This window comes from Pimephales promelas, chromosome 25 (genome assembly GCF_988280905.1).
Source record: "Pimephales promelas chromosome 25, fPimPro1.hap1.1, whole genome shotgun sequence".
NCBI classification, from domain to species: Eukaryota; Metazoa; Chordata; class Actinopteri; order Cypriniformes; family Leuciscidae; genus Pimephales; species Pimephales promelas.
Genome location: NC_142793.1, coordinates 1,279,725 through 1,396,392, shown reverse-complemented (window position 1 = coordinate 1,396,392; position 116,668 = coordinate 1,279,725). Strand labels below are relative to the sequence as shown.

General features: G+C 38.9%; 3 long non-coding RNA genes, 6 pseudogenes and 10 gene segments (V, D, J or C); 6 read left to right on the top strand and 13 right to left on the bottom strand.

The window, feature by feature from the left end:
- Positions 1-2,466: 2,466 nt before the first annotated feature.
- On the bottom strand, positions 2,467-5,076 carry LOC120483646 (putative non-functional immunoglobulin kappa variable 6D-41). The segment is given in 3 exon segments: positions 2,467-2,720; positions 4,437-4,901; positions 5,010-5,076. Coding segments are annotated over 2 exon segments (375 nt in total).
- Positions 5,077-6,174: 1,098 nt separating this feature from the next.
- LOC120468073 (Ig kappa chain V-III region PC 3741/TEPC 111-like) lies at positions 6,175-7,882 on the bottom strand. The segment is given in 2 exon segments: positions 6,175-7,597; positions 7,689-7,882. Coding segments are annotated over 2 exon segments (375 nt in total).
- A 437-nt stretch (positions 7,883-8,319) lies between these two features.
- LOC120468085 (immunoglobulin lambda constant 7-like) lies at positions 8,320-9,894 on the top strand. The segment is given in 2 exon segments: positions 8,320-8,350; positions 9,578-9,894. Coding segments are annotated over 2 exon segments (348 nt in total).
- A 10,933-nt stretch (positions 9,895-20,827) lies between these two features.
- On the bottom strand, positions 20,828-23,288 carry LOC120474912 (uncharacterized). Its single transcript, XR_016150700.1, has 6 exons — positions 22,927-23,288; positions 21,844-22,283; positions 21,610-21,671; positions 21,405-21,496; positions 21,201-21,319; positions 20,828-21,102 (listed from the first exon to the last, which is right to left on the bottom strand). It is a non-coding gene; the product is annotated as an uncharacterized LOC120474912 (long non-coding RNA).
- Positions 23,289-26,118: 2,830 nt separating this feature from the next.
- Positions 26,119-26,620, bottom strand: LOC148964956 (immunoglobulin kappa variable 4-1 pseudogene; annotated as a pseudogene).
- A 740-nt stretch (positions 26,621-27,360) lies between these two features.
- LOC148964955 (immunoglobulin lambda constant 7-like) lies at positions 27,361-28,930 on the top strand. The segment is given in 2 exon segments: positions 27,361-27,391; positions 28,614-28,930. Coding segments are annotated over 2 exon segments (348 nt in total).
- Positions 28,931-39,029: 10,099 nt separating this feature from the next.
- On the bottom strand, positions 39,030-39,900 carry LOC148964954 (immunoglobulin kappa variable 1-27-like). The segment is given in 2 exon segments: positions 39,030-39,467; positions 39,556-39,900. Coding segments are annotated over 2 exon segments (372 nt in total).
- A 394-nt stretch (positions 39,901-40,294) lies between these two features.
- Positions 40,295-41,935, top strand: LOC148964953 (immunoglobulin lambda constant 7 pseudogene; annotated as a pseudogene).
- A 2,998-nt stretch (positions 41,936-44,933) lies between these two features.
- LOC148964952 (immunoglobulin kappa variable 3-15 pseudogene) lies at positions 44,934-45,428 on the bottom strand (annotated as a pseudogene).
- A 7,780-nt stretch (positions 45,429-53,208) lies between these two features.
- Positions 53,209-54,079, bottom strand: LOC148964951 (immunoglobulin kappa variable 1-27-like). The segment is given in 2 exon segments: positions 53,209-53,646; positions 53,735-54,079. Coding segments are annotated over 2 exon segments (372 nt in total).
- A 394-nt stretch (positions 54,080-54,473) lies between these two features.
- Positions 54,474-56,110, top strand: LOC148964950 (immunoglobulin lambda constant 7 pseudogene; annotated as a pseudogene).
- A 13,329-nt stretch (positions 56,111-69,439) lies between these two features.
- On the bottom strand, positions 69,440-70,896 carry LOC120468079 (Ig kappa chain V region K29-213-like). The segment is given in 2 exon segments: positions 69,440-70,480; positions 70,596-70,896. Coding segments are annotated over 2 exon segments (375 nt in total).
- A 4,862-nt stretch (positions 70,897-75,758) lies between these two features.
- On the bottom strand, positions 75,759-76,451 carry LOC120468080 (Ig kappa chain V region K29-213-like). The segment is given in 2 exon segments: positions 75,759-76,084; positions 76,170-76,451. Coding segments are annotated over 2 exon segments (375 nt in total).
- A 4,304-nt stretch (positions 76,452-80,755) lies between these two features.
- Positions 80,756-81,224, bottom strand: LOC148964949 (immunoglobulin kappa variable 4-1 pseudogene; annotated as a pseudogene).
- A 690-nt stretch (positions 81,225-81,914) lies between these two features.
- Positions 81,915-83,542, top strand: LOC148964948 (immunoglobulin lambda constant 7 pseudogene; annotated as a pseudogene).
- Positions 83,543-91,833: 8,291 nt separating this feature from the next.
- LOC148964947 (uncharacterized) lies at positions 91,834-93,659 on the bottom strand. The gene is made up of 2 exons (XR_016150678.1): positions 92,384-93,659; positions 91,834-92,087 (listed from the first exon to the last, which is right to left on the bottom strand). It is a non-coding gene; the product is annotated as an uncharacterized LOC148964947 (long non-coding RNA).
- Positions 93,660-93,759: 100 nt separating this feature from the next.
- LOC148964946 (immunoglobulin kappa variable 3-20-like) lies at positions 93,760-94,403 on the bottom strand. The segment is given in 2 exon segments: positions 93,760-94,252; positions 94,337-94,403. Coding segments are annotated over 2 exon segments (375 nt in total).
- A 574-nt stretch (positions 94,404-94,977) lies between these two features.
- LOC148964945 (immunoglobulin lambda constant 7-like) lies at positions 94,978-96,548 on the top strand. The segment is given in 2 exon segments: positions 94,978-95,008; positions 96,232-96,548. Coding segments are annotated over 2 exon segments (348 nt in total).
- Positions 96,549-104,973: 8,425 nt separating this feature from the next.
- On the bottom strand, positions 104,974-106,253 carry LOC148964944 (uncharacterized). Its single transcript, XR_016150691.1, has 2 exons — positions 105,541-106,253; positions 104,974-105,227 (listed from the first exon to the last, which is right to left on the bottom strand). It is a non-coding gene; the product is annotated as an uncharacterized LOC148964944 (long non-coding RNA).
- Positions 106,254-116,668: the final 10,415 nt, after the last annotated feature.

The following is a 116,668-nucleotide window of genomic DNA, read 5'->3' as shown; positions in this document are numbered from 1 at the left end:
GTTGGGAAAAGGGAGAAGAGACTTCGGCAAAAGGCGGATTCGAACTCGGGTCCGAGCGCATCTAAAGCTGATTTGCGCGATTAGTGCGTTACGACCTACGCCACTTTAGATGTAACGTGGTCGGCGTCTTTTTTCATAAAAGACAGGCACATTGCACAATACTGAATGCTCAGGTATATAGTATAGTTAACAAACTGTAAATCACTACTAATAAATGGTAGAGCAAACCGAATGCATGTAGAGGTTTAATAATTAGGGAAAGTTGTCAGTGTGAAAGTGTGATGAGATGGGAGATGAGTTTTTATATTTTGTGTAGAATGTATTTTAGATCTATTGCTCAAATTAATAATTGCATGTTTTTGCTCTGATTTTTTATTTATTTTTATAATTGAAGGATGACAAGGCGGAATGAAAACAAGCTGAAATTAAATAGGAGTAACTAGACTATTTTTAAAATGTATGGAGTAGAAAGAACAGATAATCGAGTAGAAATGTAAGGAGTCGGCTGAAAAAGAATTACTCCAGTAAAGTATAGATACCCAAAATGTCTACTTAAGTAAGTTAACAAATAGGGATGTCAACGATTAATCGATTATTATCGATTAATTGTCGATAAAACATTAATCGATCAAACTTATCTATCATCGATTAACCAGGTCTATGCGTGTGCCTGCTGCTCAACCGCGAAACATGTAAGCGAGCGCGCCGGAGTTATGTTTGGGACTTCATCATGACTACGTTTGCGTGTGTATTCGCAGCCTTTTGTTTAATGCAAATGTAAGTTGTAATAGTTTATTATGTGTAACGTTATGCCTTACTATATCTGATTTATCTCATACAGTGTCTGGTTGTGTTCCCTTGTTTGTCACTAGAGGTCTTCGTGTTTAAGGTGTCCTTCACTATTGACTTCATTTCCCAGCATTCTGTCTGTCACTGTCACTCATCAGTTCATTGCACTCAGCTGTTTCCCGTCATCATTGTTCCCAGCTGTTCATTGTTAGTCTTGTTAGATCTGTGTATTTATTCCCTGTCTGTGTTAGTATGTGTACGGATTCGTTGTTAGATGGCACTACTTCTTTGGTCTGTTTCCTAGTTGGTTTGTGTTTGGTTTTCATGTTTGGTTTGATTATTTGGATTTTGACTGGAAGACTATGATTTTGGATTGCCCTTTATAATAAACATCTGCAGATTGGATCTTCTGTCCCCTGTGTGTCGTGACGCATAATGGATGAATTTTGTGAAGAATTGAAGCGTGATCTTTGGCTCAAACGGCAATGCACGACTAATAATTACTATTGGGAGTGTCATATTACATAACATTATAAAGAGAACAATATTGTAATAAAACGTGGTGAATAATTTGGGTTTAGTTGCCCTGTCTCGTTGTTCCAGAAAGAGCGTGTGCACAACATTCAGTCATTCTGAATGTCACATAACGTGGTTCAAGTTCACTTGTGAATTCACGTCATTTTGTGAAGATATTATTTGTAAAATTATGTTCATTTGGTATATATCTGACTAATCTCATGTCGGTTGTGTTTCTTTGATTTAAATAACGAAAGTGCTCATCGGTTATTCATTCAGCCCGCGCTGCTCAAGCAGAAATGCACTACTAATAATAACAATGATTAATTTGTGACTGTTATCTTAGATAACATCAGAACACTATTTTATTAATTGGTTGTGAATTCATTGTGTTTGGTTGCTGTTTTCAGTGCGCGTCCACAACACATTCTGACAAGCACGCGTCTGAGGCGGCGTTGGTGACACGTTCTATGAGTCGTTATATTTGATTATTAAATTAATTTAATTTAATTATCTATAATATTGAAACATTTTACAATCCTACTAGCCGTTTATTTAGATTAAAAACCATTCTCTTTAATTTGGTGAGGAACATAGCGTTTTGAGCAGTAGCAGAGACCCTGTCCAGCTTTTGGCCGTACGCCACCCACTGCAGCAGACGCATTATTGATTGTTAATTTAAATGACGATCAATCGTGGGAATTTGTGAAAATGGACATCCCTTCAGTTTTATATTTGACATTTCCAGGTCTGGTAATCTTACTGTGACCTTTCTCACACCAAGGGGGATTATAAGAGCTGCTGCTAATGTTTACATTTTTTTATACAAGTAGTTTACCAGACAGATTATTATATATAGACTTAATATATTAATGCTAAGCCTACCCATAAGGATTTTTATTAACATTTACTTTATTTTGCTAAATTTTGCAAGAGGTGAGCCAGTGCACGAATATTTATGTATTTAAATTTTCTATGCATAATTTATTTTGTTAAACTACATAAATGCCATTCTGTACCATATCCCAACTGTTACAATAAAACATCATTTGAGCAATATAACATGCATTTTTATTCAGTATAAGCAATTGTTGCGTTCCAATATGTTACGGGCGGACGGACACCACCCTGAACATAGAGGAGAGACGCACACAGGCCAGCTCGTGTCAAAAATAGGGGTATGTTTATTTAGTAGGTCGGTCAACAAGTACCGGATAGCTTCACGAAACACAGACAGATTAGTTACAAAGGCGGAGCGCTTCTGATTCCCGGGGTGGACTGCAAAAGCTCCTACGACAGACAGCACGGCAGTGCATCGACTCAGGCTCTCGTTCTCAGGCTCTGTGTGCCCTCAGGTGTGGGTCCGGAAAGCGATTGTAGCTCGAGTATGCGGCTGCTGCTCAGGTGTAGCTCATCTATAATTAAGAGCAAGAGAAACTCAGATGTGTAGAAACACACAGCGGGCTGGGGAACGTAACAGCAATATTTCGCTTTTTATGTTAAGACACTATTGATACAGTGAGAAATGTACAATCTCAGGAAAATAGCCGCTTGTCAGTTAATCGTTAATCGATCGATAAGGTTAATGAATTAATCGATAATTTGCATCCCTAGTAACAATGTTTTTGTACTTCGTTACTTGACACCTCTGGTTAAAACTAATCAATGACAGTTCCTAATTGATTATGTTTTTACGAGTAATATTGTTTAATTAGTTTCGATGTGAACCTTTCCTCTCCTCCTTCTTCTAGACGTATCCAAGTCCGGGCGTGAGGTGCCAGTGCAGCGAATGGGCAACAGTTTCCCTAAGACCCTCCAGCAGAAGCGACTGGTTCAAATCTCATCCCTGGTTAGATTACTCGCACTCGAAAGATGCCGTTACTGTTTTGCTGGTGGCCATTTTTCCTCCCCGATGCTCCAAGGACAGTTTTCACCTCATTCGAGGGTTATCGTAACTGGAAAAAGCCTACAATGAAAGACAGTGGTTTCTGTTCTCAGGCCAGATCTGAAGGCCATGTAAAGGCAATGTTCGTATGGACAGAAAACAAGAAAACTATGGATAAAAACACTTCAATGTTTGGACTAATGGATGAGCAAAAGAAGAAGCAGGAGGCTGAAAATCAATACTATATTAAAATGTTTTCCACAACAGTGTGGTTCATGGAAGCTTTCTAGAGTTTGAAGGGGCAGAACACCAGGATGCTGCCGCCTGAAGTGACGAGATTATCTTCTTCCTTGAGTACCATGGGCTGGAGCACAAGAAAAACCTTGTAGGCCAGGGCTACGATGGCGTAGCAGTGATGTGCGGGGACATGCAGGTGTTCAAGCTGAAATTAAAGAAGAAGCCAAACATGCCACAGTAGTGCACACTGCTTGAACTTAGTTATAGTAGACGCTGTAAAAAGTATGGCAGATGCAGGAAACTTCTGCTCATTATTGGAACGACTGCATGTATTCATGTCTAAGTCTTATGGACATAACAAATGGCTGGAAGTGCAGCGGGAGATGTTTGATGGTGCACAAGGGAACTCCAGCAGCAAGTGACACACGTTGGGCCTGTAGGCACATAGCATGTTGCAATGTTATGGACAGGTTTCCTGCAATAGTACAGATGCTTGAAGAGATCGCACCTGAGAACCATACACAAAGAGCTGTCGAAGCAAGAGGGATATTGGCTCAAATTGATCTGAATTTTGCTGGATCTCTTGTTCTGTTCAGAAAAGGTCCTGAGTGACTCCTGAGGAGGAGACGATGCTTGAACCCATTTGGGAGGCTATCAAAGATCGCAGCCTTGGTTTTAGTGCTTCTGCATCCTAATGCTGATGCTGAGAGGGTATATTCGATGGTTGGTTTGAACAAAACCTCAACAACAAAACAGCTTGTCTCAATCATGACCCTGAATTTGCTGGACTTGAGCCGAACTGTTTCAAATGGGAGCCAACGCCAGATAAAGAAGTCCAAAAAAGTCAACAAACACTTTCAATAAATAGTCTCTCTTTCTCTCTCTCACACACACACACACACACACACAGACCCAACACCTACAAACACACAAAATACACAAAACGAACACACGGATCCATGAACCGTGACCATTTTAGCATAGAGAAAATCGTATATTTTACATTTACCTTTAAAGTCATAATAAAGTTTGCTAGACATTGATATTGTGTAGTGTGTGATCCTCCATCAGCAGCTGCAGTTTCTCTCAGCTGTATCAGTGCAGTCACTGTGACGTCTGACTGACAGAGGTTTTTGTACGACTCTTTATCACTGTGTGAACACATACTGACTGTTGATATAGTGATAACTCTGACAGTAATAATCTCCTGTATCTTCAGTCTGGACTCCACTGATGCTCAGAGTAAAATCTCGTCCAGTATTTGCTGTTCCACTGCCACTGAATCTAGATGGAGTTCCAGTATAACGGCTGCTTATATAATAAATGAGGAGTTTAGGAGCTTCTCCAGGTTTCTGCTGATACCAGTGTAAGTAGTTGCCGTATATTCCTACATCTATATGACACTCTATTGTTGCCGTTTGACTCAGTTGGACAGTTTTAACTTCAGGTTGAGTCAGAGTCACTCCTCTGGATTCTGAAGAAGAGAAAAGAAAGTCAGTCAGTTTGTTAATCACCTTATATTTGTATATTAAAATGATACAAACAACAATGGCATATTATATTTATATTAAAAAGTAACAACCTTGAGCAAACAGTGCAATGGTCCAGATGAAGATGCAGATGTTGTTCATAGTTGTAGTTTAGTCTTGTGTGATGATGAAGAGTGTGTGTGTTCTGCTCTCAGTCATGAAGTGTTAAACTCACAGCACTATAAACACTCTCAGAGCACTGAAGCATGTGCTGACAATGCAAAGAAGTGGGCAGGATTTACAACAGCTTGTGCTGACAACACACTCATATACACTAGAGTTACACAATCGTCCAGACTTCCCTTCTGCCCGGTCTGGCACATGTGAATTGGGTGACGGCGCCTGTCCCCATCTGCATCCCCATCTGAGTAAAAGCACCTAAAACAGAAAATAAAATCACAATGCAAAAAATTTGTCTTTAAGTTAAATAGGAGATTATATTTATTTGCATTGGTAAGTAAGTAGTGCATTATAATCAAGGATGTGCTTAACTCTACTTATTATGGCAAGGCTTTTGGAGACTTTGGTGGTTATATGTCTGATGTGGGCATTCCAACTTAGCTTGTTGTCCATCGTAACACCTAAAAACTTTATTTCCTGAACATTTTCAATGTGTACTCCATCTATCTCAACCAGTTTCTGCGACTCAGCTTGATACTTCCCAAAAAAACATCACTTTGGATTTATCGAGGTTTAAGGATAATTTGTTACTTTCCATCCATTTTTTAAATTTACTTAGTTCTTTGTTTATAACACTAATCAGTCGCTCCAAACTATCGTTACTATAAAAAAAATATTTGTATCATCAGCGAACAACAATACACATTTAACCAATTGAGAAACATTGAAAATTTCATCAATATATAAATTAAATAATTTGGGGCCCAATACTGACCCCTGTGGGACACCACAAGCAATGTCAAGACATCCAGAAGAGAACTCACCCATTTGGACAAACTGCACTCTGTCGCTCAAATAACTTTTCACCCATTTCACCAGCAACCCCCCGTATTCCATATCGTTCTAATTTCTTAAGTAATATATCATGATTAATGGTATCGAAAGCTTTTTTGAGATCTATAAAAATTCCTATTGCATGTTTTTTATTTGCTATAGCCTTTGATATTTCTTCTGTGGCGTCAATTATGACCATCGAAGTAGATCTGGTGGGCCATATTATCCATCATTAATTAGCTTATGCTTATCTGTAAAAATTTCTAGCCTTTTATCAAAAACCTTTTCAAGGATTTTTGAAAACTGGGGAAGGAGAGAAATGGGTCTGTAGTTAGTAAAGTGATTCCTATTTCCATTCAACAATGTTTATTCAATGTTGGCTTGCTGTCTGGGTGACACACCAACCTCCTGCACGAGTGCACAAAGGGGCTCAAAATGTTGTATTCATCACAAGAGTCAGTAAATGTACAGTTGGGAATATGAGCGACTGACATGACTCCTGAGCGGATCTTCAACAATAGTTTAGCAGCGGGACTCGGGACCACCAGACTAAACCGTCCGTCCAAAATGTCACGGTCATCGTGCACGAGCTGCCCAGCACAAACTTCCAAACTTTCTGCCTCCTTCACTTGGTCCTCAGTTGTGCAACAAGAGGAGAGACGACAACAATCCGGCTTTAAATTCTGTATATTCTGCAGTTTCTTTTCCAACAACGGACCGAATAGCTTTTCTCACGTCTTTCTCCGCCGCCATTACTGAACTCAAACTGACTCGCTTACATCAACGTCATCGTTCTCAGCCACTCCCTCTATTCGCTGATTGGTCCTACAAAAAATTGATTTCTGGAAACCTAAGGATACACAGCAGTGCCAGACGCAGTACTGAAGGAAAATGAAATTGAGCGGAGCCAGGCTACTGAAATGTATCATGTAATAGAGTTTTTACACCTTTTGACGATTAGTACTTTAATTATTGTGATTTGTTTTCTTCCAGAATTGTTGTTTATTATTTATTTCACCATTTATTTAACTTATGTATATGTTAACGTTGATCAATATTCATGCTATATTATTGTAAATTGTAATTCGTATGAAAGATCTGTCTAAAATTTGCATGTCGGTCCTGCATTCGAGAGGGATACACATTAATGGCAGTAATAGTCAATGAACAATGAACTGGGTTAATGTATTTTAGTATAAAGAAAATATTATATTACATTTACCTTTAAAGTCTTTATAAAGTTTGCTAAACATTGATATTGTGTAGTGTGTGATCCTCCATCAGCAGCTGCAGTTTCTCTCAGCTGTATCAGTGCAGTCACTGTGACGTCTGACTGACAGAGGTTTTTGTACGACTCTTTATCACTGTGTGAACACCCATTTACCACTGATATAGTGTGCACTCTGACAGTAATAATCTCCTGTATCTTCAGTCTGGACTCCACTGATGCTCAGAGTAAAATCACTGCCAGATCCACTGCCACTGAATCTAGATGGAAATCCTGACTGGAGTTCATTCGCTCTATATATCAGGAGTTTAGGAGCTTCTCCAGGTTTCTGTGAGTACCAGTGTAAGAAATCATTATTATACACATTACTGCTGGTTTTACAGTTTATTCTGACTTGTTCTCCTGGTTGAACTGCTGATATTGATGGACTCTGAGTTACAGTGATCTGTCCTCTACACTCTGGAAGAAAACACACAACAAAAATGAAAATTATGAATATTTGACATTTTAAGAGAACTAATAATTGTTGTAAAAACGATATTACACAAACCTTGAATAAACAGTGCAATGGTCCAGATGAAGATGCCGATGTTGTTCATAGTTGTAGTTTAGTCTTGTGTGATGATGAAGAGTGTGTGTGTTCTGCTCTCAGTCATGAAGTGTTAAACTCACAGCACTATAAACACTCTCAGAGCACTGAAGCATGTGCTGACAATGCAAAGAAGTGGGCAGGATTTACAACAGCTTGTGCTGACAACACACTCATACACACTCTTGATAGAAGATTTTACTCTCAAAATAATGTTATTCAACCATTTGTTATTTATTTATTAATTGTGAAATAATTTTGTTTTTGGGAATCATGAATGTAGATCATTTTAAACATATTTGTCAAACGCAGAAATCTCTCTTTATGAGTACAGTCATCGGCTACACCTTTAAAAGCATGATAACAACGAGAAATCAAGAACTAAATAAATAAGTTTTACTATATTTAGAGTAATCCAAAAATAGTCCATTATGGTCTTTGTAATCAATGTTGATCTGGGAAATATTTGTCTATTTTTTCCCCACATTTTCCACATGAAGTTCATCAGGTCTTATAATCAGTTCATATGAGACTTTATTAAACAATGTGGATCTGAAATGTTCATAATAATTCATTTATGTCAACATCATCCATGATCAAAGAGGTCAAAGGTCACCTCAGAGGTCACAGCTCATCCCATATATTTCTTTAAACAGTGTTATATCAGAAAGCATTTAGTCAAATCTGAATGAGTGAGTGTTGAGAAGAGCTGAGGATCTTCTAATATCAGTGTGTTGAAGTGTTGTTTCTCTCTCTCTGCTGGAGTGTGTGTTCACTCGAGTGGAATAGAGGTTTTTGTACGAGTGTTTCATTAGATTGGATCACTGTGGTGGACATTCGGTGGAGGAACTAAACTGGTGGTCAGATGTAAGTCTTTTTAATTACATATTTAAATAATAAATACAATTTAGATTTCAGAAAGTGTTTTACAGTTGAAACAAGAACAACATTTATTAATAATAAATGGTTATTTTGATGATTAGATATTGTGGTAAAACTTTACTTCAAGCTTTAATGTACGATACACCTTAAATGTGTTCATAATGTATGTTATAATGCAGTATATATTTTCTTAAATAATTGCAACCACATTTAAAATGGATTATAATACTTAAAATTCTTTGTTAAATCTGAAATTTGTTGTTTGTCATGAGTGTGAAAATGAATAGATAATATTATAATGTGTTAAAGCCTTGGTTACAATTATTGATGAGATCATACATGCATTATAATGAGTAAAACAATATATAATTAATGCATTAAACATACCTAGGCTTTAATTAAAGTGTTACTGATATTTTTGTATAATTATTTAATCTAAAACAATGATATTATTATAAGAATAGAATTATTCCTTTCAACTAAATCAATACAATTCTAAGCATATCTCTATACTGCGTCTCACTATGAGTTTATTCAGTTTATTACAGGTTTGTTTTTCCTTCATTTATTTCTACACTGAGTTCATATTTAGTTCATCTTTTATTGTAGAAATCATACATGTAAAAAGAGATTTGACATCAGAATGTAAATGTTGCTCCTTTCTGTAGTTCAGTCAATGATACTGAATCTCTTTTGCTCATGTTGTGCTTATAATTCAGTGCTTTATAATACAAACACAGACGTTGTTTTCTAGTTCTTATAAGTTATATACATTTCTTTTTATGTGAGCTTGAGTCAAACTTTTACATTGAGTTTTTTATTTGTTGAATATCTCACTTGAGTACAAACTAACTTTTGGGATTTCCAATTAAATTGAATGAAAGCAGTCTGTGTATTCCGATGTTTAGTTTGATTGATGCGGTGTGTGTGTGTGTGTGTGTGTGTGTGTGTGTGTGTGTCTCCTGCAGCTGGTCCCACAGTGAAGCCCTCAGTGTCTCTGCTGCCGCCCTCTTCTCTGCAGATCTCTGGAGACTCAGCCGCACTGCTCTGCCTGCTCAGCTCTTACTCTCCACAGGGGGCGCTGGTGAGCTGGACACTGGACGGGTCAGAGGTCACCGAGGGGGTTCTGACCAGCGCAGAGAGCCAGCAGGACGGCCGCTACAGCCGCAGTAGCGTCCTGACCCTCAGCAAAGCACGCTGGGAAGAGGGAGAGCTGTACGTCTGCAGAGTAACACATGATGGAGCTCCTCATGAGGTCTCGTTCCACAAGAGCTCTGAGTGCTGATGTTTCTCTCCTGAAGATGAGCCGTATCTGAGTGTCCTGTGTCAGGCAGGATTCACATGAGTCTAGTGCTGCAGCTGGAGTGCTTTACAACTCAATACTCAAACAGTGTGTGTGTGTGTGTGTGTGTGTGTGTGTGTGTGTTTGCTGCAACATTCAATAAAGCTTCTCAACAAGTTCACTTTGTGTCTGACAACATCATTCAACTAACAGATGAAGATGCAGGAGCTTTTCAGAAGGTTGATGTGGCAGTAAATGTCAAATAAAGCTCTTGGGGTTTGAACATGGTCTCTGGAGACAGAGCTGCTCTATTCTGAGAGATCACAATCACTCCACCCTGACAATGCAAATGGGCTTTCAGTCTCACTCTCTGATTGGTCACATCATCTGGACTGGAACACTTTCACTTCTGCTGCACATTTACATCTAAAGAAGGTTGTGATACTTAAAATATAAAAAAGAATAAAAATGATTAAGAAACCATGATCACAACTCAAGAATCAGCCGTTGTGACAGTATTTGTGTAATAATGTAAACATTTCTAATAAATATGGAGTTCAGTCATGAAACTCTAGATCAGGTTCTCCAGCTGGACACATTTTGGACGTCTCTCTAATCTGACAAACATTTCAGGTGTTGCAGTCTCTCTATATTCAAATGTCAGAAGAGAAAATATATGTAGGCTACTAAATATTTATTAGATTAATTATATGAAATAGTCTAAAATGTCTGGATTGTCTGAGAGGAAAAGTAATTATTAAGGCGTATAATTCTTTGACGTGTTGACTCCAAGATGTCTTTGATAACATTATGATAGCATTGAGGAAGAAGTCTTTTTTTGTAAAGGTGTAATTCACTATGAATACCACAATGAAATGTTAATTTTTCCTAGTGAGCGTGTAGGCGGCTACGGGTCGGCCAATCTGGTTCCGTCCGTTAAAAATAACTTTTGGAAATAACAATCGCGGTCCTGGACACTGAGTGACCTTACACATTAAGATAAAATCTGATTTTCTCCAGTCATTGTTAAAAAACAAGCTAATAAAACTTGCTAACTAGCGTTAGTGAAGCGGCCAGAGGGATCGTTCTGCCTCCACCTAAGCTCCGCCCACAAAAAACGTCACCATGTTTACCAACTGTAAAAAGGACTATACGCAGCTTTGAGTAAACATATGAAAGAGAACGTCTCTGTGTAACCCATGTTCTCTGAATAGAGAACGAAACGCTGCGTTCGCTGCCAAATATCTCGCGCTGCCAACAAGCTTCCTTTTTCGGCAGAGAACTCTGAGAAGCAGATGATGCGCGCGCTAATATAATATGACGACGTGAGCGTCAACGCGGTGCGAATGGTAATTCTATATCCATAGACAATCGTTATTCTGACGCGTAATTTTACATGTGAAATGCAGCCAAACATTTCACGTGTGTCTAATCTCCTCGCTATCAGCAGATAACTCCTGGAACGGGAGTCTCCCGCATATTGATAACGGATCCCGGATGATCGCAAATGAGTTCAAATCTCCCGGAATCTAGAGCGAGCGAGCAAGAGCGCGCGTGCAAGACAGATCAGATAGTGCTTCAATAAACCGTATAGTGCGCGCACGTCGGAGAGGGAGAGGGAGACAGCGAGAGACTGCGTGTGTGCGCCTCATGCCACAGACTCAGGAATCGAAATCAGGCACCGAACTTTTCATTCTTATTCGGTCTGGTTACTACCGTTTACGTCAGAACCGGTTCCCTATTGGCACCAAGTTTCGGTACCCAACCCTAGTATAGTGATATTCCAGTGAATGCTGTGGAGATCGTAAGTTATGACAATGACGGAAGAAACTAAACATGATATGGAAGAAGAGGATTTTGAAATTCTGCTGCTCGAATCCAATGTTCGTGGCTATCTTTACGAGTCGCAGTATCGTTTAGAGCAGCTGAGGCTGATGGAGGAGCAGGAGACGCCGAGGCGGCGGTGGAGGACCCCGCACTGACTCTGGCGCTGGGCGGATTGCTGTTGCCTGTACTCTCGCTGTGTGCTACGGCCTACAGACACAGAGTCCGTCTGCTGCAGAGAATTTCAACGATGGCAATTTCTCCTGGAGGAAATCTCTGAATCAGACGAGCACACGGACGTTTGTGTTGTGATAGTTTCGCCTGACTAAACATCCAGGTAACATACAGTAATTCACCAAACAGAAATAAGTGCAAACAAGGAGTAATTCACTTAAAGTTTGCCAATGTAACGTGAACGGGGTTTGTTGTTTAAACATTTTAACATTTTAACCGGCGAACATTTAAACATTTTAATAGAAAATGAACAAATAAAAAACGAAAGTATAAGCCAAAGCCAGCAGCCCCTCATTGACGACTACTGTAACGTTACCGTTACACACAACAGAAACAAAACTTCATAAAATCAGGCCTGTTTCTCTCTCGATCTGCCGTCGTCGCTCCCCATTTTATGCTTTCGTTTCTCCGTGAGAGACGCGGGACCGGCGCGCCTCACAGCTGTCAATCATTATCACCAAATAGTGAAAAGTTAAAGTTAAAAAAAATCCTCTGTGCCGCGAAGGTTTTCTATATTTTATCATTTCGCTTCAATTATTGGCGATGGCGCCCCTGCTTGCTGAGAGGGAGTCGTTCACAGAAGCGATGTCAAGGGGGTCTCCTGATTAGTTCACGTATCGCGTCTTTTGCGCGCACGAGGTTCTCCGTAAATAAATCTTTTAGTAGAGCTACAGCAAGCGTTTTTCTGTGGTGGAAATACATTAGCTACTAAAACTTCTCTGTCGTTGTGGAGAGCGCAGTGCATGGTTGTATTATAGCAACGACCATGGGGAAATCGGACCGAATTTTACTATTAATAATAAAGATAAGCTACTGTGCTTTATAAATGTCAGGATCTTTATTGACTCATTCTTTTTATAGAGTTGATTTAAATGCTGAAATATGAGATTTATCTTTTTATAAAAACTTTTTTGTGTTAACCTTTTTTTTTTTTAGTTTAGTAGGTAACATAAAAGACACTCCTTTAAAACAAATCTTTAATGTTATTAACTTGGTGAATTGATTTCATTGTGTATTAGGCTTTTTTGAACAAGATTCTGTGTATATGATAATTTTGGTCACTATATTCATGAAATGAAAATAATTTTCATATTGATCAACTAAAATCAACTTTAATTATGTGTTTTTACAGTAGCCTATAATATGCAAAGTACAATTTTCTATTTTCTAAATAATCTCTGATTCTGTCCTCTTCTCTGACATTTAAGAGTGACATATAGGGCTACAAAAGCTATTTTAGGTCTATAACAGTTTGGATAGTTGTTAATATGAGAGCTGTTTGAAATTATTTTAAGAGATAGCCTAAGTATTGTGTTACTAAATAAGTATCTCTCTGACCCTTTAACTTTTAAAAACTCCATTGCGTGACAAATTATAGTTTAACAAGTCATAACTAAAAGTGTGCCATGCAGAGCTCCCTTTCAAGGGAACTTCGAGCTGCGTTGTCAAACGCGATGGGAACGCTCTGCGTGATTGCGTCGTGAAGCGTCTGTACAATCAGTCCAATGAGAGAGTAGGACGTCAGGTGACGTCATCGACCAGGAAACTATAAAGCACCCTTGAGATCAGACCGCGACAGCTTCTGTAGTCTTCAGCAAGCGATCTCTGTACTCTGTCCTTGTCTATTTATTGTTGTTTGTCAAAGCCAAGAAAAGAAATATATATCACTATCTATATTTATGGCAAGCAAGATTATAGACGGTGTGTGGTTCCCTGCCCTCGTTACATCACGGGTGGGGACACACATCAGCTATTTGTTTGGGAGTGGAGCATGCCAGCGGTCAGTTCTCGAGGGAGCCGCTGACTGTGGGCATTGCCAGAAGCTGTCCACTCCCGCCGGGTGTTCTCCGAGGAGGATGGTTCGGTTCGGTTCGCGTTCCCCGCGCGGGTCTCTCTGTTGCCGAGGCACGAAGACGACTCGCATTTCGGGGTTCGCAAACGGATCTGACAGCGGGGGTTGGGACGAGCTCAGCTCTATCTCAGCTTTCACATGCCAGATCTAGTGGACTGCGATTTCCAGTTCCGAGGAATTGGTATCGTTAGTGTTTTGTTTTAAAAAGAAAGAGTACAAAACAAATAAAAATGTTAAGAGAAATGCAGTTGTTTGAGTTTTAAATGAATGATGAATAAATAAGTCAGCTCATATCTGCTGAATAAAGAGGAGCTTTTAAAAGGAGGTTTTATTTATGCTTTTGCCAGTTAAAATTTTACTGGCTAGCTGAACATTATGAGATTGAAAAATAAACAAGAGTTTTTAGATTAAATTTATCTTAAAAACTAGAAAACTCTGTATCTCAGCCTTCTCGTCGGGGTTTATATTTTATGTGTTTAATCCCCATATTATAGCAATGTTTGGGTACTGTATTTCAGTGCCTCGGGTTAAGAGACGCTTGCGAGCTTTCGCTCTCCCGAGTCGGTGTCATCGTTTTTAACCCCGACGTTACCCACCAGCCATCATAAATAATAAATACATTTTTATTAGGCAGTCCTGGTTGGTATGGAATGAGTGTGAGGAGCGACTCTCTGAGGAGGGTCGCAGCGCTGCCAGTTCAGTTGTTCCCGCTGGTGGCCACAGAATTATATATGTGTATATATGTTTTTCCGATATAAAGATAATGGAAAATAAAGATATAAATATGTCTGTTCTTCTGGACGCTCCGCTTTCAAGAAAACTATGAAATAATCCATTCAGCGGTGTTCCAGAGGTTTCTTCCTCACCAATGTTCCTGAGACTGCTGGACGAGAGCAGTCTCGGCCTATGAAGCTCCTCGCAGCACAAGGTGCAAAACAGAACAGTCTAGCCAGTTAGAGATATGCAAGATCTGAGGACTGTTTTATCTCTAAAAAAGCTTGGACAAAGGAGAAGCCCTGACGCTGAGGCGGTCAGGCGTCTAAGGGTGGTCCCCTCTGGTGTAGGGACGGTTTTGAGAAATCGTTTCTCCTCAGCGCCCTTTGGGATGCGACTCTCTGAAGAGGGTCGCAGCACTGCTAGTTTGGTTCCCTGCCGGTTCGCCGTTTCAGGGCACCAAGGTCTCAGTGTCCCCAAACAAGCTTTAAAAAACGGCAGTCAGTTCGGTTTCCCTGTCGGTTTGCCGTTTCAGGGCGCCGAGGTGCCTACTTTTTCCAACGGTCCTCCGAGGAGGGGCGTAGGAACTAAGCTAGTTAAGAGGTAGGCAAGATCTGTCATCATCTCTAATAAAGCTTAGACAAGAAGTCCTGTCGCAAAAAATGAGGCTATCAGGCTTCTGAGGGCTCCTCCGGGCCAGAGACAATTTTGAGAAATTGTTTCTCCTCGGCAACCTCTGGGGTGCGACTCTCTGAGGAGGGTCGCAGCGCTGCCAGTTCGGTTGTTTCCTGCCGGTTCGCCGTTCAGGGCACCGAGGTGTCGGCGTCCCCATACGATCCTCCTCCGAGGGTTGTAGAGCGGTCAGTTCGGTTGTTCCACCGTTGTGGCACCGAAATGATTGTTCAAACAAATCCAGAGGCCAGTCTTGAGAGACTGGTTCCCCTAGTAGAATTTCTGGCAGCGTGGAAACTACTGCCACACATTTCTCAGTGGGTCCTGCACACCATAGAAAAGGGTTTCAGCGGTTCTCGTCCGCCCAGATTTCTAGGGGTCCTCCTTGTAGTGGTGGACCCGAGCAGGCTTTGGTTATGGAGCAGGAAGTATTGACACTTCTGTAAAAGGAGCTGTAGAAGGGATTCCTCCTCCCAGCAGACAGCCATTACTTCATTGTTTCTGAAAGAGGATGAGGTGTTGCGTCCTACTCTAGACCTGTGTCAATTAAACAGCAGGTTTCAGAATCTTAAGTTCAATATGCTTACGCTAAATATGATTGTGTCACAGATTTAGTCTGAGGACTGGTTTCTTTCAATAACTTAAGGGACGTTTACTTATCTTTCCATCCTCATCACAGGAGGTTCCTGATAGTGTTCATTTCGTTAACGAAAACTAAACGAAAATATTTTCGTCAACGCACATTTTTCACCGAACGAAAACTAGACGAGACGAGACTAAAATCTCCACCAATAAACAATAACTGGGAGTAAATCAGAAATAATTTTCGTAGACTAATAAAGACGAGACGAAAATGCAGTTCGGTAAATAAAGACTGGGCTAAAATCTATGGACATTTTAGTTCACGAACAAAGACGAGACGAAAATTACATATTATTATATGATATGGTTTTGTCAAATCCTGTCTCCTCCTCCTCGTCAGCTCTTCCGCCACCAGTGGTGGAAAGAGTACTGAAAAAACATACTCAAGTAAAAGTACCATTACATTCCAAAAAATGTAGTGTGAGTAGAGTAAAAAGTACTTGTCCAAAAAACTACTTGAGTAAGAGTAAAAAAGTAGCTTATTTAAAAGTACTCAAGAGTAGTGAGTAGTGAGTACTGAGGTGCGGATTCTAACCCTTATAATAAACACTGAGCACTACAATTTATAAATTAAAAAAAATGCACATACTGGAATTCACATTTGTTCTTTGTAAGAAAGATTGAAGAATATCTATCATCCATCTTTTTAAAATGCATCAAATCAGTACACTCATCACCATTTAAATCATATTATTTGGGGGGAAAAGCATTTAAAATTAGGCAAAAAACCACTGGGCCTGAGCATGTTATTGTTGCACATAAAATATCAATATTCATAACTGTGCAAAGAATTCAAAAACCTTTAGAAACTCATATGATAGTTCAGCATCACACACCAAGAGATGGGTTAAATAAAATTAAAAAATACCCAATTTCTCTCCAAAACGGTACCAATGTTAGTGTTTTGATAAATGAGAATCACTAATATTATCATATTACCTCAACTAATGCACTAAAAAAGGCTAAGATAATGAGCTAACACTAATTACACACTTTAATTCCATGCTATTAAATATGTTACAATTTAAACGTAAATGCATTGTTCTAGAAGGGTGGCATCATCCTTTACATTTTACACGGCTACATTTACTCACATTAATGCTGATAATATAATTTGTAAGGAAAATCGTGCATTAAATAGGGAAGTTATATCCAGGAAACTTCTACAAAAGAAACAAACAAACTTTGTCTGTTTTATCAGCAGCATGCATCCAAAAAAAAAAGAAAAAAAGTTCAGCATGAAAAATGTTTTTGCGCAAGTGCACTTTCCAAATGAAGACGGGTCATATAATGGATCAATCAAAAAACGCTGTTTATTAACGAGCTGTGCTAATTTCTTATTAAGTAATGCAGTTCAAGTTAACGGCATGTGCACTGATTCTGAATCTGGCGGCATGGCGAGCGCGAGACGCGGCAGTGCACAGATCGTGACGCGCGTCTCTATGATTGTGAAGTAAATGGGAGCGGGAATTCACCGCATTATGAACTCGTCTCGCAATTCCCCCAACCTCAGACCAAATGTTAGGCCATGTAGACAGGCCAGCCTATATAAATATCATATTAAGCAGAAATGTGAAATGTACCTTAGCATATTAGAAGAAGACGCTGATATCTGGATTGAATCGATGCGTGATGAATGCACATCCACAGCAGTCACGAGTAACAGCAGGAATAGGCGGTAAGTTTTCTATGCTTAATTTGAATTGATGACAGTCACGAGACCGATTACTCGATCCAATCACGTTGATGGATAAAAATCAAATTAAAACAAGCATGTAACGAGTAACGGCCACAAACAGAAGGAAAATAGCGGAGAAAAAGTACCGATACATCATTTAAAATGTACTCAAGTAAAAGTAAAATTACACAATTTTAAACTTACTCAAAAAAGTAAAATTTCTGAAAAAAACTACTTAATTACAGTAACGTGAGTATTTGTAATTCGTTACTTTACACCCCTGTCCGCCACACACCCACTTTCAAACCTGGAGCGGGCGGGCACAGTCAGTCAGAGTAGCCTACACAACACATGGAGCAGACAGGAGCTGGATTCACGGTGAGGCGGCGGCGACAGGTTAAAAGTAAACATGCTTTGCACGGGGCTCGGGAGAAAGAAGAGACGTGATATATGGACACATTTTGTTACAATGATAAACTAACTAATGATGGCTAACTTTCATAGCATTTAGTATCCAGGCTGGCTATGTTACGTTAGCTTCTTAGCACGTAGCGACCGTAGCCACTTGTTGATAGAATTGTATGTGAAGTTAAATTTATGCTAACTTAGATATGTTATACTGGCCGGGCAACTATAGTTTCAGTTAAATTTGATTAAAGCAGACAGACGCTTTAAAAAGATTAGTTAATAAGATTTCATACGTTCTAGCAAGCTATGCCTTGTTTCACCTTAAATACTGTACCTTTATATACCATGTGAACTAGCTGGCAGGAAAGCACTTTTGTTGTATCAGTTGGAGTTTTTTTTTTTTTTTTCACAACATTGACCTCAAATCTATTTATTTTATTATTCTATGTGAACTAGCTTTAAACAGCCAGCACTTGTGTTAAGTTCATAATACACTTTATTTTATTTATTTGTTTCCTTTGTCAGGTGTATTTTATTTGTTTTAATGCAAGCATTTGTGTTTGTGTCTTTGAACCTTAACAATGTTCAAAATAAATATGCAAATATTGTCAGAACATCTTCCATGTCTGCATGTGTTCCTTAAAATTGTGTTTTTTATCAAAAAGATGAGAGAAAATGTTGAAATGTGAAATAATTTTAGGAAATGTTAAATATTATCTGCTGACAAAAAAAGTAAAAGGTTAAAATGATGTCCTGACTAAAACTAGACTAAAATGTTGACAGTATTTTTTGACTAAAACTAAACGAATAAAATTATGTTTTCTTGGACTAAAACTGAAACTAAATTTAAAAATGGCTGGTAAAATTAATACTAGTTCCTGAGGTTTGCTTCGGGGGCGAAACATACCAATATCGGGTTCTCCCATTCAGCCAAGGTTTCTCACCCCACACCTTTGTTTTCAATATGCATGGATGCAGCTCTGGCTCCTCTGGACTCCAGGGCATTTGCGTGTTATACTATCAATGATTGATTGATCCTAGCTCAATCTGAGCTTGTGGCAGTTCGGCATTGAGATGTCGTTCCGTCTCATTTAAAGATGTTGGGGGTTGTTGTTCAACGCCAAGAAGAGTGGCTCTGAGGACCACTTTTCTAGGTGTAGCCTTTTACAGCAGTAAATGGGGTATATATCATGGCAGTTGCGTCCAACATAATTACTTATGGCCTTCTGTACATGAGACCCATGCAGTGATGGCTCAGGACCAAGGGGTTTTCTCCGAGGAGAAAAACGTTTTTCGCATGATCAAGGTCACGCGGCTTTGCCTTCGTGCTTCGGTCTTGTGGAAGAACCTTGCACTGCATGAAAATAGGTGTATCTGGACCAGTATACTCCTGTATACACTGCTGAAATTCGGAAGAATCCAGGAGTATAGTGGCCGGATATGTCAAATTCCATGGGTTCGTATATATCCGCATACATCCGGAATGATACCAAATCGGATGTATGTTGTGGACGTATACTTCCGTGCTAGAGCCATTTGTTGCCATGCAAGTAATCCCATTAAAGTTTTTAGCAGGAAAAATTCACACCTTTTTGCAGGAAACATTCACACCTTTTTGCCTTCCAACCAAACTGGATTGGTTGTTCTTTTAAAGCCACTCCCAACACCCAGACCACTATTGGAGGGCAGGACACATTGAAAACCCAGTAAACGGACTTTATTGGTTACTTTTAAACATAGCCCACCCTAGGCCTTGTAGCATACTGATTTGATTGGTTATATACCAGCTATGCAGATATTGCTCAAATATATACCAAACCTCCCTCCCCCAATTTTAATATATTCATTAAAATAAATTTGATATATATATATATATATATTTATATTTAAACACACAAAGAACAATGGGAAAGTCTGAAATTTTTATTAAGGTATATAACACATTCCAAATAGCATTATAAACAAGCATTACAGTGGAATGGGGAACAAAAACTAGAAAAAAAGTATGAAGTAATAACATCTCAAAGGAAGAAAAAAAAATCATGGACATTCTAAAGAAAATTATAAACATACATTAAATAAATTGTAACTTTTTATTTTCGTTAATTTTTTTTTTTACCCAATCATTTTAAAGGACAGATGTAAAGGAATAAAGTACACAGTGTATATAAAAAGTAACATATATATATATATATATATATATATATATATATATATATATGTAGATATTCCAAGTAAACAATATAAATAAATAGAACATTACAGAGAGTGCATTATAAACATACATTAAAATGCAAACAAGTAAACAAAATGGAGATAAGCAACATGGACAACAAAAAAAGGAACAAATATATGAAATAATACGAGAAAAATAAATAAGAAATTAAAGTGTATATAAAATATTCAAGGTGTACACTGCCGTTTATAAGTTTGGGATCGGTAAGAAGTCTCTTATGCTCGCCAAGGCTGCTTTTTTTTATATATATATATATAAAATACAAAAAAAGTAAGAGTAATATTGTTAAATATTATGACAATTTAAAATAAACGTTTCTATTGGAATACATTATTCCTGTGATCAAAGATGAATTTTTAGCATCATTACTCCAGTCTTCAATGTCACATGATCCTTCAGAAATCACTCTAATGTGATGATTTGATGCTCAATAAATATTCATTATTATTACCAAAGTTGAAAACAGTTGTAGACTTTTTAGGATTATTTGATCAATAGAAAGTTATAATTCATTTATTTGAAATATGATGTTTTGTAACATTATAAATGTCTTTACTGTCACGTTTGATTAATTTAATGCATCCTTGCTGAATAAAAGTATTGAGTTAATTTGAGCTATCCCCCCCAAACCAAAAAAAAAAAAATATCTTACCAACCCCCAAACTTTTGAACGGTTATATATATATATATATATATATATATTTTTTTTTTATACGAGTTAACATTTTTCAAACTGCCATGATACGCTGGTGGTGTGACGCATAGTGTGGGTCAGCCTCTAGTCTGTTTTATAGTACCTAGCAGAGAGCAGATTGGTGGAGACCTCACCATTCACACTGGCCTTCCATCAACAATAGCATCATCTTCATCAGACATCAGTTCTATTGTTGCGGTCTTCCAAAGTTCCTTTTCTGTGTTGGTTTGTACAACCCCGGACCTGGTCTCCAGCAACTGAAAAACATGACAGTAACTTAACCACTAAAACACAGAGAGGAGGATAGTTACATTCTGAAGAGAAAAAAAAGTGCTTAACCAGTTTCTTAACTTACCAGTCGCTTTCTTTGAAGGTTCTTTGCAATGCTCGTCATAGTTTTTCTTTTCTGGGCCTTTTCAGGCTGAGCCAAAGAATACTTCCTCCGCAAAGTCTCAAAATACATCTTCCAACCTGCTAAATATATCATAAATAAATGTAATGGCAATAAAAATAAGTAAAACAGAGGACAATAAAATGATTACAACATCTTTAAGATTACCTTTTACACATTCAGGGTCAACGTCTGTAAAAGTTGACCTTAATTCTTCGAAGAGGTAAGTGGTCACAGCCAGGTTATGTGATGAATTTATTCTGGGGGGGAAAGTTGCAGGTATCATTACTGAAATTCACTTTTGGCATTCCAAATCCATAGAGTAGTAGATTAAACTAACATTTAGGCTATAGTATATAAGAAACAGTCTTACCTGGTTTGTGGAACGTATTTGTGTGGGTTGTTCTCTGAATTATGGAGGCGCCTTACAGATTCCTGTAAAGTTTGAAATTAAAAAGCAATTAAATTGATTCACAATCTTCAAGAACCACAAAACTGAATTTTCAGTTGGAATAAGCTGACCATCACAGTAACCGCAAGAGACAAAACAATAATTGTAACCGAACTATGGCTTACAGCCACGTTATAGAACAATAATTGGACTTACCGCAATGTTCACGTCATGTGCCTTTTTTATTCTTTTCGAAGCGTTGTAAGATTCTTCATGTAACGTTAGTCTGTGCTGCTCATACTTTCGCTAAAGAGCAAATGTAAGTTACCATACTATCTTGTACTACCGTGAATATTCATTCATTCTTTCAGACTCTTAGGTCAATATCACAAAGTTAAATAAATAACATGTATATGTGGGCAATGGTAATCATGCAAGATTCATTGTATTTTGTTTACGGCTTGTTACTGATCTTAAATGAATTCATAGAACGGACTTCACGAATCTAAAGTTAGGCAAACAAGCACATAACAGTTAGGTAAGTTAGCTTACCTGAATCTGACAACCTATTCAACACCCGGCGTGACTTCTTTATCGGAACATCGTAGCCGAGCCATTTCTGGGGTGTTCCTCAATCGGATTCCCGTCCTTAGGCCCTGTTAACACGAGAACGCTCGCGGGTGAAAACGTAAAAATATTTTATCGGATGTGCCTTTCGTTTACACGGCGATGGCGTTTTTGAGGCTCAAAAACGCAAAAAAAGTGAAACCACCCTCCAGAGTGGAAATCTTAAAAACGCTCCACCTCCGCGTTCCCGTGTAAACGGTAAAAACGCAAAAGTTTGCTTGACGGTGAAAGTTGTACGCAGGCGCGTGGACTTGGTGTTGTTGTAGTATGCACTCCTAGCCGCCTGAAGTGCATACTACATTGAATTTCACACACTTTTGCGTCTCCATTTGCACGCGGACTTCTCACACAAAACGCTCGTCTAAACGCAGAATAAAAAAAAGATGACGCAACGCCACTTTTGCGTTTTCTCATCAGAATCGTTTCCGTGTTTAGCCTCAGTTGGGCACTTTCAAGCCTATGCTTCCAAATGTAACGTTAGTGCCTTCCGCCATTGCCTCCGGTGCTCCTCGTCTTTAGGTAGTGGGTGTAGCTAAATCGTAAAGTGCACCACAACAACAATCTGACCGCCTCACATTATGTTCGTTACACCGTTGGTCCAATTGTTCTCTCCTCTTAATCCAACTGTTATGGCAGCACCTAACTGAACATTTAATACTTGACATATTTTACCGTTCGTTTCAACTAGCGCAGAATCTCATCCCTCTCATGAGCCGGAAGTTGAAGTCTTTCTCAGACGGGAGTAAGATGACAAAACGAACGCAATGGCGTCACCCTTGTTGTCGTGCAAAATAAGGTGAATAGAAGAAAACTGTTTCCAAACCTCGAACTGTTCTCTTTGCTTCGGGAAAGAATGCTGTAATTTTAAAGTATTTTTCTCGCGCTTGAAGCAATACACTAACGTTATTGGTTGCACCTCCATTACGTCACCACATTTGTTGTGTTTATGGTTGTGAGTGGTGAATTTCAAACCTCAAAACGCCCCCTTTTCTTGCAGCTTGTTTGTTTGCGGAAGGACTTATTCACTCAAACCACAAACCTCGGTATGACGCGTTGCAAGTGAATCTATTTAATTTTGTGAATAAATATGATACAGCTGGACCTTTCAACATGGAAGGATAACCAGCTGCTGACAATAACACGGGAAAGCCCGGTGGTTTTGCGACCACTCGTTTCACATCATGCATGCCCAAAGAAGCATGGATTAACTCCAAGCCAAAACCGTGATGTCATTGTCCATCTCAGTTCAGATCTCATATAATGGTGTCAATGCAGGCAGTTCAATAACATTGTTGAATATTAAATAAAAATGTCCCCAACTAAGCAAAGCCAATAGATACAGTCGGTTGGTCTGGGAACGCCCCCGGGAACGCCCCGTCACGTAATGTGAATTTAGCCCGTGGGGGAAAACATTGCCTTGGCGCTCATTGAAATACATTGGACAATCATGCCGAAGAGTTGCTGTGTCGTTTTCTGTACCACCAATAAACTAACAAATTATAAATTGAAGTTCTACAGCCTTTCTTACATACATACAGAACCGGATAGGAGGACAAAATGGCAAAATTAATCATATCTTATTAGATTACTGTGTGAGTAGAGGTCCCTGTGTGATATAGTAGTAGATGTTTAACTCGTATTAGGCAGTGGGCCAGATTTGTCTGACGTTACATACCTTATGAAAAAGAACTATAGTAATCCTATGGCTATTAGTATTCTATAGTAGTGTATAATACTTCTGTGATGTTCTTTAATACCTCTATACTTCTAGGCTATGTCCCAAAATACTATAGTATTCATATAGGATTAACGTTACTATAATATTTTGTCCTCAAATACTACAAGATTCCTTTAGTTGTTTTTCATAAGGGATGTTATTAGCGTTATCAGCTGAAGGTTATCAGACTGCAGTCTGTGAGAATTCGGATAACTGTCAGCAAAGTCCCTCTGCAACTTCACAGCTACTACTGATCACCGTTTTACAAAAGGATTAATAGTTTGGAGTGAAGCATACGTACAATTGGTAAGTGACATGGTTTTATGGACTTATAGTAACTTATACGCAAGTTGATTGAGTAATAGGCTTGTGTTGCAGCTTCCGCGATGTCTTACCTGGAGATTCAACCAGATAACAATAGTCTGGAAACGACACCTCCGGCCATTTGGTTGGGTCATTGACCCAGTTTTTAATTAAATAAGGGCAATCATAACCTATTACAGTTAATTTTGCAATGTACCGTTGCCGGTCGGCAGGCATAAATGACTCGCAATATGACATTTTTGTCATTCAAATACATAGGATGGTCGCGCTGCTTTCCCCCACGCCGACCACGCCCCCCAACTATGACACGTTGCCGACTGTATCTATGGCGACAAATGTTGTTGTATGCAATTTGTAAAACTTCACAATAAAAATTTAGATATTCTGAAATGTTTCCCTGTATTTTTTATTTCATTAAATATTCAGATGTTTTTGTGAACGTATATTCATGGTGTTTATTTTGTCCTGTTTTTATAAAAGAATATTTGATTAGGATACTTTTTTTCATACAGTGGTTTTAAGGCCCCACAGGCGACATAAGCCAACCCTAGAGTTGGCTTTAGTCATTGCTAGTTCTTTGACGTCGGTTTTCTGTTTCAGGGCCTTAAGAATTTATTTATTTTTCTGTACAAAAAAACTTGTTTGCTGTAGACCAGAGATAATTTTCAATCCTGAAGTCCCCTGCCACTCCTCCCTCTGAGAACAGCCAGCACCCTTAGTGTCAGTCATTAACATATGAAAGGTCTTCTTCACACCTCTCACACCCAGCAGTGTTTCAGCTGTATATGTCCGTAAAATTTCACGGATTCCTGTATATGCCCGCGTAGGTGAGGTTTCCGGGTTTGTCTGGAAATATACTGTTCCGTGTTACTCTGATCCGCTTTTTCCCACATACATCCAGCAAACATCAAATTGCACAGGAGTTTACCATGCCCGGATATTGCCGGATTTGAGTCTTTTCATGCAGTGTTGGTCCCTCGCCCAAGCCCAGTTTTGTGGGGCTTTTTGTCGACGCATAATGTTATCGACGGATGCTTCCCTCACAAGTCGGGGGGTATATCTAGGCCAGTTACTCACTGTTAAGCATTTTTTTAGACTGGTAGCTCTCATGGCAGCTGTGTCCAACGTAGTTAGTTTTGTAGCGTCGGGATGCGAGGTAGTATGTGTGTGCGCTTGTATCTGTGTGTGTGTGTGTGTGTGTGTAAGTTACGCTCAGCGCAGCTTCTAGGTCTCCAATGTTATTTTTTTTAAATATGTGAAATGTTTGTCGCTGTTATTGGAGTTGTCATAAAGAATAGAGCGTCTTGTAGTACTGCAGTGCTTTATCAATATGTTTATGCGTTATGCTAACAAAAAATAACTGGCTGGGTCTGTCATCTGACCAATCACCGCCGATTAGCGTCAAGCAAAGGAGTGATTTGGAAAAATGAGTCGTTGTACGAATCATTTGGGAGTCGGTGAGCAAATCAGTTAAAAATAAATGCATATTATAAGACAAATAAAGTGTTTTTTGTCATTGCATTCATGTAAAACTGTTGTTGGGGACTCCCAGAACAATACTAGGAACATTTTAAATGCCATAATAGGTGCCCTTTAATAGCAAAAAAAAAACACTAATAATCATAAACGGATCCTTGAACCGTGATAATTTTAGCATAAAGAAAATCTGATGTTTTACATTTACCTTTAAAGTCTTTATAAAGTTTGCTAGACATTGATATTGTGTAGTGTGTGATCCTCCATCAGCAGCTGCAGTTTCTCTCAGCTGTATCAGTGCAGTCACTGTGACGTCTGACTGACAGAGGTTTTTGTACGACTCTTTATCACTGTGTGAACACATACTGACTGTTGATTACATGAAAACTCTGACAGTAATAATCTCCTGTATCTTCAGTCTGGACTCCACTGATGCTCAGAGTAAAATCACTGCCAGATCCACTGCCACTGAATCTAGATGGAGTTCCAGACTGACGGCTGTTTGTCCAATATATGAGGAGTTTAGGAGCTTCTCCAGGTTTCTGTGAGTACCAGGATAGACAGGGTGGAGTACAGCCTGTTAAAGGAGAGCTGGCGCTGCATCTCAACACAACATTCCCTCCTGATGAAACTGTATGAACTACAGGAGTTTGAGTTACTGTGATCTGTCCACTGGAGCCTGAAGAGAAATGCATAAAGACAATATAAAATATTACACATTTTAACATATTAGAAATAGATGTTCAACAAAAATATGAATCAACTTTATGTAGTTATACGCATGTCAGTGTCTTATATTATACCTGATGTCCAGAGCAATATCCAGATGAAGATGCAGATGTTGTTCATAGTTGTAGTTTAGTCTTGTGTGATGATGAAGAGTGTGTGTGTTCTGCTCTCAGTCATGAAGTGTTAAACTCACAGCACTATAAACACTCTCAGAGCACTGAAGCATGTGCTGACAATGCAAAGAAGTGGGCAGGATTTACAACAGCTTGTGCTGACAACACACTCATATACACTAGAGTTACACAATCATGACTTTATTTAGTGTGTTTATTGTGACTCCTGAGACACTGAGGATGTGCAGATGAACGTCCATCTCTGTGTCCATATTCAGTCATGTGACCATCATCACTGCTACACTTCCACTAGATGAAGCGCCATCACTAAAGTAAGATCATGAATCATGAGTGTGTTCAGAAAGTATCAGGACTGATTGTGAATCTCTAATCAGAGTTCATGGTGTCACTCCATCTATCATGAAGCCTCATGTGTGTCTGAAATCATCAGATGGAGAAGAAACAGGCTGTTAAAGATGGACACATATTAGAGCTTGTTCACGTTTCATGAGATTCAGAACCAGTCCAGATACTTTTATAACACACCTTGAATATGAAAACATGCAAAACACAACTTTGAGATCTTCATTGTCACACTTTCTATTGACTTTGGCTCTAATATTCAATAAAGTCATTATTTGAACAGATTCTCACTGAAGATTGAAGTGTGAAGCTGCAGGTTTTTCTGTCAATCATGATGATTGATCTGCATATGAAGAACAGAAGTATCATTATGAGAAACTCCACATGATCAAAGAGGTCAAAGGTCACCTCAGAGGTCACAGCTCATCACATATATTTCTTTAAACAGTGTTATATCAGAAAGCATTTAGTCAAATCTGAATGAGTGAGTGTTGAGAAGAGCTGAGGATCTTCTAATATCAGTGTGTTGAAGTGTTGTTTCTCTCTCTCTGCTGGAGTGTGTGTTCACTCGAGTGGAATAGAGGTTTTTGTACGAGTGTTTCATTAGATTGGATCACTGTGGTGGACATTCGGTGGAGGAACTAAACTGGTGATCAGATGTAAGTCTTTTCAATTACATATTTAAAACATAAATACAATTTAGATTTCAGAAAGTGTTTTACAGTTGAAACAAGAACAACATTTATTAATAATAATGATTATTAGATATTGTGGCAAACTTTACTTGAAGCCTATGTATAACGGTATTCATAATGTATGTTATAATGCAGTTTATATTTTCGTAAATAATTGCAACCAAAGTTAAAATGTATTATAATATTTACAAACTCATTCTTTCATCTGAAATTGGTGGATTGTCATGAGTTTTAATGTAATATAATAAAGTTGGAACAATGAATAGATAATATTAGGCATACGTGTTATAACTGCAGTTACAATTATTGATAACATAGATCATACATGCATTTTAATGTGTATAGCAATCTATAATTAATGCATTAAAATACTTGTATAATGTAATATGTATGAAGGCTTTAAATAAAGGGTTACTGATATTGTTTTATAATTATTTAATCTAAAATTAAATAATTTAATTTATTTTATAATTTATTTAATCCATAATGTGTCTCACTATGAGTTTATTCAGTTTATTACAGGTTTGTTTCTCCTTCATTTATTTCTACACTGAGTTCATATTTAGTTCATCTTTTATTGTAGAAATCATACATGTAAAAAGAGATTTGACATCAGAATGTAAATGTTGCTCCTTTCTGTAGTTCAGTCAATGATACTGAATCTCTTTTGCTCATGTTGTGCTTATAATTCAGTGCTTTATAATACAAACACAGACGTTGTTTTCTAGTTCTTATAAGTTATATACATTTCTTTTTATATGAGCTTGAGTCAAACTTTTACATTTAGTTTTTTATTTGTTGAATATCTCACTTGAAGACAAACTAACTTTATTTTGGGATATCCAATTAAATTGAATAAAAGCAGTCTGTGTATTCCAATGTTTAGTTTGATTGATGCGGTGTGTGTGTGTGTGTGTGTGTGTGTGTGTGTGTCTCCTGCAGCTGGTCCCACAGTGAAGCCCTCAGTGTCTCTGCTGCCGCCCTCTTCTCTGCAGATCTCTGGAGACTCAGCCGCACTGCTCTGTCTGCTCAGCTCTTACTCTCCACAGGGGGCGCTGGTGAGCTGGACACTGGACGGGTCAGAGGTCACCGAGGGGGTTCTGACCAGCGCAGAGAGCCAGCAGGACGGCCGCTACAGCCGCAGTAGCGTCCTGACCCTCAGCAAAGCACGCTGGGAAGAGGGAGAGCTGTACGTCTGCAGAGTAACACATGATGGAGCTCCTCATGAGGTCTCGTTCCACAAGAGCTCTGAGTGCTGATGTTTCTCTCCTGAAGATGAGCCGTATCTGAGTGTCCTGTGTCAGGCAGGATTCACATGAGTCTAGTGCTGCAGCTGGAGTGCTTTACAACTCAATACTCAAACAGTGTGTGTGTGTGTGTGTGTGTGTGTGTGTGTGTTTGCTGCAACATTCAATAAAGCTTCTCAACAAGTTCACTTTGTGTCTGACAACATCATTCAACTAACAGATGAAGATGCAGGAGCTTTTCAGAAGGTTGATGTGGCAGTAAATGTCAAATAAAGCTCTTGGGGTTTGAACATGGTCTCTGGAGACAGAGCTGCTCTATTCTGAGAGATCACAATCACTCCACCCTGACAATGCAAATGGGCTTTCAGTCTCACTCTCTGATTGGTCACATCATCTGGACTGGAACACTTTCACTTCTGCAAAAGAAGCATATTTGCATTTAATGAAGAAGAAGAAAAAAACAGAAAGAAAATAAAATCATTAATAAAACATGATCAGTTTGATTGACAGGATCATATATTACACCTAAAACATGATGATCATATTAAAACACTGACTCATTCTCTTCATAAACACAAGATTGTTGTAGATTGTAATGATATAGTGTTATTAGTGTTTGTGCTGTGGTCAGTGTGTGTGTGATTGTGTTGTATGTATCAGTGCAGTCACTGTGACGTCTGACTGACAGAGGTTTTTGTACGACTCTTTATCACTGTGTGAACACCCATTTACTGTTTGGATAGTGTAAACTCTGACAGTAATAATCTCCTGTATCTTCAGTCTGGACTCCACTGATGCTCAGAGTAAAATCACTGCCACGGTTAGATATGCCACTGAATCTAGATGGAGTGTTTGAAACTCTTTGGTTTACAGAATGAATCAGGAGTTTAGGAGCTTCTCCAGGTTTCTGTGAGTACCAGGACAAACATGTATTTGAACCAGAACAGCCATGGCTCACTACTGTGTTTGTTTTGCAGTTTATCGAGACTGATTCATCAATTGTAACTGTTTTTACAGAAGGAGTCTGAGTCACAGTCACCTGTCCACTGAAACCTGTGAGAAAAAGCAGCATTGTTAATAATATTATAATCATTTATTGTGTAAATTTCTTATTTATTTATTTTTTACCTTGAATAAACAGTGCAATGGTCCAGATGAAGATGCCGATGTTGTTCATAGTTGTAGTTTAGTCTTGTGTGATGATGAAGAGTGTGTGTGTTCTGCTCTCAGTCATGAAGTGTTAAACTCACAGCACTATAAACACTCTCAGAGCACTGAAGCATGTGCTGACAATGCAAAGTGACTCTCTCTATTTAAATCATAATCTTGAAGACTGTAGATCAGTCACAAACACATTTTACAAAAACGTCCTCGTTGGAAAATGCCAAGCTATTATACCAACGCATTCTCACCCCAAGGCGTCACCTTTGACCATGCTTCAATATTTGACGTTTTAGGCGCCCTTTAGCGTCACTTACATGACGTGATCCTACGGCGTCATCTAACTGACGCTAAAGGAAAGCGTCAGTTAGAGGACGCGGTTAGGTTTAGGTATGGGGTGGGGGTAGGGTACACGCGATCCTAGGGCATCATCTAACTGACGCTAAAGGGCGCCTAAAGCGTCAGATATTGAAGCATGTCCAAATGCTTCCCAAGGCGTCAGTTAAGTGACGCCTTGGGGGTGAGAATGGGCTGATTATACACACATTTGAGTCTATTGGCAGAATCATACAGTAGCTATATTATTTATCCAGTCATTATTAATATTTAAATCGCACTTATTTAACAACTGTCGTGGAACTATTCAGATGGGGTTCAGATGTTTTGGGAAGAAGGAGGCGGGAAGCGGCGAATAATCAACATTTTTAGATAAAAGCATAAGCCAGCAGCCCCTCACGGACGAATGCTAGGAATAAAATAAAATTTGGTCAATTTTAGACTCAGTAGAAATAATTTAACCACTGTGGCTTCAAAGTTATATGTTAATGCCATGATCTTTTCACAAAAGAATTATTGCCTTACCATTTGGACGCAGGGACTACATTACAGTCAATAGAAAGACTCTATAAGCAGGCTTTGAAAAAATTGGATAAAAGGTCTAATTTATATCACCTTTGTACAATTTTAACTAAATATGGGAAAATATGATTAAATTTGGGGATATTTTTCTTGCGAATAAAATTTTGCATGGTTTGGCCCCACCTCCACTTAAAGCCACAATATGTAATTTTTCTGCTTTAAAAATATAAAAAATAACTGTATCTATGTTATATATTTCTATTTCTATTCTATTCCTATTAGTTTGTTCGTTTATTTATTTATATAGCACCTTACAGACTGCTACCGCAGTTCCAAAGTGCTGTACATTGTCATAAAAAAAAGTCACACAAACATGAAGACAAAATAAAATAAAAGAAACACAAAAACATCCACGTACTAAAATGCCAAAGAATACAGATACGACTTTAAGCGGTCCTTAAAAACATTTAGATCTGCGGAGGATCTAATATCCAACGGCAGATTATTCCACAGTCTAAGACCGGCGACAGAGAAAGCACGATCACCTTTCGTTTTGAGACGTGCACGGGGAACAGTTAAAAGGAACTTGTTTGCTTATCTTAATCTTACACCTACCCCATAGGGCTTATTAAGCTCAGCCAGGTATTCTGGTGCCATTCCATGAAGCGATTTAAAAACATATATCAAAATTTTATACTGTACTCTAAAATGTATTGGTAGCCAGCCTAAAAAAGATAAGAAGGGAGTAACATGGTCTGTTTTCCTACCATTCATCAACAACCTGGCGGCAGCATTTTGTACAAGCTGCAAGCGTGCAATGTGTGTTTGACAGGTCCCCACATAGAGTGCACTACAGTAGTCAAGACGTGAAAATATATAGGCATGAACAACTTTTTCCAGGTTGCTGGCTGAAAGTATTGGTTTCAGCTTGGCTATTGCTCTCAAGTAAAAAAAGCAATTTCGAACCACTGTTCTTATCTGTCGATCGAAAGTAATGGATGAGTCGAAAATAACTCCCAAGTTCTTGTACTTGTTCCTTTGGGTACCCCTTCCATGGGCCTAAGTGGTCAACTAAAGTTTGGCTACTAGCAGTGCGGCCAAGAATAATAATTTCAGTCTTGGTTTCATTTAATTGAACAAGATTTGTAGCCATCCACTGCTTTACTTGCTTTAGATGTGTACTTACATTAACTTCCTTGCGGAACCCGGCGAAACCGCCAAACACAAAGGGGAACACTGGACTAACACAAATAAAGCAAAGAAAATGACGAAGAAAAAAAAAGTAGTACGTATTTTTATTAGGGATGTCCCGATCCGATACTCAGGATCGGTATCGGCTCCGATCCAGCCATTTTTGCGAGATCGGGTATCGAAATCCGATATTGTGCGTATACTATTATGTTATTGTTAAGCCCCACAGAAGGCACAAACACATTCTAAAGTACCATAACGTTTTCGTGCACTCTATTATAAGTGTTCTGAAGCCATTATGTGAGAGAGAAATTAATATTTAAGTCATTAAATTCAGGATCACGTAAACTTTTCCCTCTCGCGGCTGTCAGTCATTCTCCATTCAGCACTCAAACAGCGCGTCGCGTTCGGTTACAGTCAATGATGAAACGATCTTCAAGATGATTCTATGTTTATGCTATTATACTTTATCTGTAGATAAAGGTCTATGTTTTCGCATAAAACAACATTATCTTGCTGGACTTTATTACTGTAACGTTAACTTAATCGTGTTACTACCAGGTGTCGGACGCTGTCGGTTAGATCACAACACTAGAGTCACTCGGCACTATTGTTCTTCATGCGCACAATAACTGAAATGTAAAACTGTTTAAAGAAAAGGTACAATAAACTACTGTATAGATAGATACTGTTTAATACACTGTCCATCAATATATTTCCTTTGTGCTTTGAACTTTTCAAAGCGGACTCGACGCGCAGCATGCATAGCAAGCTAGCTTTAAGTGCTGAAGTACCTGTATTTTCTTTTATATATATATATATATATATATATATATATATAGTAGTGTTTGAATAAAGGGTGGCAGTCTTTCATAATCAACTGTTGTTGTGGACTATATACTGGAGGTATATTTTCAAGGGGTTAATTGAGGAAATTGCTAAAAAAAAATGTATTAGTTTAAAAATAAAATAAAAATATCGGATTGGTATCGGTATTGGCCGATACTCAGAATGTTGGTATCGGATCGGTTTTGAAAAAACGGTATCGTTGCATCCCTAATTTTTATGTGTGTAAATCACGTGCCCGCTCACGAGCGCTCACTCTTAACAGACACACTGTCCCCGGTGCTGCTCGCGCATAAAGCGCTCCCCGTTCACAGTAACCGTGTCGTCTCATTCAAATCAGCCAACTGTTGCTGTTAGCGAGCCGCGCACATTGAATACTCATATGGGTCAGGCTGCGAATGTACGTGCCCGCTTCAGCGCGCTCATGCTTACTAAATAAACGCCTCACCTCCGGCGCCGCGCACTCGCTACATTCTCTTTAGCCTTTAGCACATAGTGGATGCTAACGCAAACCCAGTCAAATGTTTGACTGCAGTATCTTATGTGCTTTATAATCCGGTGCGCTCTATATATGAAAAATGTTCTAAAATAGGTCATTCATTGAAGGAGCGTAATATAAATATTTATATTCGTCTGTATTATAGTTATGGACCACGATTACGCTTTGCCTGCACGTTCTGCTGCTACAGCCAGCTCATTAGCTAAAGCTCAAACGTACCTGAAAAATATGACCGAGAAGGGTTTGGGACAGGAGAAGCATGACACAGGTAAACATTGGGGTTGCATTTAAAGCTTCTTGACAAGCTAAATCTACAGAGAGATGCCGTATATATTTTGTGAAACGATGATGTCATGTCATGAGCTGAGCTGGTTGTCATTGACAGCGACAACAACTCCCGTGAGCCCACGCTCTTTCCCGACGTCATCAAAGTACGTCTTTTGTTATTATTTTAAACGAGTGACCCCTGGTGGCCAAAAATCGCATACTGTACGTTTAATGAGTTTATTAGACAAAATCATAGGCCTGACCAAAGTCATTTTAGGCAAGTCATGCCACTCAGCCGCCGTCTTGGCAACGCCTCCGGGCAGCTATTTCGGACTAACAAGACCAGGCTCCTATTTAAAGCTGCTGTAGGTAACTTAGGATTTTTGTTTTTTACATATTTGATAAAACTGTCATTATGTCCTGACGGTAGAATATGAGACAGATAATCTGTGTAAAGTCACTGTGGATAAAAGCATCTGCCAAATGCATAAATATAAATACTTGGTACAGAGAACATCCCTTAAAAATGTCCTCTACCTTTTTGAAACATGGGACTACAGTTCTAGAAGTTTTAGAAGAGACTAAATCTGATGTTGAAAAGACGTCCACAAACGACCACATTTGGACCCACGACGTCAATATTAGACGTGCAAAAGACGTCGAATATAGATGTCGCCTGGCGTTACAAAACAACCCCTTCAGTGGACTGAAATTGGACGTCCAAAAATGACATAGAAAAGACGTCACTCTAACGTCACATTGCGCAGTGGGTTGGATTATAGGATGTTCATGAAAAGTCGCGTTTAAATGATAAAATGCAGCACTTCTTTCCCCCCAAAATGTCCATCACCTTCTGTATGCTATATTGCACAATACTGAATGCTCAGGTATATAGTATAGTAAACAAACTGTAAATCACTACTAATAAATGGTAGAGCAAACCGAATGCATGTAGAGGTTTAATAATTAGGGAAAGTTGTCAGTGTGAAAGTGTGATGAGATGGGAGATGAGTTTTTATATTTTGTGTAGAATGTATTTTAGATCTATTGCTCAAATTAATAATTGCATGTTTTTGCTCTGATTTTTTATTTATTTATTTATTTTTATAATTTAAGGATGACAAGCCGGAATGAAAACAAGCCGAAATTAAATAGGAGTAACTAGACTATTTTTAAAATGTATGGAGTAGAAAGAACAGATAATCGAGTGGAAATGTAAGGAGTCGGCTGAAAAAGAATTACTCCAGTAAAGTATAGATACCCAAAATGTCTACTTAAGTAAGTTAACAAATAGGGATGTCAACGATTAATCGATTATCGGTTAATTGTCGATAAAACATTAATCGATCAAACTTATCTATCATCGATTAACCAGGTCTATGCGTGTGCCTGCTGCTCAACCGCGAAACATGTAAGCGAGCGAGCCGGAGTTATGTTTGGGACTTCATCAGGACTACGTTTGCGTGTGTATTCGCAGCCTTTTGTTTTATGCAAATGTAAGTTGTAATAGTTTATTATGTGTAACGTTATGCCTTACTATATCTGATTTATCTCATACAGTGTCTGGTTGTGTTCCCTTGTTTGTCACTAGAGGTCTTCGTGTTTAAGGTGTCCTTCACTATTGACTTCATTTCCCAGCATTCTGTCTGTCACTGTCACTCATCAGTTCATTGCACTCAGCTGTTTCCCGTCATCATTGTTCCCAGCTGTTCATTTTTAGTCTTGTTAGATCTGTGTATTTATTCCCTGTGTGTGTTAGTATGTGTACGGATTCGTTGTTCGATGGCACCACTTCTTTGGTCTGTTTCCTAGTTGGTTTGTGTTTCGTTTTCATGTTTGGTTTGATTATTTGGATTTTGCCTGGAAGACTATGATTTTGGATTGCCCTTTATAATAAACATCTGCAAATTGGATCTTCCGTCCCCTGTGTGTCGTGACACATATTGGATGAATTTTGTGAAGAATTGAAGCGTGATCTTTGGCTCAAACGGCAATGCACGACTAATAATTACTATTGGGAGTGTCATATTACATAACATTATAAAGAGAACAATATTGTAATAAAATGTGGTGAATAATTTGGGTTTAGTTGCCCTGTCTCGTTGTTCCAGAAAGAGCGAGTGCACAACATTCAGTCATTCTGAATGTCACATAACGTGGTTCAAGTTCACTTGCGAATTCACGTCATTTTGTGAAGATATTATTTGTAATATATGTTCATTTTGTATATATCTGACTAATCTCATATCGGTTGTGTTTCTCTGATTTAAATAACGAAAGTGCTCATCGGTTATTCATTCAGCCCGCGCTGCTCAAGCAGAAATGCACTACTAATAATAACAATGATTAATTTGTGACTGTCATCTTAGATAACATCAGAACACTATTTTATTAAATGGTTGTGAATTCATTGTGTTTGGTTGCTGTTTTCAGTGCGCGTCCACAACACATTCTGACAAGCACGCATCTGAGGCGGCGTTGGTGACACGTTCTATGAGTCGTTATATTTGATTATTAAATCATTAATTTAATTTAATTATCTATAATATTGAAATATTTTACAATCCTACTAGCTGTTTATTTAGATTAAAAACCATTCTCTTTAATTTGGTGAGTAACATAGCGTTTTGAGCAGTAGCAGAGACCCTGTCCAGCTTTTGGCCGTACGCCACCCACTGCAGCAGACGCATTATTGATTGTTAATTTAAATGACGATCAATCATGGGAATTTGTGAAAAATCTCTTCAGTTTTATATTTGACATTTCCAGGTCTGGTAATCTTACTGTGACCATTCTCAGACCAAGGGGGATTATAAGAGCTGCTGCTAAGGGACTGTTCATTATTTATTTAAGGGACCACCGGAGGAGATTTGAGATCTGTGGTCAAAAAAGACTTGACCCTCCCCTCGCCAGCAAATTTTCTATGACCCTCCAAAATAATTGTGAAAAAAGGCATGACCCTCCCCAATAATTTATTGATTACTTCTGTACTGGTTTGCGCTTGGCAAAGATGTTCAGATAGCCATGATAAACGACTAAACTCCTGCTTTCTCATCTTACTAGGGCTGTAACGATAGACCAAACTTACAATTCGGTTCGTATCACGAGTTTTGATTTGAATTTTTTTTTTTAAATCATGTTTTCGGTGCTGATGCAGTGGTGACTCGTTTATAGGCACGTTTCCATTACAGATTTGTGCAAAAATTTTGCGATATTTTTGCAAATGTCGATAAAAAACGTAAAAAACATTGCGAAATGACGGTGTTTCCATTAACCGAAGTTTTGTGACTAAAACGTCTTTTTTTCCTCTCGGGAATAGGTTTATAACCTATTTTACAGCCATGCACCGCACTCGACATTATTATTATTAATGGAAGGAGACGTGCTGTGTTATCCAAGCATTAATGGCAGGGAAAGACACAGAGTTCCTGGTGTTTCTCCCTTATTTCTGCTTCGATGTCTTGTATCACACGAAATACGTTCTGAGGAAACTATTTTGCAAATCGCAATTACGTTACATGCCAACATATAAGCAGTGCTATTACGTTGGTCCTTAACCTAATATGTCTCATTGTTAATACGTAGGTTTAATACGTTATTTTCAAAGATATGAAACGTACGTTTTTGTACGTTTGGATAGATACTAAAACGTATAATATGGACGTATTTGCAACATTTAAACGTGACCTCATTAAGTTTTTACAGCTACAAAACGTTAACTACTTGCGTATAATTCATATCATAACGATATCTGTATATTTTCACTTTTAAAGATAAATGTAACAAGACCCTTTAATCCTACTCCAAAAACCTAAACATATTTATTTTATACAGAATATAAAAAGGATAAAACGTAGGCCTAATGGACCGAGAGATGTGTAGGTAAATGAGTTTTAGCATTAAAATATATTTTGAGCCACTAATCCTACTCCTACCCCTAAACCTAACCATAACCATTCCTTAAAACTACGTAGACTAACACAATTATGAAGAAAAAAAAACATGTCGTAACGCTTCTTGAAGGCGCATTATTTGAATTCATCACCAGCGCGGATTTGACGTTTGCGGTCGCTGCTGAGAAATGAAGATGAAGATCACTGGATAAAAGGCTGAATTTGGATCTGTTTCTTGCAAACAATGTATGGATTCTAGGATTTGGTTTACATCAAGCTAATAAAATGTCTTTTGTGAATGTATCAGGATGTTGTGTTTTATTGGAGAAAATGCTTTTTGTGTAAATATATTTATGAGTATCGTTGGCCTATTATATTAATAAATGCGAATGAAAACCTAATTGATATGACAGTTGAATGCAATAGAGTCAAAACTTTAATGCCACGATTATGCATACATAGTAAAGAAACCTGCTTTGGATGTATTATTCAGGAAAAACGTAATAGCACTGTGATAGTATTAGGTTAAGGACAAACGTAATAGTACTGCTTATATGTTGGCATGTAATGTAATTGCAATTTGCAAAATAGTTTCCTCAGAACGTATTTCGTGTGATACATAGTTGGTGTCTTGATGGCATTTCTTTGAGGTTTAGAGAGGCTATTCCTGTAATTATTGTTTCTTTTTTAAAATGAATTTAATAAAGAACTCTATCTCCTATTATGTCCAAACGGTCGTTGCAAAACGAAAAATGAACGGTTGTTGTATTTTTAAAATGCAAAGTTGAACACCAACATTTTAGTTTGACCACACCAATGCTGCGCTATATACATCTCAACGAATTTTCAGATATTTGTTTATGACTTTTTACCCCCTTTAAAACATTTTAAATATTCACAAATTAATATGGGGAAAAAATGTAGATTTTACTGGTTTTCTAAGGCCAAATTAGAGCATGGATATTTCTGATATTTTTCCCGCAGTGCTGTAGGCTAAAGGTGACTTATTATAAATGCGTCTGAAAAAAATAACGAGCTAAAAACATAATCTCTGGATGCACCTTTAGAGAGAACTGCACCTTTCATACGGATTACATGATCAGAAGGTATTAATTTACGTTCGAATTTGTTCTTTTTAAAGTGGACATTTAAAGCTTTAGTCTATAAAGGCTATTGGTTCAGTTCTCGCGCTCCAGTTCACGAAGATCATAAAATGCGCCTGATTGTTTTATATTATTTTACATAATGAGATGAATGAGATGTGACAAATTGCTTTGTTCCTTTTTTGGATAAAAGTGTCTTCTACATGTAGACTAATAAATGTTATAATACCTATATATATATATATATATATATATATATATATATTTACCTTTAAAGTCATAACAAAGTTTGCTAGACATTGATATTGTGTAGTGTGTGATCCTCCATCAGCAGCTGCAGTTTCTCTCAGCTGTATCAGTGCAGTCACTGTGACGTCTGACTGACAGAGGTTTTTGTACGACTCTTTATCACTGTGTGAACACTGGACCACTGTGATAACTCTGACAGTAATAATCTCCTGTATCTTCAGTCTGGACTCCACTGATGCTCAGAGTAAAATCACTGCCAGATCCACTGCCACTGAATCTAGATGGAGTTCCAGTATTAAGGGTTGATGTATAATATATCAGGAGTTTAGGAGCTTCTCCAGGTTTCTGCTGATACCAGGCTAAGTAAGGAACACTCCACACATACACATCACTGCTGGTTTTACAGTTTATTCTGACTTGTTCTCCTGGTTGAACTGCTGATATTGATGGACTCTGAGTTACAGTGATCTGTCCTCTACACTCTGAAAGAAAACACACACAAAAATGATTAATATTTATTTCACATTTTAAGAGAATTTATAATTGTTGTAAAAACAGAATTACACAAACCTTGAATAAACAGTGCAATGGTCCAGATGAAGATGCCGATGTTGTTCATAGTTGTAGTTTAGTCTTGTGTGATGATGAAGAGTGTGTGTGTTCTGCTCTCAGTCATGAAGTGTTAAACTCACAGCACTATAAACACTCTCAGAGCACTGAAGCATGTGCTGACAATGCAAAGAAGTGGGCAGGATTTACAACAGCTTGTGCTGACAACACACTCATATACACTAGAGTTACACAATCATGACTTTATTTAGTGTGTTTATTGTGACTCCTGAGACACTGAGGATGTGCAGATGAACGTCCATCTCTGTGTCCATATTCAGTCATGTGACCATCATCACTGCTACACTTCCACTAGATGAAGCGCCATCACTAAAGTAAGATCATGAATCATGAGTGTGTTCAGAAAGTATCAGGACTGATTGTGAATCTCTAATCAGAGTTCATGGTGTCACTCCATCTATCATGAAGCCTCATGTGTGTCTGAAATCATCAGATGGAGAAGAAACAGGCTGTTAAAGATGGACACATATTAGAGCTTGTTCACGTTTCATGAGATTCAGAACCAGTCCAGATACTTTTATAACACACCTTGAATATGAAAACATGCAAAACACAACTTTGAGATCTTCATTGTCACACTTTCTATTGACTTTGGCTCTAATATTCAATAAAGTCATTATTTGAACAGATTCTCACTGAAGATTGAAGTGTGAAGCTGCAGGTTTTTCTGTCAATCATGATGATTGATCTGCATATGAAGAACAGAAGCATCATTATGACAAACTCAAACACAACATCATCCATGATCAAAGAGGTCAAAGGTCACCTCAGAGGTCACAGCTCATCACATATATTTCTTTAAACAGTGTTATATCAGAAAGCATTTAGTCAAATCTGAATGAGTGAGTGTTGAGAAGAGCTGAGGATCTTCTAATATCAGTGTGTTGAAGTGTTGTTTCTCTCTCTCTGCTGGAGTGTGTGTTCACTCGAGTGGAATAGAGGTTTTTGTACGAGTGTTTCATTAGATTGGATCACTGTGGTACACATTCGGTGGAGGAACTAAACTGGTGATCAGATGTAAGTCTTTTTAATTACATATTTCAAAAATAAATCAATTTAGATTTCAGAAAGTGTTTTACAGTTGAAACAAGAACAACATTTATTAATAATAAATGGTTATTTTGATGATTAGATGTTGTGGTAAAACTTTACTTCAAGCCTTAATGTACAATACATTATAAAGGTGTTCATAATGTATGTTATAATGCAGTATATATTTTCTTAAATAATTGCAACCACATTTAAAATGTATTATAATACTTAAAATATCTTGTTTCATCTGAAATTGGTTGTTTGTCATGAGTGAGAAAATGAATAGATAATATTATAATGTGTTAAAGCCTTGGTTACAATTATTGATGAGATCATACATGCATTATAATGAGTAAAACAATATATAATTAATGCATTAAAAATACCTTTATAATGCAATATGTATAAGGCTTTAATTAAACTGTTACTGATATTTTTGTATAATTATTTAATCTAAAACAATGATATTATTATCAGAATAGCATTATTTCTTTCACCAAACAATTCTAAGCATATCTCTATACTGTGTCTCACTATGAGTTTATTCAGTTTATTACAGGTTTGTTTCTCCTTCATTTATTTCTACACTGAGTTCATATTTAGTTCATCTTTTATTGTAGAAATCATACATGTAAAAAGAGATTTGACATCAGAATGTAAATGTTGCTCCTTTCTGTAGTTCAGTCAATGATACTGAATCTCTTTTGCTCATGTTGTGCTTATAATTCAGTGCTTTATAATACAAACACAGACGTTGTTTTCTAGTTCTTATAAGTTATATACATTTGTTTTTATGTGAGCTTGAGTCAAACTTTTACATTGAGTTTTTTATTTGTTGAATATCTCACTTGAGGACAAACTAACTTTTGGGATATCCAATGAAATTGAATTAAAGCAGTCTGTGTATTCCGATGTTTAGTTTGATTGATGCGGTGTGTGTGTGTGTGTGTGTGTGTGTGTGTCTCCTGCAGCTGGTCCCACAGTGAAGCCCTCAGTGTCTCTGCTGCCGCCCTCTTCTCTGCAGATCTCTGGAGACTCAGCCGCACTGCTCTGCCTGCTCAGCTCTTACTCTCCACAGGGGGCGCTGGTGAGCTGGACACTGGACGGGTCAGAGGTCACCGAGGGGGTTCTGACCAGCGCAGAGAGCCAGCAGGACGGCCGCTACAGCCGCAGTAGCGTCCTGACCCTCAGCAAAGCACGCTGGGAAGAGGGAGAGCTGTACGTCTGCAGAGTAACACATGATGGAGCTCCTCATGAGGTCTCGTTCCACAAGAGCTCTGAGTGCTGATGTTTCTCTCCTGAAGATGAGCCGTATCTGAGTGTCCTGTGTCAGGCAGGATTCACATGAGTCTAGTGCTGCAGCTGGAGTGCTTTACAACTTAATACTCAAACAGTGTGTGTGTGTGTGTGTGTGTGTGTGTGTGTGTGTGTGTTTGCTGCAACATTCAATAAAGCTTCTCAACAAGTTCACTTTGTGTCTGACAACATCATTCAACTAACAGATGAAGATGCAGGAGCTTTTCAGAAGGTTGATGTGGCAGTAAATGTCAAATAAAGCTCTTGGGGTTTGAACATGGTCTCTGGAGACAGAGCTGCTCTATTCTGAGAGATCACAATCACTCCACCCTGACAATGCAAATGGGCTTTCAGTCTCACTCTCTGATTGGTCACATCATCTGGACTGGAACACTTTCACTTCTGCAAATGAAGGTGCTGGTATTTAAAAAATAAAAATATAATAAAATAATTGAAGTGACTGAATGCAGTGTGTTCAGTTTGATTGACAGGATCATATATTACACCTAAAACATGATGATTATATTAAAACACTGACTCATTCTCTTCATAAACACAAGATTGTTGTAGATTGTAATGATATAGTGTTATTAGTGTGTGAAAACACAATCATAAATCATTACACAAACCTGGACTAAACACTGCCAGAGAGGAAGATGATGCTGAAAGTCATGTTTGTTGGTTGATGAAGAAGAGCTCTTGATGATGTCATGTTCAGTTCATAGAGCTATAAACACATTGGAGTGAAGTGTGTGTTGATCATATAAAACACACTCTGAATGCAAAAGCTGCTGTAGACTGTGAGCTCACGACGAGACCGAAGAGAGATCAGGACGAGTCTGAGATATATGTGACTGACATTCAATAGAGCTCATAATAGTGAACTAATCCAATCACGAGAGTGTCAGCATCACTTCCTAATTATTTAAGGTTTATTTTTAAAAACTGTCTTTATTAGGATTATTTTATGTTTAAGTTTTAAATAAACAGAGAACATGTGTCCATCCTGGCAAGAGTAGAGGTCACGATCTCAACCTAGCTAATGTATTTAGGGGATATATAAACTTCATAAACTGGTTTCCACAAAGAACCCATTTGAGGCACGTGCTTCTGAAATGTTATGACCATGTTAAGAGTATAAAACCCCCACAGTTGTTCACTTTTTAGACATGTTACTTTTGTGATTAGTAATTAATTGGTTATTATTTCTTAGTTCACAAGTAGTTCTCAATGAGGATATATTTCTTTAGTAATAATCAAATACCTACCAAGGAAATACCTTTGTACTAAATTACCAATTACTTAATGCTCAGTTAATATTGCTTCCATATTAGTTAATAGTATTAACTTCAGTGTTAATGCAGTACTACCTATTACTTCCTGCATAGATACTTGTTAACTACAGACCATTATTTTAAAGTGTTACCTTGAAATGATTGGAGCTTTGTGACATGGTGCATTATCCTGCTGGAAGTAGCCATCAGAGGATGGGGACATGGTGGCCATAAAGGGATGGACATGGTCAGAAACAATGCTCAGGTAGGCCGTGGCGTTTAAACGATGCCCAATTGGCACTAAGGGGGTAAAGTGTGCCAAGAAAACATCCCCCACACCATTACACCACCACCACCAGCCTGAACAGTGGGAACAAGGCATGATGATCATGTTCTCATTCTGTTTACGCCAAATTCTGACTCTACCAACAGAAATCGAGACTCATCAGACCAGGCAACATTTCTCCAGTCTTCAACTGTCCAGTTTTGGTGAGCTCTTGCAGATTGTGGCCTCTTTTTCCTATTTGTAGTGGAGATGAGTGGTACCCGGTGGGGTCTTCTGCTGTTGTAGCCCATCCGCCTCAAGGTTGTGTGTGTTGTGTCTGAGATACTCATATCTAACGTTACCCAATGTTCACAATGACATTGTGTCCTATACATTTCCTAATACAGTCACATACAAAACTAATGAAAACGAAACGCATAACTCAATTCACAGACATAGTGTTAATTACCCAAGTATGCAAATTCAAGATAACTGAAATATTCAAACAATGTTGACATCATTGACCGTCTCTCGTGTACAGCAGGCTAACACGCTGACCGCGAAGATCCATGCTAACCATGTGCTCGGGCAGGCTAACTCACGACACACTATCACTAAACTAAAACAAACTACTTTCAACCTGTAAAACTCATCAGTATAGACCCCTTTTCAGTTGGTAAACATGGTGACGTTTTTTTGTGGGCGGAGCTTAGGTGGAGGCAAAACGATCCCTCTGGCCGCTTCATCAACGCTAGTTAGCAAGGATTGTTAGCTTGTTTTTTAACAATGACTGGAGAAAATCAGATTTTATCTTAATGTGTAAGGTCACTCAGTGTCCAGGACCGCGATTGTTATTTCCAAAAGTACGTTACCTCGGTTGACACCATAGAGAGATATATTGCAAATGAAGTTTTTCTCTCAATTTGTTTCATAATCACTGCATTTATGGTTTTTATGCACACATTGTTAAGGGTTTCTGTCATAATGTGCATCAGTGTGATTATGTCTGAATTATTTTAGCTTTTAAACGTTTTATCTTCTCATTCATGTCTTTCTACACAGGGATGAGAGAGTAGGTCTTCTGATGGGAAGTGTGAGATTTCTCCTTCTAGATGATCGTTGAAGAGTCCAGAGAAACTCTCTCGCTGACAGAGAGGAACTCACTAATATAAAGATGTTCCTCTAGTGGTGAAACATGGAAGTGCAATTATTACATTGGAGAGGCTTTACAGGAACAAGCTCCACTCACATGTTATACACATTTTAGTCCAGTTTAGTGAGAGATATTAGATTATATGTTTACTGAGTACATCCTAATAAATGAATAAAGTGTGTGAAAGGTTTGATATTGTGTAGTGTGTGATCCTCCATCAGCAGCTGCAGTTTCTCTCAGCTGTATCAGTGCAGTCACTGTGACGTCTGACTGACAGAGGTTTTTGTACGACTCTTTATCACTGTGTGAACACCCATTTACTGTTGATTACATGAAAACTCTGACAGTAATAATCTCCTGTATCTTCAGTCTGGACTCCACTGATGCTCAGAGTAAAATCAGTTCTGGATCCACTGCCACTGAATCTAGATGGAGTTCCAGTATAACGATATGTTGCTGCATATATGAGGAGTTTAGGAGCTTCTCCAGGTTTCTGTGAGTACCAGGCTAAGTAATCATTACCATTCACATTACTGCTGGTTTTACAGTTTATTCTGACTTGTTCTCCTGGTTGAACTGCTGATATTGATGGACTCTGAGTTACAGTGATCTGTCCTCTACACGCTGGAAGAAAACACAAACAAAAAAATGAAAATGATATATGATGATATACAGTAAATGATAAACTCACATTTCACATTTTAGGATAATTAACAATCATTATAAAAACCGTATTACACAAACCTTGAATAAACAGTGCAATGGTCCAGATGAAGATGCCGATGTTGTTCATAGTTGTAGTTTAGTCTTGTGTGATGATGAAGAGTGTGTGTGTTCTGCTCTCAGTCATGAAGTGTTAAACTCACAGCACTATAAACACTCTCAGAGCACTGAAGCATGTGCTGACAATGCAAAGTGACTCTCTCTATTTAAATCATAATCTTGAAGACTGTAGATCAGTCACAAACACATTTTACAAAAACGTCCTCGTTGGAAAATGCCAAGCTATTATACACACATTTGAGTCTATTGGCAGAATCATACAGTAGCTACATATTATTTATCCAGTCATTATTAATATTTAAATTGCACTTATTTAGCAACTGTCGTGGAACTATTCAGATGGGGTTCAGATGTTTTGGGAAAAAGGAAGTGGGAAGCGGCGAATAATCAACATTTTTAATCAAATAAAACAAATACAAAATAAAAGCATAAGCCAGCAGCCCCTCACGGACGAATGCTAGGAATAAAATAAAATTTGGTCAATTTTAGACTCAGTAGAAATAATTTAACCACTGTGGCTTCAAAGTTATATGTTAATGCCATGATCTTTTCACAAAAGAATTATTGCCTTACCATTTGGACGCAGGGACTACATTACAATCAATAGAAAGACTCTATAAGCAGGCTTTGAAAAAATTGGATAAAAGGTCTAATTTATATCACCTTTGTAAAATTTTAACTAAATATGATTTTTTTTAAATGAGGAAAATATGATTAAATTTGGGGATATTTTTTTTTGCGAATAAAATTTTGCATGGTTTGGCCCCACCTCCACTTAAAGCCACAATATGTAATTTTTCTGCTTTAAAAATAGCAAAAATAACTGTATCTATGTTATATATTTCTATTAGATGTGTACTTACATTAACTTCCTTGCGGAACCCGGCGAAACCGCCAAACACAAAGGGGAACACTGGACTAACACAAATAAAGCAAAGAAAATGACGACGAAAAAAAAGTAGTACGTATTTTTATTAGGGATGTCCCGATCCGATACTCAGGATCGGTATCGGCCAAGCTCCAGCCATTTTTGCGGGATCGGGTATCGATCAGACGAGGCCGATCCAAATCCGATATTGTGCGTATACTATTATGTTATTGTTAAGCCCCACAGAAGGCACAAACACATTATAAAGTACCATAACGTTTTCGTGCGCTCTATTATAAGTGTTCTGAAGCCATTATGTCAGAGAGAAATTAATATTTAAGTCATTAAATTCAGGATCACGTAAACTTTTCCCTCTCGCGGCTGTCAGTCATTCTCCATTCAGCACTCAAACAGCGCGTCGCGTTCGGTTACAGTCAATGATGAAACGATCTTCAAGATGATTCTATGTTTATGCTATTATACTTTATCTGTAGATAAAGGTCTATGTTTTCGCATAAAACAACATTATCTTGCTGGACTTTATTACTGTAACGTTAACTTAATCGTGTTACTACCAGGTGTCGGACGCTGTCGGTTAGATCACAACACTAGAGTCACTCGGCACTATTGTTCTTCACGCGCACAATAACTGAAATGTAAAACTGTTTAAAGAAAAGGTACAATAAACTACTGTATAGATAGATACTGTTTAATACACTGTCCATCAATATATTTCCTTTGTGCTTTGAACTTTTCAAAGCGGACTCGACGCGCAGCATGCATAGCAAGCTAGCTTTAAGTGCTGAAGTACCTGTATTTTCTTTTATATATATATATATATATATATATATAGTAGTGTTTGAATAAAGGGTGGCAGTCTTTCATAATCAACTGTTGTTGTGGACTATATACTGGAGGTATATTTTCAAGGGGTTAATTGAGGAAATTGCTAAAAAAAAATGTATTAGTTTAAAAATAAAATAAAAATATCGGATTGGTATCGGTATTGGCCGATACTCAGAATGTTGGTATCGGATCGGTTTTGAAAAAACGGTATCGTTGCATCCCTAATTTTTATGTGTGTAAATCACGTGCCCGCTCACGAGCGCTCACTCTTAACAGACACACTGTCCCCGGTGCTGCTCGCGCATAAAGCGCTCCCCGTTCACAGTAACCGTGTCGTCTCATTCAAATCAGCCAACTGTTGCTGTCAGCGAGCCGCGCACATTGAATACTCATATGGGTCAGGCTGCGAATGTACGTGCCCGCTTCAGCGCGCTCATGCTTACTAAATAAACGCCTCACCTCCGGCGCCGCGCACTCGCTACATTCTCTTTAGCCTTTAGCACATAGTGGATGCTAACGCAAACCCAGTCAAATGTTTGACTGCAGTATCTTATGTGCTTTATAATCCGGTGCGCTCTATATATGAAAAATGTTCTAAAATAGGTCATTCATTGAAGGAGCGTAATATAAATATTTATATTCGTCTGTATTATAGTTATGGACCACGATTACGCTTTGCCTGCACGTTCTGCTGCTACAGCCAGCTCATTAGCTAAAGCTCAAACGTACCTGAAAAATATAACCCGAGAAGGGTTTGGGACAGGAGAAGCATGACACAGGTAAACATTGGGGTTGCATTTAAAGCTTCTCGACAAGCTAAATCTACAGAGAGATGCCGTATATATTTTGTGAAACGATGATGTCATGTCATGAGCTGAGCTGGTTGTCATTGACAGCGACAACAACTCCCGTGAGCCCACGCTCTTTCCCGACGTCATCAAAGTACGTCTTTTGTTATTATTTTAAACGAGTGACCCCTGGTGGCCAAAAATCGCATACTGTACGTTTAATGAGTTTATTAGACAAAATCATAGGCCTGACCAAAGTCCTTTTAGGCAAGTCATGCCACTCAGCCGCCGTCTTGGCAACGCCTCCGGGCAGCTTTTTCGGACTAACAAGACCAGGCTCCTATTTAAAGCTGCTGTAGGTAACTTAGGATTTTTGTTTTTTACATATTTGATAAAACTGTCATTATGTCCTGACGGTAGAATATGAGACAGATAATCTGTGTAAAGTCACTGTGGATAAAAGCATCTGCCAAATGCATAAATATAAATACTTGGTACAGAGAACATCCCTTAAAAATGTCCTCTACCTTTTTGAAACATGGGACTACAGTTCTAGAAGTTTTAGAAGAGACTAAATCTGATGTTGAAAAGACGTCCACAAACGACCACATTTGGACCCACGACGTCAATATTAGACGTGCAAAAGACGTCGAATATAGATGTCGCCTGGCGTTACAAAACAACCCCTTCAGTGGACTGAAATTGGACGTCCAAAAATGACATAGAAAAGACGTCACTCTAACGTCACATTGCGCAGTGGGTTGGATTATAGGATGTTCATGAAAAGTCGCGTTTAAATGATAAAATGCAGCACTTCTTTCCCCCCAAAATGTCCATCACCTTCTGTATCTATATTGCACAATACTGAATGCTCAGGTATATAGTATAGTAAACAAACTGTAAATCACTACTAATAAATGGTAGAGCAAACCGAATGCATGTAGAGGTTTAATAATTAGGGAAAGTTGTCAGTGTGAAAGTGTGATGAGATGGGAGATGAGTTTTTATATTTTGTGTAGAATGTATTTTAGATCTATTGCTCAAATTAATAATTGCATGTTTTTGCTCTGATTTTTTATTTATTTATTTATTTTTATAATTTAAGGATGACAAGCCGGAATGAAAACAAGCCGAAATTAAATAGGAGTAACTAGACTATTTTTAAAATGTATGGAGTAGAAAGAACAGATAATCGAGTGGAAATGTAAGGAGTCGGCTGAAAAAGAATTACTCCAGTAAAGTATAGATACCCAAAATGTCTACTTAAGTAAGTTAACAAATAGGGATGTCAACGATTAATCGATTATCGGTTAATTGTCGATAAAACATTAATCGATCAAACTTATCTATCATCGATTAACCAGGTCTATGCGTGTGCCTGCTGCTCAACCGCGAAACATGTAAGCGAGCGCGCCGGAGTTATGTTTGGGACTTCATCAGGACTACGTTTGCGTGTGTATTCGCAGCCTTTTGTTTTATGCAAATGTAAGTTGTAATAGTTTATTATGTGTAACGTTATGCCTTACTATATCTGATTTATCTCATACAGTGTCTGGTTGTGTTCCCTTGTTTGTCACTAGAGGTCTTCGTGTTTAAGGTGTCCTTCACTATTGACTTCATTTCCCAGCATTCTGTCTGTCACTGTCACTCATCAGTTCATTGCACTCAGCTGTTTCCCGTCATCATTGTTCCCAGCTGTTCATTTTTAGTCTTGTTAGATCTGTGTATTTATTCCCTGTCTGTGTTAGTATGTGTACGGATTCGTTGTTCGATGGCACCACTTCTTTGGTCTGTTTCCTAGTTGGTTTGTGTTTCGTTTTCATGTTTGGTTTGATTATTTGGATTTTGCCTGGAAGACTATGATTTTGGATTGCCCTTTATAATAAACATCTGCAAATTGGATCTTCCGTCCCCTGTGTGTCGTGACACATATTGGATGAATTTTGTGAAGAATTGAAGCGTGATCTTTGGCTCAAACGGCAATGCACGACTAATAATTACTATTGGGAGTGTCATATTACATAACATTATAAAGAGAACAATATTGTAATAAAATGTGGTGAATAATTTGGGTTTAGTTGCCCTGTCTCGTTGTTCCAGAAAGAGCGAGTGCACAACATTCAGTCATTCTGAATGTCACATAACGTGGTTCAAGTTCACTTGCGAATTCACGTCATTTTGTGAAGATATTATTTGTAATATATGTTCATTTTGTATATATCTGACTAATCTCATATCGGTTGTGTTTCTCTGATTTAAATAACGAAAGTGCTCATCGGTTATTCATTCAGCCCGCGCTGCTCAAGCAGAAATGCACTACTAATAATAACAATGATTCATTTGTGACTGTCATCTTAGATAACATCAGAACACTATTTTATTAAATGGTTGTGAATTCATTGTGTTTGGTTGCTGTTTTCAGTGCGCGTCCACAACACATTCTGACAAGCACGCATCAGGCGGCGTTGGTGACACGTTCTATGAGTCGTTATATTTGATTATTAAATCATTAATTTAATTTAATTATCTATAATATTGAAATATTTTACAATCCTACTAGCTGTTTATTTAGATTAAAAACCATTCTCTTTAATTTGGTGAGTAACATAGCGTTTTGAGCAGTAGCAGAGACCCTGTCCAGCTTTTGGCCGTACGCCACCCACTGCAGCAGACGCATTATTGATTGTTAATTTAAATGACGATCAATCATGGGAATTTGTGAAAAATCTCTTCAGTTTTATATTTGACATTTCCAGGTCTGGTAATCTTACTGTGACCATTCTCAGACCAAGGGGGATTATAAGAGCTGCTGCTAAGGGACTGTTCATTATTTATTTAAGGGACCACCGGAGGAGATTTGAGATCTGTGGTCAAAAAAGACTTGACCCTCCCCTCGCCAGCAAATTTTCTATGACCCTCCAAAATAATTGTGAAAAAAGGCATGACCCTCCCCAATAATTTATTGATTACTTCTGTACTGGTTTGCGCTTGGCAAAGATGTTCAGATAGCCATGATAAACGACTAAACTCCTGCTTTCTCATCTTACTAGGGCTGTAACGATAGACCAAACTTACAATTCGGTTCGTATCACGAGTTTTGATTTGAATTTTTTTTTTTAAATCATGTTTTCGGTGCTGATGCAGTGGTGACTCGTTTATAGGCACGTTTCCATTACAGATTTGTGCAAAAATTTTGCGATATTTTTGCAAATGTCGATAAAAAACGTAAAAAACATTGCGAAATGACGGTGTTTCCATTAACCGAAGTTTTGTGACTAAAACGTCTTTTTTTCCTCTCGGGAATAGGTTTATAACCTATTTTACAGCCATGCACCGCACTCGACATTATTATTATTAATGGAAGGAGACGTGCTGTGTTATCCAAGCATTAATGGCAGGGAAAGACACAGAGTTCCTGGTGTTTCTCCCTTATTTCTGCTTCGATGTCTTGTATCACACGAAATACGTTCTGAGGAAACTATTTTGCAAATCGCAATTACGTTACATGCCAACATATAAGCAGTGCTATTACGTTGGTCCTTAACCTAATATGTCTCATTGTTAATACGTAGGTTTAATACGTTATTTTCAAAGATATGAAACGTACGTTTTTGTACGTTTGGATAGATACTAAAACGTATAATATGGACGTATTTGCAACATTTAAACGTGACCTCATTAAGTTTTTACAGCTACAAAACGTTAACTACTTGCGTATAATTCATATCATAACGATATCTGTATATTTTCACTTTTAAAGATAAATGTAACAAGACCCTTTAATCCTACTCCAAAAACCTAAACATATTTATTTTATACAGAATATAAAAAGGATAAAACGTAGGCCTAATGGACCGAGAGATGTGTAGGTAAATGAGTTTTAGCATTAAAATATATTTTGAGCCACTAATCCTACTCCTACCCCTAAACCTAACCATAACCATTCCTTAAAACTACGTAGACTAACACAATTATGAAGAAAAAAAAACATGTCGTAACGCTTCTTGAAGGCGCATTATTTGAATTCATCACCAGCGCGGATTTGACGTTTGCGGTCGCTGCTGAGAAATGAAGATGAAGATCACTGGATAAAAGGCTGAATTTGGATCTGTTTCTTGCAAACAATGTATGGATTCTAGGATTTGGTTTACATCAAGCTAATAAAATGTCTTTTGTGAATGTATCAGGATGTTGTGTTTTATTGGAGAAAATGCTTTTTGTGTAAATATATTTATGAGTATCGTTGGCCTATTATATTAATAAATGCGAATGAAAACCTAATTGATATGACAGTTGAATGCAATAGAGTCAAAACTTTAATGCCACGATTATGCATACATAGTAAAGAAACCTGCTTTGGATGTATTATTCAGGAAAAACGTAATAGCACTGTGATAGTATTAGGTTAAGGACAAACGTAATAGTACTGCTTATATGTTGGCATGTAATGTAATTGCAATTTGCAAAATAGTTTCCTCAGAACGTATTTCGTGTGATACATAGTTGGTGTCTTGATGGCATTTCTTTGAGGTTTAGAGAGGCTATTCCTGTAATTATTGTTTCTTTTTTAAAATGAATTTAATAAAGAACTCTATCTCCTATTATGTCCAAACGGTCGTTGCAAAACGAAAAATGAACGGTTGTTGTATTTTTAAAATGCAAAGTTGAACACCAACATTTTAGTTTGACCACACCAATGCTGCGCTATATACATCTCAACGAATTTTCAGATATTTGTTTATGACTTTTTACCCCCTTTAAAACATTTTAAATATTCACAAATTAATATGGGGAAAAAATGTAGATTTTACTGGTTTTCTAAGGCCAAATTAGAGCATGGATATTTCTGATATTTTTCCCGCAGTGCTGTAGGCTAAAGGTGAGTTATTATAAATGCGTCTGAAAAAAATAACGAGCTAAAAACATAATCTCTGGATGCACCTTTAGAGAGAACTGCACCTTTCATACGGATTACATGATCAGAAGGTATTAATTTACGTTCGAATTTGTTCTTTTTAAAGTGGACATTTAAAGCTTTAGTCTATAAAGGCTATTGGTTCAGTTCTCGCGCTCCAGTTCACGAAGATCATAAAATGCGCCTGATTGTTTTATATTATTTTACATAATGAGATGAATGAGATGTGACAAATTGCTTTGTTCCTTTTTTGGATAAAAGTGTCTTCTACATGTAGACTAATAAATGTTATAATACCTATATATATATATATATATATATATATATATATATATATATATATATTTACCTTTAAAGTCATAACAAAGTTTGCTAGACATTGATATTGTGTAGTGTGTGATCCTCCATCAGCAGCTGCAGTTTCTCTCAGCTGTATCAGTGCAGTCACTGTGACGTCTGACTGACAGAGGTTTTTGTACGACTCTTTATCACTGTGTGAACACTGGACCACTGTGATAACTCTGACAGTAATAATCTCCTGTATCTTCAGTCTGGACTCCACTGATGCTCAGAGTAAAATCACTGCCAGATCCACTGCCACTGAATCTAGATGGAGTTCCAGTATTAAGGGTTGATGTATAATATATGAGGAGTTTAGGAGCTTCTCCAGGTTTCTGCTGATACCAGGCTAAGTAAGGAACACTCCACACATACACATCACTGCTGGTTTTACAGTTTATTCTGACTTGTTCTCCTGGTTGAACTGCTGATATTGATGGACTCTGAGTTACAGTGATCTGTCCTCTACACTCTGAAAGAAAACACACACAAAAATGATTAATATTTATTTCACATTTTAAGAGAATTTATAATTGTTGTAAAAACAGAATTACACAAACCTTGAATAAACAGTGCAATGGTCCAGATGAAGATGCCGATGTTGTTCATAGTTGTAGTTTAGTCTTGTGTGATGATGAAGAGTGTGTGTGTTCTGCTCTCAGTCATGAAGTGTTAAACTCACAGCACTATAAACACTCTCAGAGCACTGAAGCATGTGCTGACAATGCAAAGAAGTGGGCAGGATTTACAACAGCTTGTGCTGACAACACACTCATATACACTAGAGTTACACAATCATGACTTTATTTAGTGTGTTTATTGTGACTCCTGAGACACTGAGGATGTGCAGATGAACGTCCATCTCTGTGTCCATATTCAGTCATGTGACCATCATCACTGCTACACTTCCACTAGATGAAGCGCCATCACTAAAGTAAGATCATGAATCATGAGTGTGTTCAGAAAGTATCAGGACTGATTGTGAATCTCTAATCAGAGTTCATGGTGTCACTCCATCTATCATGAAGCCTCATGTGTGTCTGAAATCATCAGATGGAGAAGAAACAGGCTGTTAAAGATGGACACATATTAGAGCTTGTTCACGTTTCATGAGATTCAGAACCAGTCCAGATACTTTTATAACACACCTTGAATATGAAAACATGCAAAACACAACTTTGAGATCTTCATTGTCACACTTTCTATTGACTTTGGCTCTAATATTCAATAAAGTCATTATTTGAACAGATTCTCACTGAAGATTGAAGTGTGAAGCTGCAGGTTTTTCTGTCAATCATGATGATTGATCTGCATATGAAGAACAGAAGCATCATTATGACAAACTCAAACACAACATCATCCATGATCAAAGAGGTCAAAGGTCACCTCAGAGGTCACAGCTCATCACATATATTTCTTTAAACAGTGTTATATCAGAAAGCATTTAGTCAAATCTGAATGAGTGAGTGTTGAGAAGAGCTGAGGATCTTCTAATATCAGTGTGTTGAAGTGTTGTTTCTCTCTCTCTGCTGGAGTGTGTGTTCACTCGAGTGGAATAGAGGTTTTTGTACGAGTGTTTCATTAGATTGGATCACTGTGGTACACATTCGGTGGAGGAACTAAACTGGTGATCAGATGTAAGTCTTTTTAATTACATATTTCAAAAATAAATCAATTTAGATTTCAGAAAGTGTTTTACAGTTGAAACAAGAACAACATTTATTAATAATAAATGGTTATTTTGATGATTAGATGTTGTGGTAAAACTTTACTTCAAGCCTTAATGTACAATACATTATAAAGGTGTTCATAATGTATGTTATAATGCAGTATATATTTTCTTAAATAATTGCAACCACATTTAAAATGTATTATAATACTTAAAATATCTTGTTTCATCTGAAATTGGTTGTTTGTCATGAGTGAGAAAATGAATAGATAATATTATAATGTGTTAAAGCCTTGGTTACAATTATTGATGAGATCATACATGCATTATAATGAGTAAAACAATATATAATTAATGCATTAAAAATACCTTTATAATGCAATATGTATAAGGCTTTAATTAAACTGTTACTGATATTTTTGTATAATTATTTAATCTAAAACAATGATATTATTATAAGATTAGCATTATTCCTTTCACCAAACAATTCTAAGCATATCTCTATACTGTGTCTCACTATGAGTTTATTCAGTTTATTAAAGGTTTGTTTCTCCTTCATTTATTTCTACACTGAGTTCATATTTAGTTCATCTTTTATTGTAGAAATCATACATGTAAAAAGAGATTTGACATCAGAATGTAAATGTTGCTCCTTTCTGTAGTTCAGTCAATGATACTGAATCTCTTTTGCTCATGTTGTGCTTATAATTCAGTGCTTTATAATACAAACACAGACGTTGTTTTCTAGTTCTTATAAGTTATATACATTTGTTTTTATGTGAGCTTGAGTCAAACTTTTACATTGAGTTTTTTATTTGTTGAATATCTCACTTGAGTACAAACTAACTTTTGGGATATCCAATGAAATTGAATTAAAGCAGTCTGTGTATTCCGATGTTTAGTTTGATTGATGCGGTGTGTGTGTGTGTGTGTGTGTGTGTCTCCTGCAGCTGGTCCCACAGTGAAGCCCTCAGTGTCTCTGCTGCCGCCCTCTTCTCTGCAGATCTCTGGAGACTCAGCCGCACTGCTCTGCCTGCTCAGCTCTTACTCTCCACAGGGGGCGCTGGTGAGCTGGACACTGGACGGGTCAGAGGTCACCGAGGGGGTTCTGACCAGCGCAGAGAGCCAGCAGGACGGCCGCTACAGCCGCAGTAGCGTCCTGACCCTCAGCAAAGCACGCTGGGAAGAGGGAGAGCTGTACGTCTGCAGAGTAACACATGATGGAGCTCCTCATGAGGTCTCGTTCCACAAGAGCTCTGAGTGCTGATGTTTCTCTCCTGAAGATGAGCCGTATCTGAGTGTCCTGTGTCAGGCAGGATTCACATGAGTCTAGTGCTGCAGCTGGAGTGCTTTACAACTCAATACTCAAACAGTGTGTGTGTGTGTGTGTGTGTGTGTGTGTTTGCTGCAACATTCAATAAAGCTTCTCAACAAGTTCACTTTGTGTCTGACAACATCATTCAACTAACAGATGAAGATGCAGGAGCTTTTCAGAAGGTTGATGTGGCAGTAAATGTCAAATAAAGCTCTTGGGGTTTGAACATGGTCTCTGGAGACAGAGCTGCTCTATTCTGAGAGATCACAATCACTCCACCCTGACAATGCAAATGGGCTTTCAGTCTCACTCTCTGATTGGTCACATCATCTGGACTGGAACACTTTCACTTCTGCTGCACATTTACATGTCAAATGTTTCACAAATAAAGCTCTTGGGGTTTGGTCCTCAAGCTTGCACACAGATCCTGTCAGCCGGAGCTGGGCCGTATGTGGCATTTAAAGAAGTTTAGCTGTAGATCTAGCGCTATAATTACAGCTGTAATGAGATAAAACACTACAGATATAAAAATGGGTCATTTAACTGACAATTCCTGAGCAATAAACAAAAACACTTTATATTCTACAATATATTACGCTCATATTCTCCAGAGCGGCTGTATAGATAAATGAAGTAAATTAATTTACAACAAAAATGAACCATCACTGAACCTACTTAACCTTTAGGCGTCCAACGTAGTTTTGGGGTCCTTAAAATATTTTGACATGCCCTGACATTTGTGTTTTTTCCAGTTACTTATAAACATATGAATGTCATTTCTGTCAGGCCCACTATCGTCAAATATGATTGACAGTTAGCAACAGTTTGGACTGGCGGTGGGTTTCAACATCAATGTATGCAGATATCATTCATTCAAGATTTGAAAGTATTTTAGGGGAATCAAATGCCAAACCCTGCCTGAGACAGGAGGAGCTGGGGAGGGAGGAGGGTAATCGCTCCTGAGAAACGCCACAGCTGCTGATAATACTGAAGGAGCTTATATATGTATACAGTGATAGAGTCGTATTCCTGTAGTAGACGAGGATCAGCCGAGAGTCACTGATGAGAGCTTCACTAAAGGCGGGCATACACTGTGCGATTTTCGTCCGATTTTGAGCCGAATTCTGACTCGTGCGACTCTTTTTCCTTTCCGATTTTCAGCTTTGTCGTGCGTCGTTTGTCGTGCAGTGTTCGTGCAGTGTACAGGGAGAAACGAGAGGCGATTAACCTCTCACGATCGACAATCGGATGGTCGGATGAATTTTCTCCTCGTGACTATATCGCACAGTTGAAGCAAAGCTACGAACCGATTGCCCTAAACTCAGTGTTTTTTCCCTCACTGCACCTGCGCGAAATCAGAAGTTTAACCATTTCATCTGCAGCAAAAATAAAATTAAAATAAAAACGAAAAGAGGGAGATCTTTAAGTTCTGTGGTTCAAACTAGCTACAAATTACTGTTGCTTACCTCCAGCTCGTGTTGCAAAATGGATAATATTACCCACCGTCTTCAAGCCACCTGCGATGTTACACCTCTTTTATTAATTTGTCAAACAATGTTTTTAATTTTCATTGATGATTAATTATGTCAATGTTCGGACATATTATAGACTGTTAATAGTTATTTTATATGCCTATAATTCATTGTAATCGACCTAAATGTTTTAGACAATTTTTAATGAGGAGTAAGATTATGTAATATTTTATTATCCTCACAGCACGTTGGTTATGTGCTGTGAAAATATTGCGTGGCAAATTAATTATAATAGCGGATCAATTTAATAATAAAATTAGCCTATAGGCCTCCCCTAATGATGATAATACAATAATACCAATAATAATTAAATGTATAAATTGAAAATGCTAAATCATCTTGATACTGATAGCAGATGCTTGTTTTGACAATATCTTTGGATACATACACGTAAATAGGCGCAATCCAGGGGGTTATCGCAGATATTACACGTATAGTGTGAGCAGTGAAGTCGCAGCTCGACGATCGGACCGTACAGTGTGAGCACATAAATCCTGAACTTTGGCTTTGCATCGCATGCGATTTACTCGTTCAGTGTGAGTAGGTACCTTGCTGAAATCGCACAGACATCGCACAGTGTATGCCCGCCTTAACATGACCTGCCAGAACTGACGCTACGCTTGATTTGTGTCGTTACTCTATTCAGCACTACCAGGACTACCATCATATGTGAGCAACATGTTTGTACGGCCACTTTCAACATGCAGTCTCGCACAAATTCTCCGTCACTAAACGGCTTGATCCGCTTAGCTATTTCTTGAGCCGGTGTTACAGCTTCACCGGTTTTAGCCAAATTGTGAAAACTGACTGTAGTCAGTCCTTTTTTCATTTTAAATAGTGTGTAATGTTGCTGTTGATTGCCACTAGGCTATTAGTTATGCTATTTTGTGTCTACGACAAATGCGTACAAACATGACTTTTGTATAAGTACTAGTGTTGTAAATGTATTTTACATGTATAACGTTATATGTTTTATGACGTTATTTTCGATTTGATCAAGAACGTAAACTTGCCGACGCTGTTTGAGTATAACATTAGTAGCCAGTCAGTTGCTATTGTTGGCAGTCAGATGCTATTGTGTAAAACAAACATGTATAAAGTTTAAAAAAAATGTAGCAAATTATCATTCAGAAACGTTTATTAAGAGCCGTGTGTGGTGAGGTTCTGCTTGACTCTCTTCATCGCCGCTTTCTCGGTCTGATTCTGCCTCAAACCGATACTGCAGTTCGACGCATATTTACATCTGGACCGGAGCTCATGACGTGCACGTTTCGCCCGTAAAGGTAATGGGCGTTAACTTTCCGGGCAACGTGAGCGACAGATTAGCCAATCACAACACACCGGGCTAAGCTAACCAATCTGAGCCCACTGCGTGTTTCTGCTGGAGTGTTTTCATAGAATCAGGAAGTGAACCGCTCGTTCGAGGACAGAGGAGAGCGCGGCTGACAGTAAAGGTGAAGTTTATGAAAAATAAGACTTTTTAAAAACGAAAAACCACAAATACATGTTATATTGCACCCCATAAACACAATCATGCAAAGAAAAAAAGCAGTCAACACCCCCCCCCCCCCCCCCCCTTTAATATAGTATTTATAGTTTTACTGATTTACTGTTCCTCTAGGGGGGTTCGGGGGCATGCTCCCCCGCAAGAAAATTTTGTACATTTTAAGGTTAAATGCATCAATCTCGTGCTCTTTGAGAGATCACAATTAAGAGCTTCAACCCATGAACTGCCCGTTGAACAAAGATAAAGCATTGATTTGTGCCAGGACAATAAAGAGGGCTCAAACATCTTTTTAGTTATGAGAGTCTCAGTCTGCATTACATTATCAATGGTGTTTTAGGATCCTAAACAATTATTGTAATAATTTAATAATGATTTATATATTTATTCCTATGACGTAAAATCCATATAGCCTATAAATGTACTATATAAATAAAAATGAATATTTCAAAAGTATATTTTAGTCTACATTACACTATAATACGAAAATTAAAATACTTTTGTCTAGGCCTGCACGATTCTGGGAAAAATGTGAATCACGATTTTTTTAGCTTAGAATTGATATCACGATTTTTTCAAGATTTTTTTCTCATAAGTGTAATCAGGGTTCGTACAGATTCTGTAAAATGAAATTCCAGGACTTTCAAGGACTTTTCAAGCACTACTTTTTTGGATTTCAAGGACTTCAATAACCAATCCCTGAATTGTCACTGCATTTGTAATTTTTAAATGTTTTTTAAAACAAAATAAGAATAAATAATGTAATTACAAGTAGGACAAATAAATACAAAAATAGAACAAAGAAAAGGTGCAAATTAAATAAACAGTGTTTTTATAGTAGATCGGTATACATTGGAATAAAGTAATCAAATGTGAAAAAATTGCAAATTCATTACTGTATAAATTAAATATAGATGGATATTTTTGTAAAGTTTAAAAGGGCAGACTATTTAGTGTAAAGCAGTGAGTAATTTATTTGTCCTTTGATTAATATGAAAACACAGCAGCAGTTTTATTAAACTCCTGCCCCTTTAAAGTCCCCGTGAACCGGAAGTTGCAAACGATTTTTCTCCAGTGCTGTGACGTATTTCCAAGTGAAACGGAATATTGAACAGAGGGCAGGGTTTTACTCTAGCGCTCCTCCTCTCCATCTCTCGCTCATAGCAAACTAACGGTTTGAGGGGAGTGGTTACGCGTTTCCCCACCCAAACTGTGAAACCTACGTCATCAGAAAAAGAAACCGTTCCAGACCGGAAGTAACTTTTCAGATTTTGATTAAAGATTACTAAGGTAAAACATTTTTTAAATATATATTCACTTGCACGGATTAATTGTTCACCACAAGACTAGTAATATGCGCTAACAAAGTAAATAGGTTCAATTTTGATTTCACGGGGACTTTAAGTCCGAACGCATGGACCCCATTTGAACATGGCTAACTTACATTCACTTGAGATATAACCGACTTTGTTAACTAATAAACTTTGTTTACTCTAAACGACTTTATTTTTACATAATTTTGTGTAAATTTGTCCATACAAGCGCAAGACGTGAAAGTCATTTAATTCAGTATTCTTGCATGTTTGCGTTTATTGAACTTCTTGACCTGCAAACGCCCAGTAATAATGTACGTAGACTCACGGCGTTCTGGACGGCTGTAAATTTCTACTCACTGTGTTTCGGACAGGTAGAAAGAGTCATTTCTAATATTTAACGCATACATCTCAACAACTATAAGCTGGGTTGGTCGGAAGCGAAAGAGGACGAGGCACAGATGACGTGGATATATATATCCCAGACAGCAAACTGACATTGAATCAACGTGGAAACGGCATCGCTCATGACATTGAAACAACGTTGATTTTGCTCATCGAATTAACGTTGAACCAACGTTAGACGCGGCATTCTTCAAAGCTAAATGAAAATCGAAAATTGGTTTGCTTTCATAACGTTGAAACAACGTTGATTTCAAGTTGATTTTCCGCTAGTTTTGAAAGAATGATGCGTCTGACGTTGGTTCAACGTTAATTCGATGAGCAAAACAATGTCAGATCAACGTTGTTTCGATGTCATGTTTCCACGTTGATTCAATGTCAGTTTGCTATCTGGGTATAGATGCAATGACCGTTAAGTGCTTATTTAAAGAATTTGCAGAAAACGGTCTAGTGTCCGGAATACTGTGATGTCCAGAATACAGCGAGTCTACGTTAGAGAACTACAAACTTTCCACTGATGTCTGTTTAAAGTGATGTGCTCGACCAGCTCGTGCGTTTCTAGTGCTCGCGCACCACACTTTCCACTAATAAGACGCATTTACTTCATAGACAGCCTTCTTTTTTTATCCCCATTCTGAGTGTTTCTTTGTCTGGACTCACACACACTGTAGTAGGCTATACACGCTTCAAAATGAAGGCCGATTTTTTTTATTTTTAAATCGAAGTCATTTAAAAAATAAATCGTGAACAGGGTGAATCGAGATCGCGATTTTATAACGATTTATCGTGCAGGCCTACTTTTGTCCTTATTTCTTCACTTCCAAGAAATAAACCCGTGAGCTTGTATTTAGGAGAAAACACCAGATGACCATCCTGATCGCGTGAGCAAAGTGCACACTTTTCTTTAAATCACCCAGCACTGATGCCTATTCTTAAAGTCTTGTGCTGTTTTATAAACGCAAACAGCCATGCGATTTTAGTTCGTTGGCAAAATAACACGCTAGAGACCTATGTTAGGTTATATATTTTACATCTCATATGTGTTGGGAAAAGGGAGAAGAGACTTCGGCAAAAAGCGAATTCGAACTCGGGTCCGAGCGCATCTAAAGCTGATTTGCGCGATTAGCGCATTACGACCTACGCCACTTTAGATGTAACGTGATCGGCGTCTTTTTTCATAAAAGACAGGCACATTGCACAATACTGAATGCTCAGGTATATAGTATAGTTAACAAACTGTAAATCACTACTAATAAATGGTAGAGCAAACCGAATGCATGTAGAGGTTTAATAATTAGGGAAAGTTGTCAGTGTGAAAGTGTGATGAGATGGGAGATGAGTTTTTATATTTTGTGTAGAATATATTTTAGATCTATTGCTTAAATTAATAATTGCATGTTTTTGCTCTGATTTTTTATTTATTTTTATAATTGAAGGATGACAAGCCGGAATGAAAACAAGCTGAAATTAAATAGGAGTAACTAGACTATTTTTAAAATGTATGGAGTAGAAAGAACAGATAATCGAGTAGAAATGTAAGGAGTCGGCTGAAAAAGAATTACTCCAGTAAAGTATAGATACCCAAAATGTCTACTTAAGTAAGTTAACAAATAGGGATGTCAACGATTAATCGATTATTATCGATTAATTGTCGATAAAACATGAATCGATCAAACTTATCTATCATCCATTAACCAGGTCTATGCGTGTGCCTGCTGCTCAACCGCGAAACATGTAAGCGAGCGCGCCGGAGTCATGTTTGGGACTTCATCATGACTACGTTTGCGTGTCTATTCGCAGCCTTTTGTTTTATGCAAATGTAAGTTGTAATAGTTTATTATGTGTAACGTTATGCCTTTCTATATCTGATTTATCTCATATTGTCACAGTGTCTGGTTGTGTTCCCTTGTTTGTCACTAGAGGTCTTCGTGTTTAAGGTGTCCTTCACTATTGACTTCATTTCCCAGCATTCTGTCTGTCACTGTCACTCATCAGTTCATTGCACTCAGCTGTTTCCCGTCATCATTGTTCCCAGCTGTTCATTGTTAGTCTTGTTAGATCTGTGTATTTATTCCCTGTCTGTGTTAGTATGTGTACGGATTCGTTGTTAGATGGCACCACTTCTTTGGTCTGTTTCCTAGTTGGGTTGTGTTTAGTTTTCATGTTTGGTTTGATTATTTGGATTTTGACTGGACTATGATTTTGGATTGCCCTTTATAATAAACATCTGCAAATTGGATCTTCTGTCCCCTGTGTGTCGTGACACATATTGAATGAATTTTGTGAAGAATTGAAGCGTGATCTTTGGCTCAAACGGCAATGCACGACTAATAATTACTATTGGGAGTGTCATATTACATAACATTATAAAGACAACAATATTGTAATGAAACGTGGTGAATAATTTGGGTTTAGTTGCCCTGTCTCGTTGTTCCAGAAAGAGCGCGTGCACAACATTCAGTCATTCTGAATGTCACATAACGTGGTTCAAGTTCACTTGTGAATTCACGTCATTTTTTGAAGATATTATTTGTAAAAATATGTTCATTTGGTATATATCTGACTAATCTCATATCGGTTGTGTTTCTTTGATTTAAATAACGAAAGTGCTCATCGGTTATTCATTCAGCCCGCGCTGCTCAAGCAGAAATGCACTACTAATAATAACAATGATTAATTTGTGACTGTCATCTTAGATAACATCAGAACACTATTTTATTAAATGGTTGTGAATTCATTGTGTTTGGTTGCTGTTTTCAGTGCGCGTCCACAACACATTCTGACAAGCACGCATCTGAGGCGGCGTTGGTGACACGTTCTATGAGTCATTATATTTGATTATTAAATAATTAAATTATTTAATTATCTATAATATTGAATCATTTTACAATCCTACTAGACCTTCATTTAGATTAAAAACCATTCTCTTTAATTTGGTGAGGAACATAGCGTTTTGAGCAGTAGCAGAGACCCTGTCCAGCTTTTGGCCGTACGCCACCCACTGCAGCAGACGCATAATTGATTGTTAATTTAAATGACGATCAATCATGGGAATTTGTGAAAATGGACATCCCTTCAGTTTTATATTTGACATTTCCAGGTCTGGTAATCTTACTGTGACCTTCTCAGACCAAGGGGGATTATAAGAGCTGCTGCTAATGTTTACATTTTTTTATACAAGTAGTTTACCAGACAGATTATTATATATAGACTTAATATATTAAGGCTAAGCCTACCCATATGGATTTTTATTAACATATATTTTATCTTGCTAAATGTTTGCAAGAGGTGAGCCAGTGCACGAATATTTTTTTATGTATTTAAATTTTCTATGCATAATTTATTTTGTTAAACTACATAAATGCCATTCTGTACCATATCCCAACTGTTACAATAAAACATCATTTGAGCAATATAACATGCATTTTTATTCAGTATATAAGCAATTGTTACGTTCCAATATGTTACGGTCGGACGGACACCACCCTGAACATAGAGGAGAGACGCACACCGGCCAGCTCGTGTCAAAAATAGGGGTATGTTTATTTAGTAGGTCGGTCAACAAGTACCGGATAGCTTCACGAAACACAGACAGATTAGTTACAAAGGCAGAGCGCTTCTGATTCCCGGGGTGGACTGCAAAAGCTCCTACGACAGACAGCACGGCAGTGCATCGACTCAGGCTCTCGTTCTCAGGCTCTGTGTGCCCTCAGGTGTGGGTCCGGAAAGCGATTGTAGCTCGAGTATGCGGCTGCTGCTCAGGTGTAGCTCATCTATAATTAAGAGCAAGAGAAACTCAGATGTGTAGAAACACACAGCGGGCTGGGGAACGTAACAGCAATATTTTGCTTTTTATGTTAAGACACTATTGATACAGTGAGAAATGTACAAGTTCAGGAAAATAGCCGCTTATCAGTTAATCGTTAATCGATCGATAAGGTTAATGAATTAATCGATAATTTGCATCCCTAGTAACAATGTTTTTGTACTTCATTACTTGACACCTCTGTTTAAAACTAATCAATGACAGTTCCTAATTGATTATGTTTTTACTAATATAGAGGGAATGCATTGACACGTGACTTTCCCGCGTGACAACCCCCCTCAGCCTGACCGAGTGGCAAAAGATCTGCTGCGTGACTGGATTTAATAGGGGAAAACTGCGGAAATGCGACTAAATCGAACAATTTTATCAATTTAAACTAAATGTTGGACTCAATATAGTGTTCCTTACAACTTACTAAAGATCCAGTGATCCATGGATATTGACATGCAGCCGGGAATCGTGTTGCCTGACATTTATTGCCTGATTTTGACACCGGGGAAATAAAAGCAAGACCTAAACATAAAGCAAATTTGCCTGTGAACGCTTTATATAAATATAATATAGGTAGGTCTAAATCCTGGTGATCACTTATATCAGTGTTATATATAGCCTATATATATATATATATATATATATATATATTAGTGGTGCACCGAAATGAAATATATATTATCGTCCAGCCCTTCTTTAATCTGCTGAAATTAAAGAAGAAGCCAAACATGCCACAGTAGTGCACACTGCTTGAACTTAGTTATAGTAGACGCTGTAAAAAGTATGGCAGATGCAGGAAACTTCTGCTCATTATTGGAACGACTGCATGTATTCATGTCTGGGTCTTATGGACATAACAAATGGCTGGAAGTGCAGCGGGAGATGTTTGATGGTGCACAAGGGAACTCCAGCAGCAAGTGACACACGTTGGGCCTGTAGGCACATAGCATGTTGCAATGTTATGGACAGGTTTCCTGCAATAGTACAGATGCTTGAAGAGATCGCACCTGAGAACCATACACAAAGAGCTGTCGAAGCAAGAGGGATATTGGCTCAAATTGATCTGAATTTTGCTGGATCTCTTGTTCTGTTCAGAAAAGGTCCTGAGTGACTCCTGAGGAGGAGACGATGCTTGAACCCATTTGGGAGGCTATCAAAGATCGCAGTCTTGGTTTTAGTGCTTCTGCATCCTAATGCTGATGCTGAGAGGGTATATTCGATGGTTGGTTTGAACAAAACCTCAACAACAAAACAGCTTGTCTCAATCATGACCCTGAATTTGCTGGACTTGAGCCGAACTGTTTCAAATGGGAGCCAACGCCAGATAAAGAAGTCCAAAAAAGTCAACAAACACTTTCAATAAATAGTCTCTCTCTCTCTCTCTCTCTCTCACACACACACACACACACACACACACACAGACAGACCCAACACCTACAAACACACAAGATACACAAAACGAACACACGGATCCATGAACCGTGACAATTTTAGCATAGAGAAAATCGTATATTTTACATTTACCTTTAAAGTCTTTATAAAGTTTGCTAGACATTGATATTGTGTAGTGTGTGAAAGGTTTGATATTGTGTAGTGTGTGATCCTCCATCAGCAGCTGCAGTTTCTCTCAGCTGTATCAGTGCAGTCACTGTGACGTCTGACTGACAGAGGTTTTTGTACGACTCTTTATCACTGTGTGAACACATCACAGCTACTAGGACAGTGTAAACTCTGACAGTAATAATCTCCTGTATCTTCAGTCTGGACTCCACTGATGCTCAGAGTAAAATCACTGCCAGATCCACTGCCACTGAATCTAGATGGAGTTCCAGTATTAAGGGTTGATGTCACATATATCAGGAGTTTAGGAGCTTCTCCAGGTTTCTGTGAGTACCAGGATAGACAGGGTGTACTACAGCCTGTTAAAGGAGAGCTGGCGCTGCATCTCAACACAACATTCCCTCCTGATGAAACTGTATGAACTACAGGAGTTTGAGTTACTGTGATCTGTCCACTGGAGCCTGGAAGAGAAATGCATAAAGACAATATAAAATATTACACATTTTAACATATTAGAAATAGATGTTCAACAAAAATATGAATCAACTTTATGTAGTTATACGCATGTCAGTGTCTTATATTATACCTGATGTCCAGAGCAATATCCAGATGAAGATGCAGATGTTGTTCATAGTTGTAGTTTAGTCTTGTGTGATGATGAAGAGTGTGTGTGTTCTGCTCTCAGTCATGAAGTGTTAAACTCACAGCACTATAAACACTCTCAGAGCACTGAAGCATGTGCTGACAATGCAAAGAAGTGGGCAGGATTTACAACAGCTTGTGCTGACAACACACTCATATACACTAGAGTTACACAATCATGACTTTATTTAGTGTGTTTATTGTGACTCCTGAGACCAATGGCGGATCTAGAAAATTTGACATGGGGGGCAAAGGGGTGGCAAGAGGTGTCGGCAGGGTGGCAGGGGTAGACGGTACATGGCAATCCCTATATGTGAATTGGTTTAACAAAACAAACATAAAACACTTTTAAACTCTAGTAGTTTTTGTTTAATCAAAGGTTTGAGCCCAGTGCAGTGTTCAAACAAAACAAACTGTGCATCTTTTAAGAAGTAAAAGTATAAAAAGCAAAATGAAAATTTATTTCAAAAAGTACAATAATTGTGTCCAAGGTGTAGTGGACTACAGATATAAAACAGTTGACAATACTCAAGTTCTTATTATAATTAAAAACATATATAGTCCACAAATGACCCTCATGTTCTCTCCAGTTTACTGCCTTCTCCTTCATTTCCCTCACACTCTTCCTCCTGTGTACTACTTTTATTTTTTATATTATTTCATTTTTTTTTGCAAAAAAGCTGCCAATATCTCCACTTTTAGCCTTTTCATGGTAAGGCTTCAGCTACATTGTTCAACTACTCTTGCCTGCAAAAGTCAATGGGCTCTATCTTGCACCCGGCGCAAATAACTTTATACACAAACGCATGTCTCATTCCTATTTTACACGCGCGCAAAGCGGGATTTTCCCCTCCACAGACGCACGTCCGTAAACTAGAGAATGAACTTGCGCTCTGTGGGCGGATCGGCACAAAAAGGAGGCTTATTTCGGCGCAAACATTCCCTGGTGCTATTTTACACTTCCAGAAAACAATTGCGCCACTGACCAGAAAAAACCTGGTCTAAAGTCAGTGGCACGTTGTTCATAATGCTATTTTAAGCGCACATACTTGGCCATAATGTAGCGGGTACACAACGCACATGATTCTCTCATCAACACAGATGCAGCAGTTTTTATTTTTTCAAATCATACATTATAACAAGGAAAAATATTAACACATGAGGGAAATCATTGTGCTTTACATGAAGATGAAAAAACCGAATTACCCATTTTTTTTAAGGCTAATTTTATTAAGGAAGGATCAGACCTGTTTGCCCAATAGTGGCAAGAAACATATGTATATAATGTTTAACCGATGCTGATGCGAGGGTTTCTCCATCCCCATACACCGTCACCTCTCTGTCTTTCACTGTCTACAAGATCGTCGGTCTCATCGGCTGTGAACGCTCCTGACGCGCGCCTGGTAAACCCGCCGTTATAATAACAATCCGTCATGCTACATGCGCACCTGCTCTTAAAGGGTATGTTGGATGGCACTCTGATTGGTTTATTTCACGTTACGCCCAAACCACACCTATGAATAATGAAGCTACTCCAGACCAACCCCTTTTAGATTTGTGCCAGGCACAAGAGATATCTGAGAGGAATTGGATTTATAAGACTGCTTATCTCAGGGGTACGAAACCTTTTTTGACCAAATAGCCTTTTTTTTTTATTTATGATTAATGCATTTTTCCAAAAGAGCCACAGTAAAATAAATATATAATATTATTATTAAAGACGTGCTTTTTTCAGGTAAATTTCAACAGCATTAGGCTAATTATTAGGTCCATAAAAACAAACAAATATTTAGCAAACAAACTTTCAATATTAATTGTGAAGGGCTTTCACAGTGAGGTTGAGTTATCAACTGATGAGTATAGTTCCCTCTGTCTGCGTGTGTGTGTGTGTGTGTGTGTGTGTGTGAGAGAGAGAGAGAGTACTTGGAGTACTTGCAGTACTTACAATCTAATATACTTACAACCTAGTAATTACATCTACTGTGTTTACGTGAATACTTTGATATATTTCTGTATTTATTTGTTCATTTAGCTGTGCAACCGAGAAGCTAATCAAATGATCAAACCCCTAATAACACCGTGTCCGAACTACACGTGACGCGATAAAATTCCAGCGACAGCAAGAGTGTCTGTCCACACTAGACGCGACTGTGAGACGACACATGTCAATCAAAAATCACAGCCATTCAGAACAGCGAGTGGGCGGAGTCTCTCTGTGAAAGCGCACTGCTGACCCGCACTCGCTTTGGAAATGGGTAAGGACAATCAAATCAAGAAATAACATTATTAAAAATCAAAACATTAACGAAATATATTCATTGACTAATTTTTATAAAGTACAGTTGTATGTTTGCATATAATTCATTTTGAACGCTATATTATATGCTTTCAAAATCTGTCGCTTGTGGCACAGTGACCTATTTTTAACTAAAAATAAATAATGTGTACTCATAACCAGTGTAATTTCTTCGCAGTAATAGGAACCATTTCTAAATTAGAAGCTTTGTGTGTCGCCGTCGCGTCTGGTTAGGACAAAAACTCTGATTAACATGGAAAAGATACCTTTTATCGCGTGTCGCGGCGTGTGCAGTTAGGACACGGTGTAAGGCACTGTATTGTGTGTCGTAACGTAACGTCGGCATACCGGCGACCATAAGTAAATGTTATGGATAAAAACAATATTTTATATTTTTTATTAAGTTGTTCTTGTCTTTACTAAAATCTAAATTAGATAATCAAAGGGAAGAGTCACGAGGGATCAGTTTGACTGATGATTTTGGCTAACGTAATAGACTCGCTGTTTTTGCTGATGCTGAATCGTCTCTAGCATACAATACATTCATCACTAATGTAACTAAATTAAACACGTGTTTAAACAACACCTGGGGAAACACGTATGTAACCGACTCGGCCTGTAACACATGTGTAACAGTAGCTGCCTATTACACGAGTGCAATTACAATCTGTAAGTGCAGGCTGTAAAATGTTAATTACATTTTTTAACATGTTCTTACAATGTTTACTACTAAGTAATTAATAAGTAATTACTCTGTATCACGGACACAGAAAAGCATATATTACATTTACCTTTAAAGTCTTTATAAAGTTTGCTAGACATTGATATTGTGTAGTGTGTGATCCTCCATCAGCAGCTGCAGTTTCTCTCAGCTGTATCAGTGCAGTCACTGTGACGTCTGACTGACAGAGGTTTTTGTACGACTCTTTATCACTGTGTGAACACCCATTTACCACTGATATAGTGTGCACTCTGACAGTAATAATCTCCTGTATCTTCAGTCTGGACTCCACTGATGCTCAGAGTAAAATCACTGCCAGATCCACTGCCACTGAATCTAGATGGAGTTCCAGAATAAAGGGTTGATGCATAATATATCAGGAGTTTAGGAGCTTCTCCAGGTTTCTGTGAGTACCAGGCTAAGAAATTATTATTAAACACATTACTGCTGGTTTTACAGTTTATTCTGACTTGTTCTCCTGGTTGAACTGCTGATATTGATGGACTCTGAGTTACAGTGATCTGTCCTCTACACTCTGGAAGAAAACACACACAAAAATGAAAATTATATATGATTATATACAGTATATGATAAATAGATATTTAGATTTTAAGAGAATTTATAATTATTGTAAAAACTATCACACAAACCTTGAATAAACAGTGCAATGGTCCAGATGAAGATGCAGATGTTGTTCATAGTTGTAGTTTAGTCTTGTGTGATGATGAAGAGTGTGTGTGTTCTGCTCTCAGTCATGAAGTGTTAAACTCACAGCACTATAAACACTCTCAGAGCACTGAAGCATGTGCTGACAATGCAAAGAAGTGGGCAGGATTTACAACAGCTTGTGCTGACAACACACTCATATACACTAGAGTTACACAATCATGACTTTATTTAGTGTGTTTATTGTGACTCCTGAGACACTGAGGATGTGCAGATGAACGTCCATCTCTGTGTCCATATTCAGTCATGTGACCATCATCACTGCTACACTTCCACTAGATGAAGCGCCATCACTAAAGTAAGATCATGAATCATGAGTGTGTTCAGAAAGTATCAGGACTGATTGTGAATCTCAATACAGAGACGCAGAAGATGTTGCCGCCGCTCTGTGTCTTTAATTGACTATATCTCCCCTTACCAGGTGTTAAACGACTAAATTGTCGTGAAAATACATGTTGAATGAGTCAAGGCTGTGAAAAATGGCAAATGCCATTCTTTGAAGTGTATTTATTGTTTGTATATTGATGTCTAAATGTTCGGTTCAAGTTAACCATGTGTGTAACTGGTGAATGCTAAACTGATGGCAAGAGACCATTACAGAAATATGAAAAACAAAGTGAATTTATACATTATTATTTGTGTTTTTGAGTACTAATGTAACAGTTAAGTTAACCGAGTCAGAAGTTACAGGTGAAAGTGCTTAAAAAAGGGATCCTGTTGGTTCATAAGTGAAAGTGTAATGAACGTGTTCATGCTAATGAAGAGATAATTATTTTACATTTACATTTAGTCATTTAGCAGACGCTTTTATCCAAAGCGACTTACATCTGAGGGCTAAATCAAACATGTCATCGTGAAGAGACAATAACAACACAAGAAGTGCTCAAAATACAATTGTCACGAGGTGACGAAGTTGAAGTGGAACCAAGTCCCGCTGAAGTTGTGTTCCCCCCGGAACGGCGCCATTGTAACACCGGGCCGGTTCCGGTTGTGTATCTGTCACCATAACAACGGTGGCAGTGTTGTAGTACTCGAGACTCGGACTCGTCTCGGACTCGGTCTCGAGACCATATTTTAATGGTCTTGGTCTTGTCATGGACTCGTGTCCATTTGGACTCGGAATTGACTCGTACTCGAACATTTTTTTTTTTTTAGGACTCGGAATTATTCCCGAGTCCACTCGAGTTCAATTAAAAATATTTTTCATGATAATAATTTTTCATGATAACAATAATAAAATATTTCTTTAAATTGATTGAAACGGCCAGTGATTGGTGATTTTCTAGTGCGCAACTGCGCATGACAAATTGTAATAAAATTACTTTTAACACCACCTACTATGTGGCCTTTTTACCCTAAACTGATCATATTTTTTAAACTCTAAGTAAATTCAGTAAAAAAAAAGGATTTCTCTAAATAAATAAAAGTAAATTAGGTAATCAACCCTCACTGGTCTCGGACTTGACTCGGACTCGACTCTCTCTGGTCTCGGTGTCAACTCGGACTCGAGTGAGGTGGTCTCGACTACAACACTGAACGGTGGCTAATGACAGATCAACATCAGGTGCGGGGGATTTGCGCTGGGATTTGTGATAGGGCTGTGGAGGCGAATGGAGTGTATAAAAGGAAAGTGAAGAGACAGTCGAGTGTGGTGTTCCCCCGGGAGAAATCGTTTCTTTGGTGGTGTCGCTGATTCGCGGAGACATCTGGAGAATTTTGTGAGGATTCTGCTATATTGAGGGGCAATGGCGATTGTATGAACACGAGTTGAAGACGTCAAAGGATGGGAAGTGAGTGAATTGTGGAGATTGAGTAAAGACTGGAGAACGCTATCACTGAGCCAGTGGTCGATCTGTAAGCAGGTGTCAACGTCTTGAACTTGATGCGAGCAGCGAGTGGCAGCCAGTGCAGAGATGAACAGAAGAGTCACGTGGGCCCTTTTGGGCTTGTTGAAGACAAGACGAGCAGCAGCATTCTGGATCATTTGTAGAGGTTTAGTTGCACATTATGGAAGTCCAGCCAGAAGAGCATTGCAGTAATCAAGCCTAGAAATAACCAGGGCCTGGACAAGAAGCTGTGTCACCTGCTCAGTTAGGAAAGGCCTGATCTTCCTGATGTTGTGCATTGCAAACCTGCATGATCGTGCTGGTCATCAAAGATTACTCCAAGATTTCTGACCGATCTTGATGGGGTGATTGAGGAAGAATTTAGCTGGATAGTGAAGTCGTGCTGTAGAGACGGGTAGGCAGGGAGGATGAGAAGTTCAGTCTTAGCCAGGTTGAGATGCAGGTGATGCTCCTTCATCCATGCTGAGATGTCAGCCAGACAGCTTGATATTCGTGCAGCTACTGAGTGATCATCTGGTTGAAATGAGAGGTAGAGCTTGGTGTCATCAGCATAGCAATGGTAAGAGAAACCATGTGCCTGTATGATGGGTCCCACTGATGTGGTGTAAATGGAGAAGAGGAGCGGTCCAAGTACTGAACCCTGGGGAACACCTGTGGTCAGTTGATGTGCTTTGGATACCTCGCCTCTCCATGCGACCCTGAAGGACCTACCTGTGAGACAGGACTCAAACCAGTGGAGGGAAGTTCAATATGTTTGATTCTTTATTAACGATCCATGTAATTTCAGGCAATGCTGTCCTTGCCTCATTTGAGCCCACATTTGTCCTGGAACATGAAGCTATGAAGCAGGCGTTCAAGTCAAGTCTCCTTTATTTATATAGCGCTTTTTACAATACAAATTGTTTCAAAACAGCTTTACAGAGATAACAGGAAAGAAAAGTTGTAATGGTATTGTTAAATTCAAAATTAAATGTTAAATGTCCCCAACTAAGCAAGCCAAAAGCCAATGGCGAACAAAGGCGAAAAAGGCGACAGTGGCGAGGAAACAAAACTCCATCAGTGACAGAATGGAGAAATAAACCTTGGCAGAACCCAGACTCAGTCAGGGGCCAGTCCTCCTCTGGCCAACGAACGATCCAGTTCATCAGGTTAGGGGTCGGAGTCATCACGCCGGTGTGGAGACGAGGTTGTTCAGGTGTCCATGAGGCCTTCACAGTGCTTGTATTGGCTAATAAAGCATGAAATAGCCCACCACACCAACTCTCCTGCCTTGCTGCAACTAGCTAATCTTTTGACTTTTAGAGATTCTCGGTGTGTGTGAGCTGGACGTGAAGGTAAATAATATAACTTATGCCTAAAATAAAATGCCATATATGAATACTTTACTTGGATTATTTTAGTTTTTTAAACTGTTTTTTTTTTTCTGTCATTGACTAGCAAGTAAAGGACACACAGTGGCTCTCCCAACATGAAGCAGTAAAAAACCTGCTAAGGAACAAAACTGCTGTACTGGATGCCTTGGCAGACGAAGTAGAGACCCGCTAATGTCCTACTGCTAAGAGACTTATTCATTCCTTGCCACCTATCGCTTCATTGCCGGCCTTCGTCTGCAAGCTGATGTGTTCCTCACCTGGCACGCCTCTCTAAGCTCTTTCAAAAGGAGGATGTCATGTTCCTGGCAATCAAAGATCGGGGAACTTAAATAACTCAGCCATGTTTTATCAAGTCTATTTATTTGTGTTTATATAGGGTACCACAATTAATCTTTTCACACGAGTGACTCTATATGCTTATTTTCTCCAGGTATCTGTCACCCTGGCCTTAATAAAGGGCACACACGACTCTGGTGGTCATCAACCTGGCTCACACCTGAGTAAGTTGACCTACAATTTGGAAGGCTCTTCAGGACTGGGTGCATTTCTGCATCTCTGCCGAACAGGAAAGAGGGAGAAGAGGGGTAAAGCAGGAGACAGACAGCAGTACTGCCAAAGATTTCAATCACAGGGATGATTATGTGGCTTTTGTCGGACTTTATTGATCTAAATGAAATATTGTACAGTTTTATTTATACTAATAGTTTACTGACATTTTTCATGTGTTTGATTAGGTCATCGGTTCCCAACAGGGGGGTCGCGGCCCACAAGGGGGCCTCAGCGAGCTCTGTGGGGGGTCACGGCATATTTTGAAGGTTTGAGCAATGAGCATTAAATAAAACTCCTTAACTTTTTTCTGTTCAAAATTTACAAAATCTATATGAGTGAGTTCATCATGAATCCATTTTCCAATCCGTGTTTTTGTCTTATCCTGAACCACTATGGTACACCTATAATAAGTGTTTACATTGGGACTATTTTCCACTGGTTCGGATCGCTGCCGCTGCGGAGTATTACAGTACCTGCGTGACTCGTCATAGACGTACACAGAGAGAAGTAGTGGGGGCGTGTTTAACCTCAGACATAGCAATCGATCTCAGAGTGGCAGTGCTGAAGCTTTGAGGCCACAGTGACACCTTGTGGTGAGACCAAACACTACGCAAGAGTTTTGTGGACGTGACTTTACAGGTCAAGCAGGAAATAAATGATTTCTTATATCACAGTTTATGAGCTTTAAAGGGGAACTTGGCAACTCTAGCCATTTGTTGGCCGATCTTCACTTTTGTTGTTGCGTGTTGTCTCTACGAGCTCCCCCTACAGCTGTGGGACGTATATTTCACAACACTGTCGAAAATTCCTCATTTGCGGCACCCTCCTCCCCCCTTCTACCGCTCATGTGCATTTGTTATTATCGGAGCCGGACAACTTTATCATGTGGAGGTATGTCTACTGAGGTGGGAAACACATCACACACAGGATCATGTGGTGTGTGTGTTAATGTCAAAATGCTGAAGATGATTGGCCATAAAACATCAGCTGGTCGGGATTTCTGAACTGTCTGGGCACACATGAACACAATCTGCTGATAACAGACACTTTTACAGGGAAGCGCGTCAAATTATCCACTATTAACCACATTTTAGGCCATACATTGGAGATCCGTATACTCCACATTTGTGTCCATTTTAGTAAGAGATATTAGATTATATCTTACATGTTTAATTACATCCTAATAAATGAATAAAGTGTGTTGAAGGTTTGATATTGTGTAGTGTGTGATCCTCCATCAGCAGCTGCAGTTTCTCTCAGCTGTATCAGTGCAGTCACTGTGACGTCTGACTAACAGAGGTTTTTGTACGACTCTTTATCACTGTGTGAACACATACTGACTGTTGATATAGTGATAACTCTGACAGTAATAATCTCCTGTATCTTCAGTCTGGACTCCACTGATGCTCAGAGTAAAATCACTGCCAGATCCACTGCCACTGAATCTAGATGGAGTTCCAGTATAAAGGGTTGATGTATAATATATCAGGAGTTTAGGAGCTTCTCCAGGTTTCTGTGAGTACCAGTATAAATGATTATTACCATACACATTACTGCTGGTTTTACAGTTTATTCTGACTTGTTCTCCTGGTTGAACTGCTGATATTGATGGACTCTGAGTTACAGTGATCTGTCCTCTACACTCTGGAAGAAAACACACACAAAAATTATTAATATTTATTTCACATTTTGAGATAATTCATAATCATTATATAAACTGTACACAAACCTTGAATAAACAGTGCAATGGTCCAGATGAAGATGCAGATGTTGTTCATAGTTGTAGTTTAGTCTTGTGTGATGATGAAGAGTGTGTGTGTTCTGCTCTCAGTCATGAAGTGTTAAACTCACAGCACTATAAACACTCTCAGAGCACTGAAGCATGTGCTGACAATGCAAAGAAGTGGGCAGGATTTACAACAGCTTGTGCTGACAACACACTCATATACACTAGAGTTACACAATCATGACTTTATTTAGTGTGTTTATTGTGACTCCTGAGACACTGAGGATGTGCAGATGAACGTCCATCTCTGTGTCCATATTCAGTCATGTGACCATCATCACTGCTACACTTCCACTAGATGAAGCGCCATCACTAAAGTAAGATCATGAATCATGAGTGTGTTCAGAAAGTATCAGGACAAATTCAACAAAGTGAATTTATACATTATTATTTGTGCTTTTGAGTACTAATGTAACAGTTAAAGGGGGGGGGGGGGGTTGACTGCTTTTTTTTCTTTGCATGATTGTGTTTATGGGGTGCAATATAACATGTATTCGTGTTTTTTCTTTTTTAAAAAGTCTTATTTTTCATAAACTTCACGTTTATTGTCAGCCGCGCTCTCCTCTGTCCTCGAACGAGCGGTTCACTTCCTGAGTCTATGAAAACACTCCAGCAGAAACGGTCAGTGGGCTCAGATTGGTTAGTTTGCCCCAGTGTGTTGTGATTGGCTAAACTGTCGCTCACGTTGCCCGGAAGGTTAACGCCCATTACCTTTACGGGCGAAACATGTATGTCATGAGCTCCGGTCCAGATGTAAATATGCGTCGAACTGCAGTTTGAGGCAGAATCAGACCAAGAAAGCGGCGATGAAGAGAGTCAAACAGAACCTCACCACACACGGCTCTTACTAAACGTTTCTGAATGATAATTTGCTACATTTTTTAACTTTATACACGTTTTTTTTTTAACACAATAGCATCTGACTGGCAACAATAGCAACTGACTGGCTACTAATGTTAAACACAAACAGCGTTGGCAAGTTTACGTTCGTGATCAAATCGAAAATAACATCATAAAACATATATACATGAAAAAATACGTTTAAAACATTAGTACTTATAGAAAATTCAGGTCCATAATGTTTGTACGCGTTTGTCGTAGACACAAAATAGCATAGGCTAACTAGTGCTATAAAGCCAGCGCTGGCATTTGAAAAAAATAAAACACAAGGCTACGTCTGGAATTATACATGCAAATACATTTAAAATGATGAAGTCTTCGCCGACTTACAGGTTGTGGCCCAACAACTGCTGCCTCTGGTTTTAAAGTTGGAACTGCTTCATGTTTTAGTAACAGTTTCTTGTTGAATCCGGTGTTGAACTCGTGGAGATTCTGGAAGCTGTCTTCTGTAAATGTGCAGCACAGAGAGCGAAATTATGATCGTCATTTTCAGGAACATAATCAAACATAAATTGTATCCATTGTTGACGAAGTACAGCGTCCGTGGGAAGCTCGAACACAAAAGACCTGACAGCTGCGTGAACAACACACTCGACGAGTCGACGTGCCTCAGAAATATATGCATGCCATTTTCTGAGGGAGTGGTTGATGCAAATGTGTGGGTTAGTGACGTACCATAACCCAGCTGTAGTCCCAATCCAGTCGTTTTTGTAGGCAATTATACTTCCTGATTTTTAAAAGACGATATCTCTGCTGACACTGAACTTTCAGAGCTGCAACTTTGCAGATACTGTTCATGCACCAACAGCAACATTACACACTATTTAAAATGAAAAAAGTGAAATCGCAGTCAGAAGTTAACCGAGTCAGAAGTTAAAGGTGACAGTGCTTAAAAAAAGGGAACCTGTTGGTTCATAAGAGAAAGTATAATGAACGTGTTCATTCTAATGGCGTGTAAAGAGATAATTATTTTTGCTGACACAAGCTATAATTCCTAATTTGAAAAGTTTAAGAGAGTTGAAGACATGAGAAAAGATGCATATGTCTAAATTGTTAGGCAGAGTATCATATGTCAGAGTTTCCCCTATCATTGTATAAGGTGGAGCCCCGCCCTCCTAACGGCTTGCCACACCCTCCTACAAATATCTAGGTCTGCAGTTGGACAACAGACTGGACTGGTCCAAAAACATAGATGCTTTATACAGGAAGGGACAGAGTAGACTATACTTTCTGAGAAGGTTAGGCTCCTTCAATATTTTTCAGAAGCTACTGCAGATGTTTTATCAGACGGTTGTCGCTAGTGTCCTCTTCTATGCTGTAGTATGTTGGGGGAGTGGCATTAAAAAAATGCGGCTGGATAAGCTGGTGAAGAAGGCTGGTTCAGTGGTGGGGGTGAAACTTGACTCTTTAACATCGGTGGCAGAGAGGAAGACTCTTAGTAAATTTTCTTCTATCCTAGAAAATACCTTTCACCCACTGCACAATATAATTGTTAGACAGAAGAGCACCTTCAGCGACAGGATGCTCTCTTTGTCCTGCTCCACCGACAGACTGAGGAAGTCTTTTGTCCCTCAGGCGATACACCTTTTTAACTCATCCCTGTGAGCAGGGCTTAATTTAATTTTTATATATTTTCATATTTTTGTCCTGTTTGTTTGTTTTTAATTCATTGTTGCTACTGGAAACTTGAATTTCCTTAACGGATTAATAAAGTATCTATCTATCTATCTATCTATCTATCTATCTATCTAACAGCTCACCCCACCCTCCTAACAGTTCACCCCGCCCTCCTAACGACTCGCCCCGCCCTCCTAATGACTTGCCCCTCCCTCCTAACGGTTCACCCCGCCCTCCTAACGGCTCGCCCCTACCCCTTACGGCTCGCCCCACCCTCCTCCTTTATAGTGCCAGATTACAATTTGTTAATTTATTAAACAAACTAAATAGCCCTTAAGTAATACAAGACTGATCTTGGTAATTAACTAAATACATACATAAATAAATGTGACAGCAGGGTTCTCATCTAACTCATGACATAGCAATTACTTACGGCCTAACTTATTCATAATATATTGTGGTAATTGCATGAAGGGTAACTGAAACCTGTAATTTCATTAACAATAACATTTATATGAATGAATTACATACCACTTACTATTTACATACTTTAAAATGTGTATTTAAAATGTGTTTAGTCAGGACATTGTAAATCTGCTGATTAAATAAGCACAGAAACCATTCAAAGGAAATTATTTAAGATATCTTTTTGGTTTTATGAATGTTCTGTCGAATATGTAGACAACATAAACAAGCGGTTGTGAGAGGAAATCAGACCCGGCCATTTATAGAGTCTCCCTGCCAGTCCTACAGAAAGGACAAACTTGACGAACATGTGGCATCTGAGCATCACAGAACAGCCTGTCAGCGCCAGTCAAGTCTGATAGCAGGTCATTTTATTTTATTATGATTCGATCAATAATATGTTTGATTCTTTATAAACAAATTGACAAAACATCTGCAATAGACTGCAAGGAGACCATCTTACAGCATGCATGCGGTCGGATCTCAATAAACAGGCCAGACGTTTCTGACTCCCCATATCAAGAGGCTCTGGAAATGCTCTTCCAGCCCAGAAAGAGACACTGCAGTGACAAAAGCTGCACACTTTGTGGATAAATTATATAAAAATAAATGTTCCAATGTTTAGAGTAATGTACAGTTCAAATAATTGTTCAGTTAACATATTACTGCTGCCCCCCATTTATGTATATTTGTATTTATGTCTATATTTATTTATAGATGTATTGCTCTGTATGCTAATGAGGGGGCGTGTTTTACCTCAGACATAGCAATCGATCTCAGAGTGGCAGTGCTGAAGCTTTGAGGCCACAGTGACACCTTGTGGTGAGAGCAAACACTACGCAAGAGGTTTGTGGACGTAACTTTACAGGTCAAGCAGGAAATAAATGATTTCTTATATCACAGTTTATGAGCTTTAAAGGGGAACTTGGCAACTCTAGCCATGTGTTGGCTGATTTTCACTTTTGTTGTTGCGTGTTGTCTCTACGAGCTCCCCCTACAGCTGAGGGACGTATATTTCACAACACTGTCGTAAATCCCTCATTTGCAGCACCCTCCTCCCCCCTTCTGCCGCTCATGTGCATTTGTTATTATCGGAGCCGGACAACTTTATCATGTGGAGGTATGTCTACTGAGGTGGGTAACACATCACACACAGGATCATGTGGCGTGTGTGTTAATGTCAAAATGCAGAAGATGATTGGCCATAAAACATCAGCTGGTCGGGATTTCTGAACTGTCTGGGCACACATGAACACAATCTGCTGATAACAGACACTTTTACAGGGAAGCGCGTCAAATTATCCACTATTAACCACATTTTATACCAAACATTGGAGATCCGTACACTCCACATTTGTGTCAATTTTAGTAAGAGATATTACATTATTTGTTACATGTTTACTTACATCCTAATAAATGAATAAAGTGTGTGAAAGGTTTGATATTGTGTAGTGTGTGATCCTCCATCAGCAGCTGCAGTTTCTCTCAGCTGTATCAGTGCAGTCACTGTGACGTCTGACTGACAGAGGTTTTTGTACGACTCTTTATCACTGTGTGAACACATACTGACTGTTGATTACATGATAACTCTGACAGTAATAATCTCCTGTATCTTCAGTCTGGACTCCACTGATGCTCAGAGTAAAATCACTGCCAGATCCACTGCCACTGAATCTAGATGGAGTTCCAGTATTAAGGGTTGATGTATAATATATCAGGAGTTTATGAGCTTCTCCAGGTTTCTGCTGATACCAGGCTAAGTAATGAACACTCCACAGATACACATTACTGCTGGTTTTACAGTTTATTCTGACTTGTTCTCCTGGTTGAACTGCTGATATTGATGGACTCTGAGTTACAGTGATCTGTCCTCTACACTCTGGAAGAAAACACACACAAAAATGATTAATATTTATTTCACATTTTAAGAGAATTAATAATTATTGTAAAAACTGTATAACACAAACCTTGAATAAACAGTGCAATGGTCCAGATGAAGATGCCGATGTTGTTCATAGTTGTAGTTTAGTCTTGTGTGATGATGAAGAGTGTGTGTGTTCTGCTCTCAGTCATGAAGTGTTAAACTCACAGCACTATAAACACTCTCAGAGCACTGAAGCATGTGCTGACAATGCAAAGAAGTGGGCAGGATTTACAACAGCTTGTGCTGACAACACACTCATATACACTAGAGTTACACAATCATGACTTTATTTAGTGTGTTTATTGTGACTCCCGAGACACTGAGGATGTGCAGATGAACGTCCATCTCTGTGTCCATATTCAGTCATGTGACCATCATCACTGCTACACTTCCACTAGATGAAGCGCCATCACTAAAGTAAGATCATGAATCATGAGTGTGTTCAGAAAGTATCAGGACTGATTGTGAATCTCTAATCAGAGTTCATGGTGTCACTCCATCTATCATGAAGCCTCATGTGTGTCTGAAATCATCAGATGGAGAAGAAACAGGCTGTTAAAGATGGACACATATTAGAGCTTGTTCACGTTTCATGAGATTCAGAACCAGTCCAGATACTTTTATAACACACCTTGAATATGAAAACATGCAAAACACAACTTTGAGATCTTCATTGTCACACTTTCTATTGACTTTGGCTCTAATATTCAATAAAGTCATTATTTGAACAGATTCTCACTGAAGATTGAAGTGTGAAGCTGCAGGTTTTTCTGTCAATCATGATGATTGATCTGCATATGAAGAACAGAAGCATCATTATGAGAAACTCCACAACATCATCCATGATCAAAGAGGTCAAAGGTCACCTCAGAGGTCACAGCTCATCACATATATTTCTTTAAACAGTGTTATATCAGAAAGCATTTAGTCAAATCTGAATGAGTGAGTGTTGAGAAGAGCTGAGGATCTTCTAATATCAGTGTGTTGAAGTGTTGTTTCTCTCTCTCTGCTGGAGTGTGTGTTCACTCGAGTGGAATAGAGGTTTTTGTACGAGTGTTTCATTAGATTGGATCACTGTGGTGGACATTCGGTGGAGGAACTAAACTGGTGATCAGTAAGTCTGTCCATTTAATCACCTAATAAAAATATAATTTAGATTTCAGAAAGTGTTTTACAGTTGTTAATAATAAATGGTTATTTTGATGATTAGATGTTGTGGTAAAACTTTACTTCAAGCTTTAATGTACGATACATTATAAAGGTTTTCATAATGTATGTTATAATGCAGTATATATTTTCTTAAATAATTGCAACCACATTTAAAATGTATTATAATACTTAAAATTCCTTGTTTCATCTGAAATTGGTTGTTTGTCATGAGTGTGAAAATGAATAGATAATATTATAATGTGTTAAAGCCTTGGTTACAATTATTGATGAGATCATACATGCATTATAATGAGTAAAACAATATATAATTAATGCATTAAAAATACCTTTATAATGCAATATGTATAAAGGCTTTAATTAAAGCGTAACTGATATTTTTGTATAATTATTTAATCTAAAAAAATGTTATTATTATCAGAATAGCATTATTCCTTTCAACTAAATCAATACAATTCTAAGCATATCTCTATACTGCGTCTCACTATGAGTTTATTCAGTTTATTACAGGTTTGTTTTTCCTTCATTTATTTCTACACTGAGTTCATATTTAGTTCATCTTTTATTGTAGAAATCATACATGTAAAAAGAGATTTGACATCAGAATGTAAATGTTGCTCCTTTCTGTAGTTCAGTCAATGATACTGAATCTCTTTTGCTCATGTTGTGCTTATAATTCAGTGCTTTATAATACAAACACAGACGTTGTTTTCTAGTTCTTATAAGTTATATACATTTCTTTTTATGTGAGCTTGAGTCAAACTTTTACATTGAGTTTTTTATTTGTTGAATATCTCACTTGAGTACAAACTAACTTTATTTTGGGATATCCAATTAAACTGAATTAAAGCAGTCTGTGTATTCCGATGTTTAGTTTGATTGATGCGGTGTGTGTGTGTGTGTGTGTGTGTGTGTGTCTCCTGCAGCTGGTCCCACAGTGAAGCCCTCAGTGTCTCTGCTGCCGCCCTCTTCTCTGCAGATCTCTGGAGACTCAGCCGCACTGCTCTGCCTGCTCAGCTCTTACTCTCCACAGGGGGCGCTGGTGAGCTGGACACTGGACGGGTCAGAGGTCACCGAGGGGGTTCTGACCAGCGCAGAGAGCCAGCAGGACGGCCGCTACAGCCGCAGTAGCGTCCTGACCCTCAGCAAAGCACGCTGGGAAGAGGGAGAGCTGTACGTCTGCAGAGTAACACATGATGGAGCTCCTCATGAGGTCTCGTTCCACAAGAGCTCTGAGTGCTGATGTTTCTCTCCTGAAGATGAGCCGTATCTGAGTGTCCTGTGTCAGGCAGGATTCACATGAGTCTAGTGCTGCAGCTGGAGTGCTTTACAACTCAATACTCAAACAGTGTGTGTGTGTGTGTGTGTGTGTGTGTGTGTGTGTGTTTGCTGCAACATTCAATAAAGCTTCTCAACAAGTTCACTTTGTGTCTGACAACATCATTCAACTAACAGATGAAGATGCAGGAGCTTTTCAGAAGGTTGATGTGGCAGTAAATGTCAAATAAAGCTCTTGGGGTTTGAACATGGTCTCTGGAGACAGAGCTGCTCTATTCTGAGAGATCACAATCACTCCACCCTGACAATGCAAATGGGCTTTCAGTCTCACTCTCTGATTGGTCACATCATCTGGACTGGAACACTTTCACTTCTGCTGCACATTTACATGTGAAATGTTTCACAAATAAAGCTCTTGGGGTTTGGTCCTCAAGCTTGCACACAGATCCTGTCAGCCGGAGCTGGGCCGTATGTGGCATTTAAAGAAGTTTAGCTGTAGATCTAGCGCTATAATTACAGCTGTAATGAGATAAAACACTACAGATATAAAAATGGGTCATTTAACTGACAATTCCTGAGCAATAAACAAAAACACTTTATATTCTACAATATATTACGCTCATATTCTCCAGAGCGGCTGTATAGATAAATGAAGTAAATTAATTTACAACAAAAATGAACCATCACTGAACCTACTTAACCTTTAGGCGTCCAACGTAGTTTTGGGGTCCTTAAAATATTTTGACATGCCCTGACATTTGTGTTTTTTCCAGTTACTTATGAACATATGAATGTGATTTCTGTCAGGCCCACTATCGTCAAATATGATTGACAGTTAGCAACAGTTTGGACTGGCGGTGGGTTTCAACATCAAGGTATGCCGATATCATTCATTCAAGATTTGAAAGTATTTTAGGGGAATCAAATGCCAAACCCTGCCTGAGACAGGAGGAGCTGGGGAGGGAGGAGGGTAATCGCTCCTGAGAAACGCCACAGCTGCTGATAATACTGAAGGAGCTTATATATGTATACAGTGATAGAGTCGTATTCCTGTAGTAGACGAGGATCAGCCGAGAGTCACTGATGAGAGCTTCACTAAAGGCGGGCATACACTGTGCGATTTTCGTCCGATTTTGAGCCGAATTCTGACTCGTGCGACTCTTTTTCCTTTCCGATTTTCAGCTTTGTCGTGCGTCGTTTGTCGTGCAGTGTTCGTGCAGTGTACAGGGAGAAACGAGAGGCGATTAGCCTCTCACGATCGACAATCGGATGGTCGGATGAATTTTCTCCTCGTGACTATATCGCACAGTTGAAGCAAAGCTACGAACCAATTGCCCTAAACTCAGTGTTTTTTCCCTCACTGCACCTGCGCGAAATCAGAAGTTTAACGATTTCATCTGCAGCAAAAATAAAATTAAAATAAAAACGAAAAGAGGGAGATCTTTAAGTTCTGTGGTTCAAACTAGCTACAAATTACTGTTGCTTACCTCCAGCTCGTGTTGCAAAATGGATAATATTACCCACCGTCTTCAAGCCACCTGCGATGTTACACCTCTTTTATTAATTTGTCAAACAATGTTTTTGAAATAAACCTGTTTTTAATTTTCATTGATGATTAATTATGTCAATGTTCGGACATATTATAGACTGTTAATAGTTATTTTATATGCCTATAATTCATTGTAATCGACCTAAATGTTTTAGACAATTTTTAATGAGGAGTAAGATTATGTAATATTTTATTATCCTCACAGCACGTTGGTTATGTGCTGTGAAAATATTGCGTGGCAAATTAATTATAATAGCGGATCAATTTAATAATAAAATTAGCCTATAGGCCTCCCCTAATGATGATAATACAATAATACCAATAATAATTAAATGTATAAATTGAAAATGCTAAATCATCTTGATACTGATAGCAGATGCTTGTTTTGACAATATCTCTGGATACATACACGTAAATAGGCGCAATCCAGGGGGTTATCGCAGATATTACACGTATAGTGTGAGCAGTGAAGTCGCAGCTCGACGATCGGACCGTACAGTGTGAGCACATAAATCCTGAACTTTGGCTTTGCATCGCATGCGATTTACTCGTTCAGTGTGAGTAGGTACCTTGCTGAAATCGCACAGACATCGCACAGTGTATGCCCGCCTTAACATGACCTGCCAGAACTGACGCTACGCTTGATTTGTGTCGTTACTCTATTCAGCACTACCAGGACTACCATCATATGTGAGCAACATGTTTGTACGGCCACTTTCAACATGCAGTCTCGCACAAATTCTCCGTCACTAAACGGCTTGCTCCGCTTAGCTATTTCTTGAGCCGGTGTTACAGCTTCACCGGTTTGAGCCAAATTGTGAAAACTGACTGTAGTCAGTCCTTTTTTCATTTTAAATAGTGTGTAATGTTGCTGTTGATTGCCACTAGGCTATTAGTTATGCTATTTTGTGTCTACGACAAATGCGTACAAACATGACTTTTGTATAAGTACTAGTGTTGTAAATGTATTTTACATGTATAACGTTATATGTTTTATGACGTTATTTTCGATTTGATCAAGAACGTAAACTTGCCGACGCTGTTTGAGTATAACATTAGTAGCCAGTCAGTTGCTATTGTTGGCAGTCAGATGCTATTGTGTAAAACAAACATGTATAAAGTTTAAAAAAAATGTAGCAAATTATCATTCAGAAACGTTTATTAAGAGCCGTGTGTGGTGAGGTTCTGCTTGACTCTCTTCATCGCCGCTTTCTCGGTCTGATTCTGCCTCAAACCGATACTGCAGTTCGACGCATATTTACATCTGGACCGGAGCTCATGACGTGCACGTTTCGCCCGTAAAGGTAATGGGCGTTAACTTTCCGGGCAACGTGAGCGACAGATTAGCCAATCACAACACACCGGGCTTAGCTAACCAATCTGAGCCCACTGCGTGTTTCTGAGGGAGTGTTTTCATAGACTCAGGAAGTGAACCGCTCGTTCGAGGACAGAGGAGAGCGCGGCTGACAGTAAAGGTGAAGTTTATGAAAAACAAGACTTTTTAAAAACGAAAAACCATGAATACATGTTATATTGCACCCCATAAACACAATCATGCAAAGAAAAAAAGCAGTCAACATCCCCCCCCCCCCCCCCCCCCTTTAATATAGTTTTTATAGTTTTACTGATTTACTGTTCCTCTAGGGGGGTTCGGGGGCATGCTCCCCCGCAAGAAAATTTTGTACATTTTAATGTTAAATGCATCAATCTCGTGCTCTTTGAGAGATCACAATTAAGAGCTTCAACCCATGAACTGCCCGTTGAACAAAGATAAAGCATTGATTTGTGCCAGGACAATAAAGAGGGCTCAAACATCTTTTTAGTTATGAGAGTCTCAGTCTGCATTACATTATCAATGGTGTTTTAGGATCCTAAACAATTATTATAATAATTTAATAATGATTTATATATTTATTCCTATGACGTAAAATCCATATAGCCTATAAATGTACTATATAAATAAAAATGAATATTTCAAAAGTATATTTTAGTCTACATTACACTATAATACGAAAATTAAAATACTTTTGTCTAGGCCTGCACGATTCTGGGAAAAATATGAATCACGATTTTTTTTTAGCTTAGAATTGATATCACGATTTTTTCACGATTTTTTTCTCATAAGTGTAATCAGGGTTCGTACAGATTCTGTAAAATGAAATTCCAGGACTTTCAAGGACTTTTCAAGCACTACTTTTTTGGATTTCAAGGACTTCAATAACCAATCCCTGAATTGTCACTGCATTTGTGATTTTTAAATGTTTTTTAAAACAAAATAAGAATAAATAATGGAATTACAAGTAGGACAAATAAATACAAAAATAGAACAAAGAAAAGCTGCAAATTAAATAAACAGTGTTTTTATAGTAGATCGGTATACATTGGAATAAAGTAATCAAATGTGAAAAAATTGCAAATTCATTACTGTATAAATTAAATATAGATGGATATTTTTGTAAAGTTTAAAAGGGCAGACTATTTAGTGTAAAGCAGTGAGTAATTTATTTGTCCTTTGATTAATATGAAAACACAGCAGCAGTTTTATTAAACTCCTGCCCCTTTAAAGTCCCCGTGAACCGGAAGTTGCAAACGATTTTTCTCCAGTGCTGTGACGTATTTCCAAGTGAAACGGAATATTGAACAGAGGGCAGGGTTTTACTCTAGCGCTCCTCCTCTCCATCTCTCGCTCATAGCAAACTAACGGTTTGAGGGGAGTGGTTACGCGTTTCCCCACCCAAACTGTGAAACCTACGTCATCAGAAAAAGAAACCGTTCCAGACCGGAAGTAACTTTTCAGATTTTGATTAAAGATTACTAAGGTAAAACATTTTTTAAATATATATTCACTTGCACGGATTAATTGTTCACCACAAGACTAGTAATATGCGCTAACAAAGTAAATAGGTTCAATTTTGATTTCACGGGGACTTTAAGTCCGAACGCATGGACCCCATTTGAACATGGCTAACTTACATTCACTTGAGATATAACCGACTTTGTTAACTAATAAACTTTGTTTACTCTAAACGACTTTATTTTTACATAATTTTGTGTAAATTTGTCCATACAAGCACAAGACGTGAAAGTCATTTAATTCAGTATTCTTGCATGTTTGCGTTTATTGAACTCCTTGACCTGCAAACGCCCAGTAATAATGTACGTAGACTCACGGTGTTCTGGACGGCTGTAAATTTCTACTCACTGTGTTTCGGACAGGTAGAAAGAGTCATTTCTAATATATAACGCATACATCTCAACAACTATAAGCTGGGTTGGTCGGAAGCGAAAGAGGACGAGGCACAGATGACACGGATATATATATATCCCAGACAGCAAACTGACATTGAATCAACGTGGAAACGACATCTCTCATGACATCGAAACAACGTTGATTTTGCTCATCGAATTAACGTTGAACCAACGTCAGACGCGGCATTCTTCAAAGCTAAATGAAAATCGAAAATTGGTTTGCTTTCATAACGTTGAAACAACGTTGATTTCAAGTTGATTTTCCGCTAGTTTTGAAAGAATGACGCGTCTGACGTTGGTTCAACGTTAATTCGATGAGCAAAACAATGTCAGATCAACGTTGTTTCGATGTCATGTTTCCACGTTGATTCAATGTCAGTTTGCTATCTGGGTATAGATGCAATGACCGTTAAGTGCTTATTTAAAGAATTTGCAGAAAACGGTCTAGTGTCCGGAATACTGTGATGTCCAGAATACAGCGAGTCTACGTTAGAGAACTACAAACTTTCCACTGATGTCTGTTTAAAGTGATGCGCTCGACCAGCTCGCGCGTCTGTGCCGCTGCGCGTTTCTAGTGCTCGCGCACCACACTTTCCACTAATAAGACGCATTTACTTCATAGACAGCCTTCTTTTTTTATCCCCATTCTGAGTGTTTCTTTGTCTGGACTCACACACACTGTAGTAGGCTATACACGCTTCAAAATAAAGGCCGATTTTTTTTATTTTTAAATCGAAGTCATTTAAAAAATAAATCGTGAACAGGGTGAATCGAGATCGCGATTTTATAACGATTTATCGTGCAGGCCTACTTTTGTCCTTATTTCTTCACTTCCAAGAAATAAACCCGTGAGCTTGTATTTAGGAGAAAACACCAGATGACCATCCTGATCGCGTGAGCAAAGTGCACACTTTTCTTTAATTCACCCAGCACTGATGCCTGTTCTTAAAGTCTTGTGCTGTTTTATAAACGCAAACAGCCATGCGATTTTAGTTCGTTGGCAAAATAACACGCTAGAGACCTATGTTAGGTTATATATTTTACATCTCATATGTGTTGGGAAAAGGGAGAAGAGACTTCGGCAAAAGGCGGATTCGAACTCGGGTCCGAGCGCATCTAAAGCTGATTTGCGCGATTAGCGCGTTACGACCTACGCCACTTTAGATGTAACGTGATCGGCGTCTTTTTTCATAAAAGACAGGCACATTGCACAATACTGAATGCTCAGGTATATAGTATAGTTAACAAACTGTAAATCACTACTAATAAATGGTAGAGCAAACCGAATGCATGTAGAGGTTTAATAATTAGGGAAAGTTGTCAGTGTGAAAGTGTGATGAGATGGGAGATGAGTTTTTATATTTTGTGTAGAATGTATTTTAGATCTATTGCTCAAATTAATATGTTTTTGAAATTAAATAGGAGTAACTAGACTATTTTTAAAATGTATGGAGTAGACAGAACAGATAATCGAGTGGAAATGTAAGGAGTCGGCTGAAAAAGAATTACTCCAGTAAAGTATAGATACCCAAAATGTCTACTTAAGTAAGTTAACAAATAGGGATGTCAACGATTAATCGATTATTATCGATTAATTGTCGATAAAACATTAATCGATCAAACTTATCTATCATCGATTAACCTATGCGTGTGCCTGCTGCTCAACCGCGAAACATGTAAGCAAGCGCGCCGGAGTTATGTTTGGGACTTCATCAGGACTACGTTTGCGTGTGTATTCACAGCCTTTTGTTTTATGCAAATGTAAGTTGTAATAGTTTATTATGTGTAACGTTATGCCTTACTATATCTGATTTATCTCATATTGTCGCAGTGTCTGGTTGTGTTCCCTTGTTTGTCACTAGAGGTCTTCGTGTTTAAGGTGTCCTTCACTATTGACTTCATTTCCCAGCATTCTGTCTGTCACTGTCACTCATCAGTTCATTGCACTCAGCTGTTTCCCGTCATCATTGTTCCCAGCTGTTCATTGTTAGTCTTGTTAGATCTGTGTATTTATTCCCTGTCTGTGTTAGTATGTGTACGGATTCGTTGTTCGATGGCACCACTTCTTTGGTCTGTTTCCTAGTTGGTTTGTGTTTAGTTTTCATGTTTGGTTTGATTATTTGGATTTTGACTGGAAGACTATGATTTTGGATTGCCCTTTATAATAAACATCTGCAGATTGGATCTTCTGTCCCCTGTGTGTCGTGACACATAATAGATGAATTTTGTGAAGAATTGAAGCGTGATCTTTGGCTCAAACGGCAATGCACGACTAATAATTAGTATTGGGAGTGTCATATTACATAACATTATAAAGAGAACAATATTGTAATAAAACGTGGTGAATAATTTGGGTTTAGTTGCCCTGTCTCGTTGTTCCAGAAAGAGCGAGTGCACAACATTCAGTCATTCTGAATGTCACATAACGTGGTTCAAGTTCACTTGTGCATTCACGTCATTTTGTGAATATATTTTTTTTAAATTTATGTTTATTTTGTATATATCTGACTAATCTCATATCGGTTGTGTTTCTTTGATTTAAATAACGAAAGTGCTCATCGGTTATTCATTCAGCCCGCGCTGCTCAAGCAGAAATGCACTACTAATAATAACAATGATTAATTTGTGACTGTCATCTTAGATAACATCAGAACACTATTTTATTAAATGGTTGTGAATTCATTGTGTTTGGTTGCTGTTTTCAGTGCACGCCACAACACATTCTGACAATCACGCATCTGAGGCGGCGTTGGTGACACATTGTATGAGTCGTTATATTTGATTATTAAATAATTAATTTAATTTAATTATCTATAATATTGAAATATTTTACAATCCTACTAGACCTTCATTTAGATTAAAAACCATTCTCTTTAATTTGGTGAGGAACATAGCGTTTTGAGCAGCAGAGACCCTGTCCAGCTTTTGGCCGTACGCCACCCACTGCAGCAGACGCATAATTGATTGTTAATTTAAATGACGATCAATCATGGGAATTTGTGAAAATGGACATCCCTTCAGTTTTATATTTGACATTTCCAGGTCTGGTAATCTTACTGTGACCTTTCTCACACCAAGGGGGATTATAAGAGCTGCTGCTAATGTTTACATTTTTTTATACAAGTAGTTTACCAGACAGATTATTATATATAGACTTAATATATTAAGGCTAAGCCTACCCATAAGGATTTTTATTAACATTTATTTTATCTTGCTAAATTTTTGCAAGAGGTGAGCCAGTGCACGAATATTTATGTATTTAAATTTTCTATGCATAATTTATTTTGTTAAACTACATAAATGCCATTCTGTACCATATCCCAACTGTTACAATAAAACATCATTTGAGCAATATAACATGCATTTTTATTCAGTATATAAGCAATTGTTGCGTTCCAATATGTTACGGTCGGACGGACACCACCCTGAACATAGAGGAGAGACGCACACAGGCCAGCTCGTGTCAAAAATAGGGGTATGTTTATTTAGTAGGTCGGTCAACAAGTACCGGATAGCTTCACGAAACACAGACAGATTAGTTACAAAGGCGGAGCGCTTCTGATTCCCGGGGTGGACTGCAAAAGCTCCTACGACAGACAGCACGGCAGTGCATCGACTCAGGCTCTCGTTCTCAGGCTCTGTGTGCCCTCAGGTGTGGGTCCGGAAAGCGATTGTAGCTCGAGTATGCGGCTGCTGCTCAGGTGTAGCTCATCTATAATTAAGAGCAAGAGAAACTCAGATGTGTAGAAACACACAGCGGGCTGGGGAACGTAACAGCAATATTTCGCTTTTTATGTTAAGACACTATTGATACAGTGAGAAATGTACAATCTCAGGAAAATAGCCGCTTATCAGTTAATCGTTAATCGATCGATAAGGTTAATGAATTAATCGATAATTTGCATCCCTAGTAAGTTACTTGACACGTCTGGTTTAAACTAATCAATGACAGTTCCTAATTGATTATGTTTTTACTAGTAATATTGTTTAATTAGTTTAGATGTGAACCTTTCCTCTCCTCCTTCTTCTAGACGTATCCAAGTCCGGGCGTGAGGTGCCAGTGCAGCGAATGGGCAACAGTTTCTCCTCAAATCTCATCCCTGGTTAGATTACTCGCACTCGAAAGATGCCGTTACTGTTTTGCTTGTGGCCATTTTTCCCTCCCCGATGCTCCAAGGACAGTTTTCACCTCATTCGAGGGTTATCGTAACTGGAAAAAGCCTACAATGAAAGACAGTGGTTTCTGTTCTCAGGCCAGATCTGAAGGCCATGTAAAGGCAATGTTCGTATGGACAGAAAACAAGAAAACTATGGATAAAAATACTTCAATGTTTGGACTAATGGATGAGCAAAAGAAGAAGCAGGAGGCTGAAAATCAATACTATATTAAAATGTTTTCCACAACAGTGTGGTTCATGGAAGCTTTCTAGAGTTTGAAGGGGCAGAACACCAGGATGCTGCCGCCTGAAGTGACGAGATTATCTTCTTCCTTGAGTACCATGGGCTGGAGCACAAGAAAAACCTTGTAGGCCAGGGCTACGATGGCGTAGCAGTGATGTGCGGGGACATGCAGGAGTTCAAGCTGAAATTAAAGAAGAAGCCAAACATGCCACAGTAGTGCACACTGCTTGAACTTAGTTATAGTAGACGCTGTAAAAAGTATGGCAGATGCAGGAAACTTCTGCTCATTATTGGAACGACTGCATGTATTCATGTCTGGGTCTTATGGACATAACAAATGGCTGGAAGTGCAGCGGGAGATGTTTGATGGTGCACAAGGGAACTCCAGCAGCAAGTGACACACGTTGGGCCTGTAGGCACATAGCATGTTGCAATGTTATGGACAGGTTTCCTGCAATAGTACAGATGCTTGAAGAGATCGCACCTGAGAACCATACACAAAGAGCTGTCGAAGCAAGAGGGATATTGGCTCAAATTGATCTGAATTTTGCTGGATCTCTTGTTCTGTTCAGAAAAGGTCCTGAGTGACTCCTGAGGAGGAGACGATGCTTGAACCCATTTGGGAGGCTATCAAAGATCGCAGTCTTGGTTTTAGTGCTTCTGCATCCTAATGCTGATGCTGAGAGGGTATATTCGATGGTTGGTTTGAACAAAACCTCAACAACAAAACAGCTTGTCTCAATCATGACCCTGAATTTGCTGGACTTGAGCCGAACTGTTTCAAATGGGAGCCAACGCCAGATAAAGAAGTCCAAAAAAGTCAACAAACACTTTCAATAAATAGTCTCTCTTTCTCTCTCTCACACACACACACACACACACACAGACCCAACACCTACAAACACACAAAATACACAAAACAAACACACGGATCCATGAACCGTGACTATTTTAGCATAGAGAAAATCGTATATTTTACATTTACCTTTAAAGTCATAATAAAGTTTGCTAGACATTGATATTGTGTAGTGTGTGAAAGGTTTGATATTGTGTAGTGTGTGATCCTCCATCAGCAGCTGCAGTTTCTCTCAGCTGTATCAGTGCAGTCACTGTGACGTCTGACTGACAGAGGTTTTTGTACGACTCTTTATCACTGTGTGAACACTGGACCACTGTGATAACTCTGACAGTAATAATCTCCTGTATCTTCAGTCTGGACTCCACTGATGCTCAGAGTAAAATCACTGCCAGATCCACTGCCACTGAATCTAGATGGAGTTCCAGTATAACGGTTTGTTGCTGCATATATGAGGAGTTTAGGAGCTTCTCCAGGTTTCTGTGAGTACCAGGCTAAGTAATGATAAACACTCGACGCATACACATTACTGCTGGTTTTACAGTTTATTCTGACTTGTTCTCCTGGTTGAACTGCTGATATTGATGGACTCTGAGTTACAGTGATCTGTCCTCTACACTCTGGAAGAAAACACACAAATGATTAATATTTATTTCACATTTTAAGAAAATGTATAATTATTATAAAAACTGTATAACACAAACCTTGAGCAAACAGTGCAATGGTCCAGATGAAGATGCAGATGTTGTTCATAGTTGTAGTTTAGTCTTGTGTGATGATGAAGAGTGTGTGTGTTCTGCTCTCAGTCATGAAGTGTTAAACTCACAGCACTATAAACACTCTCAGAGCACTGAAGCATGTGCTGACAATGCAAAGAAGTGGGCAGGATTTACAACAGCTTGTGCTGACAACACACTCATATACACTCTACATAGAAGATGTTACTCTCAGAATAATGTTATTCAACCATTTATTATTTATTTATTAATTGTGAAATATTTTTGTTTTTGAGAATCATGAATGTAGATCATTTTAAACATATTTGTCAAACTCAGAAATCTCTCTTTATGAGTACAGTCATCGGCTACACCTTTAAAAGCATGATAACAACGAGAAATCAAGAACTAAATAAATAAGTTTTACTATATTTAGAGTAATCCAAAAATAGTCCATTATGGTCTTTGGAATCAATGTTGTCATGTTGCTCTCTGGGAAATATTTGTCTATTTTTTCCCCACATTTTCCACATGAAGTTCATCAGGTCTTATAATCAGTTCATATGAGACTTCATTAAACAATGTGGATCTGAAATATTCATAATAATTCATTTATGTCAACATCATCCATGATCAAAGAGGTCAAAGGTCACCTCAGAGGTCACAGCTCATCCCATATATTTCTTTAAACAGTGTTATATCAGAAAGCATTTAGTCAAATCTGAATGAGTGAGTGTTGAGAAGAGCTGAGGATCTTCTAATATCAGTGTGTTGAAGTGTTGTTTCTCTCTCTCTGCTGGAGTGTGTGTTCACTCGAGTGGAATAGAGGTTTTTGTACGAGTGTTTCATTAGATTGGATCACTGTGGTACACATTCGGTGGAGGAACTAAACTGGTGATCAGTAAGTCTGTCCATTTAATCACCTAATAAAAAATAAAATTTAGATTTCAGAAAGTGTTTTACAGTTGTTAATAATAAATGGTTATTTTGATGATTAGATATTGTGGTAAAACTTTACTTCAAGCCTTAATGTACGATACATTATAAAAGTTTTCATAATGTATGTTATAATGCAGTATATATTTTCTTAAATAATTGCAACCACATTTAAAATGTATTATAATACTTAAAATTCCTTGTTTCATCTGAAATTGGTTGTTTGTCATGAGTGAGAAAATGAATAGATAATATTATAATGTGTTAAAGCCTTGGTTACAATTATTGATGAGATCATACATGCATTATAATGAGTAAAACAATATTTAATTAATGCATTAATAATATCTTTATAATGCAATATGTATAAAGGCTTTAATTAAAGTGTTACTGATATTTTTGTATAATTATTTAATCTAAAACAATTATTATTGTCAAAAATATTATTAAAAACAAAAAAAATTCAATACAATTCTAAGCATATCTCTATACTGCGTCTCACTATGAGTTTATTCAGTTTATTACAGGTTTGTTTTTCCTTCATTTATTTCTACACTGAGTTCATATTTAGTTCATCTTTTATTGTAGAAATCATACATGTAAAAAGAGATTTGACATCAGAATGTAAATGTTGCTCCTTTCTGTAGTTCAGTCAATGATACTGAATCTCTTTTGCTCATGTTGTGCTTATAATTCAGTGCTTTATAATACAAACACAGACGTTGTTTTCTAGTTCTTATAAGTTATATACATTTCTTTTTATGTGAGCTTGAGTCAAACTTTTACATTGAGTTTTTTATCTGTTGAATATCTCACTTGAGTACAAACTAACTTTATTTTGGGATTTCCAATTAAATTGAATTAAAGCAGTCTGTGTATTGCGATGTTTAGTTTGATTGATGCGGTGTGTGTGTGTGTGTGTGTGTGTGTGTGTGTGTCTCCTGCAGCTGGTCCCACAGTGAAGCCCTCAGTGTCTCTGCTGCCGCCCTCTTCTCTGCAGATCTCTGGAGACTCAGCCGCACTGCTCTGCCTGCTCAGCTCTTACTCTCCACAGGGGGCGCTGGTGAGCTGGACACTGGACGGGTCAGAGGTCACCGAGGGGGTTCTGACCAGCGCAGAGAGCCAGCAGGACGGCCGCTACAGCCGCAGTAGCGTCCTGACCCTCAGCAAAGCACGCTGGGAAGAGGGAGAGCTGTACGTCTGCAGAGTAACACATGATGGAGCTCCTCATGAGGTCTCGTTCCACAAGAGCTCTGAGTGCTGATGTTTCTCTCCTGAAGATGAGCCGTATCTGAGTGTCCTGTGTCAGGCAGGATTCACATGAGTCTAGTGCTGCAGCTGGAGTGCTTTACAACGCAATACTCAAACAGTGTGTGTGTGTGTGTGTGTGTGTGTGTGTGTTTGCTGCAACATTCAATAAAGCTTCTCAACAAGTTCACTTTGTGTCTGACAACATCATTCAACTAACAGATGAAGATGCAGGAGCTTTTCAGAAGGTTGATGTGGCAGTAAATGTCAAATAAAGCTCTTGGGGTTTGAACATGGTCTCTGGAGACAGAGCTGCTCTATTCTGAGAGATCACAATCACTCCACCCTGACAATGCAAATGGGCTTTCAGTCTCACTCTCTGATTGGTCACATCATCTGGACTGGAACACTTTCACTTCTGCTGCACATTTACATGTCAAATGTTTCACAAATAAAGCTCTTGGGGTTTGGTCCTCAAGCTTGCACACAGATCCTGTCAGCCGGAGCTGGGCCGTATGTGGCATTTAAAGAAGTTTAGCTGTAGATCTAGCGCTATAATTACAGCTGTAATGAGATAAAACACTACAGATATAAATGGGTCATTTAACTGACAATTCCTGAGCAATAAACAAAAACACTTTATATTCATCAATATATTACTCTCATATTCTCCAGAGCGGCTGTATAGATAAATGAAGTAAATTAATTTACAACAGAAATGAACCATCACTGAACCTACTTAACCTTTAGGCGTCCAACGTGTTTTTGGGGTCCTTAAAATATTTTGACATGCCTTCCAGTTACTTATAAACATATGAATGTAATTTCTGTCAGGCCCACTATCGTCAAATATGATTGACAGTTAGCAACAGTTTGGACTGGCGGTGGGTTTCAACATCAATGTATGCAGATATCATTCATTCAAGATTTGAAAGTATTTTAGGGGAATCAAATGCCAAACCCTGCCTGAGACAGGAGGAGCTGGGGAGGGAGGAGGGTAATCGCTCCTGAGAAACGCCACAGCTGCTGATAATACTGAAGGAGCTTATATATGTATACAGTGATAGAGTCGTATTCCTGTAGTAGACGAGGATCAGCCGAGAGTCACTGATGAGAGCTTCACTAACATGACCTGCCAGAACTGACGCTACGCTTGATTTGTGTCGTTACTCTATTCAGCACTACCAGGACTACCATCATATGTGAGCAACATGTTTGTACGGCCACTTTCAACATGCAGTCTCGCACAAATTCTCCGTCACTAAACGGCTTGCTCCGCTTAGCTATTTCTTGAGCCGGTGTTACAGCTTCACCGGTTTTAGCCAAATTGTGAAAACCGACTGTAGTCAGTCCTGTCCTTGCCACTGAACTTATGGTAGGTTTTATGTTTGGTATCATAATGGATTTAACAAGTTGTCAAATTCGTTCAATACTTGTACATATTTGTATACTCGTACATAATCCTGCAGCTTTTACTCCTGCTGTCATTGGCTACTGCCTCAATTCATATTTATGGCCATATTTGTAATTCAGTTTTGCCCCTTCTTGGAAAGTAGTCGGATGTCCCACACACTGTCAGAAAGTTTATATTAATTGCATTGTATTCTTTAAAATGAGACAAATTAACCCGTGTGTGTTCATGGTCCAGTGATACATGACGTCTCTCCACACATCATAACCTTCCTCTGTTTGCAAGAGTGGGAAAGCTCATCTGACTTGACACATGACATCAGAGACTCGATTATTTGGTCATGATCAGTTACACTGCTGATAACGGTCCCGTTTGCATGTAAATCATGTAATTTTTAAACAAGTTCACATGATTATTTCTTGCTATTAAAGACATACTTTTGGTCATTCCCACATATCAGTGAACTTATTACATAAATGCATTTAACATTGAATTATGCAACACTGTCTAGATAAAAATATCCCACAGCTGTGGATAAACTCATCATCATCATCATCATCATCAACTAGTGTCCTCCAACGTGTTCGATCCGTGGCCAAGTTCTCCACATCTTCCCATGGGCACTGACATTCTTCAGGTCTTGGTGAAACATCTGTCTCCATGTCTTCCCTGGTGTTCCCTGTCTCCTGATCCTCCTGGTGATGTCCTCTTCATCACTGTCTCTGGGTGTTGGTGTTCAGGCATGTGTAGGACGTGTCAGCGAGGTGCACCCTGTACTCGGTCTCAGTTTCTGAAAGTCTTCATGTGGAGTCAGGGCCGGATTAAGAGTTCACAGGCTCCTGGGCACAATGTCTTGTAGGCCCCCCTTTTAAGCAGGCCAAATGTATATTTTGTCCAAGGACATTTTAATATGGCATTTACAGTTTTACTGTCTTAAAATTAACTTTGTTGAACTATGCTGGAGTAAAGTTCTTAAATGGTTGTTCTTTCCTATAGGAATTTGTAAAACTATGTTGGGTGGACCCTTAAAGGGGGGTTTGACTGCGATTTCACTTTTTTCATTTTAAATAGTGTGTTAAATAGTGTTTAAATAATGTTGCTGTTGGTGCATGAACAGTATTCGCAAAGTTGCAGCGCTGAAAGTTCAGTGTAAGCAGAGATATCGTCTTTTAATATCAGGAAGTATAATTGCCTACAAAAACGACTGGATTGGGACTACAGCTGGGTTATAGACGTCACTAACCCGCACATTTGCATCAACCCCTCCCTCTGGAATATGCAGAAAAGGGCATGCGCATATTTCAGCAGCTCCAGCTCGTCGAGTGTGTTGTTCACGCAGCTGTCAGGTCTTCTGTGTTCGAGCTTCCCACGGACGCTGTACTTCGTCAACAATGGATACAATTTATGTTTGATTATGTTCCTGAAAATGACGATCGTAATCTAGCTCTCTGTGCTGCACATTTACAGAAGACAGCTTCCAGAATCTCCACGAGTTCAACACCGGATTCAACAAGAAACTGTTACTAAAACATGAAGCAGATCCAACTTTAAAACCAGAGGCAGCAGTTGTTGGGCCACAACCTGTAAGTCGGCGAAGACTTCATCATTTTAAATGTATTTGCATGTATAATTCCAGACGTAGCCTTGTGTTTTATTTTTTTCAGCGCTGGCTTTATTGCCACTAGGCTATTAGTTATGCTATTTTGTGTCTACGACAAATGCGTACAAACATAAATTTTGTATAAGTACTAATGTTGTAAATGTATTTTTCATGTATATATGTTTTATGACGTTATTTTCGATTTGATCAAGAACGTAAACTTGCCGACGCTGTTTGAGTATAACATTAGTAGCCAGTCAGTTGCTATTGTTGCCAGTCAGATGCTATTGTGTAAAACAAACATGTATAAAGTTTAAAAAAAAAAGTAGCAAATTATCATTCAGAAACGTTTATTAAGAGCATGCTTATTGGTGGCATGCTCCCCCGCAAGAAAATTTTGTACATTTTAATGTTAAATGCATCAATCTCGTGCTCTCTGAGAGATCAAAATTAAGAGCTTCAACCGATGGATGAACTAACATCTTTTTAGTTATGAGAGTCTCAGTCTGCATTACATTATCAATGGTGTTTTAGGATCCTAAACAATTATTATAATAATTTAATAATGATTTATATAATTATTCCTATGACGTAAAATCCATATAGCCTATAAATGTACTATATAAATGAAAATGAATATTTCAAAAGTATATTTTAGTCTACATTACACTATAATACGAAAATTAAAATACTTTTGTCTAGACCTGCACGATTCTGGGAAAAATATGAATCACGATTTTTTTTAGCTTAGAATTGATATCACGATTTTTTCACGATTTTTTTCTCATAAGTGTAATCAGGGTTCGTACAGATTCTGTAAAATGAAATTCCAGGACTTTCAAGGACTTTTCAAGCACTACTTTTTGGGATTTCAAGGACTTCAATAACCAATCCCTGAATTGTCACTGCATTTGTAATTTTTAAATGTTTTTTAAAACAAAATAAGAATAAATAATGTAAATACAAGTAGGACAAATAAATACAAAAATAGAACAAAGAAAAGCTGCAAATTAAATAAACAGTGTTTTTATAGTAGATCGGTATACATTGGAATAAAGTAATCAAATGTGAAAAAATTGCAAATTCATTACTGTATAAATTAAATATAGATGGATATTTTTGTAAAGTTTAAAAGGGCAGACTATTTAGTGTAAAGCAGTGAGTAATTTATTTGTCCTTTGATTAATATGAAAACACAGCAGCAGTTTTATTAAACTCCTGCCCCTTTAAAGTCCCCGTGAACCGGAAGTTGCAAACGATTTTTCTCCAGTGCTGTGACGTATTTCCAAGTGAAACGGAATATTGAACAGAGGGCAGGGTTTGACTCTAGCGCTCCTCCTCTCCATCTCTCGCTCATAGCAAACTAACGCTTTGAGGGGAGTGGTTAAGCGTTTCCCCACCCAAACTGTGAAACCTACGTCATCAGAAAAAGAAACCGTTCCAGACCGGAAGTAACTTTTCAGATTTTGATTAAAGATTACTAAGGTAAAACATTTTTTAAATATATATTCACTTGCACGGATTAATTGTTCACCACAAGACTAGTAATATGCGCTAACCAAGTAAATAGGTTCAATTTTGATTTCACGGGGACTTTAAGTCCGAACGCATGGACCCCATTTGAACATGGCTAACTTACATTCACTTGAGATATAACCGACTTTGTTAACTAATAAACTTTGTTTACTCTAAACGACTTTATTTTTACATAATTTTGTGTAAATTTGTCCATACAAGCGCAAGACGTGAAAGTCATTTAATTCAGTATTCTTGCATGTTTGCGTTTATTGAACTTCTTGACCTGCAAACGCCCAGTAATAATGTACGTAGACTCACGGCGTTCTGGACGGCTGTAAATTTCTACTCACTGTGTTTCGGACAGGTAGAAAGAGTCATTTCTAATATATAACGCATACATCTCAACAACTATAAGCTGGGTTGGTCGGAAGCGAAAGAGGACGAGGCACAGATGACGTGGATATATATATCCCAGACAGCAAACTGACATTGAATCAACGTGGAAACGGCATCGCTCATGACATTGAAACAACGTTGATTTTGCTCATCGAATTAACGTTGAACCAACGTTAGACGCGGCATTCTTCAAAGCTAAATGAAAATCGAAAATTGGTTTGCTTTCATAACGTTGAAACAACGTTGATTTCAAGTTGATTTTCCGCTAGTTTTGAAAGAATGATGCGTCTGACGTTGGTTCAACGTTAATTCGATGAGCAAAACAATGTCAGATCAACGTTGTTTCGATGTCATGTTTCCACGTTGATTCAATGTCAGTTTGCTATCTGGGTATAGATGCAATGACCGTTAAGTGCTTATTTAAAGAATTTGCAGAAAACGGTCTAGTGTCCGGAATACTGTGATGTCCAGAATACAGCGAGTCTACGTTAGAGAACTACAAACTTTCCACTGATGTCTGTTTAAAGTGATGTGCTCGACCAGCTCGTGCGTTTCTAGTGCTCGCGCACCACACTTTCCACTAATAAGACGCATTTACTTCATAGACAGCCTTCTTTTTTTATCCCCATTCTGAGTGTTTCTTTGTCTGGACTCACACACACTGTAGTAGGCTATACACGCTTCAAAATGAAGGCCGATTTTTTTTATTTTTAAATCGAAGTCATTTAAAAAATAAATCGTGAACAGGGTGAATCGAGATCGCGATTTTATAACGATTTATCGTGCAGGCCTACTTTTGTCCTTATTTCTTCACTTCCAAGAAATAAACCCGTGAGCTTGTATTTAGGAGAAAACACCAGATGACCATCCTGATCGCGTGAGCAAAGTGCACACTTTTCTTTAATTCACCCAGCACTGATGCCTATTCTTAAAGTCTTGTGCTGTTTTATAAACGCAAACAGCCATGCGATTTTAGTTCGTTGGCAAAATAACACGCTAGAGACCTATGTTAGGTTATATATTTTACATCTCATATGTGTTGGGAAAAGGGAGAAGAGACTTCGGCAAAAAGCGAATTCGAACTCGGGTCCGAGCGCATCTAAAGCTGATTTGCGCGATTAGCGCATTACGACCTACGCCACTTTAGATGTAACGTGATCGGCGTCTTTTTTCATAAAAGACAGGCACATTGCACAATACTGAATGCTCAGGTATATAGTATAGTTAACAAACTGTAAATCACTACTAATAAATGGTAGAGCAAACCGAATGCATGTAGAGGTTTAATAATTAGGGAAAGTTGTCAGAGTGAAAGTGTGATGAGATGGGAGATGAGTTTTTATATTTTGTGTAGAATGTATTTTAGATCTATTGCTCAAATTAATAATTGCATGTTTTTGCTCTGATTTTTTATTTATTTTTATAATTGAAGGATGACAAGGCGGAATGAAAACAAGCTGAAATTAAATAGGAGTAACTAGACTATTTTTAAAATGTATGGAGTAGAAAGAACAGATAATCGAGTAGAAATGTAAGGAGTCGGCTGAAAAAGAATTACTCCAGTAAAGTATAGATACCCAAAATGTCTACTTAAGTAAGTTAACAAATAGGGATGTCAACGATTAATCGATTATTATCGATTAATTTTCGATAAAACATTAATCGATCAAACTTATCTATCATCGATTAACCAGGTCTATGCGTGTGCCTGCTGCTCAACCGCGAAACATGTAAGCGAGCGCGCCGGAGTTATGTTTGGGACTTCATCATGACTACGTTTGCGTGTGTATTCGCAGCCTTTTGTTTTATGCAAATGTAAGTTGTAATAGTTTATTTTGTGTAACGTTATGCCTTACTATATCTGATTTATCTCATATTGTCACAGTGTCTGGTTGTGTTCCCTTGTTTGTCACTAGAGGTCTTCGTGTTTAAGGTGTCCTTCACTATTGACTTCATTTCCCAGCATTCTGTCTGTCACTGTCACTCATCAGTTCATTGCACTCAGCTGTTTCCCGTCATCATTGTTCCCAGCTGTTCATTGTTAGTCTTGTTAGATCTGTGTATTTATTCCCTGTCTGTGTTAGTATGTGTACGGATTCGTTGTTAGATGGCACCACTTCTTTGGTCTGTTTCCTAGTTGGTTTGTGTTTAGTTTTCATGTTTGGTTTGATTATTTGGATTTTGACTGGACTATGATTTTGGATTGCCCTTTATAATAAACATCTGCAAATTGGATCTTCTGTCCCCTGTGTGTCGTGACACATATTGAATGAATTTTGTGAAGAATTGAAGCGTGATCTTTGGCTCAAACGGCAATGCACGACTAATAATTACTATTGGGAGTGTCATATTACATAACATTATAAAGACAACAATATTGTAATAAAATGTGGTGAATAATTTGGGTTTAGTTGCCCTGTCTCGTTGTTCCAGAAAGAGCGCGTGCACAACATTCAGTCATTCTGAATGTCACATAACGTGGTTCAAGTTCACTTGTGAATTCACGTCATTTTTTGAAGATATTATTTGTAAAAATATGTTCATTTGGTATATATCTGACTAATCTCATATCGGTTGTGTTTCTTTGATTTAAATAACGAAAGTGCTCATCGGTTATTCATTCAGCCCGCGCTGCTCAAGCAGAAATGCACTACTAATAATAACAATGATTAATTTGTGACTGTCATCTTAGATAACATCAGAACACTATTTTATTAAATGGTTGTGAATTCATTGTGTTTGGTTGCTGTTTTCAGTGCGCGTCCACAACACATTCTGACAAGCACGCATCTGAGGCGGCGTTGGTGACACGTTCTATGAGTCATTATATTTGATTATTAAATAATTAAATTATTTAATTATCTATAATATTGAATCATTTTACAATCCTACTAGCCGTTTATTTAGATTAAAAACCATTCTCTATAATTTGGTGAGGAACATAGCGTTTTGAGCAGTAGCAGAGACCCTGTCCAGCTTTTGGCCGTACGCCACCCACTGCAGCAGACGCATAATTGATTGTTAATTTAAATGACGATCAATCATGGGAATTTGTGAAAATGGACATCCCTTCAGTTTTATATTTGACATTTCCAGGTCTGGTAATCTTACTGTGACCTTTCTCACATCAAGGGGGATTATAAGAGCTGCTGCTAATGTTTACATTTTTTTATACAAGTAGTTTACCAGACAGATTATTATATATAGACTTAATATATTAAGGCTAAGCCTACCCATATGGATTTTTATTAACATATATTTTATCTTGCTAAATGTTTGCAAGAGGTGAGCCAGTGCACGAATATTTTTTTATGTATTTAAATTTTCTATGCATAATTTATTTTGTTAAACTACATAAATGCCATTCTGTACCATATCCCAACTGTTACAATAAAACATCATTTGAGCAATATAACATGCATTTTTATTCAGTATATAAGCAATTGTTACGTTCCAATATGTTACGGTCGGACGGACACCACCCTGAACATAGAGGAGAGACGCACACCGGCCAGCTCGTGTCAAAAATAGGGGTATGTTTATTTAGTAGGTCGGTCAACAAGTACCGGATAGCTTCACGAAACACAGACAGATTAGTTACAAAGGCGGAGCGCTTCTGATTCCCGGGGTGGACTGCAAAAGCTCCTACGACAGACAGCACGGCAGTGCATCGACTCAGGCTCTCGTTCTCAGGCTCTGTGTGCCCTCAGGTGTGGGTCCGGAAAGCGATTGTAGCTCGAGTATGCGGCTGCTGCTCAGGTGTAGCTCATCTATAATTAAGAGCAAGAGAAACTCAGATGTGTAGAAACACACAGCGGGCTGGGGAACGTAACAGCAATATTTAGCTTTTTATGTTAAGACACTATTGATACAGTGAGAAATGTACATTCTCAGGAAAATAGCCGCTTATCAGTTAATCGTTAATCGATCGATAAGGTTAATGAATTAATCGATAATTTGCATCCCTAGTAACAATGTTTTTGTACTTCGTTACTTGACACCTCTGGTTAAAACTAATCAATGACAGTTCCTAATTGATTATGTTTTTACTAGTAATATTCTTTAATTAGTTTAGATGTGAACCTTTCCTCTCCTCCTTCTTCTAGACGTATCCAAGTCCGGGCGTGAGGTGCCAGTGCAGCGAATGGGCAACAGTTTCCCAAAGACCCTCCAGCAGAAGCGACTGGTTCAAATCTCATCCCTGGTTAGATTACTCGCACTCGAAAGATGCCGTTACTGTTTTGCTTGTGGCCATTTTCCCTCCCCGATGCTCCAAGGACAGTTTTCACCTCATTCGAGGGTTATCGTAACTGGAAAAAGCCTACAATGAAAGACAGTGGTTTCTGTTCTCAGGCCAGATCTGAAGGCCATGTAAAGGCAATGTTCGTATGGACAGAAAACAAGAAAACTATGGATAAAAATACTTCAATGTTTGGACTAATGGATGAGCAAAAGAAGAAGCAGGTGGCTGAAAATCAATACTATATTAAAATGTTTTCCACAACAGTGTGTTTCATGGAAGCTTTCTAGAGTTTGAAGGGGCAGAACACCAGGATGCTGCCGCCTGAAGTGACGAGATTATCTTCTTCCTTGAGTACCATGGGCTGGAGCACAAGAAAAACCTTGTAGGCCAGGGCTACGATGGCGTAGCAGTGATGTGCGGGGACATGCAGGTGTTCAAGCTGAAATTAAAGAAGAAGCCAAACATGCCACAGTAGTGCACACTGCTTGAACTTAGTTATAGTAGACGCTGTAAAAAGTATGGCAGATGCAGGAAACTTCTGCTCATTATTGGAACGACTGCATGTATTCTGGGTGTCTGGGTCTTATGGACATAACAAATGGCTGGAAGTGCAGCGGGAGATGTTTGATGGTGCACAAGGGAACTCCAGCAGCAAGTGACACACGTTGGGCCTGTAGGCACATAGCATGTTGCAATGTTATGGACAGGTTTCCTGCAATAGTACAGATGCTTGAAGAGATCGCACCTGAGAACCATACACAAAGAGCTGTCGAAGCAAGAGGGATATTGGCTCAAATTGATCTGAATTTTGCTGGATCTCTTGTTCTGTTCAGAAAAGGTCCTGAGTGAGTCCTGAGGAGGAGACGATGCTTGAACCCATTTGGGAGGCTATCAAAGATCGCAGTCTTGGTTTTAGTGCTTCTGCATCCTAATGCTGATGCTGAGAGGGTATATTCGATGGTTGGTTTGAACAAAACCTCAACAACAAAACAGCTTGTCTCAATCATGACCCTGAATTTGCTGGACTTGAGCCGAACTGTTTCAAATGGGAGCCAACGCCAGATAAAGAAGTCAAAAAAAGTCAAACACTTACAATAAATAGTCTCTCTATCTCTCTTTCTCTCTCACACACACACATGAATTGTCAGTGCCATGATTGTGTCAAAGCTTTTCTTCTGCAAGTCAATTATTAATAACAACAAAAACACTAATAATAATATTATTAATGAAACACCCCCATTCCTGTGACCCGTCACTCTTCTCCGTCTTCAAAACTTGAGAGCTGTTACTAGGCAACAGATAAGCACCACACACACACACACACACACACACACAGACCCAACACCTACAAACACACAAGATACACAAAATGAACACACGGATCCATGAACCGTGACAATTTTAGCATAGAGAAAATACGTATGGGGTTCCCATCGCAGCTCGAAGTTCCCTTGAAAGGGAACGTCTCAGGTTAGGTATGTAACCCTGGTTCGAGAGGGAACGAGAGCTGCGTTCGCCTGCCATACTTCCTGCATGCCCTGATCGACTTGCTTCAGGCCTTTCACAGAAGCTGTCGCGGTCTGATCTCAAGGGTGCTTTATAGTTTCCTGGTCAATGACGTCACCTGACGTCCTACTCTCTCATTGGACTGATTGTACAGACGCTTCACGACGCAATCACGCAGAGCGTTCCCATCGCGTTTGACAACGCAGCTCTCGTTCCATCTCAGGGAACCAGTGTTACATACGTAACCTGAGACGGTTTTACAAGAACAAGCTCCACTCACATGTTATACACATTTTAGTCCAGTTTAGTGAGAGATATTAGATTATATGTTTACTGAGTACATCCTAATAAATGAATAAAGTGTGTGAAAGGTTTGATATTGTGTAGTGTGTGATCCTCCATCAGCAGCTGCAGTTTCTCTCAGCTGTATCAGTGCAGTCACTGTGACGTCTGACTGACAGAGGTTTTTGTACGACTCTTTATCACTGTGTGAACACCCATTTACTGTTTGGATAATGTAAACTCTGACAGTAATAATCTCCTGTATCTTCAGTCTGGACTCCACTGATGCTCAGAGTAAAATCACTGCCAGATCCACTGCCACTGAATCTAGATGGAGTTCCAGTATAAAGGGTTGATGTATAATATATCAGGAGTTTAGGAGCTTCTCCAGGTTTCTGTGAGTACCAGGATAGACAATGATGACCATTATAATAAACATTGCTGCTGGTTTTACAGTTTATTCTGACTTGTTCTCCTGGTTGAACTGCTGATATTGATGGACTCTGAGTTACAGTGATCTGTCCTCTACACTCTGGAAGAAAAAACACACACAAAAATGAAAATTATACATGATGATATACAGTAGATGATAAATAGATATAATTTGGATTTTAAGAGAATTTATAATTATTGTAAAAACTGTATCACACAAACCTTGAATAAACAGTGCAATGGTCCAGATGAAGATGCAGATGTTGTTCATAGTTGTAGTTTAGTCTTGTGTGATGATGAAGAGTGTGTGTGTTCTGCTCTCAGTCATGAAGTGTTAAACTCACAGCACTATAAACACTCTCAGAGCACTGAAGCATGTGCTGACAATGCAAAGAAGTGGGCAGGATTTACAACAGCTTGTGCTGACAACACACTCATATACACTAGAGTTACACAATCATGACTTTATTTAGTGTGTTTATTGTGACTCCTGAGACACTGAGGATGTGCAGATGAACGTCCATCTCTGTGTCCATATTCAGTCATGTGACCATCATCACTGCTACACTTCCACTAGATGAAGCGCCATCACTAAAGTAAGATCATGAATCATGAGTGTGTTCAGAAAGTATCAGGACTGATTGTGAATCTCAATACAGAGACGCAGAAGATGTTGCCGCCGCTCCGTGTCCTGTGTCTTTTATTGACTATATCTCCCCTTACCAGGTATTGAACAAGTAAATTGTCATGGAAATACATGTTGAATGAGTCAAGGCTGTGAAAAATGGCAAATGCCATTCTTTGAAGTGTATTTACTGAGAGGGAGTCGTTCACAGAAGCGATGTCAAGGGGGTCTCCTGATTAGTTCACGGATCGCGTCTTTTGCGCGCTCGAGGTCGTTATTTCAAATAGACGCACGGGAAGCGCACTCATAAACTTTTCAGCACGTGCACCCAAACACTTTTTTTTTTGTTTTTTTGCTGTTTTTTTTTTCTCCGTAAATAAATCTTTTAGTATGTAGTATTCTTACATTCTGCTAAGAACCTATCGTATGCTATGGATATGGTATCCTGTGTTCTTATTGGCCATGTCGCATGTCAGTCATATGATAGCTCTGGAGAGTTCAGTATGCATCCAGCACGACACGAGTGAACACTTTGCCTGTGTGATTTGATTTAATCAATCTTCATAATAAACGAATTCAGCGTGCACCCAGAGCCTCCTTGAGTACTCCTTCATATTACGAACAAAAGCTTTACATGGTGTCAGAGTAAACGGATCGAACAAGGATGGACATCGCTGGAGTTCCAATGCCCACGATGAACTGGGAAGCAACTAACCTGCCTGATGCATGGCGCAAGTTTCAACAGCACGCGGAGCTGATGTTCAGCGGACCACTGAAGGCAAAGGGTGAGAGTGAGAAATGTAGTTACTTTCTCCTGTGGGTCGGTGAAAAGGGCCGTGATATTTTTAATACATGGTCACTGTCTGCAGATGACGCAAAGATTTTAAAGTCATATACGACCGCTTCGCGGCATACGTCGAGCCCAAATCGAACGTGATATTCGCACGTTATAAATTCCATGAAAAAATGCAAGGAAGCCAAGAGCCATTTGAACAGTTTGTGACAGACCTGCGTTTGCTTGTCAAGGACTGTAATTATGCAAACAGTGATGAAATGATCCGCGATCGCATTGTGTTCGGGATACATTCACCGAAAGTGAGAGAGAAACTTTTGAATGTGGGCTCCGAGTTAACGCTCGAAAAGGCGATTGATGTCGCCAGATCTCATGAAGTGGCGCAGGCACAGTTAAAGACGATTTCAAGCAGCATGAGTGCTTCACGTGAACACGAAGTGCACGCAATCTCCCGCCATACATCAAAAGGCGCAGTTCCAAAGCAGCGTAACGATAAACACACAAAGAAATACAGCGAGAGTTTGCAACCTAGAAATACTACCCCAGTGCACCACAAAAGATGCGGCTACTGTGGAAACAAACCTCACACTGATCGATCTCACTGTCCTGCAAAAGGAAAAGTGTGCAAAATATGTGGTAAATTCAATCACTTCGCAAAAGTCTGTCGTTCCAGCTGTGAGAAAACTGTCCATGCAATAAGCACAGAACACTCAGACGAAGTTGATGAGTATGAAGAGCTGTTTATCGACTCAGTGACACAGGGCAGATCGAGTTCAGAGACAGAGCAAGCTTTTGTGTACTTAAAAATAGGTCCAAGACAACTCGAAGTAAAGTTCAAACTAGACACTGGATCATCTGCCAACGTCATTTCCCTGTACGAATATGACAAGCTCAACACTCAGTGCACTCTGCAGCCGACATCTCGCCCCTTGGTTGGCTATGGTGGTGAACGCCTGGCGGTAAAAGGCAAATGTGAACTGAAATGCAAGCACAAAGACATTGAGATGACAATGACTTTTTATGTAGTCGACACAAACGCACCCCCGGTCATAGGTCTAAAAGGATGCATTGACTTTGGGCTCATTAAATTAGTACTATCTGTTACAGAAGCACAGATGGAAGTGCCAATCTTGAAGGAGTTTGCAGATGTTTTCAAAGGGATTGGACTTTTCCCTGGTGAGTGTACCATACACTTAGATCCGCACGCAACTCCAGTAGTCCACCCACCCAGACGTGTTCCTCTCGCACTACGCAGTCGTCTTAAAGAGGAGCTTGAGAGCATGGAAAGACAGGATGTCATCATTAAAGTCGTCGAGCCTACTGAATGGGTTAACTCTATGGTTGGGGCTGAGAAACCCCGCACAGGTCAGCTGAGGGTGTGTCTGGACCCAAGGGACCTTAACAAGGCCATCAAGCGACCTCATTACCCATTACCTACTCTCGAGGATATAACATCCAGGTTAGCTGGTGCCCGATATTTTAGTGTCCTGGATGCTAGATCGGGTTATTGGGCCATAAAGCTCACTGAAGAATCTTCAAGGCTGACCACCTTCAACACACCTTTTGGGCGTTACCGTTTCCGACGCCTTCCCTTCGGACTTATTTCAGCCCAAGACGAGTTCCAGCGGAAAATTGATGAAACGTATGAAGGTCTGAATGGGGTCATGGCCATTGTTGACGATATTCTCATCTATGGGAATACGAAAGCTGAACATGATGAACATCTCCATGGTATGCTGCAGCGTTCCAGAGAGAGAGGAGTCAGACTCAATCCAGAAAAGAGTCTCACCTGTGCTACAGAGGTGAGCTATTTTGGTCATCTCCTCACTGCTGAGGGAGTGAAGCCTGACCCTGCCAAAATTGCTGCCGTGAGAGATATGGAGCCACCTAACGACAAAGGAGAACTCGAGACAGTGCTAGGTATGATTAACTACCTCTCCAAATTTGCACGTGGCCTTTCTGAAATCAACGCACCGCTGCGAGAGCTCCTAAAGGAGTCAAGTGAGTTTGTTTGGGATGCCCAGCATGACAAAGCCTTCGAGAAGATAAAAGAGCTCCTCACATGCGCACCAGTCCCAGTCTTGGCCTATTTCGATCCTCTAAAGGAGATAAGGTTACAAGTTGACGCTTCAAAGTACGGGCTCGGGGCAGTTCTGCTACAGGATGGAAGACCTGTCGCGTACGCATCAAAGTCGCTCTCTGAATGCGAAGTCAATTACGCTCAAATTGAGAAAGAGCTCTTTGCCATACTATTTGGCTGCAAGCGCTTCCATCAATACATTTATGGCCGTCAAATCATTGTTGAGAGTGACCACAAACCCCTTGAGTCCATAATGCGGAAACCCCTGGCATCAGTTCCCCCAAGGCTACAGAGGATGATCCTCCAGCTCCAAAAATATAATTTCACCATCGTACATCGACCAGGCAAGGATATCCCTGTTGCAGACACATTATCCAGAAAGTCGCTGTCTGACCAGGACACAAGCCTAAGTGAAGGTATGGATATTCAAGTGCACACAGTTTACAGCAGTCTTCCCGTCAGTGACTCAAAATTGGAGGAAATTAGAAGTCAAAGTGAAAAGGACCCACAGTTCCAGACACTGAAAGGAGTGATTCTAAGAGGATGGCCTGAGGAAAAGAGAAAGTGTCCCGTGAGTGTGTCAGAATTCTGGAATCACCGTGACGAGCTTTCGTGCCTGCATGGTATAATCTTCAAAGGTGAAAAGATTGTCATTCCGACAAGCCTTCGCTCTAACATGCTGTCACGTGTACAAGCCAGTCACTTAGGCATCGAGAAGACCAAGCAGAGGGCCCTTGACGTCATGTTTTGGCCTGGGATGGGAAAGGAAATAGAGAACATAGTTAAGAAATGCTCAATCTGTCTCACGCACCGCCCCTCCAACACCAAAGAGCCCATGATCAGTCACAAAGTCCCTGATAGGCCATGGCAAGTTGTGGCTACCGATTTGTTCACCTGGAACAATGAGGATTTTCTTGTGACTGTAGACTACTACAGCAGATTTTTTGAGCTGGACAAGCTCGGCAGCACAACTTCAACTGCAGTAATAGACAAACTAAAAGCCACTTTTGCCCGTCATGGCATTCCGGAGACTGTCATCTCAGACAACGGCCCCCAGTACAGCTCGGGTGAGTTTGCAACATTTGCAAGAACGTGGGAATTTAAGCATACCACCACAAGCCCGTACTACCCCCAGAGCAATGGGCTAGCAGAGAAATCTGTGCAAACTGCAAAGATGCTGCTAGAAAAGGCTAAAGCTGACAAAAGTGATCCACACCTCAGTCTCCTGGAGTGTCGCAACAGCCCGGTTGATGGTTTCAAGTCCCCAGCCCAGCTGTTGATGAGTCGCCAATTGCGGTCGACCTTACCGAATACCCACCAGCAGCTCATGCCCAAAGTCGTCAGTAGGAAGGATGTCAGAGCAAGGAGGTTGCACAAACAACAGAATCAGAAAAGCTATTACGACAGATCGGCTAGACCCTTATCTCAGCTCAAGGAAGGACAGCCAGTTAGAGTACGGGAGCAAGGATACTGGAAACCAGCCGTTATTGTCAGAACAGCTGACACTGAGAGGTCATACCATGTGCGTACTCCTGATGGACGGGAATATCGACGAAACAGACGCCACCTCCTGGACACAAAGGAACCCCTGGACAGTTCGGACATATTCTCAGGGCATGATGGTGCTGAGCTGTGTGAAACACACATTAACAGTGCACCACACAATGGTAAACACACACCTGACCACACTGGTGATCTGCCCATTCCTTACAGAACCAGATATGGATGCCAGATAAAGCCCAGAGTCATTCTGGATCTGTGATTGTACAAGGGTGTAGGCGGATCGCTGCCCTTAAAAAAAAAAAAAAAAAAATTGTTCACTATGTTCAAACAGTTGTGTTTTCTATATGTGACAATGCATTCATATGTGAACACATTATGCTAACTCTTCAGTAGAATAATCTATTGGTGCTTAGTTCGTGCATTTGACCATTTGAAAGCTGAATGTTCTTTTAAGTTAAGGTGATATGCAATACTTTTCCTTATATTGTTTATTTCAGAAAAAGGGGGATGTAGTATTCTTACATTCTGCTAAGAACCTATCGTATGCTATGGATATGGTATCCTGTGTTCTTATTGGCCATGTCGCATGTCAGTCATATGATAGCTCTGGAGAGTTCAGTATGCATCCAGCACGACACGAGTGAACACTTTGCCTGTGTGATTTGATTTAATCAATCTTCATAATAAACGAATTCAGCGTGCACCCAGAGCCTCCTTGAGTACTCCTTCATATTACGAACAAAAGCTTTACATAGTAGAGCTACAGCAAGCATTTTTCTGTGGTGGAAATACATTAGCTACTAAAACTTCTCTGTCGTTGTGGAGAGCGCAGTGCATGGTTGTATTATAGCAACGACAGCCATGGGCAAATCGGACCGAATTTTACTATTAATAATAAAGATAAGCTACTGTGCATTATAAATGTCAGGATCTTTATTGACTCATTCTTTTTATAGAGAATGATTTAAATGCTGAAATATGAGATTTATCTTTTTATAAAACCTTTTTTGTGTTAAACTTTTTGTTTATTTTACTTTGGTAGGTAACATAAAGACACTCTGTTAAAACAAATCTTTAATGTTATTAACTTGGTGAATTGAATTTAATTGTGTATTAGGCTTTTTTGAACAAGATTCTGTGTTTATGATAATTTTGGTCACTATATTCATGAAATGTAAATAATTTTCATAATGATCAACTAAAATCAACTTTAATTATGTGTTTTTACAGTAGCCTATAATATTAGGGGTGTAAATACTAATCGATTTGGATCGATACATCGATTATACAGCCAACGATTCAATGCATCGACGTGTCCGCAAGAGAATCGATTAATGCGTTTATTTTGACGCCTGTCTATTTTCAGCATCTGCTCCGACACGTGCGTGCAACCTACTGCTAAGCTGCGGGTGGTGCTAACCTCATTATTGTTGTAATTCACACGCGTTATACGCTTCACGTTCACGGGGTTCACACACACATTGTTGAGTCTGACTTTAAAGAACAATGGAACCGTCACAGCGCGCTGAAACTGAGACCCCATTTAGCCTACTCCTGGCATTAAAATGCCATCTGTATCCAGATAAGTTATCCGGATAATAAAAAGTGCATGTTAATGCAAGGTATACGTTGTGATCGGATCTGCCTGACCACATCTGGAGGTAGTCTGGCTCGCATTGTGTTCGGATCTTTATTATGTGTAAACGCAATCTGGTTGTTGAAACCACATATGTATATTTTACTCCTCCCAAAAATGCTAAAAAAAATAAACAAGTGAGAGCATAGGCTATATGACATGTTATAGTCAGATATGATGGCGCTACTGCAACACGCATCACCGCAGATGAGCAGCTGAGCGTCTATTCATCAAGCCAACGGTCAAACATCGCAAATAAAAGTGAAAGTAAGTCACAGACGCTTAACACACAATCATCTTCTAGTAAAGAAACGAAATGATCTCTTACCAGGGCTGTTGCCACTCTCTCTTATTGATGTCTTTGATTTGGAAATTAGCTGATGATCAATAAAATGCAGCCAATTAATTGTCTTTTCTTGTCCATTTAGCAGAGGCCTTCCCCCGCTGAGGTCATGCCTGGGATGCGAAGGAGAGGCTCACATCGGAATTACTCTCTCATTCGTCTGGTGGAAGCACAGTCCAGTCGTAAGCTTTTGTTGCTGCACTGAAGAGAAGCGTGCATGTACCTGAGTTACTTACTTATCTGTTTTGCAGAAGAATTTCTCCGCCAAATCCCCTCTGAGGGGACGTCTGTCCAGCGAAAGGTCCCCCTCGATCACGAGACTCTGTCCCTCTCCAAGAAGGTATATGTATCTGGATATCCACCTGTCTGGTAGAAGATTCCACTCCTGGCCATTAGCTCCCGTACCGGCCACGTCCTGATTGTTCGACGGTTCGAGAGGGTCTGCTTACTTGGATACTCACCTGTCTGCCCAGCGAAAGATCCTCCTCGCTCACGAGACTCTGTCCCGCTCTGCGTCTCAAGAAGGTATACGTATCTGGATATCCACCTGTCTGGTAGAAGATTCCCCTCCTGGCCATCAGTTCCCGTATCGGCCACTCCCGATTGTTCAACGGTTCGAGAGGGTCTGCTTACTTGGATACTCACCTGTCTGCCCAGCGAAAGATCCTCCTCGATCACGAGACTCTGTCCCGCTCCGCGCCTCAAGAAGGTATACGTATCTGGATATTCACCTGTCTGGTAGAAGATTCCCCTCCTGGCAATTAGTTTCCGTACCGGCCACGCCCTGATTGATCGACGGTTCGAGAAGGTTGGCTTACCTGGATATTCACATGGCTGCTCAGCGAAAGATCCTCCTCGATCACGAGACTCTGTCTCGCTCCAAGAAGGTACCTGGATATTTATCTGTCTGTCCAAGGAAAGATTCCCTGAACTTCGAGACCCCGTCCTTTTCTACACCTTGAGAGGTTCTACTTTCCTGGATACTTACCTGTTCGTCGGGCCGGTGGCCGACTTCCTCCTCTCCTAGTCGTTACGTCTGTCACGAGTTGCCTCAAAGAATTCCACGCCTTGACAGGGGTCAGAGGTCTGATTCCCACACCTGTAGAGGGACACAGGAGCCTCATTAGGACTTTTTAATTAACCCTCTAGGTGCCACGGTTGAGTTTACTCGACAAGATGCGTCACTGAATAAAATGGCCGATTTTGTCAAATTGGGTGTCAAATTTCAATCGACATCCCCTCCACTGGATGGCAGACTTGTCATACTTCATCCCTGACTCAAAAAAATGTCATGTTTCTATACAAAATGTTCGAGTTAGAGCGCTTTGAATCAGTGCGATCAAAAGCGGAGCTAGTGTGAGAGTGAGCCATTTCATCAGAGCCTCTCCGTGATCGTGGCAACAGTTTTGTGGTCGAGACTTTGTCTATTATCACTGGGTATGTTAGACGAGGTCAAAGTATTCATAGTAAAGATAGGGGGTAATGTGAAGGCAGGGTGGGGAGTCACAATAGTGTGCATACACGGCGCGTGCGCAGGGGAGATCTGGCCGCGCTCGCGCTTCTCGTATCATCACTTATGATCTGTGCTTTGCCATAACGAGTGATCTTTTGAACTAAACAGGTCTTGTCTACTTGTGTTTGTGTGTCATATGAAAAATATATGCCCCATACATGGAATCAGAGTGCCTACTGTATGTAGTAAATGGAAAATCTCTAAAGCAAAAGGCCAACCACTACATGCATACGGTTTGTTCTACAATTTATTAGT